This window comes from Odocoileus virginianus, chromosome 4 (genome assembly GCF_023699985.2).
Source record: "Odocoileus virginianus isolate 20LAN1187 ecotype Illinois chromosome 4, Ovbor_1.2, whole genome shotgun sequence".
In the NCBI taxonomy this organism is placed as follows: Eukaryota; Metazoa; Chordata; class Mammalia; order Artiodactyla; family Cervidae; genus Odocoileus; species Odocoileus virginianus.
The window spans coordinates 77,857,368-77,967,570 of record NC_069677.1 but is presented as its reverse complement, the minus strand read 5'-3'; the positions used below and the strand labels follow the sequence as shown (position 1 = coordinate 77,967,570).

Here is a 110,203-nt window from a genome sequence, read left to right as displayed (position 1 = left end):
TGTAAGGCCTTCCTCACACCAAGGCCTATGACTACGTAGATCACAACAAAATGTGGAAAATTCTTCAAGAGATGGGAATACCAGACCGCCTTACCTGTCTCCTGAGAAATCTGTATGCAGGTCAAGAAACAACAGTTAGAACTGGACATGAAACAACAGACTGGTTCCCAACAAGGAAAGGAGTACGTCAAGGCTGTATATTGTCACTCTGCTTATTTAATTTACATGCAAGGTACATAATGAGAAATGCTGGGCTGGATGGAGCACAAGCTGGAATAAGGTTGCCGGGAGAAATATCAATAACCTAAGATAAGCAGATGACACCACACTTATGGCAGAAAATGAAGAGGAACTAAAGAGCCTCTTGATGAAAGTGAAAGAGGAGAGTGAAAAAGCTGCCTTATAACTCAACATTCAAAAAAATAAGATCATGGCATCTGGTCCCATCACTTCATGGCAAATATATGGGGAAATAGTGGAAACAGTGAGAGACTTTATTTTGGGGGGCTCCAAAATCACTGCAGATGGTGATTGCAGCCATGAAATTAAAAGATGCTTACTCCTTGGAAGAAAAGTTATGACCAACCTAAACAGCATAATGAAAAGCAGAGACATTACTTCACTGACAAAGGTCAGCATAGTCAATGCTATGGTTTTTTTCAGCAGACATGTATAGGTGTGAGTTGGACTATAAAGAAAGTTGAGCACAGAATTGATGCTTTTGAACTGTGGTGTTGGAGAAGACTCTTGAGAGTCCCTTGGACTGCAAGGAGATCAAACCAGTCCATCCTAAAGGAAATGAGTCCTAAATATTCATCAGAAGGACTGATTCTGAAGCTGAAGCTCCAATACTTTGGCCACCTGATGTGAAGAACTGACTCATTAGAAAAGACCCTGATGTTGGGAAAGATTGAAGATAGGAAGAGAAGGGAATGACAGAGGATGAGATAGTTGAATGGCATCATCAACTCAATGAACATGAGTTTGAGCAAGCTCTGGGAGATGGTCAAGGACAGGGAAGCCTGGCAGGCTTCAGTCCGTGAGATCGCAAAGAGCTGGACGTGACTGAGCAACTGAACTGAACTGAGGCACTCTGTGCTCCAGGGAATCTGGTGGAACAAGTCTTTATATAGTTGGGTGTTTTTAGGAACAGATTTTATGATCCCAATCCTTGCATCTTCTCATATCTAGAAAAGCACTAAATACCCTCATGGTGACATCAGATCCTCGTGACTAGCAGAAAATCTTTTGTTAAGTGAGTACTTAATTGTATTATAGTCCGCCTTCACCAAAACCTTATATTTTGACCTTATTCCCACTGGCTCTTTGGAGTAGTCTCTCAGAGCTATCTGAGGTGCTGCCTCCCAGGATGCAGTCCTCATTTTGCCCCAAGTAAAACTTAACTCACAACTCTCAAGTTGTGCATCTTTTTAGCCAATACAGATAACCATAGGAAAGTCAAATTGACAGCATTTCACTTTTGTGTTTCTCTCAGGGATCCATACAAAGACTTTCTCCTTCTCAAAGGGGTCTGTACAATACTTGAGTTTGAAAGTCTTGTAAAGGAGAGGGTGGAGGAATTGGGTGGGAAGTCTTGTTCTCAAATCCTAGGTCATTCTCTTCCTTGACCAGTTTTCTCATCTCTGGTGATGGTTTTGAATATTAAATCAACTAAAACACAAAATGTTATTGTTGCTCAGTTGCTCAGTCGTGTGCAGGTCTTTGTGACCCCATAGGCTGAAGCATGCCAGGCTTCCCTGTCTTTCACCATCTCCTGGAGTTTTCTGAAACTCATGTCCATTGAGTCAGTAATGCCATCCAAATATCTTGTTCTCTGTTGCCCCCTTCTCCTCCTGCCCTCAATCTTTCCCATCATCATGGAATTTTCCAACGAGTTGGCTCTTTGCATTGAGTGGCCAACTATAAATTATAAGGCCCTGTAGAATTGCAATGTCCATTGAATTAATACAATCCCAGCACAGTAGAATTAAATGTTACAGAAGTTTTCATTTCAATTAGCTGTGTATGTGAGTATGTATGTGTGTGCAGTTTGAAAAGGAAAAATAGAACTAAATGTCTAACATTAAAACTATAACCGTGGATGCCCTTTCATTTCTTATTGCAAAACAAATAAATGCATATTTTGCCTATTGAGGACATGGTAGTTTGTACAAATTGGTACTGGTATTGAAACTGAGCAGGACCCTGTGGGGCTCCTGGGCACAGAAACCTTTCAAACAGTTGCTAATCAGGGAATCAACCCTGAATACTCATTGGAAGGATTGATCCTGAAGCTGAAGCTCCAGGACTTTGGCCACCTGATGCAAAGAGCCAACTCATTGGAAAAGCCCCTGATGCTGGGAAAGATTGAAGGCAGGAGGAGAAGGGTATGCAGAGGATAAGATGGTTGGATGGTATTACCAATTCAATGAACATGAGTTTGCGCAAACACCAGGAGATTGTGAAGGACAGGGAAGACTGGCATGCTGCAGTCCATGGGGTCACAAAGAGTCAGACAGTACTGGCTGACTGAACAACAAGAAGCAGGGGAGGGAGGTGATGCAGAGACAAGGGAGGAATAACAGGAAACAATAGCGCAACACTGGGACAGGACCCTGGTTCTGCCTCAAGGGATACACATACCAATATCTCCGAAAAGGCATCTGAGGCCAGATTAAGAGTGCCCTGCATACCCTGATCCTTATCAGCGACCCCACTCTTAAACCATTGCTGTAAAACTCCTCACCAAATCCTCCTGAATAGAGGGGACAGTTTTTGGGGGCATGAGTCCATTCTGTCCCCCTTTGCCTGGCAAAGCAATAAGTTTATTCTTTTCTACTTTACCCAAAACTCCATCTCTGAGATTTGATTCAGCACTGGTGCACAGAGGCCAAGTTTTTGGCATCACTATTTTGGAAAAGGCCATTTATTAACTTTGGAATCCAAATGAAAATGAGTTAAAAACAGCTGGCGGGGCTGGAGGATGTGGATGAGGGCATCTATTATCTTTCTCTTTTTTAAAGAGCTTGATGACTTTCTTGCACCAGATCTTGATTCTGGATCATGGCCGAGGGCACCGAGTGTGTCAGAGCTGCTTGGGAGCAAGATGATTACTCTATTAGTTGAGTACAAAGTCAATCAACAATCCATCATCAATATATAGATGTAGCTTCTAAGTGTAATTTGGCTTCCCAATGATGTGCTTGTGCTGGAAGCACAGAAAACCTAATCTAAAATGCCTGGATGTTTCCTATCCAGAAGCAGATAAGAGACTCCATGCTTTAAAGCAATAGAAAAACTTTAAGGGGTCATTCACAAGAAGGATCTTGAATATATTTTTTTCTCAATCTTCTGAATGTTCTAATCATTCCTAACAGAGTAGGAATCATTGCCTCTTCACAAAGTATTTAAACACACTTTCAAAACAGGGCATAAATAAGAGATAATGTGACTATTGAAACTGAGGAGGACCCTGTGGGGCTCCTGGACATGAAAGCTTTTCTGTCCCTGGTTTCTTGTTTGTAGGGAACAGACTCCAGCCTCCATGACCTTCCCTGAGTCCCAAAGGGCAGATTTGAACAGTTGCTCATCAGGGAAGGGAGAGGATGCAGAGGCAAGGAAGGGAGACCCAAGAAACAGAAGCACAGCCTTTGGACAGGTCCTGGTCCCACCTCCAGGGACACACATGACAACATCTTTAAGTTCTTCTGCAAAACTAGAACCCCCAACAAATGGAAGACATTTTTTCCCTCTACCATCTTGGGCTTTTTGGCTGGAACCCAGAAAATTAGACTCACAAAAGATTAACAAGAGAAAAACAGAAATTTATTGATACATGCAGCCTCCATATACAAGAGTGTGTGCTTAGCCACTCAGTCATGTCCAACTCTTTGTGACCCCATGACTGCAGCCTGCCAGGCTCCTTTGTCCATGGAGATTCTCCAGGCAAGAACACTGGAGTGATTTGCCATGCCCTCCTCACCAAATACAAGAGAGTACCCAGCAATGAATAACTTGCAAGGGGTTGGTTAGAACTTGGGTGCATATAGCATCTTAATGAAAGACCACACATTTTTATAGAAGTGATGAGATATAGTAAAAGGACTTTGAGTTTATAGGGAAGGCAAATTCTCAGCAGGTGAATATATGGGGGCAATACAGAAGAAAAGGGCTACCTGGTAAAGTGAGTTATGTAGATTCCTCTAGGGCTAAATCTGGTCTGTTAAGCGTCCAAAATTATCTTCAAGGATTAACTTCTTCCTTCCTAGTAGGGAGGGAAGGTGAGGGAGGGGCACCATTTATGTCCTGCTTTTAGGCAAATAGGGGGAGGGCAGAGAACTTTTCTTGTATCTATTCTATCTTCAGCTCAAAACACAGCTTGTGCCCAAGTAGTGGATGGCATATTTTTCTGCCCTTCTGTGCAATAAGCCAAGTGTGTCTATGCAGTGATGTGCTTGATTTCTTTTTTATTTCAATATGTAAAAACAGAGGTGGCAGAGGATGAGATCATTAAATAGCATCACTGACACAATGGACATGAATTTGAGCCAACTCTGGGAGATAGTGGAGGACAAAGGAGCCTGACATGCTGCAATCCATGGGGTCACAAAGAGTCAGACACATATAAAAATAACATATATATATAAACAAAAATCTATAGATATAAAAAGTATGTTATTGTGGAAAAATGTATATTAATTCCATTGGTGCTGTGGTTGAGCAGGAAGATTTTAGAAGTATTTTTGTTGGAATTTGTTTAGCAAATACTATAGGGCATCATCAGTCCACCAGAGGTTCTCAATTAGATATCTATCATCAGATAACAAATGACACCAAACAGGAAGTTCAAATAATCCATTGGTTTCTGCATCCTTCTAGAATGATGGCAAACAGCCTGGTACACACACACACACACACACACACACACACACACACACACACACACATTTTTCTGGGTTGGGAGCCACTGACGACCCAATTCCTTAGCCATGAGAAACATACCTGCTATCCTGAGGCACCTTTCTGGTCCCTGAGGAATGTCCCAGAAAGAGTAGTTAGCCAACAGGGCGCTCACAGGACTTCTGAGTCACTTAGAGAGGTCACCATGGAAACAAATAAATACACTTCTCCAGAAAAAGGGATAAATGCTCAGAGCAAGTTGCTGTGGCAGCCCACAGGAGATAGAGACTCAGGAGGAATTATGAGACTTCTTGAAACGTTGCTAGTATTTGAGCTGAACCATAGGAATGCATAAGCTTTTAGTAAACAAAGAGGAAGAAAAGTATTACAGAATCTAGAAAAGAAGCAAGGCAAGTGAGTGTATTTCATGAATTTCATTTCTTTCAGACATTTAACAGTCTTTTTATGAAGCCTGAGTTGATTTTTTTTTTTCTCTTTTTTCTTCTTTGTTTTTGAATCAGAGCAGAGTTGATTTACAGTGTGGTGTTAGTTTCAGATGTACAGCAAAATGATTCAGTTATGCATGCATATATAAATCTATTCTTTTTCAGATTCTTTTCCATGATGTGCATGTGCTTAGTTACTTAGACATGTCCAACTCTTTGCGACCCCATGGATTGTAGCCCACCAGGCTCCTCCGTCCATGGGGATTCTCCAGGCAAGAATACTGGAGTGGGTTGCCATGCCTTCCTCCAGGGGATCTTCCCAACCCAGGGACTGAACCCAGGTCTCCTGTATTGCAGGTGGATTCTTTACCATCTGTGCCACCAGGGAATAGCTTATTACAAGATATTAAATAAGTTCCCTGTACTATACAGTGGGCACTGGTTAGTTGTTCATAGATATTTACTGAGTGAGTATAGTGAGTCAAGAACTACAGGCTCACAGATCGGGAAAACACACCACTACTTTCTGAAAGGTTCACAGTTTAGTACAAGTATCTCAGCACTAGAAACTGGCTTTGGGGCTGGAGAATTCTTTGCTGAGGGGGACCACCCTGTGTATTATAAAATATTTAGCAGCATCCATGGTCTGTTCTCACTAGCTGCCATAAGGAGGGCCCTCAAAGAGTGAGCACATAAAATGCTTCCAGACACTGTCAAATTCCCTTGGCTTCAGGGGCTGGTGCAACACCCCCCAACGCCCCACCCCAGCTGAGAACTACTGCTCTAGGTAAAAAACAAAAAGAGACAGCAGAAGATGCGATGGTGGTGGTGATGCCTGATGGAGACACGCAGACAAGCCCTGCCCCCACCTTGCCCCGCGCAGCCTGAGGGACCAGAGGTGGATACCATGTGGAAGGGTAGCAGGACCTGAGTCTTAAATAATAAATGTATATCATGAAAATAAAATTTCAGGGAAGAATGTTGTTTTTAGAGTAGTAATGACCCAATTGTACGGAGGTGTCTGGTAGGCACCTGAAAACTCTGGGGTCACATGAATAGAAGTGAATGTTGAAGCCCAGGGTTTTAGTGAAATTAGGCGAGAGCATCCAGAAACAGGAGAAAAGAACACAGTGAGTGGGGAAAGACATGCCAGAAAAACAATCCCTCAAGAGAAACAGTGAAGGAGAGAAGAGACGGGGGAGTTGGTAGCAGTGAACGTGGCTGGATGTTTGGGTGTGGGGAAAACTAAGAAGCAGCCTCTGGGTTTTGTCAAGAGGTCACTTGAGGACCTTACAGGGAGCTTTCAGAAACCAGAATGTAAAGGACAAACACGGGAAAGAGGCTGGCGTGAAAGGGGATGGAGAAGGTGATTTTAAAAGGTTGTCAGATTTGAAAGAAAAAAATGGATTTGTTTAGAAGAGCAGATACATAGAGCTGTTTGGAAACCAAAGAGACAGAACAGCAGCTAAGGTAGATTCCAAGGGAAGGGTACACACTTCACGAGCAGGGCGTCCAAGGACTCAGAAACGAGATCAAACGGAATGTTTGCTTTAAAAGGAAGAGTGTCTGCTTGTGCCTCAGGGTAGGATGTAGTCAGGCCAATGATCCTTTGGCAACAGCCACAGAAAGGTGGATAAATTACAGAGTGATCTTTGCCAGGCATCACAGAACTCTGCAAGCGATAAGGACTAGAGGAACTGAGATTCCACATGTGGGAAAACAACCATTCTAAGGTGAAGTGATGGTGGCCATCTATATTCCCTTGGGCACTTTCTGTTCCTGGTGGGTGCTGAGGATAAGACAAGCAGAGGGCTTCTGCTGAAACAAAGAGAAGCAGCAAGGCGTCTAAGGGCAAAAGAAGCTGCTGTGACGAACTGGAAATGAGAGGGGCCTCAGGATTGTCTCTGGGTTCTGGAGACAGTGGAGACAGGTCAAGATCTATAAAAAATGAAGTGGCTTCACTTGTATTCTCTTGGGGCTTAAAAGACAAGGGCTTTCAGAGAGTCTGCCTCAAACACAAAGCAGATCTTTCTGGAAGATGTTGCCAGAGTTTGAAAAAATGGGCATGGAAGTGCGGCAGTTAAAAACACATTCAGAGATGCCCTGATATTCTTCCCTTCAGTGGAGCAAATTCTTCTTAGTGACTTACCTCCAGGGAAGAGAATGTGGCAGACATGATGGAGTGTGACTTTTGAGACCAGGTCATAAAGACACAGTGATTTCCATCTTGCTTTCTCTCTTGAGTCACTCCTGGGGAAAACCACCTGCCATGTCAGAAGGGTGCACAAATGCCCTATAGAGAGGCTATATGCTGAGGAAATGAACCACAGTCAGAGAAGAAAGGAGAGCCCAGGTCAACAGTCAAGTAACTGAATTCGTGAGGAACTCTTCCAGCTCCAGTCCAGTCTTCATCTTGAAGGAAGCTGAAGCCGATGCTCTTACTACAAATTTGTGAGCCCCTCAGCCAAATTACTAAGCTAAACTGCTCCCAAATTTATGACTTACAAACTGAGATAATAACACTGATTGTTTTAAGCCTTTAAGTTTGGAATAATTAGTTACGCAGAAATAGATAACTAATACATAAGTAAACTTGTTGTTCAGTCACTAAGTCATATCTGACTTTTTGCAACTCCATGGACTGCAGCACTCCAGGCTCCTCTGTCCTCCACTATCTCCCCAAGTTTGCTCAAATTCATGTCCACTGAGTCAGTGATGCTATCTAACTATGTCATCCTGTCACCCCCTTTTCCTTTTGCCTTCAATCTTTTCCAGCATCAGGGATTGCAAGGAGATCAAACCAGTCAATGTTAAAGGAAATCAACCCTGAATATTCATTGGAAGGACTGATGCTGAAACTGAAACTCCTGATTCAAAGAGCCGACTCATTGGAAAAGGCCCTGAATCTGGGAAAGGAAAGAGCTAAATTGAAAGCCTCTGAAGAGAAGAACTGAACTTTCTTGTCTTTCAGGGCTGAGATGAAGATTTGCTGGGCTCTTGATCAGAAGCCTGAAAGAGTGGTGAATCAGATCAAAGCTGATCTCACTAAAATTGCAGCTCAGCAGCTAACTCAACTCACTCTTCATTAAGCTAAGGTGATCAGTCTCTTCTCTGCCTAACAAAAAAGAAAAGCAAGTCGCTTTGATGAAAGACAGCATCACCTAAATCTCTACTGTTCTTTTACATGTAATATGCATTTAAAAAATTAGATGTGCAAAGAGGGAAGGTCATATTGAGATAGGAGGGAAGGGGCAGGACACAACCTTTTTCAAACAAAATGACATACCAAAAAATGAGGATAAAACATAAACAGGCTAGAACCAGCTAGATCAAAGATGGTGGAAAAATTGACTTCCAGTAGACTTTGAGCCTCATTATTTGCTCATTGTAAAACATAGGGCTTCCTAGGTGGTTCGAGTGATAAAGAATCTGCCTGCCAATGCAGGAGACATGAGCTCAACCCCTGGATTGGGAAGATCCCCTGGAGAAGGGAACAGCTACCCACTCCAGTATTCTGGCCTGGAGAATTCCATGGACAGAGGAGCCTGGCAGGCTACAGTCCATGGGGTCGCAAAGAGTCAAACATGACTTAGTGATTGAGCAGGTAATACATTAGCTAAATGACATATCCACCAGCACCATGACAGTACCAAGGCTGACCACAAAATGCCAAAATGTAGGAATGGCCTCATTCCTGAAAATCGACCCCCTTCCTCAAAACAGTGGACTATTCCCCCCCTCATTAACCTATGAAAGCGCATGGGACTTCCAAGGCAGTCCAGGGGTAGGATTCAGTGCTTTCACTGCCATAGCCCTGGCTTTAATCCTTGGTCAGGGAACTAGGATTCTCACAAGCTACATGGTGTGGCCAAAAAAAGAAAAATTACCCAGCCCGTAAAAACCAACTACCCCATATTTCAAGGCCACTCTCCCTTCTGAGACAGACTGCATTTTGTCCATGGGGTGTGTATCACTATGAATAATCCTTCTTTCACTTTCCTGTGGCTCAGTTTTGAATTCTTTCCTGTGTGAAGCCAAGGACCCTCACTTGGCAGCCCATCCCAGGACTCAGCCAAGACCTGGGACATGACCGTGTTCTGTGCCCCCATTTTCCTGCAGCAATATGACTAATAATCAATAGGAAAAAAATCATTCAAGAGAAGTAGAAACACAGATGAGCTGGATATTGAAAATTGCAAACACAGATTTTGAAGTAATTAACATGTTTCTTTTGCTTTCCAATCCCCTATGATGAAAAGGACATCTTTCTTTGATGTTCATTCTAGAAGGTCTTGTGGATCTTTATAGAAATGTTCAACTTCAGCTTCTTGGGCATTAGTGGTTGGGGCATAGACTTGGGTTAGTGTGATATTGAATAGTTTGCCTTGGAAACGAACAGAGATCATTCTGTCTTTTTGAGATTGCAACCAAGTACTGCATTTTGGACTCTTTTGTTGACTATGAGGGCTACTCCATTTATTCTAAGGGATTCTTGCCCAAAGTAGTAGATATAATGGTCATCTGAATTATATTCACCAATTGCAGTCCATTTTAGTTCACTGATTCCTAAAATATCGATGTTCACTCTTGCCATCTCCTGTTTGACCACTTTCAATTCACCTTTATTCATGGACCTAACATTCCAAGTTCCTATGTAATATTTTTCTTTACAGCATCGGACTTCTCTTTCATCACCACATACATCCAAAACTGGGTGTTGTTTGCACTTTGGCTCAGCCTCTTCATTTCTTCTGGAGCTATTTCTTCACTCTTCTCCATCAACATATTGGGCACCTACCAATCTGGGGAGTTCATCTTTCAGTGTCATATCTTTTTGCCTTTTCATACTATTCATGGGGTTCTCAAGGCAACAGTGCTGAAGTGGTTTGCCATCCCCTTCTCCAATGGGCCACATTTTGTCAGAACTCTCCACCATGACCCATCCATCTTGGGTGGCCCTACAAGACATGGCTCATAGTTTCATTGAGTTAGACAAGGCTGTGATCCTTGTGATCAGTTTGGTTAGTCTTCTGTGACTGAACTGTGCTTTTGAGCTTTTGAACTGTGGTTTTGGAGAAGACTCTTGAGAGTCCCTTGGATTGCAAGGAGATCAAACCAGTTAATCCTAAAGGAAATCAATCCTGAATGTTCATTGAAAGGACTGATGCTGAAGCTGAAACTCCAATACTTTAGCCATCTAATACAAAGAGCTGACTCATTGGAAAAGACCCTGATTCTGGGAAAGATTGAAGGCAGAAGGAGAAGGGAACGACAGAGGATGAGATGGCTGGACAGCATCGCTGACTCAATGGACATGGGTTTGAGCAAACCCCAGGAGGTGGTTTAAACAGGGAAAACTGGCATGCTGCCATCCAAGAGCTCACAAAGAGTCAGACACTACTGTACAACTGAACAAGATATGTTTCTTTAAATAGAGGGAAAGAATCATAATATAGGTCAAAAGATGAAGAATTTTTCCAAGGAATTTGAATTCATAAAAAATCAAATGAACATCTAAAATTGAAAAAAAAAAGTATAATATCTCAAGTTGAGAATAGTTTTAACAGCGGATTGTATACACAGAACACAGTATTCATAAGTTGGAAGAAAAGCCAGTGGAAACCATATCCATTACAGAAAGAGAAACAGTGGGAAAAACAAATAGGAGTATAAATTACATATGGGATTCTCTCAGAAGCTCCAACATATGTATGCTGTAAAGAGGAGAGAGAAAGAGGGGAAATGGGGTAGAGGTAACAGAGAAATAATGGCTGAGAATTTTCCAGCAATGAAAAAGGAATAGATTTATTTTATCTTCTGAAATATTGGTCAGCAAAAGAGAAGAGAGAAGGGAGAGGAATTCTGATGTTGTAGTGTAAGAAGCCATATCTTCTCAGTGAAGCAGGACACAAGTTCACCTTCAGAGAGTGAGGCAGTTTACGGGAGTCAGTGTAAAACCTGAAGAGAACAGAGAAGGGTACATCAGCCACTGGAGACAATTCAGTAAGGAGTTAACTAGAATAAACTACAAGAAATGTCAATTTGCAAGAAGGTTATATAAAATAATTTTGTGATGAGAGCAATGAATATGACTGAGTGTCTTTTTCTAATAGCATTAAAAGCTCCACATTAAGACCATAAAAACATATGCATGCTCACAGGCATACACACACACACACACACACACACACACACTTAATCAATGTTAGGCAGAAACAAAATTGGAGGTGATGAAATCAAACAGGAATCGAAACTGAGCCCTATTAAGAGAAGAGTGACAATGAAAGTGGTTGATCATCTAATCCATCCCAAGTGAGGAAACTAAGATAAAAAAAAGATTGATAAATGGGGAGAACCAGGGCAGGTTGCAGGACTGCTGGTCTGATGGAGAAAAACAAGGACATTCAGATGAGACTGTGGAAGAGAACAAAGGTCGTAGCCATGGTGAGGAATTTTCCTTCTTTGGAGGCAGAGTAAATCTTGGTGGTTATAAGACCCAGAAAACAGCCATAAATAACATTTTTTGAAATGAAATGGATGTGAACATTGTTAATGTCAAAACAGTTGAAAAAGTATGAAGCTGAAAGTTGCTTCATTTCCCTAGACCTGAGGAAAGAATCCAGGTGAGACTTCAGCACTCTTCCCTGCATTTTATCGCACCCCACAGTTTCCTACCTTGAACTAAAATGTAGTGTTTTTACTGGAATTTTCAGTTAAGTTTCAATTGTAAAGGAATGTTTCATTCTGCAGGCTTCCTTACTGACATGAAGCAGTCTTTTAAAATGTCTACTCAAACTGTTAAAAATAAAAATAGAGAAATAGCATTCTTTAAAAAGTCACCCTTTTATAAATGCTTGCCTATTTCCCTTCTGAGCCCCAGCTAAAGATAACATGCAAACTTACAGAATTTGAACTTCCAAAAAAATCCACCTGGTTCTTGAAATTTGAGGTGGCAAACATCAGATCAGCATGTTTCAAAAAAAGAAGCAGGTAAGACCATCCTGCTCAACCTAACAGCTCAGCTTATCCATTAAACATCAGCACTGACAGCAGCAAATGGGCTTCTCAGGTGGTGCTAGTGGTGAAGAAGCTGCCTACCAATGCAGGAGGCCAGGATTAGGTCCCTGGGTCAGGAGGATTCCCTGGAGGAGGGCATGGCAACCTACTCCAGTATTCTTACCTGGAGAATTCCACGCACAGAGGAGCCTGACGGGCTACAGTCCATGGGGTTGCAAAGATTCGGACATGACTAAAGCAACTTAGGACACGTGCACAGAAGCAAATAGTTGGAAAACTTCAAGAAAAGATGACTTCGAAAATGCAACAATTATATCTGTGTCCACAGCCCCACAGACTCTCCTTTACTCTGACTTGACAGTTAATGCTCCCTGTGCTCCTATGCCTTGTGGAGTTACCAGTGACACTTTGTGAAGCATTAGTGTGGAGATACTCTATGGATGTGCGGTGATTGTAAGGTACTTGGAGCATCAGTTAACTCTCCAAGGCATGTTAGATGCCTCTCAAAAAGGATTTAATCACACATCCATAGAGATGTCTTAATCCTCCTATGCTGAGCCGTTCAGTCGTGTCTGATTCTACACAACCCCATGGACTCTAGCCTTCCAGCCAGGGGATCCTCCTGACCCAGGGATCAAACCCGTGTCTCCTGTATCTCCTGCCTTGGCAGGGGGATTCTTTACCGCTGAGCGCCTCAGGTGAACTCAACTCTGAGAACCTCAGAAGTGTCACTTCTTTTCATGAAACTTAGTTTCTTACCCTTGTTTCTTTAAATTGAGTGCTTATAGGCAAAATTGACCTTTCTCCCCCTCTTTTTATTGAATTATGGTTGATTTAAAATGTGTTAATTTCTGCTATATATCAAAGTGATACAGTTATACATATATGTATGCATTATTTTTTCTTATATCCTTTTCCATTATGATTTATCATAGTATATTGAATATAGTTCTCTGTCCTACACAGTAAGACCTTATTATTTATCTATTCTATATATAAAAGCTTATTTATATCTCCTAACCCTAACCTCCCATTCCATTCTGCTCCACCCACATCCCCCTTGGCAACCACCAGACTATTCTTTATGTCCATGAAAATCCACCTTTAGAGCCAAGGACAGAGTCCATGGATGCACATAATTTTTTTTAAATATTACTTCTAACTTGTTTTATTCTTTCAGGTACCATAACTCCCCAAGGTCAGAACTTACTTTAAAAATCAAAGCAGTGTTTACTGAGAGTGCTAAAACTAGAAAGAAACTAATTTTTCATAGGCTTCATTTCATTTCCATGACATTGGCCTGCACTTCTAGGTTTTAAAGACATTAGTAAGCTGCTAGAAATAGTTCCTTGAACAACAGCTGAGAGAACATGACCACCTTTTATCAGCAGGAAACCTGACTATCCTTGCATACACTTTTTCTTTTGTAGCATAATAAATTCATTTTACAAAATTCATCTTGGATTTAGGACTTTGGAATAGCGCTAAAGCAAATCCAATGGAAATTTATAAGGGCCTATGTAAACATTTTCCTAACTTTGCACCAAAGTGACTAACACACAATTTTTAGTTTTCTTAAATCATTATCTCCCCGTTGATAAGAGATAGATTGTTCTAGGGTCCCTTTAAGCTTTTCTTCCTCTAACTTAGAGCCTTTGTGTGGCATAACTTCAACAATATTCAAAAACAGTCTCTCTTCTGCCCACTGCAAAGTCACAATAAAATCAGTGAGTACATCCCTAAGAAACCACCACCTACATTATTGATGGCTTTGCAAGCAAAGCTTTTCTTATGTTCCCTTCCCACATTAAAGGTTTCAATGGTAAGCCTGTGAGTTAAAATCTCACAGCATGTTAGTTTACTAGCAATTCTGCTTTTTTGAGAAAATGTTGCAGGGTCTGTTCCACTAGCCCATTGCATCTTGACAGCTTGCTTCTATTTTTAGCAATAAGAACTTTAAATTTTCTCTAAGATCATCCTCCACAGCTAGAGAAAGCTAGGAGAACTAAGTATTGACTCTTATATCTTTAGGTCGTTTAAACTTCCTCTGGATTTTCTTTCTTTTTGGCTGTGCTGGCTCTCCCTTGCTGCAAGCAGACTTTAGTTTAGTTTAGTTTAGTTTAGTTTAATTTAGTTTGTCTAGTTGCAGTGTGTGGCCTTCTATTTGTGGTGACTTCTCTCATTCTGGATCTCAGGCTTAGGCCGTGCAGGCTTCAGCAGCTGCGGCTCCCAGGCTCTAGAGCACAAGCTCAGTAGCTATGGTTCATGGGCTTAGTTGCTCCGTGGCATGTGAGATCTTTCTGGGTCAGGGATCAAACCCGTATCTCCTGCATTGACAGGCAGATTTTTTTTTTAACCACTGAGCCCTCAGGGAAGCCCCTGAAAATCACAGTTTTAACACAGCTCCTTAGAACTGTAGTCTGAACCAGGCATGTTTAAGAGTTATGGATGAGAACCCTGAACTCAAGCTTCAGAGGGAATGGAAAATAAAGGGATAAAGCACCACATTTTTCTTCTCCAAAGATTGACTGTATTCCCTGAGGGGTAATTTACAATGTAACACTGGAGTAGAACAAACATTCATGTGAATTTGGGGGCCAGAACAACAGCTTTCAAACACATCTGGGCCTTCAGGCCGGTTGTGTCTTGGGCTGGACATGACATTAAATTTAACTTAGAGTTTTCTATGATCTCAGAAACTAAGTCTAATCAGAACAGCCACTGAAGGACTTGAGTTTCAAAACAGATTTTCTCTATGATGCAAAACACCCCAAGTTAAAATACCTATGTAAATTTCCAGAAAAGATAGGTTGCCCTGCAGTGGTCTTTGAATTCCATGCTTGGGGCTGCCTGGGGCTGCTTCCAATGCTTCCTATTACAAGATGTTGGACACAACTAATCCTGTCAGGCAGTGTTCATTCAGCAAAAACTCACTAAGGGCTTGCAAAGAGACAGGTATTAAGCTGTGCCCACAGCTGCACCACCCTCTCCCAGGTCTTCGGTGTTGGCCCTCTGTCTTCAAATTCTGGAACATTTAGCCCCTTTTTGAGGCCCATTTGGAGATGCCCCACTCAATTCACATCTGAACCGGAAGGGTTTTTTAATTAATATTTAGATCTAGTAATAATAGAAACAATAGAGGGGAACTGTAAATATATCTGTACCAGATAATATCCTACTGTGGGCCAGCGCCAGACCTGGGTGTCTTGGAGGAAAGGCAGATAGCCTAGTTCTGGTCTTTAAATAATTAGTTGTCTCAGCATCAAGAAGTGTGTACCTGAGACAATATATGAGCAATCTGAAAAAAAAAAAAAAAACAGAAAAAAAAATCAAATATGTTACAGTCTATGCTGGATATGTACTAAGTATGGGCAAATTAGACAAGGTAACTCACACAATGGTTACTGCTATTGTTCACTCACTAAGTTGTGTCCAACTCTTTGCAACCCCATGAACTGCAGCACGCCAGGCTTCCCTGCTCTAAACCATCTCCCAGAGTTTGTTCAAATTCATTGAATCGATGATGCCATCCAACCGTCTCATCCTGTCGTCCCCCTTCTCCTCCTGCCTTCAGTCTTTCCCAGAATCAAGGTCTTTTCCAAAAGTCAGCTCTTTGCATCAGGTGGCCAAAGTATTGGAGCTTTAGCTTCAGCATCAGTCCCTCCAGTGAATATTCAGGGTTGATTTCCTTTAGCATTAACTGGTTGGACCACCTTGCAGGCCAAGGGACTCTTAAGAGTCTTCTCCAGCACCACTTTCAAAAGCATCGATTCTTTGGTGCTCAGCCTGCTCTATGATCTAACTCTTACAGAGCAGTACATTCATAGAATAGTCCAGACCTTGACTATCAGGAGAAAACCATGACTCAGACCTCAGCAAGGACATAGGATCCCAAGGTCCATGAAGAACAGCCAGTAGAAAGCCCAGAATAGATGGAGAAAACAGAGGACACCTGTCAGGATGCACAGGTAGACCCACATCTGATTTTTTAGAGCAGAACCAGCCCAAGGCATAAAATTCAAAGATTTTTGCAGGGCAAACGGCCATTTCTGGAGCTTCTCATATGTACCTTATCCTTCCTTTCCCACCAGTTTTGGCCCCAGAAGTGACCTAGACTTGACAGGGTCTACCTCCCTTGGGATGGCCCAGCTCTGCTTCTTTGTGGCCCAATACTGTGCAGGTGACAGTAGTTTCCCAGAACACAGAAAACTCTTCAACCCCTGACCCTGGGATTTAAGTGCATTCCCAGTGATCAAATGGACAAGGAAATGGCAAGCCACTCCAGTATTCCAGCCTGGGAAATTCCATGGACGGAGGAGTCTGACGGTTTGTAGTCCAGGGGGAGACAAAGAGTCAGACACGACCAAGTACACACATACAGCACACAGCAGCCCCCAGGGGTCAAGAGCACGAACAAGCCCCAAAAGTCTCTACATGGTCTCTGTTTGGTACCCAGAACACCATTGCTCTGGGACATTTCTGACCGGAAGCCCACCCTAATTGGACTGTCATATCCTGCATAACAAAGTGGCACATTTAATATGAATAGATTTTCTAGTTACCTCATTTGCTGTTTAATGACCTACTGCAGATAATCTTCAGAACTTTTAATATATCAGATTAGCTGTACTCCATTGATTTCTAGCCTGTTCTTTCTGAGAAGCATTTTTACAGACTCATTAGTCAACCACCCAGTCTTGTGGAGGAAATGCATTATCAGAATCTCTCTCCTTTTTTTAGATCGGAGTATAGTTGATTTCCAATGTTGTGCTAAGTTTCTGGTATACAGCAAAGTGATTCAGTTATCTAGAGAGATAGAGATATTTTTTTTTTTCTTTTTTTTTTTTTTTTAATTTTTATTAGTTGGAGGCTAATTACTTTACATCATTACAGTAGTTTTTGTTATACATTGATATGAATTAGCCATGGATTTACATGTATTCCCCATCCCAGTCCCCCCTCCCACCTCCCTCTCCACCCAATCCCTCTGGGTCTTCCCAGTGCACCAGGCCCGAGCACTTGTCTCATGTACCCAACCTGGGCTGGTTATCCGTTTTACCCTAGATAATACACATGTTTCAATGCTGTTCTCCTGAAACATCCCACCCTTGCCTTCTCCCAGAGTCCACAAGTCTGTTCCATACATCTGAGTCTCTTTTTCTGTTTTGCATATAGGGTTATCGTTACCATCTTTCTAAAGTCCATATATATGTGTTAGTATACTGTAATGGTCTTTATCTTTCTGGCTTACTTCGCTCTGTATAATGGGCTCCAGTTTCATCCATCTCATTAGAACTGATTCAAATGAATTCTTTTTAATGGCTGAGTAATATTCCATGGTGTATATGTACCACAGCTTCCTCATCCATTCGTCTGCTGATGGGCATCTGGGTTGCTTCCATGTCCTGGCTATTATAAACAGTGCTGCGATGAACATTGGGGTGCATGTGGCTCTTTCAGATCTGGTTGTGGAGAAAAGGGAACCCTCTTACACTGTTGGTGGGAATGCAAATTAGTACAGCCACTATGGAAAACAGTGTGGAGATTTCTTAAAAAGCTGGAAATAGAACTGCCATATGACCCAGCAATCCCACTTCTGGGAGAGATAGAGATATTATCGTTGTTGTTGCTTAGTCACTTAGTCATGTCCAACTCTTTTGCGACCCCATGGACTGTAGCCCACTAGGTTCCTCTGTCCATGGGATTCTCTAGGCAAGAATACTGGAGTGGGTTGCCATCTTCTGCTCCAGGGGATCTTCCTGACCCAGGGATTAAACTCGAATCTCCTGTTTGGCAAGTGGATTCTTTACTGTTGAGCCACCTGGGAAGCCCAGATATAGAGATAAATAGATACTCTTTTTCCATTGTGGTTTATTACAGGAGACTAAACAAAGATCATGGCATCTGGTCCCATCACTTCATAGCAAACAGATGGAGAAACAGTGGGAACAGTGGCAGACTTTATTTTTTTAGGCTCCAAAATCACTGCAGATGGTGACTGAAGCCATGAAATTAAAAGATGCTTGCCCCTGGGAGAAAAGTTATGACCAACCTACACTGCTGTCCAGGTTAAAAAGCAGAGACGTTACTTTGCCAACAAAGATTTGTCTAGTCAAATCTATGGTTTTTCCAGTAGTCATGTATGGATGTGAGTGTTGCACTATAATGAAAGCTGAGTGCCAAAGAATTGATGCTTTTGAAACTATGGTGTTGGAAAATACTCTTGAGAGTCCCTTGGACTGTAAGGAGATTCAACCAGTCCATCCTAAAGGAAATCAGCCCTGAATATCGATTGGACAGACTGATGTTGAAGCTAAAACTCCAATACTTTGCCACCTGATACAAAGAACTGACTCATTTGAAAAGACCCTGATGCTGGGAAAGATTGAAGGCAGGAGGAGAAGGGAACGACAAAGGATGAGATAATTGGATGGCATCACTGACTCGATAGACATGAGTTTGAGTAAACTCCAGGAGTTGGTGATGGACAGGGAGGACTGGTGTGCTGCAGTCCATGGGGTCACAAAGAGTTGGACACAACTGAGCTGAACTGAATCTCCCTTTTGATAGGTATCAGAGACAAGAAACACCTACAATAGAAGAGCAGTGTTGGGGCAACTATATAAAATTCCAGTGGCTGCTGTAATCAATTTTTCTCTCACAATTCTGGAAAAGTAAAAAAAATCAAGGTGTTGACAGGACCACATTTCCACTAGAAGCCCTAGTAGAATCCATTCCTTGCATCGTCTGGTGGCTCCCGGAGCTCCCTGGTTTATGACAGGATCAACCCACATTCTGCCCCTATGACCACTTGGCCTTCTCCTCTTCTATCTGTGTAATCTCACTCAGCCTCATTCTCTTAAGGACAATCAATTTCTTTCATTATTCAAACTATTATGTGAAGTAGGGTTAGGGTTAGGTGGCTCAGTGGCAAAGAAACCCCCTATCAATGCAGGAGATGCAGGTGTGATCCCTAGGTTGGAAAGATCCTCCAGAGAAGAAAATGGCAACTCAATCCAGTATTCTTGCCTGGGAAATCCCATGGATAGAGGAGCCTGGTGGGCTGCAGTCCATGGGGTTGCAAAGAGTCAGACACAACTGAGCAACTGAGAACATACACACACATGAAGTAGGGGATGCTACTCTTATGTTTTTAGATGATGATTCACTGTGACTCATGCTAGATAGACCTACTTACATGTACCAAAGCAATTATACCACAAAATTGAATTCAAGACTTTTGACATGGGGGGGGGGGGTGTGAAACACCTGGATTTCTCCCTTAAAATACAAGATTTTACTGATTTGCTATCATATAAATGCAGCTGTATTCTGACTCTGAACTGTAATATTACCAAATTGTCAGTTCTTTTCTGGATGGTTATGTCATACTTCTTTTCTTTTCTTGACACTATCTGGTCATTTTATCCTGTTTATATTATTTTTATGTCCTTAGAGAATGTAAAGATGATGTCTTTATGTAAAAAATAAATAAATAACGACCCTTATCACTGGCTTTGGGCCCCCCTACTCAGATAATCCATCATGATCACCTTATCTCAGCACCTTTTACTTAATTACATCTACAAAGACCCCTGACCAAAATAAGATCATTCACAAGTTCTAAGGATTAAGACGTGATATAGCTTTGTAGTGACCATCTGTCCCCATTTTCCTGGATTGGAAGACTTTTCCAAGACTTGGGACTTTCAGCACCAGCATGGAGATTGGCCGGTTACCCCACTCTAAGAGGCAGACTTCAGAAGATGAAAATCCTCAGGCAGAATTAGCCGGTGATTCTGCAAGTGTGGCCCGCAGACCAGCATCATCATCATCATTCCTGGTTTCCACCCCAGACCGATGGAATCAGAAACTTTGAGGGTGAGTCTCAGAAATCTCTCTTAATAAGGCTCAAGGTTGATTTTAAGATACACTAATGTGGGAGAATCACTAGAGTTAGATCTGAGTCTTGGCCAAAATTTGGGCAAAGGAAAAAAGCTAACTGGAACTGTGGCTGTCAGCTCTGGCAGCACCTTTGAATCACATGAAAACTACTGATGTAAAAGCACTGATGCCCAAGCCCCATAATTGGTTCAGGGCAAAACCTGAGCAATGGTGTTTTTCAGCGTCTCCCCAGCTGATTACAGTGTGAGCAGGGACCAAGAACCTCAGCCACAAGACTTAATCCAGAGGCAACAATAATGAGTGTGTGAGTGTGGGCTTCAGAGCAGGTTTGCCTGTAGCCCCTTTGTGCTCCAAGTCACAGAATAAACAAAATCCTACTTTCCTTTTGAACGTAAAAAGACTGATAGACCATATTTCTTTGATCTAGCTACAGATGGATGAAAAATGTAAGTTCAGAGTCATTCAACATAAACAGAAGGATGTGAATAGTTTAGGCATGAAAAGTGTCCCAAGTTAAGACAGAGTAAGGTAAGGATTTAATGTGCAAGAAGAACAGAAATACTGAATCTTTGGCCAGTGCATGCGTGTCATGTCCAACTCTGTCTGACCCAGTGGACTTATAGCCGGCCAGGCTCCTCTGTCCATGGGATTCTCCAGGCAAGAATACTGGAGTGGGTTGCCATGCCCTTCACCAGGGGATCTTCCCAGTCCAGGGACTGAACCTGAGTCTCTTATGTCTCCTGCACTGACAGGCAGGTTATTTACCACTAGCGCCACCTGGGAAGCCCAAGAATGAATCTTTAGCTAGGGTGGAGGCTATTTCCCACACTTGGTGATGTGAGCTCACTAGAGAATTACAGCCAGTGGACAGATGCTGTCCTCTGCCCATGTGTCTCCAGACAATGCAGCAATGTGTTGACAGCCATTTCCACCCCACCCCCCACCATAATCTAAAATCAAAGGATCATTTCCCTCAGGTGTACCTTATATGGATGGAGCCTGAGCATTTAAAACCAGGAAGCTGGTGGTGAAGATTTGGGAGCCAACTGAGAGGTGCCCTGGATATAAAAAAGATTATCCTGAAGCGATTCCTCCATTTGTTAGTGTGTGGGAAGAAAAGGAAGACCCGGGGGAGGAAGAGAAGAAATCAGCAGAGAGGAGGAGCAGGGACAATGGGACGGAGGCGCATATATCTCCTCTGGGAATATCTCTGAGAGAACCCAAGGCAAGATCCTCATCAGTGACAGGAGGAGGGATGGAAGTGAGGGCTGGTTCACAAAGGTCAAGTGAATAAGTGCTTTCAAAAAGTTTAGACAACTTTTACAAAGAAATATGACTGTGAAGGGACAGGTCTTAAGAAATACCAAGGTCATGATATTTTTAAAGACAGGGCATACCTAATGATATTTTATACAGGAAAAGGGGACTATACCGAGGGAGAGATTGAGGATTCAAAAAAGGATCAAGACATGAAAGCAATAAAAATGTCCATTGACAGATGAATAAAGAAGACACAGTACATATTCACAGTGGAATACTACTCAGCCATAAAAAAGAGTGAAATCGTGCCATTTGCAGCAATATGGATGGACCTAGAGATAATCATGGTCCAACTCTCACATCTGTACATGACTAATGGAAAGACCATAGCTTTGACTAATGGAAAGATCATAGCTTTGACTATATGGACCTTTGTTGGCAAAGTGATGTCTCTGCTTTTTAATATGCCATCTAGGTTTGTCATAGCTTTCCTTCCAATGGGCAAGTGTCTTTGAATTTCATGGTTTTGGTCACCATCTACAGTGATTTAGGAGCCCAAGAAAATAAAATCTATCACTGCTTCCACTTTTTCCCCTCCTATTTGCCATGAAGCTTATTCTATGAAGAGACTGAAACAGAGAGTTTATAGAGCTGAGGTCATAGTACAGACTGAATCATGGAAATTAAATCAAAGTTGACACATTGGCTGCTAAGACTCTGGGCTCCTTTCCCACCTTAGTTTTGAGAACATGGGTTGCCACGCTTAGACTCATCCTCACTTTAAGGGGAATTTGAGGACTTTTCATCAGCTCTGACAAAGACCTACATATAGAAATGAAAAGAACCCACCAAGTTTCTCTTAGTTGAATCCCCCAGTCAATGAGCTCTGCCCATGGATACTCTATTTATTTTTACTGAAGTATAGTTCAATTCCCTGGTGGCTGAGGTGGTAAAGAATCTGCCTGCAGTGCAGGAGACCTGTGTTCAGTCCCTGGGTCGGGAAGATCAGCTGGAGAAGAAAATGGCAACCCACTCCAGTATTTCTGCCTGGAGAATCCCATGGACAGAGGAGCCTGGCAGGTTATAGTCCATGGGGTCACAAAGAGTCAGACACAACTGAGTGACTGTCACTCACTCACATAGTTGAATTACAATGTTGAATCACAATGCTGTGTTAATTTCTGCTATATAGCAAAATGACTCATTATACGCGCACACACACACACACACACACACATATATATATACACACACACATTTGTTTTCATATTCTTTTCCCTTATGGTTTATCACAGGATATTGAACATAGTTCTCTGTGCTTTACAGTAGGACATCATTGTTTATCCATTGTATATACACCAGTTTGCATCTGCTAACCCCAAACTCCTAATCTATACCCCCCCCACCCCCCTCCCCCTTCACAACCACATACCTGTTCTCTATGTCTCTGAGACTGTTTCTGTTTTATAGATAGGTTCATTTGTGTCATATAAGTGATATCATATGGTATTTATCTTTCTCTGTCTGACTTACTTCACTTAGTAAGATCATCTTGCGGACTCTCCATGTTGCTCAAATGGCATTACTTCATTCTTTGTCATGGTTAAGCAGTATACCACTGTATATATGAACCATATAAAGACACTTTTTAATGAACTGCACTTCAAGTATGAACTGATAGCCAAAGATCAGGAGACATCTGACAGAAGCATCAAGCATCCAGGGTTTCTCACCCTCCATACTGCTGACATTTGAGGCCTGATAAGTTTTCGTTGTGGGGAAGGGTGTGGGTAGCCTATGCACTGTAAAATGCTTAGCAACATCCCTGACCTTTACCCACCAGAGAGGGTAGCACCCCTACTCCAATGGGAGCAACAAGAATATCTCCAGATGTTGCCGAATATCCCCTGAGGGTGAGATCTTCCTCCTTCCAACCCATCGGCTCAATGGAGAGTCATTGACATAGTACAATAGGAAAGGCAAATCCTAAAACAAACAGGAGAAAGCAAACTAGGATGAGGCAAGGAGGAAAATACATCTTTGGAAAGAAAAAACTGCAATTAGCATCCTGATAAATACAGGTAGGTACTGTTTCATTAAAACAAGAATAAAATGTGATTAAAAGCAAGTATAGTGAAGCAACAAAAAAGCTAGGTCTCAGCAATTAAAAATATGAGATCAAAATGGGAAAGACAATAAAAGTATTGAAAGACAAAAGCTAAAAATATTAGTATAAAAAGGAACGAATTTGAGTCAGTTCTTAATGAGATGGATGAACCTAGAACCTGTTACACAGAATGAAGTAAGTCAGAGAGAATCAAATATTGTATGTTAATGCATATACATGAAATCTAAAAAATGGTACTGAACCTATTTGAAGGGAAGGATGGAGACACAGATATAGAGAACAAAGATGAAGAAAGTGAAAGTTGCTCAGTCCTGTCCGACTTTTTGTGACCCCATGGACTGTACAGTCCATGGAATTCTCCAGGCCAGAATACTGGAGTGGGTATCTTTTCCCTTCTCCAGGGGATCTTCCCAACCCAGGGATCGAATCCAGGTATCCTGCATTGCAGGCAGGTTCTTTACCAGCTGAGCCACAGAGAAGCTCGATATAGAGAATGAACTTGTGGAATTGAAGGACATAAGACTTCAGTTGGAAACTTGGCCATGAACATTCGGCCAAAACACCTCAAAGCATATCACTCAATTGTCAGTAAACAGCAATAAAAAGAGGCTCAAGAACAAAAATTGAAGAACAGACAAAAATTTGGATATCATAATGGTGTTTGATTTCTTTTCAGCAACAATGGAACTGATAAAATAATAGCACTTTTGAAAATCTTAAGAGACTACCAAATGTTAACAAAGATCTGGAATTACAAGAACTCCCATACATTGCTGATGGGAACTCAAAATATCACAGCCACTGTAGAAAGAAGATTGGGGACTTCCCTGGTGACTCAGTGGTAGGGAATCCGCCTGCCAGGGCAGGAAACCCAGGTCTTATCTCTGATCCTGGGAGATCCCACCTGCTGAGGAGCAACTAAGCCCATGAGCCGCAACTACAGAGCCTGCACTCTACAGCCTGGGATCTGCAACTCCACGCCACTCGGAGCTCCCTTTGCATATCCGAAAGTGAAAGAACTGTTATTATTCCTGCCTGCCTCTGTGACTGCCCCCTTGGACTATCCTACTCCCTCTCTTCACATGTTCAGTTTCTATGCTCTCTTAAAGACTGGTTCAGTTCAGTTCAGTTCAGTCACTCAGTCGTGTCTGACTCTGCGACCCCATGAATCGCAGCACGCCAGGCTTCCCTGTCCATCACCAACTCCCGGAGTTGACTCAAACTCATGCCCATCGAGTCGGTGATGCCATCCAGCCATCTCATCCTCTGTCGTCCCCTTCTCCTCCTGAAGACTGGTACTTCTCCTTGAAGCCTTCTTTAGGTTGAAATGTATCTCAGTCCCTCCCTAGTCTTCATCTATCTGTCTGCCACAGAGCATGCCACTTTTACCTTCTTTGTGGGTATGTCCATATATCCATTAAAAAATCAAGCACCTTGCAGACAGGTGGTCATGTCTTCATATCGTGTTTTATCAAAGCAGACCTGAAAGATTCATACCGAATGAATTCTCTCTGTGCCTGGAGAGTTGATACAGTGCCTCCTGTGTAGCACGTACAAAGTAAACTGGTGCCAACTCAGGCCCTTGGGTGTCCCCTTTCTCCATCCATGGATGGACCATGCACTCCAGCACCAAGGATGAGATCTACTGCATCTGCAGTAACTGAGGACAGATTGGCCAGAACTTTTAGCAGGAATATCCCCTAACAATACCCTTGTCAGTGCTTCCTAGGTGACTCAGTGGTAAAGAATCCTCCTGGTCAATGCATGAGACATGAGTTTGATCCCTGGGTCAGGAAGATCCCCTGGAAGTGGAAATGGCAGCCCACACCAGTATTCTTCCCTAAAAATCTCCATGGACAGAGGAGCCTGGTGGGCTACACTCCAGGTGTCACAAACAGTCGGACATGACTGAGCACGCACACACACATACACACATACATGCCCTTGTCAAGGGCGTGGTGAGAAATATTATCTCTTACATCAAAACCAAGCTAGAGGGAAGTTGTTTTCTTTCCTACATTTTTTTCCCCTCAACTTCCTGCCTCTCTCCATGTTTTTTCAGATTCTTTATTCCCCCTCATCTTACCTTTCTTCCAATCTCACTTTCTTGTGGACTTTATTTCCTTAAAAAAAAACATTTACTTATTTGTCTCAATGTGTACAAGACAGATCTGGATCAATAATCATAATGAAATACAAAATTACACAAGTGTGTTTTTCCTTCCTTGGACTTCTGCAAGCCAGCAGAAAATTTCCAGGACAGAAGGGGCAGCAGGCAGAGAGAAAGTAACCCCAGTCCCCTTCTCCCCACACGCTGTCAATCCAAGGCTTTCCTGCTTACAAACACTCTGCGTCGCTCTATTCAGACAAGGTAGTTTGGATCCACTTCAAACAAGCTGCCAATTGATGTTTTGTAGCTTGATGCAGATGATGCTAGAGCTGCTAAAATGCAGTTCTGTGAGTGGTCAAAATAGAAATAAACTCACCGCGTCCTCTCAACCAACATCAATCATTGTGCCTGGGGGATGCATCATACTCTATGAGCCGGCTTGTCTTCTTTGGCAGATGAACATAACATTTACTTCAATCAACTTGGGGTAGCTGCACTGTCATCCCTGTTGATTGGTGTCCTCTGATTACAGGCCTAGGAGGTAAGAATGCTGGCTGCTTCATCATTGTCCACTGAGTTGTCCTTGAACAAGTCATTTCAGGGAGAAGAAAGATGAAACCTTTTCCAGAATGAAGAAAAGTCACCCTGTAAGCACTTTGCTCCAGCCAGGTCAGTGCCCAGTGATGAGTAAATTTCTGAGAATAGACTTGGGGACACCTGGGGGAAGGTAACAATCATGCCCCACAAAGACAGGCATCAGGACAGTTAGAGATTTCATCACACAGGAGCTAAAGGCACAGGTTCTGAAAACAGTCTGCTCAGAGGAAAACAGTGGCTCCCCCATTTACAAATGATGTGGGTCATTGTTCAGAGGACTCTGCTCCTATTTACTTACCTGGAACTTGGATAACAAAGAGCATTGACCTCATAAGTCCCTTGTGAGTATTAAAATGATCAAAATGAGGTTGTCCTTGCAAGGTCCTTAGCAAGACATCTGGCACAGAAGACACACTCCTTGAGTATTAGCTGATGTCAGAGACTGGCCGGATGCCCACCACCTCTGTCTCCTCCCTCTGGGCAAACAGTATGACTGTATTTCCCAGGTTCCCTTACAATCAGGGCTGTGCATACAATTAGTTCTGGGCAGTGAATGTGAGCAGATTCATGAGCTACTTCTAGACCTGATAATAAAACAAACCATGTGTAGCGTGTTGAAGAGTGACTCCCAAACAGGCCCAAGTCCCAACCCCTAAAACCCATGGTGGTGACCTTATCTGGGCAAAGTTGGTCTTTGCGGATGTAATGAAGTCAAAGATCTTAAGAAGAGATAATCTGGAGTTTAGGGTACGCTCTGAGTCAAACGACAGGCATTTCTAGAAGCAGAGAGAGAGAGAGGAACACAGATATGCAGAGAAGAGGTCCAAGTGAAGATGGAGGCAGGGATTAGAGTTTTGTGTCTGCAAACCAAGGAAACTCAAGAATTGTCAGCAGCACAGGACGCTAGGAGAGAAGCATGGAATGGAGTCTCCCTCAGTTCCATAAGGAACCAACCCTACCAACACCTTGATCTTGGAGCCTGGCCTTCAGAACCGTGAGACAATAGAATTCTGTTGTAAGCCCCCAGTTTGTGTCAAATTTTTTTGTGGAAGCCCTAGAATCCGCCTGCAATGCGGGAGACCCCGGTTTGATTCCTGGGTTGGGAAGATCCGCTGGAGAAGGGAAAGGCTTCCCACTCCAGTATTCTTGGGCTTCCCTGGTGGTTCAGATGGTAAAGAATCTGCCTGCAATGTGGGAGACCTGGGTTCGATCCCAGAGTTAGGAAGGTTCCCTGGAGAAGGGAACAGCTACCCACTCCAGTATTCTGGCCTGGAGAATTCCATGGACTGTATAGTCCATGGGCACACAAAGAGTCGAACATGACTGAGCAACTTTCACTAGGAAACTAAGACATCAGGGAATCACTCAAGTTTTTTCTCTCACAAGCAAATGATCCAAGGAGAGCAGAGTTCCCCATGACATGGAGCCGGAATCCCTGAGTCACCTGGTGGAGAGCTGCCCAGGAGAGCTGAAAATTCTTGTTAGATGTATAGGAGTGAGACACATTCTTCCTGTGTACTGAACTGCTATGATGTGGGGTTGCTTGTTATAGCAGCTAGCATTAACTACACTGACTAATACAACCCATTATAATGACAAGGCTAAAAGTAGTAATCCAGGTGAGAGAGAAAGAAATCCTGAGAGCAGAAAAAAATGGAAATAAGAAAGAGCAATCAGTTCCTCCTCTTCACTTTCAATGGTGTATCAAGTCCAGGATCTTAGGAGTTCCATGGCAGTTCAGTGGTCCAGACTCTGCGTTTTCACTGACCAAAAAAAGTTCTTGGTCTTTCTCATCCAGACACAGACAAAACTCTGCTGCTCCCACCTTATCCTCAAAATCTGCTGGAGCTGCTGTTGGCTCAGAGACACAGTCAGACCCCTTATTACATATCAGGGTTGTAAAATTCAGGACTCCCGTGGAGTAGCCCTGGGCAGCCCTCACATGGAGAAGGAATATGGTCTCAGGCCAGAGTCAACCCAGGAGCTCACCCAAGGACTGAGCTAACCTGGCTCAGGAGTCCAGGTTAAAGTGAGAGAAAGATGGTACAGTATAATCTGTCTGGAAAACAACCCAGCTTTTCAGATCCCTTATTAAGAAAACTGAGGAATCATAGCCTGGGACCTAGAAACTATCAGGGGGAAAAAAAAAGAGATGGAGCTTAGGAAATTCTGAGAAGTCATAGTGCAATCCTTCAATCCATATCATCCCAAACAGAACAGATTTGAACTGGAATAGTTTTTCAGGGCCAGCATAGGTTCAATACTGACTGTGCTTTTGGCATCCCAGACTCCTAGAGTTTTTGTCCATCAGAGAAGTATCATTATAGGTATCTAGGACCCTTCTGGGAAGCAGCTACCCTCTGGCAGAGACCCCTGAGGGCACAATAGTGGACCAAACACGAGGGAGCAAGGACCATTTGGAGAACAGGGTAAGAAAGCCGAGAGAGCCTCCACAAAAAAGCAAAGAAGTGAACATCTGAAAGGAACAGGGAAAGGGAGCCCTGGGGAGCACCCCTGGGGGAAGGATGGATGCTCCTGTGCAGAGAGCACCATCCCAGCTCATCCTGAGATCCAGAAGCCAGCCCCAGACATCAGTGCATCCCAGACACCTGAGCATCAAGTCACAACAAAGCAATAAAGAAAGCAGTGTCCCTGAAACAACCTGAAATTCCTGCTCTCTGACCCAAAAAAGCAGAGGTGTGTTTGCAGGCAATTCCCAAGGACCAGAAGGAGAGTTTTTTGGCTCAAGTTCTGGAGATGAAGCTGGTGAGGTTGCTCCAGAAACAAAAGTCAATTCTCCCCCTTTTTAAACCTTAAGCTGATTTCTTCAAGCAAGGAGGTTGTGACAAATATGATATAAACAAAACATATCGTCCATATGGTCCAGAATTCTTGAAACCTGGAGTTTTGGCTAAAAATGCCCACGTCTCCCTTGCCATATGTCTCGGGTTGGATTCACCCAGAAGCAAATCCTGAGACAAAGATTTGGAGGAAAATGGTTTGTTGGGAAGGTTATCCAAGGGAAGGTGGGCAGGGAAGTGAGGACGTGAGACAGGAAGGAAAAAAAGCCAATAAAGAAGGTGTGGTTGAGCAGGTCATTACCTGCTATTTGGAATTCATCCCCACCAGGATCTCCAGAAAGCAGGAGAGTACATGCTCCTAGTGATCCCACCTGAGGAGCAAGGAGATGGGCAGAGTTATCCCCCAAGCTCCATTAGGCATTGGCTGGGAACTGCCTTGGGCAGCAGTGACACCCCAGGAGCTACATGTAGGCTGGGAGAAGCCCCTGGGGAGTCGCAGAGGCTTGCAGGAGGCCATCGGCATTAACTTAAGTGACCTGTGCCGGGAGACACAGACAGGCAGAGAGAGCATTGGTCTGGTCACATAAATCCCACCTCACCATGCCACGCATGCCAAAGGAAGCGGACAAATGCCAACTGTCTGGGGAACTTGAGCCATAGACTTGTCTGTCTCTGTAGTTAGGTGATCCTTGTGGCAAGGACTGTGCATCCTACATCTATCCTCCCAGGTATCCTTCCTGGAACTGGAACACCATGGTGATGTTCTCCCAGCACCTTGGGAGGCTTCACCCAGACTGTCAGCATGAGACAAGCCTCTGGTTGGAGCCACTTTTATTGGGGGTCTTGTTAAAGCAGCTGAGCTGAAATCCTGATTGCCACCCACCCTCCCCTCTGCTCTTCTGAGACCTAGACTAAACTAACAGTGAATTTGCCCCATAGTTGTTTATTTCTGAGTTTTCTTCCGCTTCCATCCCCAGGGAATTTTAGCAAAAGGTTGTGCAACCTGGTCAGCGAGGGGCCTCCTGGGGCCTGGCACAGCCCCGTGTCTCTGATGGGGATTTGAGCATGGGTTACATCGTCCGTGTCTGGGGTAAAGCTTCATCAGGGGATGCACTGCCACCGAAGGACTCTGGACTGGCCATGGAGTCACAGATCAAAAACTCCGTGTCTTGGAGTCTTTGCTTTATTTGTTTATGAAATGCAGGGATGGTTGAGATCCCTGTGGAGGCTTGAAACATTGAATGCTCTCTGATTTACAAGCAGGAAGCCGTAGCTGGGCGTGGGAGGACCGAGTAAGCGAGTGCTGGATTAAGAACCAGAGAGTTCATTTAGACCCAGACAGTCACAAAAACCGCTCCACAAACAGCTCCCTGGAGTCACCATCACACACCCACCTCGGAGGTTAGCAAATTCACAAAGGATCCTCATTCCTGCTATCCCATCCACCATTCATCTCCACAAGGAGGATGCACTCAGAACTGACTGCAGTGGAGGTCAGCGATGCTGGGGAGATTACAAACGATGCAGAGTCTGCACTGACCCCCTCCCCACCTGCAGCTCTGCAGCTGCAAAGCCATTCCCTCCCACTGTGTTCATTGACTTGGCTTGGTGCCCTGGTGCAGCAAAGGATGCTGGCTGGCTGGCAACCAGATCACACACGAGTGACCCCTGAACCCCAGAAGATCCAGGTGACACCAGTGCTGGCCCCGGACCAGCCTCTGCAGCAGGACATGGCTGGGTGTGGACTATGCCGATGCCATGACACTCCCAGCTCACTTCAGCCAACACCTGCCACCTGGAGGGGTGCCCAGGTGGGTGTGGATGTGATGCTGCCATGCAGCTTCCATCCCAGAGACTGCCCTGGTGACATAATGATCTGCCAGTTGGCTCAATGGCCTCACCACTGGGTCACAGTCTTGAACCTCAACAGATTTCTACTCGATGCTTTTATGTGTCTGCCCTGTCCTTCTGGTGAGTGTAAGCTCTCGTCTCCCTCTCCCTCTCCCTCTCCCAAGAGACTCTCCATTAGCTGTTGCTGTGTTATTCAGTCCCCAAATTGTGTCCAACTCTCTGCGACCCCATGGACTACAGCACACCACACTCCTCTGTCCTCCACTATCTCCCAGAGTTTACTCAAATTCATGTCCACTGAGTCAGTGATGCTATCTAACCATCTCATCCTCTGTCACCCCCTTCTCCTCTGGCCCTCAATTTTTCCCAGCATCAGGGTCTTTCTCAATGGGTTGGTTCTTCACATCAGGTGGCCCAAGTATTGTCATTTGAGCTTCAGCAACAGTCCTTCCAATGAATATTCAGGGTTGATTTCCTTTAGGATTGACTAGTTTGATCTCCTTGTAGTCCAGGGGACTCTCAAGAGTCTTCTCCAACACCACAGTTCAAAAGCATCAGTTCTTCAGTACTCAGTCATCTCCATTAGCTAGGGTGATAATAATTAACACATGCATAGTAGGTAAATTACGCCAAGTGCTAAGGGTTGGAAGAAACAGCACAGAAAACATCACTCTATGAGTTTCCTATGCTACTGTAACAAGATACCACAAACCAGTACCTTGAAACAACACAAATTTACTACTGCAGTTGTGGAGGTGAGGAATCCCTAATGCATTTTATGGACTGAAAAATCAAGATTTGGGCAAGGCTCAGTCCCTTCTCGAGGCTCTGGGAGAAGAGCTGTTTTCTTGACTTCTCCAGCTTCTAGACACCACCGCCATTCCTTGGCTCACACCCACTTCCTCCATCTTCAAAAGACATCACTCCAACCTCTCTACCATCTAAATTATGTCTTTTTCTGATGTGATCCTCCTGACTCCCTCTAATAAGGACCTTGTGATTATGCTGGGTTCACCCAGACAAACAGTATGATCTCCCTACCTCAAAACCCTTAACTTAATCTCGTCTGCAAAGACTTTTTTGCCATGTCAGGTAACATATTTATATTTTCTGGGACAAGAACATGGACATCTTTGGGAACAATTATTTTACTGACCATCCCTGTTGGAATTCAGAGGCAAAAGAGACTCCTAAGGGATTAAATGGATGAGGGAGGCATCATGGGGACCATTGAAGATTGTAGAACCCTAAGGCACACTATCTGGATAATTGGTGTTCAATGCCTGGGAGATTCAGGTGTCAAAGACTGCAGGCTCTCAAGTCAGACCCAGATGAGAAACTCCACTTCACTACTCACTAGCTGCATGACCCTAAACTTTTCCTTACCTCCTTGAGTCTTAGTTTTCTTACCTGTAAAATGGAGATACAGCACCTATTTTATAATACTATTAAGATTAAATGAGATTATATATATTATATATATAATCTATGAAAAGAGAAAGTGAAAGTCACTCACTCTTATCTGAATCTGTGACCCTACGAACTGTAGTCTGCCAGACTCTTCTGTCCATGAAGTTCTCCAGGCCAGAACACTGGAGTGGGTAGCCATTCCCTTCTCCAGGGGATCTTCCCAACCCAGAAATCAAACCCAGGGTCTCCCACATTGCAGGTGGATTCTTTACCAGCTGAGCCACCAGGAAAGCCCAAGAATACTGGAGTGGGTAGCCTATCCCTTCTCCAGGGAATCTTTCCAACCCAGGGATCGAACCAGGGTCTCCTGCATTGAAGGCAGATTCTTTACCAACTGAGCTACCAGCAAAATATAACCTATATTATAGATTAAATTATATTATATTATATATATATATTAATCTGTATAACCTATGCTATATAGACTAGTCAGTTCAGTTCAGTCTCTCAGTCTTGTCTGACTCTTTGCTACCTCATGGACGACAGCATGCCAGGCTTCCCTGTCCATCACCAACTCCTGCAGCTTGCTCAAACTCATGTCCATCAAGTCAGTGATACGATCCAGCCATCTCATCCTCTGTCGTCCCCTTCTCCTCCTGCCTTCAATCTTGCCCACCATCAAGGTTTTTTCCACCGAGTCATTTCTTCGCATCAAGTGGCCAAAGTTTTGGATCTTCAGCTTCAGCATCAGTCCTTCCAGTGAATACCCAGGACTGATTTCCTTTAGGATGGACTGGTTGGATCTCCTTGTAGTCCAAGGGACTCTCAAGCATCTTCTCCAACACCACAGTTCAAAAGTATCAATTCTTTGGCGCTCAGGTTTCTTTACGGTCCAACTGTCACATCCATACATGACTACTGGAAAAACCATAGTGTTGACTAGACAGACCATCACTTTTCATCAGCAAAGTAATGTCTCCGCTTTTTAATATACTATCTGGGTTTGTTGTAGCTTTTCTTCGAAGGTGCAAGTGTCATTTAATTTCATGGCTGCACTCACCATCTGCAGTGATATAAATCTATATTAGATAAATTTTTATGTAATATATAATAATAAAAAATAAAAAACAAAAAATAATATATAATAATATAATCTCATTTAATTAATAGATTAGTATATAATAAAGATTATATAGGTTAATATATAAAATATACAAAAGTTAAAGTATTAGTCACTCAGTTGTGTCTGACTCTTTTCAACACCATGGACTGTAACCCACCAGGCTCCTCTGTTCATGTGATTTTCCAAGCAAGAATACTGGAGTAGGTTGCCATTTCTTTCTCCAGGGGATCTTTCTGACCCATAGATTGAAACCACGTCTCCTGTGTCTCCTGCATTGCAGGCAGATTCTTCCCTGCTGAGTCATCAGGTAATAATGTATGTGTGTGTGTATATATATATATATATATATATATATAATCTAATTTAATCTTAATGATCTTGTAAATATATGACTATTATAAGATTATTATGTTATATATAAGATTATTATTAAATATATGACTATTATTATCTTATGAATATTATATAGATTAATATAATCTATAATATATAGACTATATATATGTATATAATCTCATTTAATCATAATCTTATAAAGTAGACACTACATATTTTATATATATATATATATAAAGTGCTCAGTGGCTTGCTTCAGCCTGACACACAGAAAGGTCTCTGTTCCCTCTCTACCACTCTGGGGAGCTTGTTAGACCCACTTTACAGAGGAGGAGATTGAGGTCAATGGAAGTTATGGTTCTTGCCCAGGATGGCATCAGTGGTAGTAACTGAGTCAGAGCCCAAGCCTGGCTCTCCTGAGGACAGGTGCTCCTGGGAGGTTAGGTTGAAAGAAGGAAATTTGTTTCACATGGAAGTAGGGACAAAAATATATTATAAGCAGGATCCTGGATTTGCAGTGCTCAGACACCTGCTGTCCTTGTGCCCGCCATGGGCTTGGGGATTTGTTTGCTTTTTTTTTTAGGAAAGAGGTGGCTTAGAAATATACATGTCTTGATGCCCATCTGTCCTGATTCAATTGTATATCTATCCATTGTCAGCTGAAATGACTTAAAAAATCCACCAAACATCTTTCTAAAATCCTCTTTAAAAAGAAAAAATGGGCTGATTTTGAACTCTGACCAAATCAGGATCAGTCTTTCTTGGCTGTTGACTGAATGGAAACACAAGATTTATTTATGTCTCTCAAATGTGGATGTCCATGTCCTCAGATACAGCGGGAGCTGATTTCTTCAGAGTGCTCACAACTTGAATATGTATTTATTCATTCACTCTCCTGACAAATATTTACTGAACAGCTGACCTGCCATCAAATGGACATCCCTGACCTCAGAACTGAGTGAAGACACCAATCACAGAAGCACAAAAATGCATGTGAAATTGAAGCTATAATAAGAACCTTCAAGAGTAGGACCTTACAGAGGGGTGGGGGTGTCAGGGCGGAGCTTGCAGCAGAAACGGTGGTGTGTATCCTACACCTCCTGAGCACATGGGTGGACGAATTTCCTGCTTCCCTTGAAAATAGGTGTGGCCACTTGCCTGTGTTCAGACCGGAGGAATTTCTGTGAGTCACTTCTTGACCTGGCCCATTACACACCTTTGAAGCCATCTTCCACATGGAGAGCACTGGCTCAGAACACCTGCATCGGTCTCTGCAGTGAGTGAAAAATGAACTTCCCTCAGGTGCGGCCTCCACAATTGGAGGCTGATCTCTTCCAGCAGTTAGTTTTATCTCAATTGTTCCAGAAGGGAATGTGTCAGCTCAGAACTAAGGCATGATGGAAGGTGTGTGTGTGTGTGTGTGTGTGTGTGTGTGTGTTAGTCACTAAGTCATGTCTGACTTTTTGTGACCCCATTGACTGTAGCCCACCAGGTTCTGCTGTCCTTGGGATTTCCCAGACAAGAACACTGGAGTGGGTTGCCATTCCCTTCTCCAGGAGATCTTCCTGACCCAGGGATAAAACCCTGGTCTCCTGCATTGCAGGCGGATTCTTACCATCTGAGCCACCATGGAAGCTCGTGATAGGAGGTAACCAGATGCAAAGACTAAGGGCCACTGACATGGAAGGTGGGAAAGTATGTTTGAAGAACTGAAACATCCAGAAAACAAGGGGAGACAGGGCAAGTCTCCCCAAGACACATCAAGGAGATTGTCTTTCTCCTAAGAACACAATGAAGCCAGTGTGAGGTTTCAAGTGTGGGGGCAGGAAGACAAGGTGATAAGGCCAGATCCACATTTGTAAAAGAATGCTCTGGCTGCTACAGGGGAACATTCTCGAGAAAGGACTGTGGACACAAAGTGGAGGAATCGGAGGAACAATGAGCTGATCCCAGCGCAGAGTGGCGTGGCTCCCTCCCAATTGGCAGCTTAATCTAGCTCTTTGGACCAGTAGATCACTAGAGGGTGTGGCACAAGTCTCCTGTCTCAAGCTGGCCATGCTCCTCTGTGTGGCTTCCAGGGCACAGTGGACGGACAGAGGACTGGGACGTGGGTGGCCACGGCAGCAGAAGAGGGAGGCCTGTGGTCAGGGTGATGTTTCTGGCATCAGTGAAATTCACATGGGAACACAACGGAGACTCCTCCCAGCCTAACTCAGCGATGTGTTTTCATCTCCATTCAGGCATCTCCATGCAGCCGTCCATCACACACATCAATGACAACCTGGTTTGGGACAACACAGTCATCTTGTTGGAGCTGTGTAGTTCATCCCAGAGGTGGGCTAGGAAAAGATTTCTTAGTTGTTGTTCAGTCGCTCAGTGTTGTCCGACTCTTTGCCACCCCATGGACTGCAGCCCGCCAGGCTCCTCTGTCCATGGGATTCTCCAAGCAAGAATACAGGAGTGGGTTGCCATTTCCTTCTCCAGGGAATCTTCCTGACCCAGGGATCAAACCCTCATCTTTGATGTCTCCTGCTTTGGCAGGTGGATTCTTTACCAGTAGTGCCACCTGGGAAGCTCCCTTTAGTTGAGGGACTATAAGAAAATAAACCTCGCCTGAAGCCCCAAAAGCACTAACAGAGAAACCTCCATCCACTCCCCCTTTGTGAGCAATCACAACTCTTGTGATGACATCTTTCTAAACTCTTAGTCAGTGAGCCCCTGCAGCACTGGTACATGGAAATAGGGAGAGAAATATCCATCGTCAGGTCTGATTTCACAGGGCAAGGAGCAGAAAGTGGACATGTTCAGTGTTGTGCTCTTGACTAGCCTCTGGTTGTTTTATCCGTCAATCCTGATAAAGTCCCATCATTATCCCTGCCCTGTGGACCCCTGCCTCCCAGGAGGTCACATCCAGCAGAGCAGCCTTCACTCGTATTCAGTTAAGCATCTGTTAGCAAAAGGACAGACTATTTGGAAAAGGGCAACGTGACAGGCAGTAGGGTCCAGTGCCACAGCCACGAGGAAAACATCAGAACAGCAGCCGAGAAGAAACAGAGGTGGTAAGGACACCTCAGAGTCCTGCAGTCGATCCACGGGGTTGTGGAGCCAGTCCAGCGAGTTCTTCAGTCTGTTCATGTTGCAGTAAAAGGCTTTCGGAACTGGTGAGCTCTGCTCCTGAGACAGTGAACGCTGCAGACTGAATGTTTGTGTCCCACCAAAAATTCATAGGGTGAAACCCTAACTCCTCACGTAATGGGGCCTTTGGGAAGTAACTGCGTTTAGAGCAGGTCATGAGGGTGGACCCCATGATGGGATCCGTGCTGTTTTTTTAAAAAATAATTTTTTATTTATTTAACTTTTGGTTGCACTGGGTCTTTATTGCTACACTTGGGATTTTCTCTAGTTCTGGCGAGCTAGGGCAACCCTCCCGTTGCCGTGTGCAGTCTTCTCATTGCAGTGGTTTCTCCAGTTGGGGAGCAGAAGCTCTAGCGCACACAGGCCTCGGTAGCTGTGGCACGTGGCCTCAGAAGTTGCGGTTCCCAGGCTCTCTAGAGCACGGGCTCAATAGTCATGGCACATCGGCTTAGCTGCTCCACAGCATGTGGGATCTTCCCGGGTCAGGGATCGAACCCGTGTCTCCCGCATTGGTGGGCAGTTTCTTTACCACTGAGCCACCAGGGAAGTCTGGGATCCATGCTCTTACAAAAAGAAGAAGAGACACTAGAACTTTCTACCATGTGAGGTCACAGCAAGCAGGAGGAGGCCTGCTTAGAGAACAGACTGGTGGTTGCCAAGGCAGGGGTGGGGGGATGGAGTGAGAGTTTGGGGTTAGCAGATACAAACTATTATATAGAGAATGAATAACAACAAGGTGCTATATATATCCCTGGGAACTCTACTCAATATCTTGTGATAAACCACAATGGAAAAGAATATATGTTGTTGTGTTGTTCAGTCACTCAGTCCTGTCTGACTTTTCGTGACCCCACAGACGGCAGCACACCAGGCTTCCCTGTCCTTCACTATCTCCCAGAGTTTGCTCAAATTCATGTGCACTGGGTTGATGATGCTTTCCAACTGTTGTCCCCTTCTCCTCCTGCCTTCAATCTTTCCCAGCATCAGGGTCTTTTCCAATTAGTCGGCTCTTTGCACCCAGTGGCCAAAGTATTGGAGCTTCAGCATCAGTCTTCCAATGAATATTCAGGGCTCATTTCCTTTAGGACTGACTGGTTTGATCCCCTTGTGTCCAAGTGACTCTCAAGAATATGTAAAAGAAAAAGACATATGTATATTAATATATACATACATGACCTATGGAGATGCTCACCTCATGCATGAGATAGTCTCTTGCTGTCACTTGAGATGGATAAAATCCCTACACCTCCCTCAAAATGCAAGGATAGAGATTAAATAATACAAGACAAGAATAAAGAAAGGAGCTCAAATCACAGAACAGAAAGTTATTGTTATTTACAGATGATAGACAGGTCTGTCTACTTGGAAATCTGAACAAATCCACAGAAAAATGATCAGATATTACATATAATTTGACAGGCTTTTGCGGGGAGAGGGGGCTCCAAAATCACTGCAGATGTTGACTGCAGCCATAAAACTAAAAAGACACTTGCTCCTTGGAAGAAAAGCTATGACCAACCTAGACAGCATATTAAAACGTGGAGACATTACTTTTGCCTAGATGGACTAGATGGACAAAGGTCCATCTAGTCAAAGATATGGTTTTTCCAGTGGTCATGTATGGATGTGAGAGTTGGACTATAAAGAAAGATGAGCACCAAGGAATTGATGCTTTTGAACTGTGATGTTGGAGAAGACTCTTGAGAGTCCCTTGGACTACAAGAAGATCCAACCAGTCCATCCTAAAGGAAATCAGTCCTGAATATTCATTGGAAGGACTGATGGTGAAACTGAAACTCCAATACTTTGGCCACCTGATGCGAAGAATTGACTCAATGGAAAAGACCTTGATGCTGGGAAACATTGAAGGCGAGAGGAGAAGGGGAAGACAGGATGAGACGGTTGGATGACATCACCGATTCTATGGACATGAGTTTGAGTAAACTCTGGCAGTTGGTAGTGGACAGGAAAGCCTGGAGTGTTGCAGTCCATGGGGTCGCTAAGAGTCAGACACAGCTGAGCAACTGAACTGAACTGAACAAGTTGAATATGTAGAAACCAGTAGTTATCCTAGAAAAAAAGCAAACCCAACTAGAGATCACTGTGGGGAAAGACTGTATTTGAATGGACAACAAATACTATGAGTTACCTGGAAATTGAAAAGAAATGTGCAAGACCTATGTGAAGAAAACTGTAAGACTTGACTGAAAGTCATAAAAGGCTATAAAGACAATAATATAAAGAAATCCATTCTTCCCTCACCAGTGTGAGGTCATAAATTCAATGTAATTCTGCCTGTCCATGGCATCCGAGATAACTTAGGTGTTCTATTCTTGGATGTCTGTGAGACCTTAATAACTGTTTTTTTTAGAGAGAACTATGATGCTGAAGAAGACTCTTAGAGCCCCCTGGACAGAGGATGAGATGGTCGGATGGCATCACCAACTCAATGTACATGAGTTTGAGCAAACTCTGGGAGATGGTGAAGGACAGGGAAGCCTGGTGTGCTGCAGTCCATGGGGTCACAAAGAGTTGGACACAACTTGGTAACTGAAAAAGAACAAAGAGTGGGTTTCGGCTCTTTTCAATGAATGAGCCAACCTAAGCTACCCTTCCATCTCTTGTGGGCCTATGTATTTTGGGTCTTGGGTCCTCACATGCATCCCATTGCATTTCTCTCCAAATGAAGTTTTGCAGCTTCTTGTAAAAAAAAAAAAAAAAAAAAAAAAAGATTTAAGATTTGGGGTCAGCTTTAACCAGCTTCAGCATTTACTCTCCTTCCCATTAACTGGCTCAGGTCCATGACTATTGGTTAAGACTCACAAGGATTGATGCTTTTGAACTGTGGTGTTGGGTGTCGGGAGCCAAAAGGAAACAGAAGAGGACAAATGAAAGCCCCGCCCATGACAAGGATCTGGGTAAAGGTTCATGGACTCAAGGAGGTCATGAACCCAGGGGAATTCGAAGAAGTCCAGTAGGCTCCGGGACATTCCCTGCTCTTATTATGTGTGTCTTGTTTGTTCTGATACTCCTTCCTAGAATTCTCGGTAGTTCTCATACTGTGGAGTGAGAACGGCTATGAAGCTGCTGCTACTCCATTTTTCCCTGCCCATGGTGCACCTGGGAGTGCACTAGAGAGTAGTGTTAGTGCTACAGGTTTAATTTAGTGCTATAGGTTTCATAGATGGCTGTGTGAGAATGGAATGAATTGTGGTTTGTAGATTAAATAGTAAGCAGGATATTGTAGTATGTGTATAATATAAAAGTTAAGTTTTTACAAGAAGTAGAATTATAATGGAAACTATAGTGATTAAGTGGCTGACCATACGCTGTAAAACTGTCAAAATATTTTTCTTGCCTGTAGCTATGTGTTTTTCTGTAACTGACGCTTGTCTTTTCAATTAAAGCAGTGAAGCAAGAAAAACATTTAGGCTTGAAGACAGAGTGGGCTAAGAGGTCCAAACCAACCCTTGTCACGCGCCACCAGGGACAGAAGATTTAGTACCCCGAGAAATTAAATCATGGAAAATATCCCCTGACTTGTTCTGCTGATCTAAGGGGGACTTCATCCGGAAAAAATTGAAAAACAAGAAAGAAAAAATAAGTCATACCTTGGCCTCAGCAACAAGAGGTGTATATAAAGGGGTTAAAAAAGAAAATAAAGTAGTAGTAGTAGTTTTTCCACCGCCAGTGTGTGTGTTTGCCTGAGTCCTTCCATTCGCCGTCGCCGCTCATCCCGAGGGTTTCCTGGACCCGCGGAGGCTGGACCCCCACAGTTGGGGAAGATTCTTGAGAGTTCCTTGGACAGCAAGGAGATCAAACCAGTCTATCCTAAAAGAAGTCAGTCCTGAATATTCATTGGAAGGACTGATGCTGAAGCTGAAACTCCAGTACTTTGGCCACCAGAAGCAAAGAACTGATTTAATGGAAAAGACCCTGATGCTGGGAAAGATTGAAAGCAGGAGGAGAAGGGGATGACAGAGGATGAGATGGTTGGATGGCATCACCGACTCAATGGACACGAGTTTGAGCAAGCTCTGGGAGTTGATGATGGACAGGGAGGCCTGGAATACTGCAGTCCATGGGGTCACAAAGAGTTGGACACAACTGAGCGACTGAACTGAACTGAACCTCTCAAGTCAAGCACACACCACATACCCAAATGGCTATAACCCAGAGAAGCAGAGTCCCATGAATTAGGTTGAGCCAGGAAAAAGGGTGTTGGTGATGGAGGCAAAGACTGACTGTTTACCTCATGGTCTGCCATTGGCTTCCCAGGTGGTGCTAGTGATAAAGAACCCACCTGCCAATGCAAGAGGCAAAAGAGATTCGGGTTCAATCCCTGGATCAGGAAGATCTCCCGGAGGAGGGCATGGCAACCCACTCCAGTATTCTTGCCTGGAGAATCCCATAGACAGAGGAGCCTGGTGGGCTACAGTCCATAGGGTCGTACAGAGTCAGACACAACTGAAATGACTTAGCATGCACACGTGCACTACCATTAATAATCTTTCAGTTATCAGATACCCACATGGAGACATTTTAAATTCCTAACATTTTCCCATCCACCTTGCCAAGTAGCCTTTATCATCACCTGGATGGTATGGAAATAAGCTGCTCAAGGTAGATAGCTTCTCTGTGGTCACTTGGCTGGTCTGTAGGTCAGATATGAATCTAGTTCCAAGTCCTGCCTCCTGGCTTGCACAAGTTTGAGTATACAGCATGCCCCTAGGCTCGGGTGTGCTAATCCAGTGAATCTTTGGGTCTGCAGAGCTCAGCACCTTCCCCTCCTAGGCCTTGACCTGACTCTCCTGCACCCGCCTACCACCCACACTATTACCTGGTAAATACAGTGGCTCCCACTATCTTTCAGATGACTGCTGTGAGTAGCAATTCCTTAGGAAGACTTCAGTAATTCTCCAAACTCAGATGAGCTGTATCTCCTCTGATCCACTGAAGCACAAATCTCTCCATTTTACCATCTACTTGTTGCCTCCTCCCCACCAGTCTGCCACCACTGTGACAGCGCCAAGTACATACATGTACTAGGAGTTCAATAACCACGTGTGAAATAAAATTAACACCACATGTTGCCCCAGTTGGACACAGCCTGGGAAGGGAAAGTCCCCCTCCTCCCTGCGGTGAACACTGCAGCCTCAGGAGCAGAAAGGTCCCCAGAGGCTGGAGCCACGAGCCTCTGCGCCTTCCTCTGGCTCTATGAAGCCATAGGCTTAATGCACCCAATTCCCATACAGAGCGGTGCATTTTGGAGTCTCCCCATTGCCTGGTGGGACGCCGTCTATGGGGTCGCACAGAGTCAGGCACAACTGAAGTGACTTAGCAGCAGCGGCAGCACTGCTGTTGACTGGCATTTCAGACTCTCATGAATCCACCTGGGAAGTAAATTAAATTCATTCCTGTGACTCATAGAAAGTCACATACACCCTCGTTCTGTGACTGAACCAAGAAGGTGAATCAAAATGCTTGAGGGGTCTCTCCAGTCATTACAGTCCTCACCCCACCCTCCTCCTTTTGCCTCCAGGGGCTTTGTCAGTGTGGAAGGAGTGTTTCCGGTCCAGGAGTCCCTCCCTAGGACTCCTCACTGTGCATGGAGAATCCCCTCTAGGGGGAGCATCCTCACTATAAAACCAGTTGTCTCTAGATTTTTTTTTTTTAATTGCGTTTTATTTATTTATTTTTGACTGTGCTGGGTCTTCACTGCCACACTGGCTTTTCTCCTGATGCTGTGAGTGGAAGCTACTCTCTAGTTGTGGTGCTCAGGCTTCACGTTAAGGTGGCTTCTCTTATTGCAGAGCACGGGCTCTAGATGGGCAGGCATCAGTAGTTGCAGGCTGTGGGCTCCGTAGTTGTGGCTCCTGGGCTCTAGGGCCTGCAGGACTCAATAGTTATGGGTGCATCAGGCTTAGTATCTCTGTGGCATGTGGGGTCTTCCCAGACCAGGGATGGAACCCATGTCTCCTGCACTGGCAGCGGATTCCTATCCAGTGCGCCACCAGGGAAGTCCTGTTTCTAGATTTCTCAGAGCCAGAGAGAACGTTGGCCATCAAGTCCAGACTCATCTAGTAAGGGAGAACCCCACTTCCTTTATGTAAAACATTCAGAGAAGGAGGGAGCAGTGGGATTGCTGGGAGGACAGGTGTAGAGGGAATTCATGTGAATGACTTAAACACTTGTTTTTGCTCCCAACTTTCTTCGTGCTGTGACTCCAGAGAAGACAGGGTCACGTTCATAATCCACTGTTTTCATGACACTTTCTATGGAGGGTCCCCTCAACCCGCTGTCCTCCTCTCAGTGGGGACCACAGGTTGTCAGGAGCCCCAGAGGGCCCTGGCTGGTTGCTGGGCAAGCCACAACGATCCCAACTTGTGCTTCTGTAGTTGGAAACACATCAGAGGAGCCCAAGTCTCCTGGACCATAGCAGCCCCAGAAGGTGTCCAGTAAAAGGGATTTGCATACACAAGAGAATGAACACATTTGCAGATGAGTTTTTCAGACAGTCTTTCTCAGTCTGTACCTTGGAGACAGCGAATGGGGCCTTGCCAGAGAAGCTACGAGTCATGGCCCTGCCCATTGCTTGCTCCCACCATGCGTTGTACTTTATACACACTCACAATCCCAGGTGCACGTATGTGAGAGGGCATGTACACACACACACACACCACGGTCCCTCCTCTCTCCACTATTCCCCACTCTCTGCCTCCATCCTTGGTTAATTGCTGGCAAAGGAAAGAAGCCGATTGGCCCACAGTGGTACCCTGTGCTGCCCCCAAGCATCTCGGGATGAAGACGAGATGCAGCTTCCAGATCAGGGTCTCATATGGCAAGCCCAAACCACACCAGACTTGGGGGCTGGAGGCGCCTGCCTCCCGGGGCCCCAAGGCAAATACACACCTGGCTCTCAACTTGGAGGAGTGTCCTCTGCATGTGACAGCCCTCTCCTTCCTGCCTACCCTTTCGGTGTGGGAAGAAATTCATCTGCAAGGTTTGCAGGGAAGAGATGGGGCGTTGAGAGAACCCACAGCTTCTCCCATTTGCAGGATGTGCTAAATAGTCTTAACAGGTGGCAAATTACTACCTGAGGAGTGTAAGGAGTTGGGGGGCAGGGGATCACCTGGCCATGGAGCCCCACATGAGTGGGGAGAGGCAGGTGAGTGGTGGAATGGCTCTCAGTAGTGGGGATCCCCCCCAGGGCACTGAAATGTGCCTGCTGCCTAAACCTGGGTGACACGCCCAAATAGATGTATTGCCCTCCCACTTCAAGTTCTTCTGCATGAGTCACAGTTCCCCAGGGAGCCCTCTGATTCTTTGACTCACCAGGATCCAGGGCTCTAACCCCACGGTAAGAAGAAAATTCATTGCCCATCTCTGAACTAGTCAGGCACAGCTGAGCACACATCTCCCATTCTCAGCAGGAACACTGCTCACAGAAGGCACTGAGTTTCAGCTCTGACTCTTGGAGGGAGAGGAAAATAGGCATCTAGCCTGCAGCCCGTTCTAACAGCAGTAACTTTCCAAGTTAATGTAAAAGGGGAGACAGAGGCAGACACTTTAATCACGCATCTTAACTCCATTTTATTACAACATCAAGGAAAATAATTAGTTGCAGGAGGAATGATCCTGGAGATAAACAGAGATTAAGCTGCTCACAACTGCATTGTCTACACCTTCCTACAAGGGTATAAATATCACGGGTCTCTGTGCATGCATTGCGGGACTGCGGTGCACATGGGTATCATGTGATGAGAACCTGTCTTGAGGGCGCTGTTTCTTTTTAATTTCTTGATGGATGATGGCTGAAGCTGGTGTCTCCTGGCAGACTAGGAAGGGACTTTCCCGCTAGGACTGGGACCCGGCCTTTTTCTTCTGGAATTTTCTGAACTGAGACTGGATGGCCACCGCCGCGCGTTCTGTCTCTGGCGCATCCATGTCGATGTCAAATTCCTCTTGAACCTTCTTCTGCCCATCTGGAGCAAGAAAAGCACAAACAGAAGGCGATCACTGAGCAGCGAGCAGGAAGACAGGGGCTCTGGATCAAGCCAGGCTCCGAGCGCCACGTGGCACCTCCCCCAGCACGAGACCTAATTTGCAAGGTACCAGCCAGCAGAGCGTGTCCTGGGCTCCCTCAGAGCTCAGAAGCAGCCGATATCTTCTGACTGCTGAGTCGCTACCCCTGCCAGGGAGGGATGAAGAAAGTCAGAAACAGAGTCTCAGCATCGTGGACACTTTCTGTACCAGTCTCTGTTCCTTGGGGCCCCATTTAACATCGGGATTAATGTACACAGACTGCTATATATAAGATAGGGTTTCCCTGGTAGTTCAGTTGGTAAAGACTTCACCAGCAATACAGGAGACCCAAGTTTGATCCCTGGGCCTGGAAGACCCCCCTGGAGAAGGAAATGGCAACCCAGTCCAGTACTCTTGCCTGGAAAATCCCATGAACAGAGAAGCCTGGCAGGCTACAGTCCACGAGGTCTCAAGAGTCAAACACAACTTAGTGACTAAACCACCATATGTAAAATAAATGCCAAGGACCTACTATATAGCACAGGGAGCTCTATTCAACATCTTGCAACAACCTATGATGGAAAAGAATCTGAAAAAGAATATACATATACGTGTATGTGTTTGTACTCTCCTGTACACTGAAACAAGCGCAGAACTGTACTTCAATTAAAAACATTTAAAACACCAACAGTGCTATTATTTTCCTCTGCTTTCTCATGTAGATACAATTTTTTCTTTTTTTATGTTTTTACTGATTTGTATTTATTTTTTTATCTTTGGTTATATTTATTTTTAATTGATTGCTGATTGCTTTACAATATTGGTCTGATTCCTGTCATATATCAACATGAATTAGCCATAGGTGTACATATGTTCCCCGCCTTCTTGAACCTCCCAAGATACAATTTATTTTTTTTTCTTCCATTTATTTTTATTTGTTGGAGGCTAATTACTTTACAACATTGCAGTGGTTTTTGTCATACATTGAAATGAATTAGCCATGGACTTACATGTATTCCCCATCCCGGTCCCCCCTCCCACCTCCCTCTCCACCCCATCCCTCTGGGTCTTCCCAGTGCACCAGGCCTGAGCACTTGTCTCATGCATCCAACCTGGGCTGGTGACCAAGATACAATTTAAATAGTGCTACAGATAATAGACCGAGTGGTAGCTCTTGCTCCGAACAGCTCCAACTAACAGAGGCACTGAGCTTCCATGCACACACACCTGAGATTTACTGATTGAATGAGGGCTTCTTTTTCTACCATTGTCACAGGTGGATGATACCATCCGACCTTCACAATCAAGCTGGACTTGCACATCTTAACAATTTGTTTCAATGATGTAGGCTTCACATTTGTTTGCTGTGGCAGGGGGCTGAACTCATTCACAGTTAAGATCCTTGAAAACAGGATAGGAGCCATGGTGAAGTGATCATCTGTGTTGAGGCTGCCTTTGTGCTGTGTACATTTCTAGCCAAATATAAGAAAAATAAATAAACAGACCCTCTAGTCACAGAAGGGAAGAATCGTTAATACTCCTTCAGTTTAGTGACAGCTGATCATCAGAATCATCAAAGGCACTATTTTGTAATAGAGACATGAGGACCCATCCCAGACTCAGGGTGCCTCTTCATGGCCATAGCGGAAGCACTCCTTCAAACAAGACCAAGTTAGAGTAATCAGCATCCCTGGGCATAGGGTCAGACAGTCCTACTTTCTAAAAAATGCTCTCAGGTGATTTCCAGATGCAGCTAGGGTTGAGATCCAGCTACTTAGCTTAAAATGAAGTAACAAATAAGGCCCTGGGGTTGACTCCTGAAAGAACTGGAGGCAGAACCCCCCCCCCAACTTGGCACCTGGGCTGAGAACATCCCCGCCATCCTGGGCTGGCACCTGGAGCAGAGGTCAGGACAGTGTGTGGAGCACATCCAGCTTGGGGGTGGAGCACGGGGAGCACAGGAGGCAGGACAGGAAGCCCACCCAGGGAACACAGCCAGGGCTTTACTCCTTGACCTTATCACCAGCATCCTGAGGTCATCACTTAACCTGAGCGTGGTCCAGCCCTTCTCCATCTGTCTTACTTTGTGCCCTTGGATGACAGTATTCAGTCAGTATCCCCAGCACAGAGAGTCAGGGATGCTGGGGTCACATGCAAGTGACACAGGTCCCTTCTCTCCTGCTTACTCTGTTCTGTTTTCTCTCTCTCTTAGATACAGATAGATAATGTTATGATAGTTTATATAGGTGGATAAACAGCTATGATAGGTTAAATAGACGTGTGTATGTTCAGTCACTCAGTCATGTCCAACTCTTTGTGACCCCATGGACTGTATCCTGCCTGGCTCCTCTATCCATGGAATTCTCCAGGCAAGAATACCGGAGTGGGTTGCCATTTCCTCCTCCAGGGGATCTTCCTGAACCAGGGATCAAACCTTCATCTCCTGCATTGGCAGGAAGATTCTTTACCACTGAGCCACCTAGGAAGCCCATAGATTAGATAGATAGATAGCAATAGATAGAATAGGTAGATAGACGAGAGAGAGAGAGAGAGAGACGTGTCTGGTTGAATAACTTTTCCTTTGCAGATCCTTAAGCACTCTCCCCTCAGTTTTCTCAGAGACCAAGCAGGTTACGCCTGGAGCCCTCCAATCACACCTCCATCTGGGAGGAGAAGATGCTGGCTTTGTAAGCCTTACTGGACTGATTGGCCCATGACCGAAATCAGTAAAATTGTTTCCCTCTATCTCAGATTGACCATTGAGATTTTGAGCAGCTTGATGTCCATGGATTATTTGTGAGTGATATTTTTTAACCCATGAGACCCCAGATGATACAGAGAATCGTGGGATTGTCTCTTACTGTGTTGGGTAGTCATCCACATTTTAATCTCCACTCCAAGTCCCTTTCTTCAGAGATTCTCTAAGGAGCAGAAACATCAGGAAGGATAGGAGTTTCCTGAGGCTCAAATTCATCCTTTAAAAACATTTCACTGAGGTTATCACAGGCTTCCCACATAGCTCAGTGGGAAGAAACTGCCTGCCAATGTAAGAGATGTGGATTGCATCCCTGGGTTGGGAAGATCCCCTGGAGAAGGGACTGGCTATCCTCTCTGGTATTCTCTGGGAAATCCCATGGACAGAGGAGCCTGGCGGGCTACAGTCCATGGGGTTGCAAAAGAGTTGGACATGACTTAGCAACTAAACAAAAACAAAAATGATTATCACGAGAGCCTGTGACTGGAGCGCAAGCATCTATCAAACCAGCGCATGATGGCTCCAGCTCATCTGTCCTTGGCAGGGAGCAGAAGCAGTATCTTGTGCACAGAGAATCATCACCGGAAGGTCTGGAGTCCCAGGTGCTTCTCTTCCCAGAGGAACCCTTCTATCTACTGTACCCTGATTGAAAAGGGGGAGAATGAGATCTGACTCAAAAGAAGATGGGAGATTTTCTCTTTCAGAGTTAAAATGCTGCTGCAGCCTGAAGCTTTAGAGCAGCCTGGTTCGTCTTTTCCCTCTTACAATAACGGAAGAAAACAGCAATATTATTTTTTGACACATGATGAATGAAGATGTGGAAAATTATGTATATTTAGGGAATATGTAATGAGACAGTAAAGACTGGTCATAAAAATGGATTTCGCAATTATATCTTCGACTAATATCTTCAGCCAAAGTGATTTATAGATTCCTCCCTCCTTTGAAAAATATTCCAGTGTTTAAAAAAGAAAACCACTGATGTTTCAGGAGTCTTTACTTTGTACAGTCCAGCATTTCTTGGAGGTCTGCCATGGTTAGGGCTTCCGCTGAGCTGCCCAGGGATGTGCAGAGCATCCAGGACCCAGATTGTGGAGGAAAAGAAACAATTAGAACTGGGGACACAGGGTTCAGTGTAAATGATGTGAGGGCCTGGCAATGGGTCCATGTCATCCTGGGAGCTAGAAGAAAAAGGAGCTCTAAGCACCCCACACTCAGCAGGAGTGAGGGAATGATGGAGAAGGGCAACTGAGGGACCACAGCCAGCACCCAGTGGGCATCCCCTCATTGATGCCAAGGCTCCCTCCCTTGACCTGGGTGATGATGACAGTGGAAGGGTGCAGGAGAGCTACATGAAACCTCCCTTTGCCATCACTCCAGGGCAGATGAGAGATGCCGACCAGCTGCATCAGCTGAAACCCAAAGGTAGGAACTTGGCCTTGCCTGCGGGGGACAGGAAGGGCCCTGCAAGGAGTGGGTTCCCTCCGGGGCACACCCTACCCACTCCCCCCGAATAATTACTCTTCATGGGGCTACCTCTGTCTTATTCTACTCCCTGCTCTACTTCCTGTTGGGTGGTCCATCACCCCATCTGAGCTCCCTAAGGTCGGGGACTTCATCCTTCTTGCTCCAGCGGCTCACACAGGGCCCAGCACATAGCAGGCATTCCACAGCCCTCAGACCCTCCCACCTCTGATAAGGCTGCAGCAGAAACAAGGGTATAGGTCCAGATAAACGGTGGATTGGAGGTGTCTCTGCCTACTCTGGGACCCTCAGGAAGGTTCCTAGCTTCTCTGAGCCTCAGTTTGCACATCTCAAAAATGAAGAGGTAAAACTGTTTTTTAAAGAGCCTGCCCTGGGAATTCAGTGTGGCCTAGTGGTTAGAATTCCCAGCCTTCATTGCCATGGACTGGGTTCCATCCCTGGTCCGGGGACTGATATCCTGCAAGCTGTGTGGCATGGCCAAAAAAAAATAAAAATAAAAACTCAAAGCCTGCTCCAGCTAGTCACGAGCAAATTCAAGGCCATGGTGTAAATTAAACCGAGACCCATTGGGGTGGGGAAGGACTTGCTAAGTCAGCAGAGGATGCAGGCAGTCATGTGGTTCTCCGCCTAGCCATCTGCTCAGTGGTGAGACTCAGGGATGTTTGGGCCCCGATGCAAAGAGGGAAGGGCTGCTTTCCAGCAGGGCCAGCCACGTGACCACCAAACACAGCCAGGCCGGAGCCCCAGGGCATCAGGCCCCACCCAGGTGGCAGGTGGCCTTTGCTGGCTTGTGTTGGGACGGCCCTCACTCAGCAGGGCAAGGCACAGAGAGTCCTCCACCTAAAGATGACTTCTGGGTCCTGCGAATACACACCCGGAACAGTACAGAGAAGGGTGCCACCAGTCCCCACAGCTGGGAGGCCCTGGGGGCATCAGGCTCTGCACACTGCTCCACCCGAAGGGACAGTAGATTCAGGCAAGCCATGCAGGGGACTGACGCCACCCTCATTTCCAGACCTCCCTCCAGCCACCCCTCCTCCCGTGTCCTACGCCCACTGCTGCTCCATGAAGACCATCTGCCGCTCACATCTGCACTGGGTGGGCTGCACCTGGCATTCTTATTTAGAGTCCCACTGCCTGGAGTGGAAAGCAGACATCCCACCCAGCTCCTGACAGTAGCTTTTGAGCCTGAGCGGGCAGCATTTCACCAAAGCACCGTGTAAACTGCCTGGGACTGTGCAGTTCTTATCATTTGTTTCTCTCCAGGGTCCTAGAATTTTAGCATTTCTGTGTGTCCTCCAGGAAGGAGTTCTGAAGCTGAATAGGAGAATGGTCAACAGATGATTCATTCTAATCCGCTAGTTTGATAGAAAAAGATATTGATTGCCAACTCCCCTGGAGCATGAGAGAAAAACCACCTTCCTGACCGTGGAGCTCCAGAGGTGTGAGCAGGACTCCCCATCAGCCCTTCAGACCTGACCCAAATGCTGTCGGGTCCGTTACCTAGAGCACCGGGTCTCAGAGACACAAGCAAGTCTAAGGAGGTGAGGCTCACAGTCTACCAGGCAAGGCAGCGGCAGTCTCAACTATAGTATCTAACTATCTGTGTCATCCGTCTGTCTGTGTTCCCATCCATCTTCTCTCTCAGAATGAAAGGCACCGCTGTAAAGCCATCCCAAACAATTATACTCTTTTCCCCAGGCAGAAACATCGTCAAACAACCGAGGCACAGCACAGAGCGCTGTTGATGGCCCCAGCCTGATGAAGAACCAATGCTCCCTGCAGCTCAGACTTCTTCCACGACCTCCCCACCAGGAAGGAACCTCCTTCTATTCAGACTTACACTTTGCATGGCTCTAGACCTTCCCTGGTGGCTGAGTAGTAAAGAATCCACCTGCCAATGCAGGAGACATGGGTTTGATCCTTGGGTCAGGAAGATCTCTTAGAGGAAGAAATGGCAACCCACTCCAGTATTTTTGCCTGGAAAATACCATGGATAGAAGAGCCTGGCAAGCTACAGACCATGGGGTTGCAAAGAGTAGGACATGGCTTAGCGACTGAAACAAATAACAAGGTATTTCTCACACTCTTCTCTTGAAATACAGCCTTCTCCTTGCAGAAACTGAGACAGGGAATGGCCCTGCTGTCTGCATTTTATTACACCATCAGAGAATTGTTGAGGGAGCCCTTCTTGAAGATGCTGTTGTAATAAGAACCAGTCTTCACCAAGCATTACATGGATTCTCCCTCATAGACGTAAGTGGATTTTCTTTGATGGCAAATGGAAAATTGAGAATCATAAACATAAAAGGAAGGAACTGCTACCAGGTGAAGACAATCCCGAATAGATACTACAAGCCTCTGATATGGTCATGAAAATCCAGCGAATAGGAAAATGGTTTGAGAGACAAAAATTCCCTTTGTGTGAATTCATCCTGATAAAACACAGATCAGCCCTCCAGCCCATCGAAGTTTCTTGGTGAGCAGCCGTATTAACCTGTAGTAGTGTGTTAGTAGCTCAGTCGTGTCTGACTTTGCGACTCCATGGACTGTAGCCAGCCAGGCTCCTCTGTCCCTGGGATTCCCCAGGCAAGAATACTGGAGTGGGTTGCCATTTCCTCTTCCAGGGGATGTTCCCAACCCAGGGATTGAACCTGAGGTTCCTGTGTCTCCTGCGTTGCACGTGGATTCTTTACCTGCTAAGCCATTTTAGCTGAACCACCTCTATAAAGGGCCTATATCCAAATATAGCCACATTCTGAGGGATGGTGTGGTGGGGGGCTGGGAGTGCAGGGCTTCAGCATCTGAATTTGGGGTCAGACACAATTCAACACATAACAGCACCTGATCTAACTTTGGGGCTCTCTAGGTTTTATTATTTCTTCTGTTACCTATCAACGGGCTTTCCAGGTGGTGCTAGGGCTAAAGAATCCGCCTGCCAATGCAAGAGACATAAGAGATGTGGATTTGATCTCTGGGTTAGGAAGATCTCCTGGGGTGGGCGTGGCAACCCATTCCAGTATTCTTGCCTGGAGAATCCCATGGACAGAGAAGCTTGGTGGTCTACAATGCATGGATCAAACAGAGTTGGACATGACTGAAGCAACTTAGCACGTACCTGTTAATAACCACTTAATATTTTAATGAAACTATTTCTTTTGCATTGGGGTATAACCAGTTAACAAACAAATGTTGAGACAGCTTCAGATGAACAGCAAAGGGACTCAGCCGTACATACACGTGTCCTTTATCCCCCAAACGCCTTCCCATCCAGTGCTAGGTTTTAAAGTAGCTTCATGTTGTATGCCTTGTCTGGCTTCTTTGGCCAGTTATGGAGCTGCAGGAAACGTCCATGGTCCTCATTTTACAAAGGCTCAGAGACCATAACCTGCCTCACTGGAGAGCACCCGGTGAGTGCTGGCCATGGGCTGATTCAGAATCCAAGTCTTGCTCCAAATCTTCTTTTTATTCCCCGGTGTCTTGTTACCTTGAATTCCTTAGACAGAGACCTAGATGACAGCCTGCTATATGGACCAGTTACTATTGCCCAGGGAGGAAAAAGAAGTCTCAAACAGTCCAAGTCTAAACACATGGTTCGGTCTACCAGTTCGGAAAATCTGTCTGTTTACCAGGCACTCCAGGAGAATTCATATACCAAATTCAGTCGTTTGATAAATGGCCCAAAAGGCCTCCTGCGGGCCTGTCCCTGTTCTAGGGGCTGGGAGAGAACAGAGGACAAAACCCTGCTCTTCTGGGGAAACAGAAAATAAAAAAGTAAATGTATAGATAAGCAATAGAATTTCAGAAATTCCTCAAATAAAACAGGGTGCTGAGTGGGAGAGGGAATGTGAGTGCTTTAATGTGTCTAGTGGGCCTCTGGGAAGGCCTCCAAGGTGGCTCAGAGGGAAAGAACCTGCCTGCCAATGCAGGAGACACAGGAGACTCAGGTTCGATCCCTGGGTCGGGAAGATCCCCTGGAATAAGAGCAGCCCACTCCAGTGCTCTTGCCTGGGAAATCCCATGTACAGAGGAGCCTGGTGCACTACAGGACATGGGGCAACAAAGAGTCAGAACAACTGAAATAACTCAACGACAGCAAAGGCCTCTAGGGAGGGGACGGGGAGGCCATCCCCAAAGCTAGCCTCACACTCACTGGCCCAGACAAGAGAGGTGGCAAATACAACACTTTTTGAAAAATTATTCTTCACTGGTTGAAAAAGTATTCTTCATCCGCCCAGTCCCCATCCAAGTGGCAGACTTCACTCACTTAGCATGAGTTCTTCCCAAATTAAAAGACACACAGTCATCCAGGGCAAAACAGAGCTATTCAGGGATCTTGCAACAGCTCTGGGTGTGATTTTAAAAGTTTGAAATTCAGCCTCATTCCAAAATATATGAGCCCCCACGCTTGATCAGAAGAGCTCTTATATTTGTTTCTGACTTTGTGATGATGCAAAGTCATTGCCTAGAGATATTGGCACTAATTCATGAGCACAGGGGCTTGTGTATACACACACACACACACACACACACACACACACACACACACAGATGTAAAGTCTTTCGTTTACACATTTATAACCCTCCACATTTTAGGATTTATTTTATAGAAACAAATTACCTCCTAAGGCCTAATCCCCTAGATCAGAAATTTACACATAAGCAGTAAATTGGGATATAATTGTCCTGAGTGGGAGTTTGCCTTGATTAGGAGGCAAAGCACAGAGCGTACTATAAAAGAACCTAAATTTTAGTACGCCATCAAGAAATAACAGTCATTTAACATAAGTATGCCTTGCAAATGGGGTATTTTAACGCCAAGTTTCTTAGAATGTCCTAACCTTCTTTCAAAGTATAATGTTAACTGGAAAAGAATTAACATCTGTCAGTTGGGCTGCCCTTGATACACAGAGACTGCACTTGGGCTCCAGAGGCCTCTGAAATGGCCAGTGACCCAGTCCAGCACCAGGGCTCCAGAGTGACGCAGAACAGCTAGGGTGCCTTCCTTCATCAGCACCCAAACCCAGCCCTCCAGGCAGGAAAAACAGAGCCACAAATAAGAAAAGCAAGAATTGGGATTTTTATCCCTTAAGCCTCAAATTTGGATCAAAATACACCCTGAGAACAAGGCAGCTAGTGTTAGAGAAAAGGTCAGCTCCTCCTGATGAAAAAAAATAGTAATAAAAATAAATTAGTATACCTAGTTCATCACAATGCTGGCACAGAGCATCCCATGAGACGCTAATAAAAACAAAGACAACACGTTCTTTTAAAAGCTGGAAATGAACACGAAGAGGCCCCAGCTTCCTCAGCCAGTTGTTCCCGAGTTAAAACAGAGTCTCCCTTGCTAGGCAGCAGCGTGGAATGAGGCAAGCCAGCTCCGAGCTTCGGGCCATTTCTTGCTTCTGCCTGCTGGCTCGGGATTTATTGAACAAGGGCTGCTGGCGCGGAGAATTGCAATTTTCCAGGTCTCTGCTAAGCGGCAGAGATTAATGAGCAAGGTCAGGCATTAGTGGCAGCCGGCAAGGGGGGCTTTCTGCATTCACCATGTTCCCTCTCGCATCAAATGAAAACACGGTTCTCATTTCTCCTAACATTCCTGTTACCAAGTCAGCACCCTTCTGGTCCTTACAGCTTTTTGCAAGAGAAAGAAATTCTCTTTTGTCCTAAAATAGAGGCATTTTGAATCCCAGTCTCCAATGCTCACCTCAGGCTTTGGTGGATGCAAAGCTCCCCCCACCCCTCCTTTCTCTCAATCTCATTATCTTATTTCTCTGACCCCTACCTGGATGCACCTTGCTCAGATAAGATTACTCCCGAGCTGTGACATTTAGGTAATCAAATAAGTGCACATCTGTGGGACTCAATGGAAAGGAATAAGCACTGGTGAGATCAAAAATTTCCCCAAACTCTTTAAGTCTAGGAAGAGAAAAACAAAACAAAACAAAAAAAAGATATAAATATTGTTGAAAACAGTTTTTCTATTGGAAAGGCAAACTCAGTTCCTATTTGCATTAGTCTGCTTAGGGCTGCCGTAACAAACTACCACAGTCAGTGCGGCTTAAATGGAAGACATTTATTTCTTCCCAGTCTTGGAAGGCTGGAAGTCCAAGGTCAAGGTCTCCACAGGCTCGGGTCCTCCGAGCTCTCTGCCTGGCATGCAGATTGTCGTCATCTCCCCAGGTCTTCACACGCTCATCCCTCTGTGTATCTGTGTCCTGGTTTCTTCTTATAAGGACAGCAGACATCTTGGATGAAGGCCCACCCTAATAACCTCATTTTACCTTAATTACCTCTTTAAAGGCCATATTTCTAAATATAGTCACATACTGAAGCACCAGGGCTTAGGGCTTCAACAGAGGCATTTGAGGAGGACACATAATTCAGCTCGTGACACTAGCCAGAATGCCTACATTTCCTAGCATAAAAATAAAGAAAGGCCGATGAGTTAAGATGAGAAACAGCTTCACTAAAGAAGCCTCAGATTCAAATCCCAACTGACTGTGTGGTCAGATTTGCCTTTCTGGGATCCACATCCTCCCCTGTGTTTGAAATGGGAATAATAACAAATGGAGGCTTGTTTCTCTTGCAAGATATTTACCAGAGAGTGTACCTGGCCGCTTCATAATGTATAAAAGGCAAAGGCAAATGCAGGGTTATTCCCTGGTGGTAATAGATGGGGGTCTGCAGACTGGCTCCCCCAGCACTCCTCCTGCCACCTCCTCCCTCCACCGCAGGTGTCCTGGGAGTAGAATTCTGCTGCCCAGCTATCATCGCTGTTGTTTAGTCACTAAGTCCAGATGTGCATGCACGCATGTGCAGTCATGTCTGACTCTTTGCAACCCCATAGACTGTAGCCCACCAGGCTTCTCTGTCCATGGAATTTTCCAGGCAAGAATACTGGAGTGGGTTGCCATTTCCTACTCCAGGGAATCTTCATGATCCAGGGATCGAACCTGCGTCTCCTGCATTGACAGGCAGATTCTTACCAATGTGCCAAGTGGGAAGCCCTAAGTCCAGGTGTAAGGCCGCTCAAACAGGTGCAGTGTGGCAGGGTCTGAGAAAACAGGTGAGCACCAGGGAGACAACCAAATACAGCAAGAGCCCCCTTTGCAGGCACAGAAGCAGAAACACCTAGTAGGGCTTCCCGGGGCAGAGAGCAGACACCCCCTGTCCTGTGTCTGGACCCACAGACCAAGCAACAGCAACAGTTCTTGGAAGATCTTCTGCTGGAAGAACTTGCCATGTGGCTGCGTGTTTCTGTGTGCATTGTCCTTGGCTATGAACGGCCAGGACTGGTTTCCCTGCCTCCCAGAAATTCTGTAGTACATGGATCACCTATAATAAACCTGTTTCCGCTGAATCTTGCAAGAGTGGTGTCTGTGGTCCATGTTGCTATCTCCTGCAGGCGTGCCTAGCTTACATGGGGCTATGGGAGGAGAGCAGTGTTAGGTAATGAAAGAGATGATCCTGTGCGTCTAGGGATCAGATAGCAGACTTCCGTTTCATTTGCATAGAAGATTCTTTAGTATGCACTGGAGAGCAACTTGAATGAAAGTAGGTAAGTAAGAAACCTCTGGGAGAAGTGGATAACACATCAAATGTTCCTTTCCTCCTCAGAGCACATGGAAAAAATGAAAATTCCTTCCCAGGGATTAACACCTAACTTCCTTAACAGTGAACCACTCAGAAAAGCCACCGTTTGCCTTCCTTCACACTCTGAAGACTTTGAAATGACTGGGAAGATGGAGGACAAAAGAGTCATCTGACACCTTAGACCTGATCTCCATGCAAGCCAATCACATAAGTAAGGGCTAAAGAAATTCCATCAGCAGAAATGTGTTGTGGCCAGGTCTATTTCTTGCCTCTATTTATCCCCTTTTTCTTAGTTATAAAACCCCTGACTTGGGGTTGGGCACATGACTACCCAAAACAAGGTTTCCATGCTCCTTGAAATTGGGTGACCTAGGTTCTGGTCAATACAATGTGGGAGAAAGAAATCTCATTAAAAGAAAGCTAACCTGGGAATTCTGTAGCAGTCCAGTTGTGAGGACTCAGCACTTTCACTGCTAAGCCCAGGTTTGACCCTTGCTGGGGAAACTAAAACCCTAAGTAGCAGGGCAGAAAAAAAAAGAGAGAGAAAGAAAGGAAGAAAAGAAAGAAGCTAACCCTTGGCCATTTTTACTTACTGCTATCTGCTTTCTACTAGCTGGAATGCAGATGCAATGGCTGGTGCTCAAGTAGCCATTCTGGAGCATAAGTCTTATGCTAAGGATGATAAAGCAGTAATACAGATGCTTAATGCACCTTGAAATCATCTTGATTGTTATCAGCTACCTATCTTCAGACTCCTTTTATAAGAGTGAGGAATAGACAGCATAGTTTAAGCTGTTTCTATTTTAAGGGTTTCAGCTTCTTACAGATAAACCTTATCTACTTACACATACACAATAATGCGTATAGTTCATTTGAAAACATTTTGTTTCAAGCTAATAATAAAAATTCAAATATACATCCCTGTGCATAGTTTGGCTTCACTTAAATATATGCTTGTTTTTTTTGATATACACATCTGTTCAATTTCTGATATGGATGGCCATTTCTTTATAGCACTTAACCTCAGGTTTTATTTCTACAGAAATGTTGCCTGCATATGTAGTAACCTTTGCCAACCATCACTCTCAGTTGTCCCTGACTCATTTATTATTTTTCTCCTCCTGGGGCATCAGCTTCCTCCCTCCACTCCGTAAAATTTAGGAAATGAACCTGAGTGAGGTGCAGCTCCTGGCCTTGCATTTTCCCCACCAGGGTTTAGCTCACTCCTTCCATTCTATTCCAGGCTCAATTTTTTTCTTCTTTTCAGAGTTGGAAAAATTTGAGTGTTTTCCTTTCTTTTATGTTACCTGGCTTTACCATTTCAGAAGGGAGGGATTTCCTCAGGCTCTTTCCCCTCAGCTTTTAAACTTCAAAATATTAGTTTTAAAGGATTAAACTCTGAAAATTTCACCATGATGGAGAATTCTCTAAAGTTCCCCAGTTTAAAATAGAGAGAAAAGTCAAATACAATCATAATCACAGTACATGTTCAAGTAGCCTCAAAGTATTAGTTCATCTAATATTTAAAAGCAGAGACATCACTTTGCTGACAAAGGTCCATATAGTGAGAGTTAGGGTTTTCCCAGTATTCATGTATGGATGTGAGAGCTGGACCATAAAGAAGGCTAAGCACCACAGAATTAATGCTTTGGAATTGTAATGCTGGAGAAGACTCTTGAGAGTCCCCTGGACAGCAAGGAAATCAAACCAGTCAATCCTAAAGGAAATCAACTCTGAATACTCGTTGAAAGGATTGATGCTGACGCTGAAGCTTCAATACTTTGGCCACCTGATGTGAACAGCCAGCTCACTGAAAAGACCCTGATGCTGGGAAAGATTGAGGGCAAGAGGAGAAGGGAGCAACAGAGGGTGAATGGTTAGAAGGCATCACTGACTCAAAGGACATGAATTGGAGCAAACTCTGGGAGATGATGTAGAATAGGGATGCCTGGTGTGTCCATGGGGCCACCAAGATTCGGACATGTCTTAGCAACTGAAAAACAACAATATTAAAAACCTCACTTGAGCCCATTGAGTATCTAACTTCCATCGCTCCATCATTCTAGACAGTTTGACTTTAAAAGGGAAAGGAAGGCGTTAAGGCAGATGGAATGCATTCCACTCTGTGCAGGAGAAAGAAGCCTGAATAGGAGAAAGGCCAAGACAAGCCTTAGGGCTCTCATGGAATTAGGCAAGCTTTATGAAAAATGTGGAGAGCAAACAGCAACGTCAGTTGAAAAATCATCACGCAGATGCCAGAAAGGACCGAAGCTGTTTCAGGCTTTAGGACCATGATTCTCCTCTCCTCCCCTTTGCCCTCTGCACCAGGCACTGGCTGATTAGAGATGCCTCTCTCCAGCAGCGTGGCAGGCGTGTCTGCATCCTTCCTGGCACTCTGCCAGCAGCTGAGCAAGGGGCTGTATTGTTTCCCTGGAAACATCCCACTTGGGGTCTTCAGCCCTGCACCTCTAATCCAGGTGGACAGATGTTTTCCCAGGTGGATTTTCAGGGATTACAAGCTTTCTTAGACACACAAGAGTATTGTACAGATGCATCCACTGTGTATTCAGAATTTGGGTGCAAAGTTTTGAAAGGGGGGTCCGTGAAGCCAAACTAGAGCCTGGATCCTGATGGGTCCAGCTGCAGCCAGACTGACATATGCCCATTTCTGCTCACCATCTCAAACCTGAGGTGCGATCAGCCTTGATTTCCCCATCTGGTCATGCGTCTTATGCTTCCTGAGTGTCCTAATGACAGGGACCAGCTCTTCACAGAGGTGTGTGCTTCTGATCATAAATGTCTATATATGTGTCAGCAAAGACACGCATTCAGCTCCAGGAACTGCTGGCCTGAGGGTTTAACTCCATGCACTCTATCTCCTGACCCCACAGCCTCAGTCTCCTTTCCTTTCTTCCTGCCTTTCTTCCTTCTGTAGGTTTTAGGCAAAACTATATCCCTTCTACTTGTTTTTTTAAAGTGACACTATCTTGAGAGCCCACAGCCAAGGACTTGCTGATTTGTTGGAAAGAGTGGTTTTAGAGGTATGTCATTTTAAGTTTTGGGCTTTGTTATGCTCCCTACCAGGAAGATGGATTCACATATTTGTAAAAGAGAACAAAATTGAACACCCAAGGAAGGATAAAGTGATGTGGTTTCTGGGTGAAGTAACTCAACCACATAGAGCATCTCAGATTCTCAAGGACTAGTTCACGGTAGAGCCTGGGTTTTACTTTTAAGCATTATTTAGTAGCAATGTTCTGACAAGTAATCCCAAGAAGCAATAGAATAAGAAGTGCTTCCCAAGTAGGTGGAAAAGTGCTAAAGCTCCAGGCTCCTCTCCTCCTGGTTGACGTGAAGAGCATCTGGGATGAATCCAGACGTAAGCTGAGCCATCGTGAGTGTTTAACCAGGACCTTTATGCAGCACTGGGACAGGAAAGCACTTTCCACAGACAGACCACCTGGCCCCTTCCCCCATCCAGAAGCAGAATATTTTTGTTTCAAGAATTCCAAACTAGGGCTTCCCTGGTGGCTCAGTGAGAAAGCATCTGCCTGCCAATGCAGGAGACATAGGTTCCATCACTGGTCTGGGAAGATCCCACATGCCTCAGAGTAACGGAGCCTGGGCACCGGAGCTATCAAGCCTATGCTCTTGGGCCCGGGAGCTGCAACTTTGCTGAGCCCATGTGCCACAGCTACTGAAGCCTGTGAGGTCTAGAGCCTGTGCTCCACAACACTGAGAAGCCCCTGCACCACAACTAGAGAATAGCCCCTCTCTGCAACTAGAGAAAATACTGCATAGCAGTGAAGATCAGCACAGCTAAAAATTAGTTAATTAATTTAAAAAAAAAAATTCCAAAAAGGAAATGATTTCCAGTGTCAGGCAGCATGATCAAAAAGTGTTCAATTTTGAAATAAAGTCTTAACAAAACGTATTTCAAAGGATCCGCACTGACTGATCATCCCTTGAAGCATTCTAATCATCAACAGAGGTGGTAGAAGCATTACTGTCTAGATCATACATGGAAGCAGTGATAAAATATCCATTTTGGGGGGCAGCAGCTCAAGGGAGCATTAAATAGAGGCCGATGACAAGAACCTGATGAAGGAAACCCATTTAGATAGGATGTTAGCGGGGAGAAAGGGTCTAACGTCAGTCTGTTAGAGAATGGAAGTCCTCCCCAGAGCCACAGCATCTGACCTTTCGCTAAAGTCATTTCTGAACTGACGACTGGCACAGCAGGGACTTTTATTTTGCCAGCTGCAAATGGCCAGGGAGACCCAGCAGGCGCTTACAGCCCAGATACCTAATTGGAAAGATGTGCTTTGTTTTGTTCACCTCTGAGATGTGTGAACAGGAAAAGACTGAACATTTTATCTGCAACGTGCTCATAAAGATCCTACGCTAGCCTTCCTGACACGAATCTGGCTCATAATATCAAAATTTCTTGCTGTTCAGTCACTAAGTCATGCCTGACTCTTTGTGACCCCATGGACTACAGCACACCCAGGCTCCCCTGTCCTTTATTATCTCCCAAAGTTTGATCAGATTTATGTCCATTGAGTCAGTGGTGCTATCTAACCATCTCATCCTCTGCCACTTTCTTCTCCTTTTACCTTCAATCTTTCCCAGCAAGAACTGGAATTTTTATTAAATGATGCCTTGCTGTCAGTTAAGATGTCAAGGCCTGGATGCATAGAAAATGCAAGTGAGGGACTTCCCTGTTGGTCTAGTGGTTAAGACGTCCACTTCAGGAAGCACAGGTTCGATCCCTGGCTGGGGAAGTAAGATCCCACATGCCATGTAATGTGGCCAAAAGAAAAAGATATTTAAAAGAAGAACAAAAATGCGAATGAGACATTTTTCCAGAAGTAACTGCAACTCAATATTCAGTTGCCGAGGCACCAGAGAGGATACCGGCGGACAACCTGAGGTTCCATCATCCCAAATATGCAGGGCACCAGAAGGGAAAGGGTTACAAAGTTTCAAAAGGAAATCAGAATACTTTCTGGCTGCAACAGCACAGTACCAATTTAGTTTTAGGGGGTAAGGGGGGAGCTGACAGCAGCCTCTTTATGTGCACAGGTGTGCCCGTTTCAGCCTTAGGAGGCCCCCCACCTGTCACGCACAGACTCATCTACACCTGTCCTCACATGGAGGCCAGTCCCCGGCCAGGCAGCCTCACCATCAGTCTGAATGCACACCACAGAAATATCCAGGGAAATAAGCCCTCCCTCCATGTTTGGCAGTCAGCTACTTGGAAATGCAGTTTGTCCAGATAAAAGGCCGAATTTTTCCGTTTTCACCCATTTTTTGGAAATAGTTACATTATTTGTTATCACATGTTCACAGCCGGTGAGAATCCGATTCTGATTCTGTCCATTGTACCTCCTTTCCCCTCTACTGCCTCCACCAAGAAATAGCATCCTTTTCTCCTTTGAACTCACAGGCAGCATTCCCTTGATGTGAACAGACAGTAAAATCAAGAGAAATCGAGCGTTCTGTAGTGTTCCGGGAGAAAGAGAGGATCAGAGGGTGTCCAGATTAGAGAAAGAATCTGAAGACACGGTTGTCCCACAAAGAGGATACTGGAACCCCAAGAGTGAAATGATTCACCACGAGTGAACCGCCAGCAAATGGCCAAATCACAGGACAAGGGCCAGAAACTTTTGGGGGTTCATCCTTCCCCAAAACCCTTGACGAAGAAGCTGAGACTCAGAAGGGGTTTTCTGGGCAGACCAGACAGGCAAGGAGGCCCAGAGGCCCTGCAGTAAGAGGAATGGCTAAAATGTAAAGAACCTTCGAAGCAATCAACTAAGATGGAAAAGGGCTTCCCTTGTGGCTCAGATGATAAAGAATCTGCCTGCAATGCAGGAGACCCAGCTTCGATCCCTGGGTGGGGAAGATCCCCTGGAGAAGGGAATGGTGTACTCACTCTAGTATTCTTGCCTGAAGAATCCTATGGACAAAGAAGCCTGGCAGGCTACAGTCCGTGGGGTTGCAAAGAGTCAGACATGACAAAGCTCTCCAGAGGAGGCAGTGAGATGTCAGCTCTTCCAAGGGTAGATCCAGAGAAAATTGGATGCTAAACATTTCCCTATTCCTTTCAGAATTCCTAGGAAACAATTATCAAGTGTGACTACCTGGTAGGAACATTTAGAGTGCTTTCCGTGGCCAAGAAATGTATTATCATCTACAGTAGGCATCTTCATGAGCTGTTTCTGACAACCCAGCCCATTTTTAAAGCTCACTATAAAAACAAGGTCTTTACAGACTGGTGGGAAATGGAATTTTGGTGAGTGCACATCAATTCAAGCTGTCAAAAGGTTAATGTTTGCCTTGAAACCCTGAAACCCTGAAGCCTAAGAAAAGATGGATGCAAGAAGCCTCATCTCACTGCAATGAACACAATCAGCAATCACTGTGAGAAGTGGGTCCTGCATGTAGGATGCTTGGGTCTGAGCTGATTGTGATTGGGTGAGTCCGAAGGGAGAATGACTTCCCTCACATCAGCACCAAAGCCACAAAAGCATCTCTCTGACATGAGAGACTCTGCTCTCTAAATGAATGCCAGAGTGCAGTTCAATTTTCAATTATCTTCAGGGTCTGGATGGGGGGAGAGTAGAGAGAGGAAATGGTGCTTTGGAAATATTGAAGAAGCCAAGCACAAAAATAGTAGCAAGCTTTCATTTCACATAATCACAAATTACTGGAAGGAGTGTTCCCATAAACACTGTGACTGAGCCCATCTCGTCCATTGTCTGTCCATTTCCCATCCTTCCCCTGCCCATCCCCCAATTGTCTGGCTCTATGGAATCAATACATATTTCAGCTGATTGTTGGTTGATTCAATTTCAGATCCCAACAGGCAAAAGGAACGTGGCAGCTGGGACAGCACAGCTGTGGCAAGAACCCAAAAGAAAACCAGAGGATTAACAAGAAGCATCTACTCCTTGGTTCACTTCTTGAAAGAAAGGGGTAGTCTTCAAGAAAAACATAATTGTTTCATGTCTTATTGAATTAAATCTAGTAATCTGCAAGTAATTAGGCTTCTCACTCAAAGGCAGCAAACCCTATGAAGGGTAATAGTAAGTACTCTGTCACATTAATGCTGGAAAAAGTCAAGTCTTTAAATGAAAGTGAAAGTGACAGTGCTCAGTCGTGTCCAGCTCTTTGCAACCCCATGGACTATAGCCCAACAGACTCCTCTGTCCATGGGAGTCTCCAGGCAAGAATACTGGAGTGGGTCATCATTTCCTCCTCCGGGGGATCTTCCTGACCCAGGGATCGAACCCAGATCTCCTGCCCTGCAGGCAGATTCTTCACCATCTGAGCCACCAGGGAAGCCCAGTCTGTAAATAATTGCCCTTTAAATTCAATGATCCCACAGCATGGGTTAATCTTCTTCCCTCTTGAACTTTCAAAGCCTTTCAAAGCCCCTTTCAAAGGGGCTCAAATTATCTCCTCTTTGAGGACTATCTTCACTGTGGTTGCCAAAGAACAGTTCCCCTAGTTGTGTGAAGTAGCAAAGAGATGAAGATTTCAATTCCTGATTTGTACATCATCAAAGGAAAAAAATGGTCATTTCTCATAGTTTCTAAGCAGCTGATCTCACAGTCACGAGTCCAGAGTTGAATTCAAAGCTCTGGGGCCCAGGAATCCAAGAGCAGATGTGTTCCTTGACATCTCCCCAAGACAGTGACAGCAAAAGTTAGCACCTCTACCCTGCATCACGGGCTGGGAGAGCAAAGTACAGTATATCCCAGATCAAGAGCCCTGGCCCCAGGCCAGATGGCAGCTTGTCCAGGCTTCCCGGAGGGACACCTGGAATCCTGGCGGCTCCCCATCTCCAACCTTTCTGGGCCAGGGTGGCTGGGTGAGTTATCCAGAGACACAGTGGACTCCACACATAGAAAGCAGCATTTCTAGAAACCCGTGTGGCTTCCAGCGCCAGCTCCTTGAAGGGAGCCTGCACCACCCCATCCATGTTTGGACCCTGGTGGCCCCAAATCCCAGGAGGCAGAAGCTGCCACCCTCTCCTTCCTGCTCTAATAACCCAGACTTCTGGGGGCAACCGACCAGCTTTGCCTCCACCCCCGTTTCCGGCTGGCCTGCATCCACCAGGGTTTCCCTTCAGATGGGGTTGAGATGCTCACAGCCTGCGTCCACCTCTACCACCGCCCTGGCCACACCCCCAGTTAAGTACCCCGCATCTCTGGCCACCTCCCAAGTGACACCCCAGTTGGGCTGGAGGGCTGAAACTGACTTCACGAACACACATTAACCTTTACAGGGAGAGCCTAATTGCTCCAAGAATGTCAACTATGTCCTCCTTCCCGAAAGGGGCTTCCCTTGTGACTCGGCTGGTAATCAACCTGCTGGCGATGTGGGAGACCTGGGTTCAATCCCTGGGTTGGGAAGATCCCGTGGAGAAGGGATAGGCTACCCACTTCATTATTCTGGCCTGGAGAATTCCATGAACTGTATAGTCCATGGGGTCACAAAGAGTCAGACTGAGCGACTTTCATGTTCACTTTTCCCAAAAGATCTGACAGTTTTCCTTTTTTAAAAAATATGAAACCAACCAATGACGGGGCAGTTAAAATAAAAGGATGATACTGATACACTGCTTTTCTTTCTTTTTTTTCCCTGAAACCAATGCAGTATCGGGGTTCAAAAATCACACCTTTACCATCGTTGTAAAGCTGCCATCACGTACAGTCTAACAGTTGACATTTTTAACTAGGGAGGCTGGGAGGACCACTCAGGGCCTGGCCAAGAGCCCAGGGGGAGACACGCAAGGGTAAAAAGCAAGACAGTCCTCCCCTCTTGCCCCTCCTGACTCACCACCCACCCTTTCCCTCAACATCATGCTGTGGCTTTAGCGGATTCACCCCATAGGTGGTACTAGAGGTGATCAGAAGACAGAAGAAACAAGATCTGGGTATTCATTTGCCTCCTTCTCTGCTCAGATTGTCAGGTAAAACACAGACTGTTCAGTTCAATTTGAATTTCAGATAAACAACAAGAAAAAGTTTAGTATACTATGCCCCCAGATATTCCATGGGATATGCTTACACTTTTTTTTTTTTTTTTTTTTTTGGCTTATCTGACATTGAAATTTAACTGAGTATTCTGAATTTTTTTTGCTGAAATGCGGCAACCATGAAAGTCTGTAAAACAGCCTGAGGCCAGGACTTCTCCAGTGGTCCAGTAGCTAAGACTCCATGCTCCCAGTGCAGGGGGCCCAGGTTTGATCCCTGGTTGGGGAACTTGATCCCACATGCTGCAACTAAAGATCCTGCGTGTCAGAACTAAGACCCAGTGCAGCCAAATAAATAAGTAGTCTGAAGCATAGCTGTGCCCTTCAACAGAAGTCCACAGGCCTTGTCAGGCTGCTCCCCACATAGCATCCTCTCCGGTTTCTGGTGCCTCTCTGCGGGTTCTGCTATTCCTAGTGTGAGATGCTACATTGTTCTTTGTGGGTTTCCCTAAATTCTGCATGAAAGTGAAAGTCGCTCAGTCAGGTCTGACTCTTTGCGACCCCATGGACTCCATGAACTCCATGGAATTCTCCAGGCCAGAATACTGGAGTGGGTAACCTTTCCCTTCTCCAGGGGATCTTGCCACCACAGGGGTCAAACCCAGGTCTCCTGCATTGCAGGTGGATTATTTTCCAGCTGAGCCACAAGAGAAGCCCAAGAGTACTGGAGTGCGTAGCCTACCCCTTCTCCAGCGGATCTTCCTGACCCAGGAATCAAACTGGGGTCTCCGGCATTGCAGGCATCTTTGCAAACGGTCCTTTGGAGTTGACCTTCTTCAAACGACTCCTGTGGAAGTTGTCTTCTGGTTCCCCTCAGAATCATGACTGATACATTCATCACTAAGGGCATCCCGCTTCACTCTCCCAGCATCACTTTTTTAAAGTTTCCCATCCCCAGCTCTGACGACCACCTGTAGCATATACTGTGTGTGTGCATGCTAAGTTGCTTCAGTCATGTCTGACTCTTTGCAACCCCAAGGACTATAGCCTGCCAGGCTCCTCTGTCCATGGGATTTTCCCAGACAAGAATACTGGAGTGAGTTGCCATGCCCTCCTCCAGGGGATCTTTCCAACCCAGGGGTAGCACATACTAGGTGCTCAGCAAATATTTCCTGAATGAATGGATGAATGAATGAGCACAACCAAGCTAGAGTCCAGAGCGCTTTGCAGCATCCCATTTCTTGTAGTTAAGGACTCAAAAGTCTGCATCCTGAAGCCATCCTACTCTAGCCAGCAAAGAATAGAAAGCAATCCAGGATGTTCTTGAAGAATAGAGGAGTGAGAGAGGAGAAGGAACCAAGAGGTTAGCAGAGAGGAGAAATTTACCTGTGTCCCAGATAACTATTCCTGCAGAACCCATCACCCTGAATTAGCAGATTCAGCACAAGAACTGAGTGTTCTCTCCCCCCAGTGCTGTAGGTTAGCACACTTGGCTGAGCTTCTCTTCTCTTGGATGGAGCCTCCCACACAGCTGCAGCCGGGTGGTCCCAGGGCTGGGGTCACCCAAGAACCTTCACCCACATTCCTGCCATCTGGGAGGGGAGAGCCGGCAGAGTCTGACTGGGTGGGCACCTCTCCAGGCCACTGCCCATGGACTAACTGGACTTCCTTACAGTATGGCAGTTTAAGGTAGTGGCTCTTCTTTTTTAACTTATTTTTTTAATTTTTATTGGAGCGCAGTTCTTTTATAATACTGTATTAGTTTCTTGCTGCTGCTGTTTAGTCACCCAGTTGTGTCCAACACTTTGCAACCCCATGGACTGCAGCACTCCAGGTTTCCCTGTCCATCACCAACTCCCAGAGCTTGCTCAAACTCATATCCATTGAGTCGGTGATGCCATCCAACCATCTCATTCTCTGCCGCCCCCTTCTCCACCTGCCCTCTATCATTCCTAGTGTCAGGGTCTTTTCCAATGAGTCAGTTTTTCACATCAGGTGGCCAAGGTATTGGAACTTCGGCTTCAGCATCAGTCCTCCAATGAATATTCAGGTTTGATTTCCTTTAGGATTGATTGGTTTGAGCTCCTTGCTGTCCAAGGGACTCTCAACAGTCTTCGCCAGCACCACAGTTCAAAAGCATCCATTCTTTGGCTCTCAACCTTCCTTATGGTTCAACTCTCACATCAGCACAAGACTACCGGAAAAACCATAGCTTTGACTATACAGACCTTTGCCAGCAAAATGATGTTTCTGCTGTTCAAACAGGCGAATCAGCTATACATGTATATGCATCCCCTCTTTTTTGGATTTCCTTCCCATCTACTGGAACTTCTTAAGTGGCAACTGGCTTCTCCCACAGCAAACATTCCCAGAGGGAAAAAGCAGAAGCTTCCAGTTTCCTAAGGTCAAAGCCAGGAAACTCATAGGTCCCCCTCTACTAAATGCTGTTGGCCTGAGGAGCCTCAGCTGCCCTGAAGCAGGAGGAGGGACTTAGAACTCTCCCTCCACGGGCCAGAGAGTCTGCAGCAATCTTCCATCCTCTTCAAGTCTGACCCCAAACCAGGAATTATATAAAATCACAACCAATACACAAAGGGATCCAGGAATATATGCCAAGGCCATTATAAAGTAAGGAAAACTTTAAAGAGAGGGAGGTTTTAAGCCCCTGACTTGGAAAAGTTCTTAGATGCAAATTTTCATGCCTAAAAAGTTCCCGATGATCTATCTGCTGTGCTTAAACCAGGGTAGCAGTTTAGAAAGTGCTGGGGGTGAAATGTATTGATATTATGAAATGAATAATACATAATAAATTGGCTTTCTTCGTGGGGGGATATGCTGCATGGCAAGTGGGATCTTAGTTCCCTGACTCATGAGCCCTGCAGGGGAGTGCAGAATCTTAACACTGGACTGTCAGGGAAGTTAATATTGAATTGTTTTTAAATAGGAATTTGTATGTGGTACCACTCAGGCCAGTTACATGGTAGACAATATGTGCAGGGACCCTAGGAAGTGACCAGGCTTGACTGAATTTTTAACTTAATTTTTAATTTTAGCTTAATAAATTTTAATTTTTAGCTTAATAATTTTTAACAAGGAGCCCAGGTTTTCTTTCTTTCTTTCTTTCTTTTATGGCTGTGCTGGGTCTTCGTTGCTACATGTGGGCTTTCTCTAGTTGTGGCGCAACTAGAGAGGCCTTCTCATTGCGATGCAGAGCACGGGCTCTAGGCACACAAACTTCAGTAGTTGTGGCTCCAGGGCTCTAGAGCACAGGTTCAGTAGGTGAGGCTCATGGGCTTAGTTGCTCTGAGGCATATGGAACCTTCCCGAACCAGGGACCAAACCCGTGCCCCTGCATTGGCAGTCGAATTCCTATCCACTGCACCACCAGGCAAATTCAAGGAGCCCAGGTCCTCAATTTTCCCCTGAACCCTACAGCTGATAGAGCTGGCCCTGTCCTTGGTCCTTGGTAGAGAGCAAGTGAGGTCAGGAGGCAGCAACTGAAGATGAGCTAAGGCTGAGCTTGTAGGGGCTTGTCTTCCAGAGCCTGGGCTGGGTGATGTCGTGCCAACCTTGAGACAAACTCAGCTATGCGGTCTCTGCTCCCCTGTCTGCCTCTGAAGTGGAAGGCACGTGCCCTCAGTGAGGCAAAACCACACTGATGCAGCCTGTTTGCTAGATGAGGTTTTAGCACAGGGCCAACAAAATCCACTATCACATTCTGAAGTCACTCTTAAAAAAAGGATTCCAGATGAAGATGTCACACACACACACACACACACACACACACACACAGAGGAATACTACTCAGCCATATAAAGGAATGAAATTTTGCCATTTGCAGCTACACGGATGGACTGGGAGGGCTTCCTGGGTGGTGCAGCGGTAAAGAGTCTACCCACCAATGCAGGAGAAGCAGGAGATTCAGGTTCAAACCCTAGGTGGGGAAGATTCCCCAGAGAAGGAAATGGCAGCTCACTCCAGTATTCTTGCCTGGAAAATTCCATGGACAAAGGAGCCTGGTGGGCTACAGTCCATGGGGTTGCAAAGAGTCAGACATGACTAAGCATGCACTCATGCACACACGGATGGACATGGAAGGCGTTATGATAAGTGAAATTAAGTCAGAAAGAGAAACATAAATACTGTAAAATATCTCTTATATGTAGAATCTAAAAAATACAACAAACTAGTACATGTGACAAAAAAGAAGCACAGTCACTAATATAGAGAACAAACTAGTGGTTACTGGTGAGATGAGGGAAGGAGGAGGGGCAACATGGGGTAGGGGATGACAAGGTACAAACTATTAGGTATAAATAAGCTGCAGAATATACTGTACATCACAGGGAATACAGGCAATATTTTATAATAGCTATAAATGGAGTATAACTTTAAAATGTGAATTGCTCTTTTGTACACCTATAACTTACATAACATTGTACACTAGTTTTACTTCAATTAAAAAATATTTAAAGAGGATTCAGGGCTAATTTGTTCTCAGCTTGTCAGAGTGAATAAAAAGTGGTCACTTCCTGAGTATGAGAGACCCACTTAGGAAAGAATAAAAATTGTACTTGGAGTGAAATAGTACCGTTTCCTGGCTGAATTGTCTAAATTGAGCCAAATCTTGGCAGTTAATTATTATTGATTGGAAACGCCAACTCATTACTGATTAAGAACGTTGGAAGAAACCAATTGTGTTGCGTGGACTTTACAGAAACTCACAACAACCCTCTGGGGCTCTCCCTAAAGCCACGTTCTGGGATCACTGATGAGAGCTTTCAGGTGAGACCAGGGAGATGTCTGCCTGCAGGTCTGGGTGAGTCTGTGCTTGCTCTGAGGATGCCTGCAGACTGTCACAGGGACGGGGGACTTCCTTGTTCTGCACAGCTCGGACAGGAGAGCAGGTCCCGCCTAAGAGGAAGTCCAGTGCCTGAAGGCAACTCAGACCACTCTTGCCTGAGCACACTGTTCAGGCAAGAAGGAACATGAGCTATGAGCTTTGCTAATGCCTTTGCAATCACAGATGCACCCCTCTGATAGGAACCCTACAAATTTCAACATCTTATCATGGAGCTCAGGCTGCAGTTGTAGTGGATTCTCTCTTCTGAAAAGCTGCTTGTTGTGCAAATTAATTTTATACATAAAATTATGAATGTATCACCTGCTTATAAAAGCAAAACATATTCAAGTACTTGAGAAGTATTATGTTCATACAAATAATTGAGAAGCAGAATAAGAAACATTCCTGTCTCCTGATGAGGGCAAAGGATAGACAGATCATCACTCTCCTGGTACAAGCTCATAATTCATAGGCTTCAAAAGATCTTCAATGGGAATTCTTTCAGCATAATTTATAAATTCCTTTTTTTTCACTAAAACACATGCGCCTTCTCCAAACTCTATTTTCAGTTGGTCTAAAGCTATCTAAAATTTAATCTCAAAAAAAAGAGAAAGGAAGCCAGGAGGGAAGGAGAAAGGAAATACAGATAAGCCCACAAATTAGAATACTGCTTCAGCGTTTTACTTTTGAAAATTAACAGGCTGTCCCTATAATAGTCTGTGACCACACCTATGTGCCAGAAGCTAGTTAACCAAATTGATGAGATGATACTGCTGTTGAGACCATGGTTTCCAGCTTGGCCAAGATGTCAGTCTATTAACCTCCTTCAGTGCTATGGACTCAGACCACAGCCCAACCTAGTTGCCCATTTACACTCCAGACCCCTAGTCAAGAGAGAACTCAGGACAGCATGAACATGGGGACAAGCTGGCGCGTTTGGACCACAGGCCAGATGACCCGGCACCTTTCCTGTGATTTATGCAACCTTGGGGCCTATCTCCTGACTCCCCAAGGAACTTGTGCTGACATAGCCTCCCCATCTCCCTTCCCAAGTCTGCCATGGAATTGGTTGCGTGTGAGAGCGTTTTAGGCTATGCAAACACCCACAGATGTAGAGAACTAGAACCAGAAGTAGGTAAAAAGCTCCACATCTACTAACAATGCTTAAAGCACATTTACTCCAAAGACAGTGGATTAGAAGCATCGTGTTTATCCACGGTATTTACTAGCACACTGAAGTTATTATAAGACTCAACCTGAAGCGGGGCGGGGGGTGGGGGGGATATCAATCAATCAGTCACTCAGTTGAGATTGCAGTAATAAATTCCCTGTCATCCCTAATCCCTAAAATAACCTTTGCAAAGAATCGATTCACTTGTTGAACAATATTACCCATTGACCAGGTCTGTGCAGATACCCTGATGGTTTAAAGGCCTGGCCTTCTAAGCAATTCCAATTTCATTCTTTCCCCATCTGGATCAATATCAGAAGCAACCTTGTGTATCCATCCATAGCTTCCTTCTGGAATAGAGAAGCTTCAGAGCATTCCGAGCTCATAATACAAAGGGCACGTCCTGTTAATAGTATTTGAGAGCCATGTTAGTACAATATTTCATCCATTCTTGTTTTGAATTTTTTTCTGGTTACTTCAAATATAGAAAAAGGAGGAGGAAAGGGCCAAGGGACCCCTGCTGGAGACCAGAGTGATTTGATGTTTCCCCCTGAGAGCTTTGCGGCGTTCAGGGGAGCATGCACAGTGCATCAGTCCAGGTGAATTCAGGGCTTCCTGCAGATTTTACTGCTCTAACAGAAAACAGATTTAGAACTTTCTGTTCTGGGAATCATTGCACACCTCAGTGATTGATTATTTAGAGAAATGTTTTTCCCATAGCCAGATGCAGTTTAACCAGCACATCTCTGAGACCCGTGGCCGCTCAGCATTCCAAGTTACCATTTTCCCTGTTTCAAAGGGCTTAGAGGCTCAGCACGCTGAGCTTCCACCTGAACTCATCTTGAGATTCATGCAGAATTGCCGTATTACATCCTCAGAGTAGAGGAGAACTGTGCAGAGCCCTGCCTTCCAGATCCCCGAGAACAGCAGCCTGCTGAAACGTCCAAAACCCTCCACCCACCCTCAGGCACCATCACATCCCGTATTTGAAGCAGAACCAGTCACATCTCTGCCATAGGCAGTAACAACGCATGATCCCCCCATAGCCTTTCTGGAAATTGCATTTCCTCCTCTTGCCTTCCAGCCCAACCTGCCCAGACCAAGGAATCAGACCAGCCCTGCAGCATCTCCTGCCAGAACTGACATTCTCTCTTAAGCTTGGCAGTGAGTATTCAGTCAGCTCCCTTTTGTTCCCAGTTCCAAAGCTGTCTCTCCCTACTCCAGGCTGATCATCCATCCTGTGTACAAGACCTTGCCCCACACACTTCCACAAACCAAGGAAAGGAGACAGAGGAAATGTAGCCCAGGCAAAATCTGCCCATGTCAATTTGCGGTCATGGAAAGGTCAACAATACACCAAAAGAAAAATGGGGTATCTGCTGGGTGCCCTGGAGCCAAGGGGGTGGGTGTGAGCAGCATGTAAGTTGTTTTGGGAATAAATATTTGAATTTTAGTTCTTATTTGAAAAATCAGGCTCAAATTAATGCTACTCTATCTGTCTCTATGTCTATGAATGTAGGTCCTTCTCAGGCAGTTTCTCTCTCCACATACTTGATAGCAGAAAAATAAAACTGCAATGTGTGTGTCTGTGTTCCCTCAAAATCAAAGGTGAGATAAACTTAAATGTGATTTTTAACTTTATTCAAAACAAGGAAAGGAGAGTACCCAGTACCACCATCTTTGACCTTATTTGTTGTTAGTAACTATAATCACATCAAAGCAAACTAAATCTTGGATGCTTCTAGTACAATCCCACACCTACTAGAAACTTCTCAAGCCATGACCTCTTTTCCAAAGAAGCAGCACCTATCCAAGTATGGTGCTGTATCTTTGCTCAGATACTCAAGAATCCACCTGCTGATGCAGGAAACGTGAGTTCCATCCCAGGATCAGGATGATCCCCTGGAGAAGGAAATAGCAACCTGCTCTAGTATTCTTGCCTGGAGAATCCCATGGACAGAGGAGCCTGGTGGGCTACAGTCCGTGGTCTCACAAAGAGTCGGACATGACTGAGCATGCACACAACACAACAACTCACATTTCAAAGAGACGACAGCTGGGGTGAGCCCCACAGGTATTTCAGAAAAATTCCTTCCTTCTGGGTATTTACCTACAGCCAGGACTGGGTGGGGGGATTCTCTTATCAAACTCAGGTATCTCTATATGCCTTTCACCTCCAAATGCAGACTTTTGGAAACAAATATATCACAGCTCACTAAGTCAAGAGAAATCCATTCCAGTTTTAGAAATTCAATCTAGCTTGGGTAAGCCCTCAAGCGCTAAAAGTAAGCTCCATCAGAAGTTTATTACTCATAAATCTTTCCTTCAGATTGGAAGTCACCCAGCAGCCACTCTCCTTCCGGTATTTTCCCACTTTTGTTCATCAATAAATAAATTTAACTCTTACAGTCTCTCTGAACAATGAACATCAAGATAAAAATCAAGAGACACAGCCAAATTATTCTTACAAAATGAAACCTTTTGGTTGTGTCCAACCCTGAATATTCATTGGAAGGACTGATTCTGATCCTGAAGCTGAAGCTCTAGTACTTTGGCCACCTGATGCAAACATCCAACTCACAGAAAAAGACCCTGATGCTGGGAAAGATTGAATGTAAAAGGAGAAGGGGGTGGCAGAGGATGAGATGGTTGAATGGCATCACCGACTCAATGAACATGATTTTGAGCAAACTCTGGGAGATAGCAGAGGACAGGGAGGCCTGGTGTACCACAGTCCATGGGATCACAAAGAATCAGACACAACTAAGGGACTGAACAACAACAGCAAACTGGTGACTAGTGGTGAATAACCTGATTCAGACGATTGTGTCATGTTTGAATTGAATGTAGCAGATGAATTGTAACCGGAGCTCTGAAGCGGCGTTTCACTCAAGTGGAGAGTTATAGGGGTTTCCTTGGTGGCTCAGACTAAAGAATCTGCCTGCACTGCAGGAGACCCACATTCAACCCCTGGGTCAGGAAGATCCCCTGGAGAAAGAAATGGCTACCCACTCCAGTATTTTTACCTGGAAAATCCCATGGACAGTGGAGACTGGTGGGCTATAATCCATGAGGTCACAAAGTGTCGGACATGACTGAGACACTAACATACACACATAGGGAAGTCCTATGTGCAAACAGATGAAGTTCTTGGCCAAGACTACTCAATCACAAAGGCACTTTGTTCAGATAAGAATGGAAATCTATGAATTATCAAGATACTAATGAATTTATTTTTTAATTAAAAAGTAATACAACTCTAGTATTTCTGGGGGGAAAAAAATGTCTTCACACTGCAGGTAAGATGAGGACCATCTGGGTTGTGTATCCAGAGTTTGGTGTACTGGAGAATTCAAGTTCAAGGTTGTTCTGTATCATATGGGGTGGATATATGTTAAATTTCACATCAATAAATACCACGGCAACAACCATGACACAAAAATAAATCTTATAAGAATCCAGATTCCTAGCCAATGACCCTTTTGAGATAATATTTAGCAGTATTTCAGCAGAGCTCAAGAATTTAGATCCCACTGGGGGTTCATGTATCTGACTTGTGTCTCCTGTAATCCAGATTAGAATTTCAAGGCACCCAGAATTCACTCCCACAGTCTTCATTATGTCTGTGCTCAGTTGTTCAGTTGTGTACAGTTCTTTGCATCCCATGGACTGTACCCCACCAGGATCCTCTGCCCATGGAATTTTCCAGGCAAGAATACTGGAGCGGGGTGCCATTTCCTGCTCCCAGAGACCTTCTTGATCCAGGGATCAAACTCACGTCCCTTATGTCTTCCACACTGGCAGGCAGATTCTTTACCATTAACACCACCTGGGAAGCCCATAGCCCTATAGTCTTCATTGGTGGTGGTGGTTTAGTTGCTAAGTCATGTCTGAGTCTTGTGACACCGTGGACTGTGGCCTGCCAGGCTCCTCTGTCCAAGGGATTTCCCAGGCCAGAATGCTGGAGTGAGTTGCCATTTGCTTCTCCAGGGGATCTTCCCAACCTGAGGATCGAACCCATGTCTCCTTCATTGCAGGCAGTCTTCTGTATTGCAGGCAGATTATTTATCGACTGAGCCACCAGGGAACCCCCTATAGTCTTCATTGCTTTGTGCTAAATGGAGACCTCAAGTAAATTTATAATATTCAAATTGTAGTCAACTAATGATATTTTGGGATGCTCATTTTACAATTAATTGACTACTATTCCAATCTCATAACATTTTGATAGTCTGTGCTTCATATTTCTACTCTCATGGGTCCCTGCTTCTTCAAAACATGTAGACAGCTTCATTTGTATTAATAGGAAATATACATTAAGATAAAAGATCTCTTGAGGTACCCATGATGACAGAATAAAATGAATTGAATTTCAATGGGATGTAATATTAGGTTAAAACAGAAATTCCAAGATGATCTTCTCATATTGCATATTTAAGAATAAGGAACTAGGCAGCTTAGATTTTTAGGAAAGCATTTAGACTACTTCTAGAAAACTTTACCCCAAATTTAATATTTTAATAAAATACCATGTATGTATATCACACATGAGCAGTTATATCTGAAATTAAGATAGAACACGTTAATAACAATTTGAATGTATACAGAGCCATGAGTCTTTAACTATAAAGTAATCTTTAACTATCAAATAGTCTTTGTCAAATGAATATCCTTTAATATCTAGAATTATATAAAGAAAAGCTTTATTTGTAGCATCTTGAATTTTTCCTTTCTGTTTACTTTTACACTTCCAGAAAAGACATATGCATTTTTCACTAGAGTGAATCAATTTTTATTGGAAATGAATTTTATGCTTTATAATACTAGAAAGCAGTATCTTCTGTAACAGCTGATAATCCCCTCTGGTGCAAAGCACTGAGCACATAGACTTGCTCTGAAGGACCTGTGGATGCCAAGGGAAAGCCAGGCTGCAGATCTATTGAGCACAAGGGACCTAGTCCTGCCTTGACCACCACTCTGCCAGGCCCCAGACTCCAGTCTCCTCCCACGTGAGCAATGAGTAACCTAGGGCAGCAGTTCTCAAAGAACGGACTGGTTACCCTGAGGGGACTTCCTTCCTTTCAGGGAGCCCACAAAATCAAAATCACCTTTATGATACTAGGGTATTATATTATCTGATACTTGCAAATTTTGGTCCTGGAGAAAACTCTTGAGAATCCCTTAGACAGACCAGTCAATCCTAAAGGAAATAACCGTGAATATTCATTGGAAAGACTCATGCTGAAGCTCCAATCCTTTGGCTACCTGATACGAACAGCTGACTCATTGGAAAAGACCCTGATGCTGGAAATGATTGAAGGTAAAAGAAGCGGGCAGCAGAGGATGAGATGGTTAAATAGCATCACTGCCTCAATGAACATGAATTTGAGCAACCTCCAAGAGATAGTAAAGGACAGGGAAGGCTGGCATGCTGCAGGCCGTGGGGTCACAAAGATTCAGACATGACTGTGGGACGGAACAACAACGTGTGTGCACGCGAAGTTGCTTCGGTTGTGTCCGACTCTTTGCCACCCTATGGACTGTAGCCCGCCAGGCTTTTCTGTCCTTAGGATTCTCCAGGCAGGAATACTGGAGAGGGTTGCTATTTCCTTCTATGGGGGATCTTCCCAACCCAGGGATCGAATCCACATCTCTTATGTCTTCAACCCTGGCAGGTAGGTTCTTTACAACTAGTACCACCAAACAACAACAGCAAGGTATTATTTGCTTTTTAAAAATCTCGTCTTCTCATAGGTAGACAGTGGAATTTTCTAGAGGCCACACAACACATGATATTACAACTGACTGAACGTGGAAGCAGCTTTCTTCTAGGCAGCCAGACATTACAGCTATTTGCAAAAATACAGAACTCTCCCACTGTCTTGCAAAAGTGTTTTTTTCTGTCTTGGAAAATATTATTACTTTTTATTTTTAAAATGTTGTCTATGTCAACATATTTCAGGTTTGTCACTTTAGTTTCAGTGAACAAAAAAGTAAACCGTTTAACCATTTCTCCATTTTAATTTCTAATATGAGAACCATCAGTAGATATAGCCAACAAATCAGAAGTTCTTTGGGGGTCTTTGAGAATTTTTAAGAATGAAAAGAAGTTGTGAGAGCCAAAAGGTTGAAAACTGCTTCATGAGGGCATCTCTGAGAAGACTTTTGACACTAAATCCCATGATACCAAGGTTGGCAGGTTCCATGGATGTTAACTCCATTGACAAGATGGACATGAATCTATGAACCCAGATAATCAGGAAACTCTTGTGAGACATTCCATCCTTCTCTATTTGAGTGGTTCTCATTTTGCTCCTCTCTGCTCTCTGAATGCCTTGCTAATAAACTCACCAACCCACACCCACACAGAGAAAGTGGGAAAAGCTGTGGGCATCAGTAAAGGCTTGCGAAAGAGCACATTTCCTCCCCCACCCTCTCCAAGCCCCCAGGTCTGAGCAAGACATTCTTGGGTACCAGTCCCTCTTTTTATTAATACAATGAACTTTTCACCCCAGGGGTCACCACCACACAGTCCCTCTCCAGGACAAAGGCCCAAAACAGGCGAGTGAGTCAGCAGCCACAGATGAGTGGCCCACCAAGAAATATTCTAGAACTTTAGACTTGCTCAGGCCCCACTCAGATTCTAAACGGAGCTTCCTAAGTGGTTTTCAGAACCCTAAGGAGTTTTTACAGCCAGGATCTGAGATTGACATTATCTACAACTGGATGAGCAGCATCAGCTTAAATTCTATCCAGCAGGAAGCAAGGAATAGTTTTCCATGAAAGGTGAGTTCATTTTGTGATAAACGGAAAGTTGGAACACCCAGGGTCGGGGAAGATCCCCTGGAGAAGGGAATGGCAACTCACTCCAGTATTCTTTCCTGGAGCATCCCATGGACAGAGGAGCCTGGTGGGCTACAGTCCATGGGGTCACAAAGAGTCAGACACAACTGAGTGACTGAGTCACAAGTGAGTCACATAGAGGAACACCCAGAACTCAACCTCACCAGGACCACAACCCCAACCCTGGGCTTTTTATTCTGGTGACCAGTCATCCTCCAGTACAACCACTAAAGGTGGGGAGCTGGGCTTCTTCCCAGCTCTGTCGTCTTCAGAGTCCTTTCCCGGCCACTTCCCAGCTCCTCCGCTGCCAGTCTGTTTCAACGATAAAATTTAATGATCCTTCCTACAATTTAAGGCTGAGGTGGAGACTGGAATGGAGAATATAAGTGCTCTGCTCTCTGCTATTACTTTTATCTTCTGTGGGTCCGTGCAGTGACATCGATCCAGGACCTCCCCCAACCAGCACCCTGCTCTATGTACGAGGGAGAGCAAAGCGAGTTTTAAACCTCCTTTCCTGTGAAGTTGAGCCCTTCACAGTTTTCAAAGCACTTCTCTCATTTGATCTCATTTTATCCTCACAACAACTCGGGTGATTCTCACCACCCCTAATGAAGAAAGCGGAGAACTATATTTGCATCGTAATTATCATGTTGCCCAGAATGGGCGTCCTCCTTTGAGAAGGAAACTGATCTTATCCACTGCGTTTAGCTCAGGTTTTTTTTGTTGTTGTTTTTTTAAGAGCAGACCATGGTGCCCACTTTGAATTGCTAAAATCCACTCTACACCAAAGTGCAGGCTTAGATAGTGGCCAATTTGGCTGAAAGTTATGATCCACACCTGCCATGTGCCCAAAGCTACAGACATAAGTAAGTAGTTAGACTATTCGTGGGGTCTTACCATTTTCACCAGATGGCTTGTCTTTTCCATTGGTCGTCCCAGCTCCTTGTCGCTAAAGGCATTAAAAAAGAAAGAAATTGTTATCAGTCACTTTCAGGATTATTTTTGTCTCTTTCATTCTTTCCAATACTTCTTGCATCATATCAAGTTCTATGTCACTTTAGCTCGAGATGGTTAAGGCATGATGTTCGTGAGACCAAGAAAAGATCAGTCCAAGACAGGATGTTTTGAAATGTCACAGACTGCCTCCCTGGACCAGATCCACTGCTCTGTGAATTCAGTTCACTAGTCACAAGGGATAGCAGACAGGAGACTGTTGATGGAACACAGCATCAACAGAAACACGAGGGAAGCAGCAAAGAGTTTTCACCAACTGTGACAAGATCAGAGCTATCACTTTTGTCAATGATTACACTGCCACATTTTTATTCCAATCACTATGTTCAACGTCTCATCTTCAAATATATGGTAATCAGTTTTTAAAAGCCTCATGTCAATGGTCAGAATCTCTCCTATCATTAGGTTACTTTTCTGTCCATGTTTATGCCTATCTTGTGTATTTTCAATTTACCAGGTTGACCAAAAGGAATGTCTTATGGTTAATCTTGAATCTTTGGGCAAGATTCTCTGAATAGGTGGCCTGGGGAGCTATGTGCAATGTATTGCACATGCAAGCATTTAAGCATATTTCTTCAAACCTTATCCAGCAACTACCTTTAAATAACATGCTGTTCAGAATTGTTCTAGTCCATGGAGAGAGAAGTCTTTTGTCAGTCCAGTTTTCTGGTCATCATCAGAAAACATGCTTCAAGTTAAGAAAAACAAAGTGATTGTAAAGCCTCTAGCTTTCAGGTGCAGAAAAAGAGGCCAGGCAGGGAGCTTGATTTGTCCAAGTTCACAAAGCTAATTGGTGATACAGTCAAGACTGGAGACTGGACTTCCTGCCAAGGTTAGTACCTTGCAGGAATAGTCATCATTATGTAACTCTCTGATGGGATCCTGGAAAGAGAAGCAAGGCACTGACCAAGGAGAAAATCAATATAGGTGACTCCCATCAAGGATCAGAATGAACTTAAAATTTATATTTGAGTCCAAGACTTCAGCTTAAAGCAGTATTAAAAAAAATTATTAGTTCCTATTATTGTCCAGTGTTGTTATGAGAAATTCCCAGGCCCTTGGCCAATCCTTGATTAACAGAAGCTGGATCATCTGGAAAAATCTTGCTTGCATGTTCTGATTAGTGTAAATAAATATGGCAAATGAATGATAGAGACTTATGTGAACAAATTTAACCATCCCTGTGTACGCTTACTACCTGGAGCAGATGATAACTCCAGAGAGAGGAAAAGTCAAGCCTTCCATTTATTACAAATCCCACCACACACCTGCCACACACAAACACACACATACCCCATGTACACACAGACTTCATCTCAGTCAATGAGAAGTGCAAATGCCCACCCAGGTCAGGAGAGTACTCTGCTTCATTCCAAGAAGAAAAACCACCTCTCTCTGCCAGGAAATGGAAGGAAAGCCTAGATAAATGTGGGTTCCTTCCTCTCATTTAATTTAAAACATTTTTTTCAGAATCCAGACCTGCCCATTATCCCATGGAAGAAGAAGGTTGCGGTACTGGCCAAACTATCCACTGATCTTCAATAAATTTCTCCCATTTCGTTCGCTGTATCATAGCATCTTTATCTAACGCACTCAACTTGTAACACATCGTCATCTCGATTTAAACTAGATTACACATTTCTTAAATACAGTAGATTTGTAAGTGAAAATGCCACTTTATTCTTGCCTGTGTTTACTCAGTTTCATTTTTTTTAAACAGAAAGCTGGTAAATTTGCTGCACAGGATGGAAATTTGGTCACCATGGTGAAGGATCAAAAGTGACACAGCAGCCAGTTAGGGGTCGAACCGCTCCAAGGTTTAAACCCTCCATTCTTCCCCACATAGTTCATAGAAGACTCAGAAGACATGGCAAATTCCACAGAATAAAAGGACAGGGTTTTAGAGCTGAATAAAGCAAATTCAGTGGCATACAAGTGCAAAAGAGGTGCACATCCAGCTCCATTATCTTTAAATACCTTAAACACTGACACCTTTCAAATGTCCTGAATACTTCATTCCATAAAAGATCACCTCTAAGAAACCTGAAGGAAACCAAAATGAAATGTGCACTGGGGAAGAAAAGGGGTTCATTTTCTAAGAATTTCTAAGATAGGAGTTTTGTGTCAGGTCTTATTCGATGGAGGCAAAATGAAGCTGATAGATGTCATTAGGAGATTGTGTCTCGCATCAGAGAATGATCCCTACAAAAAAGAACTAGTCATCCAAAACATCTTGTTTCAGAATTCTTTCAGACCTGGCGACATTTTTAAGACAAGGCTGAGAACAGTGAGGGGAGCAGTCAAGAGGGCTCTTGTTCCTGTTCCAGGGGTCTCCAGGGCCATTACCTGTGATTGTTTTATCACTAGGGGAGGAGCTGAAACTCCCCTGAACCAAGTATTTGAAGGGGACCTGAGTCAGGCTGGGGCTCAGGGTGCCGAGGCCAGACAAGCTCCAAGTGGTCCTGGGCATTACGGGCTCAGTGAATTACGACAGCATCCTTAACCAGGCAGATACCACCATGGTCCTCATCAGCATCACTCTATCACTGTATCCCCAGCACAGAGGACTTGCTCAAGGTCACACAACTGGGAAGTGGCAGAGCCTGAGCTCCAACCCAGAGGCTCTGGCTCTTAAGTTGACCTTTGAACCACTGAGCCTGCATATCCCCTAGTATCCTTCTGAGCCCACCCTACCTCCACCCAACACACCAGCAGGTGGGGAGATTGCTACGTGGAGGGCAGACAGCACCACAGAGAAAAATAGCTTAAGAGAAAATGCATCACCATCAACACCCTGCTTCTATCACCAACAGGAAGTGTGGGTTTCCCTGATGGCACTAGTGGTAAAGAATTCTCCTGCCAATGCAGGATACGCAAGAGACCTGGGTTCAATCCCTGGGTGGGGAAGATCCCCTGGAGGAGGGCATGGCAACCCACTCCAGGATTCTCACTTGGAAAATTCTATTGACAGAGGAGTCTAGGGGGTTACAGTCCAAGGGTCGCAGAGAGTCAGACAAGACTGTGCACACACACACTGACGGCCTCTGCAGAATTTCTCAGGAAGTATAAGAGCTCTGTCTAAGGACGCAGACCAAAATGTTAATGTGACTGCATTGGAGCCAGCATTGGAGCCTCCTTCTTCTGCAGCACATGCAGGAGGCTTGAGCAGGGAGGTTTCCTTCCTCGGTGATGTTAACTATTACAGGGATAGCATTTCAGAGTTTGATAAATCCCAGTTAAGTAGAGAACAGACTTGTAGACATAGTGGGGGAAGGAGAGGATGGGACAAATTGAGAGAGTAGCCCTGAAACATATACATTGCCATATGCAAAACAGATAGCCAGTGGGGATTTGCTATATGACACAGGGAGCTCAACGCCGTGCTCTTTGACAACACGGGGTGGGATGGGGTAGGGGGTGGGAGGATCAAGGTGGGGACATATGTATGCCTCTGGCTGATTCATGTTGATGTATGAAGCCAACAAAACACTATAGTGCAATTATCCTCCAATTAAAACTAAATGATTTTTTAAAAAGGAGCCTAAATGAAGAATAAGCGTATATAGTTCCTTCTTACAATCCAACATAACACTAAATACTCATAAAAAGGCAGGACTGGTTTTCAAAAGTATGATTCTTAAAGTGATTTTGCCTGTCAGTCCCCTGACACCAAGGGCTACAGGGAGATGACAAGGAACATGTCTTAGCTTGGCTTCCCAGAAAGCAAAGTGCAAGGCAAGAACAGTTTGTGCTACAATTTAATTGGGGAGGGAGGTTCCAGGAATGAGTGGGGAGGACAGGTGGTGGGGCCCAGACAGCCATGCAAGGAAATGGCATCTGGTAGGCACTGCCAGGGGCACCCAGACCTCGAGACTGCGCCCTCCAGCGATGCTCGAACTCTGTTCGAGGACAGACTCCCAAGATCCATCAGCTCCCATCTCTCACTGGCCCAAGACACACACTCTAGGGCTTAATTCCCGATGCTTCTAGTCTGAGCCATGTCTCCAACATGGTGTCTGCCCGAAGACAAGGAGGACACCCCTGGGAAGGAAATGGAGACACACGGCATGGGCAGGAGGTGACATACCATCACTTAAACCTGCCTGAAGCCTGCAGAGCCCACGCTGGCTGCCCACCCACAGGGCCCTCCCTGATGGGACCTGAAGTGACAAAGGAGAGATGTCTGACTCAGCACATCAACTTGGCTGGTGGGTCTTTTCAACCAAGTTGCAAGCTCATGGACAGTCCTGTCATATTAGAAACTTCACTAGTGGAACAAGCCACATCAATTTTCTGGTAAATAACCAGCTTTGGAGCCACTTCTTCCTGTATTATGAGCTCAGAGTGTGTGCAGTCACTTTTTGCTACACCTAAGGGCTGGGACTCATTGGAAAAGACTGATGCTGGGAAAGATTGAGGGCAGGAGGAAAAGGGGGCGACAGAGGATGAGATGGTTAGAAAGCATCACCAATTCAATGGACATGAATCTGAGCAAGCTCCAGGAGATAGTGAAGGACAGGGAAGCCTGGCGTGCTGCAATCCATGGGGTTGCAAAGAGTCAGACACGATTTAGTGACTGAACAACAGGGGCCATGCACACATCAGTAAGACCCGTCTCAACGGTGTTGGTTGGAAGAGAAAGTGTGCTGTCGTCCTACCCATCACCAACAGACTGAAGCCCAATCCTACTGCGTGACCATCACAAGCCCCCATGTCCTCTGTTCTTCCTTGTGAGATCTATCACAAAACCTTTGTGTTCTTTATCAAGTCACTGGCTAAGGAGAGTGAAGTGTTTACCCACCTTGGGCACAGAATTTAAGATGGCATCAAGAAACTCATTAATCAGAACAAACACTGCCTGGGATCATGCTTGCATGGAATCTGAAGGAGAAAAAAAAGTCAAGGTGATAAGAGCAGAGAGTGAAATGGTGATTGCCAGGAGCTGGGGTAGGGGAAAGGGGAGAAGCTGGTAAAACGGTACAAACTTAGTTATGAGCAAGGTTAGAAGATCAAATGTGTTACATGGTGACTATGGTTAATAACACTCTGCTGTAAAATTGAAATTTGCTAAGAGAATGAAACTTAAGAACTCTCAGCAAAAAAAAAAAAAAAATGGTAAAAATTTTAGGTGATGGATGTTGAAATTAAACCGATAATGGGACTCCTTTCACAGTGTACAGATATGTCAAATTTTCCAGTTGTACACTTTAATCATGTTACAAATTTATTTGTCAAGGATACACCAAAAAGGGCTTCCCAGGTATTCAGTGGTAAAGAACCTGCCTGCCAGATGTGGGTTTGATTGCTGGGTCTGGAAGATCACCTAGAGAAGGAAATGGCAACTCACTCCAGTATCCTTGCCTGGAGAATCCTGTGGACAGAGGAACCTGGCAGGCTATAGTCCAGGTGGTCACAAAGGGTCGGACATGACCTAGCAACTAAACAACATACTTCAACAAAACTGGAAAAGAGGTGAATATTAATGCAATATTTTAGAAAATCAAAACTACTGCAAGAAGTCATGATAAACAAAATACCCACATTTTGCACAAAGATGAGACAGATGGGAACCACTGACATTTCCTTTTGCCACACTCTTGTGTGGCTCTCCCAGGTGCTGGCCATGTTTCCCTAAAGCAAATAAAACACTCAGGAAGTTGAGTAATTTCATGGATTTACACAATTATTCTAATATGGTCTTTGAAACCTTTCTTCTACAGCTCTCTCAAGGGCCAAGACTGTGGGTTATGATTCATGCTGTCATTTTTCAAGTTTTTATTCTATGATTTCTAGAATACTGCAGTGGAGGGTCTCGCCTTTCATATTTTGCTGTTGATAACCCATAAAATCAGTCATGCCAATCATATGTCATATAGGACCCAGAATCACTAAAACCTGCTTCCTCAATAAAGCAGACCCAGAACCCTGGACAGATTATGTCTGCTTGGAAAATCCATTCAGCCAGTACATATTGCTTTCATCTTTAGGATAAAACACAAGTTCCCATGAAAAGACATTTGCTTTTCATTTCAGAAGGCTGGAGAGAATGAAATGTGAAATGAATTCCAGAGGGGCACAAATGACAGTTCAAGAAGATTTTCTGAATCTGCACCCACTAAGTGGATAAACCTGTCTTCAAAAACTTGGCTTGTTCCTTAATTTGATGAGCTATGACTCCAATATTTTGGCCACCTGATAGGAAGAGCCAATTCATTAGAAAAGACCCTGATGATGGGAAAGATTGAAAGCAGGAGGAGAAGGGGATGACAGAGAATGAGATGACTGGATGGCATCACCTACTCAATAGACATGAGTTTGAGCAAGCTCTGGGAGATGGTGACACAGGGAAGCCTGGCGTGCTGTAGCCCATGAGGTCACAAAGAGTCAGACACAACTGAGCGACTGAACAGCAACAAAAGACTCAACTAGAGGGTGACTAATTTCAAAGACCCCTTAGAGTTGGGGAACAAACTGCCTTCTGCAACAGTAAGGGTCCCAGGGCATCCCCAGGGTCCCCAGGGTTCCCAGAGTCCCCCAGCTCTCCATCCCTTCTTCTTCGATTTCCCCAAGCACCTCACCCATTGTGCCACAAAATTCTGGAAAGAGCTGCATGCATGAATTTGCTTTGGCAACACTGGAGAAAAGACCACCACCCTCACGGCCCCAGATCCAAGGGGGACAAAGGACAGAAGGGCCCGTAGAAGTCTTTGGCTCCTGAAGGCATTTCTTCTCATCCTCCTTATCAAGCCATCAGGATAGGAGAGGTTATGAGTGAGCTCCTCACAGCCCTGGGGTCAGCTTGTCAGTGCTGCAGCATTAGGAAAATCCCTGTCAGGGGACTTTGGTCTCACCCAAGTTAAGAAATAAAAGATTTCATGCAGAAGGAAGATGGTACCACACAGAAACTCAGATCCACAATAAGAAAATAAGAAGCTCCAGAGAGATTCCAAAGGAAGCTAAATTAACACTTCCTAATTGCTCTAAAAATAACTTCCTAAAGAAAGAGCCCGCTGAAATTTTGTTAAAGGGCTGGGTAGTAAATATTTTAGAGTCATAGGCCAAGTGGTCTCCGCTGCAAATACTCAAGTCTGCAGTTGTAATGTGGAAGTAGCCATAGACAATATGCAAACACTAGCTGTTTTCCAATAAAACATTATTCATTAAAAAAAAATTAGGTATATTCAGCACTGTGCAAAACTATTAGCAGTGAAGTCATGGGTTCAGTGCCAGACAGAGGCTGTGAGCAACTCAGGGGGTGACTGGCTCCTGGATTCACAATTTACTCCTCTTTCCTTGGGCCAGGCAGTGCGCCAGGCCCAAAGGTCCCCAGGAGAAGGAGGATATGCTCTGACTTTGGTTGGTCACAGCCTGGAGGGAGAGAGACTAAACCAACCATCTCAGATGGTGGGTAAGATAGGACCCAAGATGACCAAGTTCAGGGCCATGGGTTAGGGTCCGCCAGCTCACACTGGAGTGAGTAGGGGGTCAAGGACAATTCCACATTTTGAGGGGGGGAATGAGTCACAGTGACCCCACAAGCTGGGCAGAGCTGGGGAAGCGCCTTACCAAGTTCCCTCCTGAGAAGGAAAGACGGTGACCTCTGGCTCCTGCTGTCACATTAAGGACTTGCCATGCAGCAAGTTCGCTCTCCCATCCACCCAACAGTGACAGCGTTTTCCAAAAGAGACATTACTTGGCATTATCAAGTGGATGGTATCACTGTCTCAAGGGAAAGGAAAGTATGTGTTTCAAGGCATTTTTTAACGTTTTCCCCTCTGTCCCCAATGTCTGACCTCTGTTGGACTTTGTCTGAAGCTCTAATACTTGACCATGTGATGAAAAGAGGTGACTCATTGGATAAAACCCTGATGCTGGGAAAGATTGAGGTTAGGAGGAGAAGCGGGTGACAGAGAATGAGATGGTTGGATGGCATCACCATCTCAATGGACATGAGTTTGAGTAAGCTCTGGGAGATGGTGAAGGACAGGGAAACCTGATGGGCTGCGGTCCGTGGGGCCTCCAAGAGTCAGACACAACTGAGTGACTAAGCAACAACAACCAAGAAGTTACAGAGATTTGGCAAAAGAATGCAAGAAGCATCCACCCCACCCCGAGTTGCTTAGAAGCTCTTGTCAGCAAGTGCTCCTTCACACATTCTATCCCCTGGTGGTGACTTTCCTCTGAAGTTGTTTCTTCTCCAAGACTCTGTCTTCCTTTTGTGTGGTTGCATCCTGATATTCAGTTTGCTGATGGCTCAGGGATTCTGGCGCCCCTTAAATGCTAGCATCGTGACAAGCAGATCCTCAAATGGGTCATAAATAAGGGGGAAAATGCCAATCTGTGCGTTTGGGGGCTAGAAGACTCTCAGGGAACATGAAGGCTCAGATAATTGCAATATTCTTTGCAGAATCGATATCCTGCACACAGAAGAGAGGGCAAAATGGAGAAAGGGCCCCAGAGTTCTCATTCCATCCTTCTAAGATGTCTTTTGATGACCATGTTTATAAAGAATGAAACAGAAGTGTTTCTATGGTATTATATGAAGGTGTTTTTCTATGGCATTATGTTTAATTTTTTATTGATGAAAGATTGTGAGTCTTTTAGATGAAATATCAGATTTTAAATGGACAGTGATGGGGAACCATGGCGATCACATAGTGAAGTAAGATTAACAGCTGGGTTGGCCAGCACAGGTAGCTGATGTGGGCTCGGGGCCACCACCATCATGAAATCAGTGGTTTCTCAGTGACATGAAAGACCTCTTCTAAAGCAAAGGCCCCGAATTTGTCTGAAGAGCAGAAGAGACTCTCCTGTCAACATTGTGTGATCAGAACAGAATTGATGTAATTTCTTAGCACTGATCATTTTAAAATCATCTATGATTCTCCTGGTAATACTCCAAAAACTGAACATTTTAAAAATCCACCAATTTAATCCCTAAAGGTCAGAAGAGAACTTCAACTGGAAGGATTTCAAAGAAAGTCAAAAAGTTGGTTAAAAAGAAAATGATGGGATCTTCATGACAAAGGCATTAACCTTTATAATTCTTCCTATTTCTTCTGCCTTCTGATACTACATTCAGCTCGGAGCATTTTTATCCTGACCTTTATGTTAATAGAAGCAATTAGCATGGCTGTGTTGAGACAGGCCATCTATCCCTCATTTTTAGGGATTGGCAGTTTGTTTTATTGAAATTCACTTTATACTTTATCCTATAGCTATATATTTTAAATGAGTATTTTCTACCCTGAAACACTTTCTCCATGTCAATTTTCTTTTTCAGTAATACTATTTTCTACTTATATAAGTGAGACAGGGCCATAACAAAAATCTTAGAAAATAAATACACAAGGAAGAAAGCAAAACACTTGTAACCCAACTGTTTGGAGTTAATCTATGTTAACTATCCTATCACCCTCAGAAATTCTTTTTTAGGATAGTCTAAACCTCAGTTATAAGATTGTAAACATGTCAAGGCTCACCAACTATACAACTAAAAAGGATAATTTTTACTGTATATAAAATATACCTTAATAAAGTTGATTTTTAAAAAAGAAAGAAAAGAGTGTACTGTTTTCAGGCTGACCAGGCTCTGCAAGCCTTTCACTTAGCAGCTGTGTGACCCTGTGCGTGACACAGGACATCTCTGAGCCTCAATTACTGCTTCTATAAGCCAAAGATGATAATACACCCACATCATCAAGTTGTGAGAATTCAATGAGATTAAAACATTCACACTGCCTGGAGGAGATCCCTAAAAAAGTCAGCCTGCAAAGTAATGCAAAAGAGGCTTGGAAAGACAGCTGACTCTTTGTCCCCATTGTATTTTTCTTGCAGTATGTTAACAGCGACCCAGGGAGCTCAGCAAACTTGAGGAAGGAGGAAGCCCAGCCTTCATGTGCAGCCGGATGAACCCTGCAAAAGGGATTCCCTCGGCTTTTTCTGCACCTGTTCAGTTTCCTCTTCGTGGAGAATTCAAATAAATATGACTAAATTAAGCGTGTATTTCACATGTCTATGTGAGAATCCAAAGACAGAATATTGGTATTTATGATCTTTTTTTTTTTTCATAAAGTATGCAGCCTTCATCTGCTAGTCGTTAGATTGTGAATTTTAGCTGAATTTTCCTCTGCTTCTGCTGTGCATGTGTTTGTGTGTTTGGTATAAATCACTGCTTTTATTTTTTTCTAGAAAGAGAAGATGCAAGAAGAGAGTAGATATGATCAAAGAAGGAAGGTGGACGGAAGCCCTCTTTACATGTGTGCCTCTTACCTGATCAGCAGACTCTACCTGAGTCTGAGGTTGAATAAAAGCACATGTGGGTCGACTCAACCTGACTCAGCTGCCTTTGGAAACCCCACAGGTATGCAGGATGCTAGAACGGGGCTCCGGGACCCTTCAGACAGCTCTCTCTCCATAATTCACTCTGTGTGGGTATCCTGACTTATTTTATGTGTTTAGCTAACTTCACAGACTCTTGCCTGGACACTTGGTAAGAAAGGCAAAGCTTAGTCTCCGTGCATTGACTTCTCGTGAGGAAGCACTGATGCTGATTCAGCCCCATCCGCTACTCCGCGTGCCTCTCTGAGAGGGGCTGTTCTGGGCTTTAAGAGCTAGAGTCTTTCTTTTCTGGTAATAAAGAAAGAGCCAGGTTTTTGGTTGTTTTTTTTTTTCCCCAACTCAACTAAAACAAATATAGCTTCAGAACATGGTATGCACGACTGAGGTTGTGTACTTTGGGAAGAGAGGGCAAGGCTTTGTCCTAAATCAGCTGTCATGACTCAAGAAATGAACTGAATCCTAGCCCACTTCAGTGAGTTTGGATGAATATTTGAGGACCTATAGTAAGGAAATCTGGGCCTTCTGAGGTGGTGCTTGTGGTAAAGAACCTGTCTGCCGATGCAGGAGATGTTAGAGATGAAGGTTTGATCCCTGGTTCAGGAAGATTCCCTGGAGGAGGGCATGGCAATCCACTCCAGTACTCCTGCCTGGAGAATTCCACGGACAGAGGAGCCTGATAGTCTATGGTCCATAGGGTCTCAAAGAGTCAGACACGACTGAAGAGATTTAGCACAGCACAGTAAGAAAATCTAGGAAGCAGGAAAAAAATAGAGTAAACAATATAATTACAAATAATAAATTTTCACATATGCTTGTGTGAGTACATATTGCTGGTCCTGTTTAATAGCTTCAGTCATCTCTGACTCTTTGCGACCTATGGACTATAACCCACCAGGCTCCTCTGTCCATGGGATTCTCTAGGCAAGAATACTAGAGTGGGTTGCCATTTCCTCCTCCAGGGGATCTTCCCAACCCCGCTTCTCTTGCAATAGCAGGCAAATTCTTTACCACTGAGCCACCGGGGAAGTCTGTGAGTATATATACGTAGATATAAAATACAAATGGAGAATGAACCAAAAAAAGTGAATCGAGACAGATCAGAAAATGGTAGAAAAGCTATACTATATACAAAATAGATAACCAGTAAGAACTGACTGTATAGTACAGCGAACTCTATATTTTGTAATAACCTAGAAGGGAAAAGAATCTGAAAAAGACATATATAACTGAATCACTTTGTTGTATACCTGAAACTAATATAACACTGTAAATCAATTATGCTTCAATACAAAATGAATACATATAATGACTAAAAGAAAAAAGCTATATAAACCATTGGATCAGCAGCCCTTTGGAAAGCTGAAAATTCTAGCTCACTCTCCACTTAAAACACCACCCCCACCATCCAGCAGCACCAACCAACTCAGTCTAACGCCTCCACTTCCTTCACATTGATATTGCTGCAAATTTTATTTTTAAGTCCCTCAGAAATCCAGAACAACTTAATTTGCTGGAAAACCAGCCCAGATGTAACTGAGTTGAAGGTTGCCTTCCAGGGAGGGGGCTGTTACAAATGAAGGAAACTGATGCTGACAATTGATGCTTTTGAACTGGGGTGTTAGAGAAGACTCTTGAGAGTCCCTTGGACTGCAAGGCGATCCAACCAGTCCATCCTAAAGGAGGTCAGTCCTGGGTGTTCATTGGAAGGACTGATGTTGAAGCTGAAACTCCAATCCTTTGGCCACATGATGCGAAGAGCTGACTCATTGGAAAAGACCCTGATACTGGGAAAGATTGAGGGCAGGAGGGGACGACAGAGGATGAGATGACTGGATTGCATCATTGACTTGATGGTCATGGGTTTGGGTGGACTCCAGGAGTTGATAATGGACAGGGAGACCTGGTGTGCTTCGGTTCACGAGGTCGCAAAAAGTCGGACATGACTGAGCGACTGAACTGAACTGAACTGATGGTGCCAAACTGTTTCATGCCTGCACATACCAACCCTGGATCCTACTATGGTGAGAACTTTTATTTCCCAAGTGCAAACATCATCCTTTAATTGACCCTTGACACGTCTGCCCTCTGTATCCCCTGACATCACACAGGCAAGGAGAGAAGGGTGAGGACAGAGGGCTTAAGCGTAGGAAAACTCTGGACAAAATAGGCAGCTCGGAGTATTGATCAGAGTCAACAACCGCACTCAGTAAAGATATTTGGAATCCTAATTGGAGGAATTTTCCACATTGAGGTTATAGCTTAGCATTTATATGATCTTTTAAAAATGTATGATTTCCAAGTGTTTTGAACCAGTTTTATGACTCCATCCTCAGAACGGTCCTGTGGGGTCAACCAGAATCACTGATTTTTGTTCAAGCGTGTCCTTGAGTGGGCTTCTTCTGAGCTGGCCTGAAAACTCCATCTGATTCCTGGGTAAGACCCGCAAGCCACCTGCTTCCACGGTCAGGCGTGGGCCATTCCTAAAGCTCTGCTTGGATGGAGAGAAATTATATGTAAAAGGCTCCAGGCATGACAGAGGGCTATTGGAATTACATTTTATCACTCTGTCTCTCAGTTTGGTTTGGTCTGATTTTTTTGCTAAAAAGCAGCCAGGCAGCCCCCATGTCCGCACATCCCTGACCCCACATTACCGGGCTAGCCTTGTGGCCGAACAACCCAGCCAGGGTCCCTCCCGTAGCAGGGCCCCCACTGGTGTCATACTCTCAAAACTCTTCACCATGTTCAACATAGAACACCACATTTCTACTTTTCACTGTCCCCTAAATTGTGTCTGTGGTCCTGTCCCCACTGCTCCATCGCAGGCTCACCTGGGCCTCCCAGTTCTGAGCTTCGGTCACCTTGAAAGAGGTTCATGGCAGAAGTGGATGGGAGCAAGTGATGACAGGGCTGTGGCTTGTTTTAAAAATGAAAGTGTTAGTCACTCAGTCATGTCCCGCTCTTTGTGACCCCATGGACTGTAGCCGGCCAGGCTCTTCTGTCCATGGAATTCTCCAGGCAAGAATACTGGGGCGCTGTTGCTGCTGCTAAGTCGCTTCAGTCATGTCCGACTCTGTGCGACCCCATAGATGTCAGCCCACCAGGCTCCCCTGTCCCTGGGATTCTCCAGGCAAGGACACTGGAGTGGGTTGCCATTTCCTTCTCCAATGCATGAAAGTAAAAAGTGAAAGTGAAGTCGCTCAGTTGTGTCCGACTCTTAGCGACCCCATGGACTGCAGCTCACCAGGCTGCTCCGTCCTTGGGATTTTCCAGGCAAGAGTCCTGGAGTGGGTGCCGTTAGATTTTTTCATTTCTGACGGGGATCAGCTCGACTCCTCTGCTCTCATCCTGTCTCCTTGTCGTAACACTGAAGGGACACAGGAGCAGAGTGGGGTCCCCTCAGGGGGCTGCTCACAATCCGACAGCTACTTTACACTGCATTAATTTTTTTTTCAGGTGAGAACCCCAACTCTTCATCCAAAATTCAACTGTGAGGGCGCTCTCAAATGTAGATCAGCCAAATCTGATTCTCAGCAAGAATGCAGCAGAAAAAAGGATGACATGGAAATTCACAAAATAGTGCCCCCAAAGTGAACCAAATCCGCTTTGAAGCTGGGAAAGATTAAATCTAGATGGAAAAAATAACAGTGAACTTGCAGGAAGGATTTGGTGGCAATACAAATTGACAAATTGCTCTATCTGTTTTAAGAGGATATCTCAAAGAAGAAGTAAAATAGCTTTCTGAAGTATAGAACATTGCCAGAAATAATATTTTTGATGTGCCACTGTATTATATCGATATTTTGACAAGATTTGTGCATATGTGAAAACTGAGCTATAAATACAGGCATGAGCCATGCCCTGAACAAACTCCAAAGACAAGAAAATAATAATGGTTAAAGTTACTAGGGGGGACTTCCCTGGCGGTCCAGTGGTTAAAACTCCATGCTTCCCCCACAGAGGGAATGTTCTATCCCTGATCAGGAAACTAAGACCCCACAAGCCACATCACGTGGCCATAAAAAAAGGTCACCAGGAGGTCAAATACAAAGTGTATAATGATATTCTGCCATGCACAAACTCTAATACCCTCACGAAAGGTAGATTACAGGAATGTCTAAATTCATGTGGGCATTTCTAACAATTAGAACACAGAACTTAAAAAAAAAAAAAACACAATAGTCACAATTGCAAAAATCTTATTGACTGTCCTCATATAATCTGCTTCTAAATTACTGAACAGATTTATTTTCACTTCACACTTTTAAAGGAAGATGCGATAAGTCAATAGAACCTATCTCGTTATTGATAAGGATGGGGAAAATTCCAACATGTTTAAAGCAATTTATATCACTAAGCAGGAGTTAGAAATCAACTATTAGCAGCCCTCCATATCCAACAGTTCCAAATCTGGGATTCATCCAACCGCAGGTTTTAAATGCTTTTTGAAAATTCCAGAAAGTTCCCAAAAGCAAAACTTCAATTTGCTATATGCCAACAACTATTTACTTAGCATTTATATTGTATTTATAACTATTGACATGGCATTTACATTTTATTAGGTGTCATAAGTAATCTAGAAATAATTTAAAGTACATGGGAGGATATGTGTAGCTTATATACAAATATTAAGCCATTTTATATAAGGAACTTTATATAAGGAGAATCTTTGGATTGGTAACCATCTGTGCACAGGGTGGTCCTGGAAATAATCCTCCTTGGATACCTAGGGATAACTGAACAATATCCTAATGGATGTGCATCTATTCATTGGACTTCATGACTGTTCTAACATATATGACTTTTAAGATGAACCATTAGTTAGGCAGTTATTCAACCAATATGTATTGAGCCCCTGCTTTTGTCAGCACTGACTCTTTGGGGAAGTTTTCCTGATCACGTCCTTCTTGCCTTTCCCAGGCCAGCACGATGACCTTAACCAATGCTTCCCTGGCACTTGGTTTATACAGTGAGTAGACCCCTCTCATCCAGTTAATTTTATGTGATCCTATCTCCCCCTCTAGCCTATAAACTCTTTGAGGAGTGGGATCTGTTCACCTAGCATAATGTCCAACGTATAATGAATTCTTCATCCGTGTGGTTGAATGGTATGTGCTGGGGAGATAAAAGAGTGTAGAAGATACAATATCTGTCTTTTAAAGGTTTATAATCTAGAAGGCAGACAGAAATTTGACAAGATAAGTGATTACTGACTACAGGCATACCTTGTTTTATTATGCTTTGCTAATATCATACTTTTTACAAATGGAGTGTTGGTGGCAATCTTGCATAAAGCAAGTCTATTGGCATCACTTTTTCCAACAGCATTTGCTCACTTTGTGTCTCTGTGTCACATTTGGTAATTCTCACAATGTTTCAAATTTTTTATTACTGCTACTATATTGTCATGGTGATCTGTTATCAGTCACCTTTGATGTGAGTATAGCAAAATGATTACAACTCTCAGAAGGCTCAGTTACTGGTTACCATCTTTTTACCAACACCTTTTTAGTTAAGGTATGCAATTTTTCCTAGTCATAATGCTATTACATACTTAATAGACCACAGTATAGTGTAAGCATCACTTTTATATGCACTGGGAACCAAAAATGTTTCTGTGAGTTGCTTTATTGAGATTTTTGCTCTATCATGATGGTCTGGAACTGAACCCAAAATACCTCCAAGGACTGCCTGTATGTGCAGTAGGTTTGACCATAGAAAGGGACTCTGTTCCCTGAACAAACATTTTCTAAGTTTTTATAGAGAGTTCAGAGTGGTCTTACACATTCAAAGAGAGCCAATGAGGTGAGACAAGGAATGAAGGCCACTAGTATAAACTCAAAGTCAAGGAAACTCTGCCAGGTGACGCAGAAGAAAGCTTTGTGGGCAGAGACCTACATGATATTACACAAGAGTAGCAATACTGACATTAACCAACTTCATGTGTGACTGGGGGGGGGGAGGATTGAGGGGGGGTAGAGTGGAAAGTTGAATCTCTACAAGCAAAGGAGAAGCCCCAGTGAAGGAAAGAATGACTTTCTCAAGATTTCTGTGGTTTTTCTTTTTTAACTCAAGACTTGGGGGGGGGGGGAGGACAATATTATTTTTAATGTACTTCATGCCCAAGTCCTAAATGGAACTGGGACAGGTATAAAAGAAACTAGGCTATATCTAGGATATGTCAGAAAATGAGAAATTTAATAGGATAGGAAATGTGTAAGTGAAACCTAGCCTGACTTTTCCTTAAGAAGCTCTGTGATTTTGAATAAAATTAGCCTAGGGGCACTCAGTTCCCTATTTTAAATGACTATTTGGAATGAAATGAATATAGGGCCTCCTTTAATTCTCTGAATTCTAAGCAAGGCCATAGAAATGATCATCTTTCTCTAGGTTCAGAGTCTTTAAGCAAGCTGGTCACACCCCAGGAAGGGCAGAGCCACCATGTTCAGCCGCACAGGTTGTGCACTGTGCAAATCCAGGGAATGCCATTGACACGAAGTGCGGTGTGAGTGGCCTCTCTGGGGTTGTAGGGTGCTCAACACTTACAACCATGCATGGTGAAGAGAATTCTAGAATGTCTATTTATATCACTTTAGGATCTAAGATCAGTAAGAAGGAAATCAGATTTTATCAATAACTAATACCTGGGTTGATACCAACATCATCATTTGTGTGTGGGAAAGAGTGGGAATCCCACAACTAAGGATTGTTCAGAACTACCTCACTCTCCCCAACCCTGTTTTTTTAATTGAAGCATAGTTTTTTTAATTTTAGTTGGAGGATAATTGCTTTATAATGTTGCATTGGTTTCACACATTCATCCATCTCACTTCAGCTGACTCAAATTTGTTCCTTTTATTGGCTGAGTGATATTCCATTTTATATATATATATATATATACACACACCACATCTTCTTTATCCATTCATCTGTCTGTGGACATCTAGGTTGCTTCTATATCCTCGCTACTGTAAATTGTGTTGCAATGAACATTGGGGTACGTAAATTGAAGTGTGAAAGTGAAAGTTGCTCAGTTGTGTCTGACTCTCTGTGACTCCAAGGACTATACAGTCCATGGAACTCTCCAGGCCAGAATACTGAAGTGGGTAACCTTTCCCTTCTCCAGGGGATCTTCCCAACCCAGGGATCAAACCCAGGTCTCCCTCATTGCAGGGATATTCTTTACCAGCTGAGCCACAAGGGAAGCCCAAATTGAAGTATAGTTGATTAACAATGTTATGTTAGTTTCATGTGTACAACAAAGTGATTCAGACGTAAGTTGCTTCAATCAGGTTTGACTCTTTGCAACCCTATGGACCGTAGCCTGCCAGGCTCCTCTGTTCATGGGATCCTCCGAGCAAGAGTACTGGACTGGCAAGAGTACTGGAGAGGAGCAGGTTCTTTACCACTACTATATATATTATATGTGTGTGTGTGTGGGTGGGTGGGTGGGTGGGAGTCTGTTATATTGTTTCAGAATCTTTCCAATATTATGAGATATTGAATGTAGTTCCCTGTGCTATACAATGGGACCTTGTTGTTTACCTCTTTTATATATAGTAGTGTGTATCTGTTAATCCTAAACTCCTAATTTATCACTCTCACCCCACTTTCCCCTCTGGTAACCATGAGTTTGCTTTCTACAACGCCCTTGCTCTTGAATTGCTCTCTGAATAGCACTATGTGCTGCAATGCAGTTCCTTGGGCTCTGGTAAGAGGATTTATATTTATACAGTTTACCTTAGGTTAACCAACCTAATCTCCCCATAATGGGTAAGTGTCTTTAAAAATTCCTGCATAGTCACGATACAACACAGAGGAACTTGAGGACATGATGATAAGTAAAACAAGCCTGTTATAAAAAACATTGTATAATTATACTTCTATGTGGCACTTAAAGTAGTCAAATTCACTCATAGAGAAAGCAGAAAGCTGGTTAACAGGGGAGAGAGAAAGGGGAAGGGGGAGATGTTTAAAGGGTAGAATTTCAGTTTTACAAGGTGAGAAAGTTGGAGATCTGCTTCACAATAATGTAAATAGACAACACTGCAGAATTATACACTTGAAAATGAGTAAGATGGTAAATTTTATGATATGTATTCTCTACCAAATAAAAAAAATTCCTACATAAAATTTTCACAGATTGAAGATAATATTGATACTGCCAGCAAAGGGAAACAGTGGAATTGCTACCTAACCATTCTTCTATCACAATGTCTTCACAAGTGCCAACACGAGCTTAAAAACACAATCAACAAATTCAACTCAAAAGAAGTGCAGTTAACAACACTATTTGAATTAAAGATTTTTATACTTTCCACCAGGAATTACCTCTCACAAGTATATACGGTACCTGGAAATCTTGATTAGGGTTAATAAAGCCATTCGTCATGATTAACAAAATATCTAGTTTATCTCATCATATTCTTGTTCATTTTAAGGTTTATTTTTGTATGTTTTATAGCTGCACTTACTATATGAGCACATAAGCATGCATTAAGTGAAGTGAAAGTCACTCAGTCATGTCCGACTCTTGTGACCCCAAAGACTGTAGCCCACCAGGCTCCTCTGCCCATGGAATTTCTCAGGCAAGGATACTGGATAAATTATTATAAAATAAGTAAGTAAAAAATTATTGTGAGTGCATGCTCCAACTTTTTTCCTGAGAGGATGCACTGTCAAAATCTTTGAAGACTACACTCCTTGAGGATGGACACCCACGGTCACCATGGACACCATTCCATTGCTCTGTCATGGATCCACAGGAGGACTGCAGACATGGTTTCCCAGAAGTTGATAAGCTTTGAGTGTTACTTTAAACACTTGTGGATGGTTATTATTAGATTACCAACAGCTAGCGGTGGAAAAGTCAAAGAAATGAAAGGCAGGATAGCAATAGTTTCACTAAGGAGAGAACAGAATCATTTCAAAACCACCTTGAACTGTGTCAGGAAACAGTTCATATAGCATAATGGTTTGAAATTTTACTTGTTGCATTTCCACCTACAGCTCTTTGAGACACATGAAATAAGAGGATTCTCAAAAAGGGCTCAACATGCACCTCCATCTTGGATGTAGGCATGTTTGTGTCAACACCTGTCTACTAGTGATGTCTCACCCTCCCAAATGAGGAGACCACCATATTGGATGTTCTCAGGCTCACAGTTTGACCAATTTATGGCCTCAGGGAATCTTTTGCTCCTCAAACATGTATGGGGAAATGTGAAAAAGAAAAGCCTAAGTACAATTAGCCATCTTGCCATGCTCAAGAAAATGAAATGATAATTTCCTAACAACTCATAATTAAGCAGTGCATGCTAAGTCTCTTCAGTCGTATCCAACTCTTTGCAATCCTATGGACTGTAGCCCACAAGGCTCCTCAGTCCAAGGGATTCTCCAGGCAAGAATACTGGAGTGGGTTGCCCACTTCCTTCTCCAGAGGATCTTACCAACCCAGGGACTGAACCCATGTTCCTTATGTCTCCTGCACTGGCAGGTGGGTTCTTTACCACTAGTGCCACCTGGGAAGCCCAGGAAAATAGTTTTCCTTGACCAGGAATCAAACCCTGGCCACAGCAGTGGGAGAGCCGAATCCTAACCACTAGACCATGAGGAAACAGTGAATCACTAGCATCAAGGAAACAGTGAATACTACCTAATAAGGAAATGATAGGTCACAAATCAACAGTTAGAACTGGATATGGAACAACAGACTGGTTCCAAATAGGAAAAGGAGTACATCAAGGCTGTATATTGTCACCCTGCTTACTTAACTTATATGCAGAGTACATCATTAGAAACTCTGGGTTGAAGCACAAGCTGGAATCAAGATTGCTGGGAGAAATATCAATAACCTCAGATATGCAGATGGCACCACCCTTATGGCAGAAAGTGAAAAACTAAAGAGCCTCTTGATGAAAGTGAAAGAAGAGAGTGAAAAAGTTGGCCTAAAGCTCAACATTCAGAAAACTAAGATCATGGCATCCGGTCCCATCACTTCATGGCAAACAGATGGAGAAACAGTGGAAACAGTGGCAGACTTTAATTTTGGGGGCTCCCAAATCACTGCAGATGGTGACTGCAGCCATGAAATTAAAAGACACCTGCTCCTTGGAAGAAAAGCTATGACCAATCTAGACAGCATATTAAAAAGCAGAGACATTACTTTGCCAACAAAGGTCTGTCTAGTTAAAGCTATAGCTTTTCCAGTGGTCATATATGGATGTGAGACTTGGACTATAAAGAAAGCTGAGCACAGAAGAATTGATGTTTTTGAACTGTGGTGTTGGAGAAGACTCTGGAGAGTCCTTTGTACTACAAGGAGATCCAACGAGTCCATCCTAAAGGAGATCAGTCCTGAGTGTTCATTGGAAGGGCTGATGTTGAAGCTGAAACTCCAGTACTTTGGCCACCTGATGCAAACAGCTAACTCATCTGAAAAGATCCTGATGCTGGGAAAGATTGAAAGCAGGAGGAGAAGGGGATTACAGAGGATGAGATGGTTGGATGGCATCACCGACTCAATGGATATGAGTTTGAGTAAACTCCAGGAGTTGATGGTGGACAGGGAGGCCTGGTGTGCTACAGTCCATGGGGTCACAGAGAGTCAGACATGACTGAATGACTGAGCTGAACTGATACCTAAGAATTGTAAATTAAAATAAGTGTTATTTATAAATTAGTTTTTAAACACTGAAACTTAGCCACATGGTGTACAGAAAAGTTATTGGCTAAAAAAATTTTCAAAAAAGATCTTGAGAATAGGAAAGAACTTATTTCTTTATCTTTACTCCCTGTTTGGCTAAGATCAATGTTAATGAGTAGTCTATTGTCAATCTCTGGTGCTCTCTTCTCAGGCATTGCATAAAATTAAAATATAATATGAGCTTATGGTTACTGAGAAGACTCTTGAGAGTCTCTTGGATTGCAAGGAAATCAAACCAGTCAATCCTAAAGGAAATCAGTCCTGAATATTCATTGGAAGGACTGATGTTGAAGCTGAAGCACCAATACTTTGGCCACCTGATGTAAAGAACGGACTCATTGGAAAAGACTCTGATGCTAAGAAAGATTGAAGGCAGGAAAAGGGGATGACAGAAGATGAGATGGTTGGATGGCATCACCAACTCGACGGACATGAATTTGAGCAAGCTCCAGGAGTCGCAAAGAGTCGGACACGACCGAGCAACTGAACTGAACTGAATGGTTACCAAGAGGATAGGGTTGGAGGAAGAGTAAATTGGGACTTTGGGATTGATTTCTATATTTGGGACACACTTCTATATTTAAAATAGATAACCAAAGACAACAGCAAAGTAACTAGTCACTTCATTAGAACTTTGGCCATGGCACAGGGGTAGTATTATTATGGGGGCAGACGACCATCTCTTTTGCTGAGTCATTCCACAGCAGCTTTAGATAGTACTAGCTGGAAAAGCATGGTCTCTGGTCAACCCAGATACAAACTCACCTGTCAAATCATCACAAACAAGTATTAAAAACACTAACATGCAGAAGATATTCCAGGCCATTGGGCGAAAGATTGCAGTATGGATGACTTGACATATTTCAGTCTTGGGAAACCCACCATTGTCCTCAAACTGGAGAGGGAAAACCACTCAGCAAAGGACCCCCTGTTCTCCGTTATAGCTCCATTATGGTATGAAAATGGCCCCATTTGAAAGTTCATCATTTCATACTTTTTGGTTTCTTCCCCTTAGATGTCCTGCAAGGCCATTTTCAATCTGTGGATGATTACCTTCCTGTTTTATGATTCTACTTTGTCTTCCTTTTATTTATAAAGAGGCAGTTTGAGAGTAAAATATAAAATAATGGCATTTAGTGGGTGACTGATTTTTCCACAATGTTATAAATATGGCCATGCATTTCCCTTTCAAAAATGAATGAGAAGTATTTCAGTGAGATTCTGAAGCATAAATGTAGGGCAATTTGCAAGGCACAAATGACATTCAAGCAGATTGATGCCTGGGTAACTCGTTGTTCATGTAAAACAGCCCTGAAATAGATGCTGGTTTATAGGTCTGGACCTTTGATGGGCGTGGCAAGCTTGTTTGGCTTATGACACAGAACGATGAGCTATACAACATTCTTGTGTGTGTGCTCATTTGTGTCCAACTCTTTGTGACCCCATGGACTGTAGCCCACAAAGCTCCTCTGTCCGTGGGATTTTCCAGACTAGAATACTGGAGTGGAGTGCCATTTCCTATCCCAGCGGATCTTCCCAACCCAGGATTGAACCCACGTCTTTTGCATCTCCTACACTGGCAGGAGGATTCTTTACCACAGTGCCACCTGATACATTCATGTATCCATACCCAAAAGGCACCTATATTAAATCAAACGAACAGCATTTTGCCATTCATTATTTATACCTCACTTCATTCCAAAGGCTGGAAGAATGATAAGTAGTTTATGAGTGGGGAATATAGGAAAATGGATGCAGACCCCATAGACTGCACAGTGTCCTGGATTCACAATTCAATGTTCAGCTTCCAGGAGAACAAATATGAATTGATGTCTTTTGCATATGAATTGTCCTATATTCCTATTTCAAATATAAAGTACTCTGAAAAATGTAAACACACAACTATAATTAAAATATTTGTTTTAATGAATATTAACATTGGCACTCCATTAACTATTATGGTATGAATATGCAACTATAATTGAACTATTTGTTTTATTTAGGATTAACATTGGGGCTTCATTTTTAGTATTAATTATAGTATTTAAATACGCAGCTTGCTTTCTGTATTCTATATTGTGCCTTCAACAATATTCCAGAATTTATGGTTTGGCTATGATTGGGCATACGGAGCTAACTTACTAAAGATCAGTTTGGACTACCTCTTATTCACCCTTAACCCCTAACTGTCAAATTGGTTTTCTATTTCAATACAATGGGCCTTCTTCAAGGTAGAAGTGAGCTCTGCCACCTTGGGCTATCATCACTTTTGTCTGAATTTCACAGACATTATCTGAAGCAAAATAGTTTCAATGGAGAAAAGCCCCAAACTGAAGGATATTAGAATTCTCCATTCTTCCGTCAGCTCCCTAATTTCCTTGACATTTTCCAAAATGTCAAGAGTTCTTTCTATTGAGATTCTTCTGGTTTTTTCTCATTTTCTTTGCCAGCCATGAAAGCGTTTATTTGACATGTATAACAATGCACCCATTTCCAATTTAAAAGGATTTAAATGGCAAACACAGGTTTCAAACCTGGAGGTAAAGAACAAAAGAGAGAAATTTTTCTCTCCAAATCTACCCAGACCACAAATCTCAACAGTTAGAACACAGGGTGCTGGTCTGTTGGTTATAATAACTGATAAATCCACACCCCAAAAGCCATTTGATCTGATTTCATCCAGTAACTGAACTTCCCCAAGTGCCAAACCAGGATCTGGGTCTGTGGATGACATCAGAAAGTTCACAGTCCAGGTAGGATAATTCTAATACATAAAATGCAGCCCATACTAGCTATGGTCTGAATGTTTGTGTCCTGCCAAAATTCAAATGTTGCAATCATAACACCCAAAGGTGGTGGAATTAGGAGGTGATTAGGTTGTGAGGTTGGAGCCCTCATGAATGAGATTTTGAGATTTTGTCACTTTGTTGTTTAGTTGCTAAGCCGTGTCTGATTCTTTGCAACCCCATGGACTATAGGATAGGCTCCTCTGTCCATGGGATTTTCTAGATAAGAATACTGGAATGGGTTGCCATTTCCTTCTCCAGAGGAGCATCCCAACCCAGGGATAGAACCCACAACTTCTGTGTCTCCTGCATTGGCAGGCGGATTCTTTACCTCTAGTGCCACCTGGGAAGCCCAAGGACTTAATAGCCATATTTAAACACCCCAGTATAACAGAGATGCACTAAGAACCATGGCAACCCACTCCAGTGTTCTTGCCTGCATTGCAAGTGGATTCTTTTACTGCTGAGCCACCTGCGAAGCCCATAAATGGAATTAGTGCCTTTATCAAAAAGACCCCAGAGGACTCCCTTGCCCCTTCTACCAGGTAAGGATACGCTGGGAAATCTGCAACCCAAAAGAGACCCATCACCTGAGGATGCCAACACCCTGATCTCAGACTACCAGCCTCCAGCACTGTGAGCAATAAATTTCTATTTTTTATAAGCCACTCAGTCTGTGGTATTTTACTACAGCAGCCCAGACAGATTAAGATAACACTTTAACAGCATGATCTTTAATGCACTGTTTTATAAAAATATCAATCAAATACAATATAAACCTGTGCATATGCATCCCCTAGAATCTTTCTATTCCCCACTCTGAAGCCTTTTCTAGAAAGTCATTCTAAATTAATGGAAAGCCCCAAGCTTGGGTTCATGATGTTATTCAGATGCTCAAATAGTCCAGTGTGCCCAGCGAACCAAGAACAGAAAAAACCCAAACAAACTGTGAATGCCTTCCACCTCTGACAACACTTCTGACAGAGTTCTGAGAGCAGAAATTAGAATTTTTAAAAATAATGCAGAGAACGTGTTCATCATAAATTCAAGGCACTTTCCATTACAAAAGCCCATGTTTCCTCTTCATCTTGATCACATTATTCCACTAAACCTCTAATTGTGAGTCATTTATTCAATTTTTCTTTCTAAAAAATATCATACATCTTGTATTCTGTCATTCTTAGAATTCAAGAGAGAAAAACAAGGAGACTTCTTAATCCCACAGCCTCCGTTAATGAAATGCAGGATTGGGGAAATCAATCTTAGAGCAATCCATTACCATCATCAGCCCAACAAACACACTTTCTTGCTTCACTGGCCTCTTCCTACTTAGGAAATGTTGAACCTCAGACCCAAGTTGTAATTGGAGTCTTTCGAGACCTAATGTCCCCAGTTAGAACATCTATCATTCTATGATCCAGCAAAACCATATGCATCTTGCTGGGTCTTCCTGTATCTCAGCTGCAGGGCCATCCCCAAATGAGGTTAAAATTGCCTAAGAGGTTGAATTTTCATTTGACCTTTTCTTGTTAAGCCTTTGAAGCCAGTTGCAAAATCCACATTTTGTGCAGGTATCCTCAGTATCTGTACTTAGCTGGTCTAAATTATACAGCTCCTTGCAAATCTATTACTCACACATTGGCATCTCTTTCAGCTTACTATTACATCATAGGAAACACACAACTATGCTAATTTTCACTTTAGACCTGTTTCATCTTACTATTTCTCTCTCCAAAGGATTAATTACCCTGAATGCTGGTTAGGTAAACCCTAAACCAGTGTCATATGCAAATTTTAAACCAATGGCTACCTTTGAAAAATAAAGTCATGTCTTGTCCATCCTCTTTACCCCTGATATAAGTGGCATAGTTTCTCCCTTGCAGTCTCTTTCCAAAACAGTGCTGTTCACTGCTTGCTTCTTGCTTCAGAGATTTATTGTACCAGGCAAGTAGCTTCTGATTCAGTGCTAAGGATACACTGTGTGTGTCTGTTGCCCAGTCATGTCCAACTCTTTGTGACCCCAAGAACTGTAGCCTTCCAGGCTCCTCTGTCCGTGGAATTTTCCAGGCAAGAACACTGGAGTGATTTACTATTTCCTTCTCCAGGGAACCTTCCCAACCCAGGGCTAGAACCTGCTTCTTTTATGTCTCCTGCATTGACAGGAAGGTTCTTTACCACCAGCGCCACCTGGGATACACATGAGGATTTAAAGATTTGCCCTTTTAATTCCTCATTGTCTTCAAACCAGGCCTGGACAGTGCAGTCCTTTTGTCGTGGCCAACGTCTGGATGGGAGAAAAGCCCAGAAACCTGGCACCAAATTGCAACATCCCATCAAAGCCGATGCTAGGAAAGAGACCGTGAACAGCAACATGAAAGGGTCAGGAGAACACTTTCCCAAAGGGGTTTCAAGTCTAATTCACAGCTGTCAAGGATGTATTATGCAATGGGGAACACCCTACCACCTCACAAAAAGAACGTGTCATTTTGCAAAGCCACTCTCCAAATATGTGCCGTTATACGTTACATTCTTGCTCCTGGCTCTACTAAATCAGTTCTTTTGAAAAGCAACTTAAAAAGACACCTGCATGAGAAAATGGGACTGACTGTCATCATTGGCGGAACTTATTTCAAATGGTATTATTAGGTCACTAAACAAAGGGAGCCTTTTTCCTCCCCCTGTGTGGGAAATCCGGTGGGGAAAGATGAGTGCATTTTGTAAACTTCAGCCGTGGTGGTTAGGATTTCTGATCCAGCAAATGTACCTAAGCCTGCATCTTGATCCCTGCTAAGTGATCTTGCAGCTCATCTCGTAGATTGCTCTAGGCACCTCTGACATACTTTAATACCGAAATGCAAATTAGACACCTCCGCCAACCACCTCCACTCTGTCACGTTGCCCTAAATTTGGACTTTACTTGCCTTGCTACACGTGAGCTGCTCTTTTCAATCACATGCCATGTCCCCCATAAAGCACTGTCAAAAGGGAAAAAGAAGATGTTGTATTGTCCTAAAGTCACCCAATTTGAAGCAAGCTGTAGACTCAATCCCCTCATGAAAGGCTGCAAGAACTCAGAGAGCCCACTCTGGGGAGCATTTAGCCATTGGGTAGCCTCTCCTCCCAGGCCAGCTGTGAACCTCAGAATTTCTAGAGCAGGAGATAAACCTGAACATCTGGAGCAGGAATGAGGTGCCCATCAGACTCAAATAAAACCCAAAGTCATTGGAAAGTCTGAGAAAATCCACTGCTTTGGCTCTCTGGGGTAATTAGCTACATGGGTAAGTAAATGATCATTTGAAATCCACACCCGCCAGAGAGTTATTAAAAGCAGGAGCCACATGAAATTCATCTAACTAAAGACAAGCTTGAGGAGAAGGGAGGGGAGATCCAGTCCTCTACACAAAAGGAGCTTCTGTTCAACTTTATTAAACGTTTTAAGTAGATTTAAGTTTGAGTCAAAGGACCAATTCCCACTCTCCGAAGAGAACACTCCCGAGAAGCTGGGAGATGAGTTAGGGAGTTGGTCGCCCAGAGGACGGAGCTGCATGTGACCCGAGCAGGGAACCCGCGTGGGAAGGAGGAAGGTAGGGGAGCTGGATTGAGGCAGGTGGCAGCAAAGGGAGGTCAAGGTGTGAGACGATGCAGGATTTTATCAACATTAAAGGAAGGAGGCAGAGTTCTTGGACCAGCCTGGCAAGGCATCTGACGGATGCTGGGGGGCAGGGCCGTGGCTGCAGAACTGCCCTAATTACAGGTTCAGCAGAAATGAGGTTGTGATCCTAATGATGGGTGAGCTCTGGGATACTTGCTATCTCCCTGAGGATCCACAGTTAAATGAACACCAACAAGCTGAGGCATTCTAGAAAGCTCCAGATGCTGAGCAAGGAAACTCTGCTGAAGATGGGGTGACAGCCAGAGGGGGAACCAGCAGAAAATTCCCCACTCCTGAAGAGTCCCCTTTAGACAACCTGATCGAACATAGGGAGGACCCTGGGCTGCCCAGGTTTCCAAGCCCTTCTACATGAACCTATTAAGTTGTATATAAAAACCCCACTCCACACAGTTGTTCCTGCTATTCGCAAGCAAGATGAGCTGGTGCAAACAGAGAAGCTTCTGAAATCTCCGCTGAGTCTGCAGAAAGCCCCTCATGTGAGCATTCAGGACCAGGAGGCCCAGCTTCCTGGCCTTGCTCCCCACCCTCACCCCCGCCCTCCACCTCTTTCTCCTTCTCTGGCACCCATAGTTCACATGGACCAGGAAATTCCATGTGCCATTTGGACATCAAGACCCACTCAAGTCCTGACTCTACCCTTCACGAGCTGGTAGCTTTGAGCCAACTGATCTTGACCTGTGCCTCAGTCTCCTCATCCATCAGTTGGGAATCATAACAGCACCCACTTATTCCCAGATGGCACTAGTGGGGAAGGACCCCCATGCCATTGCGGGAGACATGAGACCTTCAGTTGGGAAGATCCCCTGTAGGAAAGCACGGCAACCCACTCAATATTCTTGCCTGGAGAATCTCATGGACAGAGGAGCCTGGAAGGCTGCAGTCCATAGTGTCACACAGAGTCAGACACGACTGAAGCAACTTAGCACGCACATGGTAATTCTATTCTAATTCATGGGGTTGTAAGGAAGTTCAAATAAGACAACTAGGTACCCCGCTTGGTTCTAAGGATGCTGCACAAACAGGAGCTGCCATGGCGGTCACCGTTGTTGCTACTGGAATAACCCTGCCTTCCCCTCTTCCACCCATACTTGCCCTCTTCCTTGCCCTTGGCTCCATCCCAAACCCAATTCCTAAATCTCATAACGCTTTGCCTGCTCCGTCTTCCTGTCATGCTTATATCAAAAGTCACCCATCAGAGAAATGAAACCAGGAAAGAGGCATTTTTTTGCTGAAGTTGTTAATTTTACTGTATATATGTATGTATATATATGTAAGTCATTCAGTCATGTCCGACTCTTTGTGACCCCATAGACTGTAGCCCACCAGGCTCCTCTGTCCATGGGATTTTCCAGGCAAGAAATACTGGAGTGGGTTGCCATTCCCTTCTCCGGGGATCTTCCCAACCCAGGGATCAAACCCAGGTCTCCTGCATTGCAGACAATCCTTTATATCAAAAATCACCCATTAGACATATGAAAGCAGGAAAGAGGCATTTTATTTTTGAAGTTGCTAATTTTACTGTAGATTTCCAAAAAAGGTTCACCCGTCTGTTAAAAAAAGAAGACAGACAAAATAAAAGATCTAAAAAGTAACGATTTAAGTGCCAACCAAAAGGAAATGAAAGTGGATTTGTCTTGGTTACCAAGTACAAATTAGAAGGTGATGCTATACAATACCAAATCTGCCTTTTTGTAAAGACAGAGAATACAATCTTTTTAAAAATACAGTCAACATTCAGTTTGCCCCCCAACAAACTCTCCTCTGCGTAAACAGAGGCAGCGCAGTGACTTTCAGTTGAAAACTGTAGCCCCTCTTCCCCCAGGGTCTCTCCCATGTTAGACCCACACACCCATACACACAGATTTCTCGTGGTTCATTGGACTTGCATTTCTCTCCTGGTTTTACTCTGATTAACTGCAGATGTAGTTTGTACAGGCAAGGTTTCCACAGGACCAAGCAATGCAAACCTTCCCTTGCTTCTCTTCCAAGGCTGACTTTCACCAGATGGCCAGCCTGCTCACATTCTGAAAGGCACCCATCGAGGAAGACGTGAAGACCCACACACCGCAAGAGGACAAATCTTTGCAAGAGACTAAAAACACTCACTCAGCCTTCTCTCCTGAGGTCTAAATCCCAAAGCACTTTCCAACTCACAATTCAATCAGAAGCAAACAATGAATCCCTTTCATTTTGAATTTGTAAAAGTTGCAACTTAACCAATTTTTGCACTTGCCGTGCAAACCCAGATAGGAACAGAGTCAGTCTTCCAGGTAAATAGCTCCAGGGTCGACGTGCTCTCACCACTCAGAAGACCTTCACATTTTCTGAGTGTAACTTTGCCCCATCTCACCCCCAGGCTTCCCTCCCAGAGTGGAAGCCCCACTCACCTCACTCATGATGCTGTAACAACGGGCAGCTCCGTATCCCCACCGGCCACACGGAGAGCACTGCTCAGGGGTCGCTGCTCCCCGTTCTGGCTTTTCTCTTAAAAAGGGCTGCCGGGTGGCATCATGCTTTCTCTGAGCCAATGAGATTCATTCACCTGTCTGAACGCCTGGCAGATATCGGAGAGCTCCCAGGGCCACCTAGTGGAGCAAAGGAGAAAGGCAGGCTGGGTCAGGGCTCCAAGCCCCGCCAGGGAGGAAAAGAAAGGACAGATGACAAGATAGTCCAGGTAGGAAGCACAGAGATCACAGATTTGTCACTCTTCATAATTTCAAGGAGCACGGGATTTAGATATGTGGAAAATGCACTTTCAATGTCAGCGAGCAGAAGGTTTGTTTTTGGAAGGAAGAGCAGTTCTGAAAATCCTGATGCCAGTCACCCAACAACACCCAGGTTTGCTTGGAAGGCGCCTGCGCTTTGTAGCACAATCTCAGCTTTCAGAGTTGAACATTTTCTGCTCCTCCTTCTCCAACGCCAAATCTGCCAGCCTGCCTGCGCCCCAGGTACTCATCTCCAGCAGGAG

General features: G+C 44.2%; 1 protein-coding gene across 1 annotated transcript; it reads right to left on the bottom strand.

Moving 5' to 3' along the window:
• Positions 1 to 44,586: 44,586 nt before the first annotated feature.
• Positions 44,587 to 109,732, bottom strand: PCP4 (Purkinje cell protein 4). The gene is made up of 3 exons (XM_020868940.2): positions 109,623 to 109,732; positions 79,617 to 79,668; positions 44,587 to 45,003 (listed from the first exon to the last, which is right to left on the bottom strand). The coding sequence occupies exons 1-3, from the start codon at positions 109,629 to 109,631 to the stop codon at positions 44,876 to 44,878; spliced, it is 189 nt and encodes a 62-aa protein (XP_020724599.1). The 5' UTR covers positions 109,632 to 109,732; the 3' UTR covers positions 44,587 to 44,875.
• Positions 109,733 to 110,203: the final 471 nt, after the last annotated feature.

What these genes read in the sequence shown, in the direction of transcription:
- PCP4 (XM_020868940.2), bottom strand. An exon ending in CAAGCCATCTGGTGAAAATG is followed by an intron (nt 45,004 to 79,616) that starts GTAAGACCCCAC and finishes TTCTTGCTCCAG; the next exon opens with ATGGGCAGAAGAAGGTTCAA.